At 37.2% G+C, this 144,179-nt stretch overlaps 6 protein-coding genes and 2 non-coding genes across 11 annotated transcripts; 6 read left to right on the top strand and 2 right to left on the bottom strand.

Moving 5' to 3' along the window:
* Nucleotides 1–4,933: 4,933 nt before the first annotated feature.
* LOC127121555 (calcineurin B-like protein 1) lies at nt 4,934–8,527 on the top strand. Of its 3 annotated transcripts, none has more exons than XM_051052026.1 (9): nt 4,934–5,098; nt 5,317–5,407; nt 5,547–5,629; nt 7,152–7,211; nt 7,314–7,422; nt 7,832–7,884; nt 7,985–8,065; nt 8,177–8,289; nt 8,382–8,527. In XM_051052026.1, exons 2-9 carry the CDS (start codon nt 5,332–5,334, stop codon nt 8,446–8,448), a joined length of 642 nt encoding a protein of 213 aa, XP_050907983.1. In that variant the 5' UTR covers nt 4,934–5,098; nt 5,317–5,331; the 3' UTR covers nt 8,449–8,527. The 3 variants fall into 3 exon arrangements, with proteins under 3 accessions (XP_050907983.1, XP_050907984.1, XP_050907985.1); XM_051052028.1 differs by lacking the exon at nt 4,934–5,098 and adding an exon at nt 6,032–6,134 and having other exon boundaries at nt 5,377–5,407; XM_051052027.1 differs by lacking the exon at nt 5,547–5,629.
* Nucleotides 8,528–51,061: 42,534 nt separating this feature from the next.
* Nucleotides 51,062–55,745, top strand: LOC127120566 (NAD-capped RNA hydrolase DXO1). Its single transcript, XM_051051037.1, has 12 exons — nt 51,062–51,518; nt 52,320–52,570; nt 53,167–53,232; nt 53,346–53,424; nt 53,570–53,649; nt 53,749–53,772; nt 53,887–54,011; nt 54,525–54,741; nt 54,851–54,904; nt 55,012–55,058; nt 55,202–55,350; nt 55,436–55,745. The coding sequence occupies exons 1-12, from the start codon at nt 51,164–51,166 to the stop codon at nt 55,537–55,539; spliced, it is 1,551 nt and encodes a 516-aa protein (XP_050906994.1). The 5' UTR covers nt 51,062–51,163; the 3' UTR covers nt 55,540–55,745.
* A 17,301-nt stretch (nt 55,746–73,046) lies between these two features.
* LOC127120565 (casein kinase II subunit beta-1) lies at nt 73,047–76,247 on the top strand. 2 transcript variants are annotated; one of them, XM_051051036.1, is made up of 6 exons: nt 73,047–73,522; nt 74,569–74,787; nt 74,936–75,045; nt 75,137–75,302; nt 75,660–75,804; nt 75,909–76,247. In XM_051051036.1, the coding sequence occupies exons 1-5, from the start codon at nt 73,294–73,296 to the stop codon at nt 75,788–75,790; spliced, it is 855 nt and encodes a 284-aa protein (XP_050906993.1). In that variant the 5' UTR covers nt 73,047–73,293; the 3' UTR covers nt 75,791–75,804; nt 75,909–76,247. The 2 variants fall into 2 exon arrangements, with proteins under 2 accessions (XP_050906993.1, XP_050906992.1); XM_051051035.1 differs by having other exon boundaries at nt 74,554–74,787.
* A 5,156-nt stretch (nt 76,248–81,403) lies between these two features.
* Nucleotides 81,404–85,258, bottom strand: LOC127123826 (serine/threonine-protein phosphatase 7 long form homolog). Its single transcript, XM_051054000.1, has 3 exons — nt 85,129–85,258; nt 84,586–84,946; nt 81,404–81,462 (listed from the first exon to the last, which is right to left on the bottom strand). Exons 1-3 carry the CDS (start codon nt 85,186–85,188, stop codon nt 81,404–81,406), a joined length of 480 nt encoding a protein of 159 aa, XP_050909957.1. The 5' UTR covers nt 85,189–85,258.
* Nucleotides 85,259–91,417: 6,159 nt separating this feature from the next.
* Nucleotides 91,418–93,274, bottom strand: LOC127120564 (60S ribosomal protein L37a). Its single transcript, XM_051051034.1, has 5 exons — nt 93,102–93,274; nt 92,917–92,956; nt 91,965–92,053; nt 91,771–91,853; nt 91,418–91,666 (listed from the first exon to the last, which is right to left on the bottom strand). Exons 1-5 carry the CDS (start codon nt 93,102–93,104, stop codon nt 91,603–91,605), a joined length of 279 nt encoding a protein of 92 aa, XP_050906991.1. The 5' UTR covers nt 93,105–93,274; the 3' UTR covers nt 91,418–91,602.
* On the top strand, nt 93,256–93,328 carry TRNAE-CUC (transfer RNA glutamic acid (anticodon CUC)). Its single transcript has one exon. It is a non-coding gene; the product is annotated as a tRNA-Glu (tRNA).
* A 4,807-nt stretch (nt 93,329–98,135) lies between these two features.
* Nucleotides 98,136–100,554, top strand: LOC127120563 (protein MAIN-LIKE 2-like). The gene is made up of 4 exons (XM_051051033.1): nt 98,136–98,281; nt 98,383–99,092; nt 99,177–99,267; nt 99,352–100,554. Exons 1-4 carry the CDS (start codon nt 98,222–98,224, stop codon nt 100,423–100,425), a joined length of 1,935 nt encoding a protein of 644 aa, XP_050906990.1. The 5' UTR covers nt 98,136–98,221; the 3' UTR covers nt 100,426–100,554.
* Nucleotides 100,555–122,664: 22,110 nt separating this feature from the next.
* Nucleotides 122,665–122,771, top strand: LOC127124227 (small nucleolar RNA R71). The gene has a single exon (XR_007803849.1). It is a non-coding gene; the product is annotated as a small nucleolar RNA R71 (small nucleolar RNA).
* Nucleotides 122,772–144,179: the final 21,408 nt, after the last annotated feature.

Below are 144,179 nucleotides of genomic sequence, written 5' to 3'. Positions count from 1 at the left end.
TGAAATATGTCTCCTCCTCTAAATTTGTCTTACATTTGCAAGCTTCAATGACTTTATTTACACAATATCTCCCTTATAGAAGGTCCTATTTCCTTGTGTCTCTGTCTTTGTTGAGCCTATCTGCCTTTTCTATGGTATTTCTTTATTCCCATTCAGATAACATAATGGTCAACTTAGGGAATGCACTTGTAAATGTGGCACCTGAATTTAACATTGATGGGTTTTGATCATCCTTGAGAATCCAGATCTTATGGACATTTTCTTTAGGGTGGATCCACTTATCCATGCTCATAATGTGTCTAGCGGTAGTTCTTGGTTAAGTTTGAATTCCTTGGATGATGACAATGATCATGTTATGAGGGAAACAACTTCTCACGCTGTCTCTTTTGCTCGTGCTTCATTCATTCTCTCAGGGAAATAAACGAGATAGATTTTACTCGTAGACATACTAGGGTTTATGCTTCTTTTCAGAATTTCCCTGACCAAAATTATAACCCTTCTGAAAGTTTGGTGGAGGAGAATGACAAATATCATTATTAATGGGTAGCTCTCGAATATTTAGGAACAATTTCCATCTACTTCAGGATGCCATTGATGAGGAGGTCCTCCCAAGACATGAATAGCTCACCCTAGATGTTCATAAGAATGACATTGAGTTGAATATCGACGCAGAATGGTCTAGAATGGACATTTGAATAGACCTACCTCAATAAGATTTTTTTTCAGATTTTTCCAAAATCATAGTTTAAAATATATGGGAGCAGAAGTTTAAAAATATTTTAAAAAGGATTACACTATCGAATTGATGTACATATGAACTCAATGATAACAACATGATAATGAATCAAATAATCATTAATATGGTAATTAATCCAACTGGATTCAAACCAAGAAGTATTAATGAAATTTGATTGATTTATACCACAATCTAGAATTACATCTTTCCATAATAATCACCAAAATAAAATGTTTAGCAAACTAAATATAACATAGACTTAATGATGGCTAACCAAAATTGTAATTAAACCATTTTTCTCATACTTTGATAAATTTAAAAAACTTGTGATTTTAGTGTGATAAGGTTGAACATGGACTCAAATTTTAATTAATAATTGAGTTGGGTAGAGTTGTACCAACAAAAAATTCACAAAGAAATTCATGGAAAATGGTAGAAATGGGGCGCCACACTGTTTCTATAAATTAGAAAGGATGATAATCCTAAGTGAAGATCTCAACAAAAAACTTGGTTTCTTAATAAAATAAAAAAACTTAGTCCAATCCATAACCAAATGATCAAAACTCTCAAATTCACACAGTACATTTGTTTAATAAAATTCTACGTGATTTTCTTTTCATGATTAGCTCTCTCTCTCTCTCTCTCTCTCTCTCTCTCTCTCTCTCTCTCTCTCTCTCTCTCTCTCTCTCTCTCTCTCTCTCTCTCTCTCTCTCTCTCTCTCTCTCTCTCTCTCTCTCTCTCTCTCTCTCTCTCTCTCTCTCTCTCTCTCTCTCTCTCTCTCTCTCTATATATATATATATATATATATATATATATATATATATATATATATATATATATATATATATATATATATATATATATATATATATATATAAAGTAGGTTGTTGGTTTTACATTAATAAGTCATGAAATTCTACTAATTCATCCCATTATTTTACCAATAATAGCTTAGGGCAGAAATGCCACGGGCTAAAAGGTAGTGGGGAGAGTGAATATTCATTGTCTTGATGAAAAATAACTATTTATAGTCATTTTGATCAACGCAACCCCACGTAAATCTCTATTCCTCCTTCAATGCATTGGCTTTTCCTTTCTTCAGATTACCATTTTAATGGGAAAGGAAATTTCACAAAGTTTTAAAGCCTTTGAAGCTTTAAAATTGCTAAAAACACACAAAAAAGAAATAAAGTGTTTTAAGCCAAAATTGGACAAGTTGGACCCTTGCCCATTTTACTACAACAGGATTAATTAAAGCATTAAAATGGGGCTGCAAACCCACATGTCATGCTCTCTTCATTAGTTTGAATCAAAATGGAAGGTTTTGATATTTAATTGTTATTAGTCATTAAGAGACTGTCTTAATCGATTTTAGACTCAAGAAGATGAAAATAATCAATTAGATAATTATATATAATAGGTTATCTAGTTGTAAAAAGTCCTCTAATTGATCATGCAATCCCCTAATTAGTTAGCTAGGCCCTAAAAACATTTTTAAGTGGTTTTAGTAAATAAAGAGAGGTTTCTCAAAATGTGTGTGTGTGTGTGATTTTTCTATAGTATTTCAAGAAACTTCCTTGTGCCTTTACAAGACACTAGTCACTCAGACGGACACAACCAGACGAGCTTTCATACTTACTCTCTTTCACAACTCTGAAGCTTCAAGTCTTGACATCATTATCTTCGAGTTTAGCATCACACAAGAATCTTGAATCTTATAGCTTGATGAGGCTTGATATGTGATCAAATTGTTTGTCGTCATTTGAGAGTTGAGAAGGAAAACCACCGACAAACCTGAAAAATAGAAGTCTTCAATTGAATGTCATTTGACCATAAAGTTGACTTCAAAGAGATGACATGATCTTCAAGACCGTCTTCAAAGGATAGCTTGACAAAATATTTTGAGCATCTTTGACCGCTTGAGCTATCTTCAACAGATAAGGACTTCACTAGATATTGTTTGATGTTAGGTGTTGTCATCATCAAAACCAAATAGTTAATCAGTTGGTTGCAACTTTGCTATCAACAAACTTCACCACCTTAGATTGACTTGACAATACCTGCAAGAAGATAGATCCACAAGACATGTAAGCAACAACGACATAGTTGTCATGCATGATAGCCTTTAGACTAATTTTCATAAGGGGAGTATCTTTGTGGAACATAAAAAACACGTACTAAGCCTCTTATGACCTTATGGTCACCGGTGTATGGATGATTTTATTATGGTTCATCACTACATCATTGTGCAATTGGATCAGTCCCACTGCAAATCTAGGTGGTAGACAGTGGTTCAGGCTACTTTTTTTTTACTCCTTGTACCTGTTTAAATTGATTATATGATGCACCTTTGTATCTCTAAACCTCGATTGATAGGTCTTTCAATAGTGTTTTTGTTTCGGTGTTAGTTACTAAGGCTTCAATAATAGTGACTTGTGTTTTGTCGATTCTCAATGGATTTATGGGCGGAAGTTGAGTTTCATTGACTAGTAAGAAGGCCTTAAGTGGTGGAAGTTGTTTGTGGTGTGACAAAGATGGAAGGATCACTTAGATTGTTGATGGTGGTGGAGTCTACCTTTGAAGTTTTGTTCTTCGTGTGCAAAGATGTTAAACACAATGTTGTAACAATTTGTATGACAAGATTTGTATGTAAACGTAAAAATAATAACAATTAGAAAAATGAATAAAAGAATTGTTAACCCAGATCAGTGCAAAGTTACCTACGTCTGTAGGGCGTTAATCCAAGAAAGGAAATTCATTATTATTAGTCAAAAGTACAAATTGGTCTTAGTTGAACTCTAATAGTTCAATGTCTTTTTTCCTATTACTACATGTGAATTCCTATTCAGGACTCTCCCTGAATATGAGACCCCTCCCAGTTTCTCTCAAACACTCTCCCAAGTGTTTGGACAGTTACAATAGTTTAATATATATGGAATGAATTACAACTCAAAATACTTTATTCCTTAACATAGGAATGTGACTTACGAATAGAATATGACAACATAAAATAACACAACTAAAACAGAAGACTCAAACAACTAAAACACGCATTTCTTCATTCTCTAAGGTCTTCTTCTTTCACAATGGAGAGTTCCTCCTTAAATAGAAACAAGGTCCAACTTCAAATCCCATTAGGGTTTTTATACGTAAACACGGCTAAATCAATCCCACGAGTGCAAGAAACGAATCTTCATTAAGATAATTTGCAATTGTTTATTTGTTAAATCTTCATTATATGAGATTTAATCTTTTTAATTCTTGATAAATGATATTTTGGGAAAACTTTCCATACTCCAAAAAACGCATAGAATAATTAAACAAGATTGGACAAATATGGAAGCAAATCTTCAACCAGACGCGAGATTTACTCAGCACAAAAGGTAGCTTCTAGTATGTCTCAGAATTTGTGGAACATTTTGATCGATATGTTGCTTCCTGGATTGAAATCGTAGAGATATAATATATCACAAAATGTCATGACATTTTTCTCCATGTATTTCCTATAAAATGACGCTAATGAGATGTAACAACAACCTCCCTTAACGCGAGGAAGATGTCATAAGTTTCGAGTTTTGATTTTAGCAGGAGATTTTAGGTTAGAAAAAATGTGTACTTAGGTTTGACATATGAAATTCCCTTTTATATTAAGGTCCTATGAATTTGGAGACCTAAAACCTTCTGGTGCAAAATAGTCGTCCAACGAAATAGATATAAGAATATTATTTAGTAACTCATCTCACAGTTTTTCTTCTCATCACGTATTTTCCTACATAAATTATATACTTATTCTCAATACCGTATAACCTTCCTCTATGCTAAACAACAAAGAAGGTAATCTTAGACTTCCTATATTATGACCATTGCTTCTTGTTTTATTTATGTTTTTATTATTAAAAAAATCACTTCTAAAGTATTTACAGAGATAGTTTTATCATTACAATTGGTTGAAATTCGTTTCATCAAAAGAGAAATTCGAATGGTGGAGGAGTAGAAAATTTGTTGTCTAAAACTTAATCTCTTGTTATTTTTCTCTTTGATTGGGTATAAAACACATTCCAATATTAGCATTTGACAATTTCCAAATACATATAAAACAGCATCCTAAAATATATTTGTCTATCTCAAATAGTCAAACACAGAGAGAGAAACTAAAACTTAGAAAATTAAAGCGTAATATATGCATGATAGTTACACATTGTTTTTGCATATCAATAAATATTATGACATAGTTTCTTAATTTTTTGTTTCTCTCTCTCTTAGGGAGAGATACATTACATGTCTTGTTTGTATGCATATGGTCATTGCCATATAGTGATTAACATGTTAAATCCCAATTTTGTAGCCAAATATTCATAATCTGTGAGTCATTTTCTCCTACCTTTATTTGTTGAAACATGAAATGTTTATTGAGGTTCAATGTAAGAAGATGATTATGATGTTATAAGTTTGTCCAACTTTTGAAAGATCTCTGCAATTCCATGGCTTGTTTGGGATTTACATTTTTTTCTTTAAAATTATTTCATCTTGTTAATTTCTTATGAGGTCATTATTCACTGTGATTTTTTTATTTGATATAGAATCTTCATACACAAATGGGTTGCGTAACCTCTAGATTAAGAACATTTCCAGGACGTGATGATCCATTCATTCTTTCATCAGAAACGACTTGTAAGTTTATTATTGTATAATCATCATTGATATTTTTCTCTTTATTTGTAAATTGTTATAACTATATAGATTTATCATGTATAAGATTAATGTTAATATATACTAGTTTGAATTTGTTTGTTTTATTATTATATTTCAGTTAGTGTCAGTGAAGTTGAAGCATTATTTGAACTTTTTAAGAGCATAAGTAGGTCTGTCATAGATGATGAACTAATAAGCAAGGTAATATCTTTATAAAATGTATCATTCTACTGCAATAATTATTTGATTTTTAATTTTCTACACATAATTGTGTTACTTCACATTAAAAATGTTTCTGGTTTATGGTGCATGTCGGTGTCCAACACCTAATAATAACATGATACTGACATATGTGTTAATTAACAATGTAGTATTTCAGCGTACATTTATTTTCATGGGTAGTTTTTATTGTTTCTATTCTCCATTATTATAAAGTTATTCATAATTATAAAAACTCTATCATATGGTAGATATTATAGAAATTTTACTTTTTAATTGAATTTTACTTTATATTTGTTATCTTACCACTTATAAATTTAGTTTGTAAAAGAATTTGGTTAAAAGAGGGGTGATTTGTGATCGGAAAGTTCTTACTTGTTTTAGAGGTGCTCTATGGTTTTTGGTGTTGTTCTGTTTTTTGGTCCGTTGACGGTGGATTTGGAGGTCTGAGCTCAAGTTAGGTCTATATTGGATGATGATTTGTCGTGTGAGTGTTCTCTAAAAATTTTTGTTCTTTTGGAAGCTCTTTCATTTTGTGCTCGGATTTGTCTATGTTGGATGATGTTTTGAATATTTGTTGTTTGTTATTTTTTTTCTATTTCCTTGACACTTCTTTAGTCATTTGACATTGTTCTGTATGATGTAGATTTTTTTTTCCTTTTCTCCATATATATATATATATATATATATATATATATATATATATATATATATATATATATATATATATTATTTTGTCATTTAAAAAGTAGGATCTCTTGTCATTGTGCGGAGACTTGTTTGAGCTGGTTTTTCCTATTTTTCTTACTTGTGAGCTGGTTTTGTCTATGTGGTATAGGATCTTTCAATGACGAATGTGAAAATTGAGTATTTTCTTAATGATTATAGGTTTTTTTAATCTTTTCTTTATTTAGGGGATATGATTAAGTATAAGGTGGTTATTTTATGATTTGACACGACGTATTCTGGTCCATTTGAAAAATGTGTAATAATGTCATCTTTAAAGGAGTCACAAAAATATGGGAAAAGATGGAGAATAATAGTATTGTTTACTTAGAAATAGTTTCTAAGTAGATCAAGGGTGAACTATTGCATCTTTATGATTAGTTTCAGAATTCTATCTTCTACTTGTATCAATTGCAGATCGAGTGTTTGTCTTGGTTTTTTTTATAGGTATTGACTTTTGGGTTTGAGTGCTCTCTTGGTGGAATTTGATTTGTTGATTATCCATCAAAGTTGACTTTTAGTTGTTTGTATCTTTATTTATATAGTGTCTTTAATATGTTGTGTTGGTTGGATTACTTTGTTGTTTGTTGTTCTTTTGTTATATCTTTCTTATTTTTTTAAAAGTCCTCTCGCACTTCTTATGTTTTAAGACGGTTTTCTTTTTATTTTGATAATGTTCATCCTTATTAATATAATATCTTGCCATTAAAAAATTGTAATTTTTGTTCTTCTCATTTAATTTATAAATAGTATTGTGATAATCAGCATTCTTTTGCAGGAAGAATTTCAATTGGCAATTTTCAATAATAGAGCAAAGGAGAATCTTTTTTCAAGTCGGGTAATATACAACATATTTTTTCTTTTTCAATAATATTTTATTTATAGTGTATATTTATTTACAAGTTTTCATAAAGTGCATAAATTTGCTCCATACATGTAGATCTTTGATCTATTTGATGTCAAAGGAAGAGGAGCAATTGACTTTGGTGATTTTGTGAGAGCACTCGATGTCTTTCACCCATATACATCACAAGAAGTCAAGATAGATTGTAAGTTGGAGATTCAATACTTAATTTATATTAGGGTTAAATATATTAATAGTTCTTTCTTTTTAGTTTTTTTCTAATTTAAAAAAAATAATTTTTCTAAAAATTTGCAGCATATTTTTGGTCTCTTCTGTAATTTCGGACAATTTTTACAATTTAACATGACAATTTACTACTTAACACTGAATTAACGACGATTTTAGTAGAAGAAATAAAAAAATGTGGATGAAAATTTTTAAGATGGTTATTTTTTTAAGATTCTTTTTTTCTAAAATTAAATAGGAAATAGGAAATATTTAGTAGAACCACGTACATATTTAATCTTTTTCAGCGATAGTTCATCTTAATAAAAAAAAATAAGAATAAAATATATCTTCTATAATGCGGTTGAATTTTGATTATTTTTTTTCAGTTTCATTCAGACTTTATGATTTAGACAATTCAGGCTTTATAGAGCGTCATGAAGTAAGATTCTAATTGAAGTGTTTGTAATTTGTTTAGATTTTCTTGTGCTATAATTTTGTTGTGACAATCATTCTCATGTGTATTTGGTTATTTTTAATAGGTCAAAGAAATGATAAATGCAATTTTATGTGAATCTGAAATTAAGTTGAGTGATGATATGGTAGAAACAATTATTGAGAAGGTGAGTTTTTCTTTTTCAAAAAATCTTATATAATATAATTATTAGTATTAAACAAATGAATAATGTAAATTAGATGATTAAATATTGATATTTTTTTATTTTTATGATTAGACTTTCTTGGATGCTGACCCAAACCAAGATGGAAAAATAGACAAATTTGAGTGGGAAAAATTTGTTTCTAAAAACATGTCATTGCTAAAAATCATGACATTGCCCTATCTAACGTACGTGTGATATTATTTATTTAATCATTTTCATTTTATCTAGATATTGTGAATATTATATATATTAACTATTTTATTTGAAATTAATGCAGGGACATAACAACAAGCTTTCCTAGTTTTGTATTTAACACAAAGTTGGATGATGATATTGTTCTTTGAAAACATATCTCTTTGGCTAGATTGTTATTAATAAAAATTGGGATTTTTCATTTTATTTTATTTTATTTTATAAACATGACTGAGAAACATATCAATATATACAATTAAATATGTTTCATAATTATATCAATAAATTCATAGATCATATCAATCTCATTTAAATGTTATGACAACTTTCAGGTAAATATTTTGGTGCTTGATTATTCTCAAATATCACTTATTATTAAGTCATAATTAGTTTCTTCAACTATAATTTTTTCGGCTCAAAACAAAAACTTGGTACGAGCATATGCCTACCTTGTTAGGTAATGTTGAAGTGTTGAAATGTAATTCAGATTTAAATTAAGTTTAAGTTTGCATTTCAAATGAGTTTGTATTTTGTGTGTATTTTATTTGAGCTATTGTATAAAATCAAATGATAGTTACAATTTGTAACAAAATTTCAATTTGAAAATTTTGAATTTGAAAGTTAGTTACAAAATTTTCTTCTCAATATTCTACATTCTTCATCTTCATCTTCTTATCCAACAAGGAGAACAAGATTAACATGTTTGGTGTTTCTAAATCACATTCTTAATTAGGTGCAACAATTTAGTTTGGATCGATTTTAAAGTCAAAAATAAATTTTAAACTTATGAAATGTAATAGTTTAAATGGATCGCTTTTAAACCAAAACAAATTTGGAACTCGTTAAATCTATATTGGTTTGATTTTTAATGTTTTTTTAAAAATGGAATTGAAAATGACTAATCCATTTAGTTTGATTTGATGGAGTATGGTTGATTGATTTTAAACATTTCTTCTTTAACAACTATATTCCATTTTGTAACAATTATATTTCGTGTTGTCATTTATTTTATAAGGATAATTTTTCAAACAAACTTTTTTATACTCTTTATTTTTTAAACAATATTAAATTAAATTAAATAAGTTCATATAATATACTCAATATTTTAAAAATTCATACAATATAATAATGATAGTTTATCATCAAATACAAATATATTCATCTTTAAATGAAATAAAAATTCATACAATACATTTAAAATGATGAAAGTTCATCATCACATACAAATAAATTCTTACTACATACTCAAAATGTTAATAATTCACCATAACATACTAATATAATTGTCATAATACTAAGCTCATCGTCAAATTTCGTATACAACTAAAATAAAATTCTAATTCATTTTCGAAGTTGGAAAGAAAAGAAAAAGAGATAGAAAGCTTTTGTAATATGTCTTTAAACGTCAAGTGAGAAAAGGAATGTTTTCCAACAAGTGGCGCGACGACGGAATTGGGCAGTGCCAACCATGGAGGTGGTTTGAAAAACTAGTTGCACAAAAGTATGGCGGGACAAAAACTGAATATTTATTTTATTTATCTAACTTTTTTTTTGTTTTATATCAGATCCATATTTGATCCTTAAATTCAAATATTTTTCTACTCTTGCAATCCATCATAAATAACAATGTTTCAATGTTTCTTATATAAAATAAATAAGTTTCAACTTTCATGATCATTTTTTTATATTCAAAATGCTTTTATAATGTGGCATGAAACTTCTGAATGAATGTCTTTTAGGTTTCACGTGAATCACTGATAGGAGTGTCTTAAACATTGATACTCACTAAATGGGCAATAAATATTTGTTTAAGGAATGCGAAGAAACTCAATAAACACACTTATTTTTCCCTTCGGTTTTAACCTTGGTTTCTAAAAGAACTGAGGTAATAAACGACTTCTATTGCCAAAAAATGGGGAATCGAAAAAAATTGAAGTAACATGTATTGTTTCTTTTTTCAATTTTTTACCAATCATCAATTTCTTTATGTGTTGCAATATGATTAAGAATAAATTGCTCAATATTCTCAACCTAAGAAATCAATATCTGAGATATAAAGTTTTCTTTGATTAACAACATTGAAAAGTTATTCCATTAAACATTGACGTGAACAACAATAAGAAAAATAACAGCACCATTACATGAGATTGATTGCAATAATATAAAATTAATTTGTTAAAAGTTAGTGTAAGAAGAACAACAATCCAGAACAAAAAAAAAGTGTCTCGCAATCCATCAGACATGTTTAAGAATATGGAGTAGCTCAACTTGTGAGTTAGGTTTAGGATAAAACTTAGTGAAGAAATCTTTTTATAGTAAAATATGTATATGATACCCCTCAATTATTTGAGAAACCGATGGAATATAATATTTAATAATAAAATAAAATCTTAAATAATAAGAAAGACGTCACTTTTAAAGAAAAGAAAAAAATAAAAGTTGCAGTTGTTGGGACTCGAAGCATGTATCCTGAATTAGTTTATCCCTCGGTTTTTTTCTTAAATCGAGGGAATAGATGATAATCTCTTGAAAAAACAATAACATGATGTGTCATGGAATTTTACCTCGATTTTTTGTTGAGTGAGGTGAAAGTCTTATCATAAAAACTAATATTTATAATAGTGCTAGTTCTGTAACGAAACAGTGGTGTCATTTGTGAGAATCGACTTTTGATTCCTACGAATTATAATAGTTAGGTCTCTGACTCAATCATGTTCTCCCGATCAAATTCAAACCTCAACTGCTTTAGCCAATATTCTAAGATGGAAACAACTTTGAATATCATTCCATAAGATCCTTCGAAATCCTTTAGATCAAGTTATTCTTTGAATATTTCCATATACATGGTCGGTGGAAATCCTCTCAAGTAGGTAGAACCTCTGCCACAAGGATCTGGTGAATTAGCCTCCCTATACAAGAAATAGAAAGATGACATATCAACCCTAGGGTTTCAAGATTATTTGAAGGTGTATGGTACTTTGAATGTAACACTCATATTGGTCATTTACCTTTACTATCGCTAATCACTTCATCTTAGGGAACCTCGTAGATGAAGAATGCTCCTGCAATGTGATATACTTCAGAGTATTCACTGAGCTAGGCTTAAAGAAACAAGATCTAAGGTCATGCAAACACAAAAACCTCTTGGAGTTCATTGTTTCTTCCACTCGTCCTTGTGGACAGGTGTACTTATCGGTCTCCTTGGGAAAAGGGAATTACAAGAGGACCGTGTGCACTTGTTTCTTTATGATCCCGGATGAAAATGTCCATAACAACATTCTCGCTCGGTCGTTCCTGGCAGCTTTGGACATCATGGTCTCCCCCGTCTACCTGAAGATAAAGTACCATAATGATTATGGCAGACCTCTTGTAGTCAAAGCCGACCTTCGTAGAGCACACAAAATACATGAAGCAATATTGAAGAATCCCCTGTTGGAAGTTATCATTCTTAAAAAAGGAAGTCGGGAAGCTTATGGAGCATTGAAAAATAGTCGAACTTGATGTTTTGGAATACAAAACCTCATAGGGAGATATTTTAGGCCCCTTGGCCAAGATAGAGACAAAATTTATAAGGCTAGTCCATGATGGGGAGTTTAAATTTGTCCAATTGGACGATAATCCGATGAAGTTGATAAACATATGAGTTAGCCTCTCTATTGAAGTAAAGAAATGACTAATTGAATGTTGAAGGGTCGATGTTTATCTCTTAGCCATCTCTCCCCATGATATGCCATGCATAGATCTCAGTGTAGCATGCCACTAGCTAAACATTGATCCTAATGCTCGTTATATATCCTAGAGGAGAACGTAACAATTTACTAAGAATGTGGTTCTAGTCAATAAGGATTCAGGGAAATGGAGAATGTGCATCAATTATACTGATCTCAATAAGGCATATCTCAAAGATTCATATATTCTCCCAAGCATAGACAAGTTGACTGACAATTTGGTCAGGTACCAACTTATGTCGTTTATGGATGCATATTTTGTCTAAAAGAAAATACCCATTTACAAGCCAAATTAAGATAATAGTACTTTCATGATTGAGCAAGCCAACTACCATTATAATGTGATGCTCTTTGGTTTGAAAAATGCAAGAGCAGCATAACAAACCAAGATGAAAATAATAAATAGGCAAATCTATGGAAGTATAAGTGGGTGACATGATTGTTAAGTATAAAGATGAGGGGATACACGACTAACACCTTACTCATGTATTCTCAAGAATCTAACAGTAGAATATGACGCTTAATCCAAAAAATACACGTTTCGGGTGAGACCGATAAGTTTTTGGGTTTTTACCTAACAGAGAAGGGCATAAAAGTGAACCCAGATAAATAGGAGAAAGTCATCCGAATGGCGGCACCAATGATAAAGAAGGAAGTTATGAAGTTGAGCAGGATGCTAACAACTTTAAATAGGTTCATTTCTAGATCAACGTAACATGCTATGTGTTGAAATGTATATTTCGTGTCGGGTTTTTGTTATCGTATCCACAGGGATTGTAAGATATCACCGCCGTTCGATGGTTGTATTAATCTTAGCTCAATGTAACAATAGGGTTTTGGTTTCAATCAAGTTATCTTGCATAAAAAGTAATAAATTGCGGTAAAAGTTATGGTTTGATTAAATGAGAAATATTGTCAAAGTTAGGTTTCAATGATCACTTTGCATGTATTTGCTCGGTCAACAATCTTATAAACTCCTTTAGATGATAAATAATTTCACAAGGTCCTCTCAATATGTTTCTCTCGAACACACATTGTGAGTTTTGCCATTTTGATCCATTGTTTCTCTCGAACACAATCTATCAAAATGACAACTTTTTGGTTCAACCTTATGGTGAACAAAATCATTCATTACTATCTCTAGCTAACAAACAAGTTTGGATGAAAACCTAGGTCAAGAGTCGGTAAACATCTCTCGATCATAAACCAACACAAAGAGTTTTAAATAGAAACAAAGTTTTCATCATATATTTACCATTAAAGAGTTTACACATGAGGACCCTTACATTTACACACAAAGCTAGTAATCACATACATCTAACCTTGACAAATGGATGACTTAGCTACTCATTTTCATGGTAGCTTGGTCGGCAAGTAAGGAAAGAAGGTTGATCAACATCCAAGTCGGATAATCGAAGTTGGATGGGAATCCACCTTCTTTTTGTAGAAGATGGTTCTAAGATGAAGAGAAATGAAAACTAGGGCATAAAAGATCCCAAGAACAATGCTGCAAAATATCTAGAAGAAAGTACAAAAGTGGAAAAAGTTGGTAAAAATGAGGTATGGTGCTCAAAAGTGGCACCTGCTACTTATAGACCACTGCTGGGCTGTCATGTTCGCTAGGCGAGCAGAATGGCTCGCCTAGCGAGGGTCAAAAATGGGCACAAAAGGCCCCTGCGCCCAGAGAAAACAGGGCCTGCTGAACTGTCATGTTCGCCTAGCGAACATACCTTCGCCTAGCGAAGGACACGCTTCAACCTTCGCCCCAGCGAGGTTGAGAGGTTTTGCTACTGTAATGCTCGCTGGGGACTCGCTAGAGCTTCGCCTAGCGAGTGAGTGCTGGCTGCGTTTTTCACCAAAACAGAATGAACTCGCTACCACCTTCGCCTTCAGCTCGCCTGGCGAATTAATTTGACAATTTACTGGAGCTTTTCGCCAGGAACTCGCCTAGCGAACCAATGCTTCGCCACAGCCTCGCCTAGCGAGCAGGCTGATGAAATGCTTGTATTCTTTGGTTCCTTTGCCAATTTCTTGTGTCTTCATTTTCAATTAGTTCATGTCTTTCCTGCACAATATCACACAAATCAAAGGCACCAAGCTTGTTTATCAATGTAATGCATTCCATGTAAAACAAATGTGGTTTTGACAGTTTTAGCATGGAAAAAGAGTGAAAGATGCCCACATATGATAGCTCAAACAAGCACTTTTGGGCATCTAACAACTCTCCCCAACTAGATTCTTGCTTGTCCTCAAGCAAAGTATGCCTCTTGAAGGACAAGAGGATTTGCTTAAAGAAAATGGTTTCTCCGAAGTTGGATAAACGGCTCAAACACAAGCGAAATCAGCAAATACAAGTTCCCAACGGTTCGAATAAAATAATACATAAGAACTAAAACTTAAATAGCAATGCAAAATATTTATCTATCTACAACAATACTATTCTGAATGAATCATCCTATCTCTCCTCTTCGAATAAGGAATGAAGATTTTGCGCTTTTGCAACCGCGGGACTAATCTCACTCTCTAACAAATAATGAAGAAATCAAATAGATTCATACAATGTCTAACAATTAAAAATGGTACTGTGGAAGCATAAAGATCACTAAGGGCTTTTCGGTTGAAGCTTGGTTAGGTTAACAAACAAGGGTCATTTCTAAGGCCATTGAAACGAAAGTGCCGATGCAAAAGAGACATTCACAGTATTATTCACACTACTCGACTTTGTTTCATTTGTTTCTTATTTGAAACCTTCACAACACATATTCCACAACTCAATTTTTATTTTTCACTATTTTTCTTCCAAGCAAGCATTCATTTTCATTGGTTCTATTTTTGTTCTTTTCTTTCACATCAAATATACAAAACACATGTTTCTTTTCTATATTTTCTATACATATATTTTTCTATGCTTGCTCGGTTTTTCTTTTCTTTTCCAAGAGTTGTGGTACTTACCAATTCTTTTTCGTTCTCCCCAACTTATTTCTTCCACACCCTAAGTGAATGCTCTTAACTTTTTACGGCAAAAGAACAATAATCAAGATTTTCCGGGTTGTAAAAAAAAGATTTTTGAGATCTCGCTTTATTTCAAGCCGAGATTCAACTGTTTAGGCTCAAAGGGGTTAACAAATACTCTCTCTGCTCACAGGTAAGTTGTTTTTGGATGTAGTTGTGCTCGAAAGAAAACAAGTGCCTTGATCATTTCTAATTGCTTCCACAATTTCACAATAATAAAAGACAAAGAATGAATCACATGAAACAACAAAACTTATTAGAATCCAGCATTTAAGTGAACAATGGAGGTTTCCTCACAATTTGTGGTTTTAAGTTCTAGATGAAGCATTCATTCAATTATGTTGCAAAAAGACAATATTCAATTTACCAAAAAGAGTAAAGTTCCTAATGCATTCTAAAATTCTAGCCGACGGTAACCATGTACCTTAGCCTTATTCACTTGTTTATTTTTATCATTGCCATCCAAGCTCGGATGCACCTTCATTGGGTACTTCTTGAGGAGCAACCAATCTAGAAGGGTTTACCACTCAATCAACCAAAAATTTATTAAACACACAAAATTAAAAACATAATCAAATAACATTAACTGAAAATATAAATTTGTTCATGGGGGACAAAACACCCCAATAGTACAACCCAAAATCAAGATACAAAATCCGAAAATACAAATAGAAATAACATAAAAACTGAAAACACACAAAAACTTAACCCACTAAGGGCTCAGGACTCCTCCTCGCTACCGGCCTCAGAATCGGTAGCCTCATCATCAACATCATCATCATCAGCATCATCACCCACCCCCTCACCATAGACTGGCCTGTCCACAGGCCAATTAGCGTTGAGCATAAACTGCTCACGCGCCAACAATGCTCGAGCACCGGAGGGGTCATTACCTTGCAGTTCCAACCTCTACATACTGTTGTGCATATCAATCATAGCTCTCTGGGATGCCGCCATCCACTCAAAACTGTAGTCACACACAGCCCGCAGGTACGGATCAAGTCCGGGAGTAGAAGCACTAGGACCATCAGAAGCCCGAGTACTTCCTGAGGCTGCACTGCCACCGGTAGTCTTTGCTCTACAATATTTAGCCACATACCGATCATCGATAGGTGATGGGATCCTTACCTGCCCACGAGACGGAAGTCTCACCCTTGCCTGAACGCATAAGCTCATGATCAAACACGGGAAAGCCAGGGGACAATTAACACGAGCCCCCGACTTAAGTCCGCTCTCGACCACGGACTTCAGTTCATTTGCGATTATCCTCGCCACATCTATCTCGACATTAGTGAGGATGGAATGGACCAAATGTGCCACTGGGATCGGCACAGTAGAGGTATGTGATTTAGGCTGGATGTTGGTTAAAACCAAGAGCAGTATCAGCTGAGCCATGGGAGTCATGTCCTCCCGGTGATACCTCACTGGAACCCCAGATGGGTTCGGCTCAACAGACTTCCCAGGTAAAAGCAGGGCGGCGGTAATGGCAGGAACATCTCGGTGAAGCCTTAGGTCGGTGTGGTATTGGTCTCTCTGGTCAGCTCCCAGCTGGAGCGGTTCCCCTAGGATTCGGTTGATAGCATCCCGGTCAAATGGAATTGGACGCCCGGCAACTCTAGAAACCCAAGTAAAGGGCTCGTCGTCGTCGGGCAGTGCGTTAGCATAAAACTCCCGCACTGTCGCAATGTCGTAATGCTCAACGGGACTAATCAACCTATCCCACTTCTTTGCGTCTATCAACCCGGCGAAAGTTCTGTAAGTGCCCTGTGGGTTGATCAGAAAGCGCTTCTCTGGAAGTATCTTCCGCTTTTCCAGAGCGATGTACCGTGCAGCCTGTTTTGGACCGACAAACTTGTCGTGATCGAATTGAATAGGCACGGTTCGGGAAGTACTTGCTCCCTTTCTTTTCTTACCCGCTCCAGTTCTTGACTCCATCTGTAAAATATACAAAGAAACAACACACACCAACAAACAGATTAGCCATCAAAGCATAAGTTAAAAAAAAACTGCCTTGCTCGCTGCTGCTTCGCCTAGCGAAGTAGCAGCGAACGCTCGCCCCAGGTTCGCCTAGCGAGTGCTAGTGAACCTTACGGGTTTTGGGGTTTTCTGCATTTTCAAAGATTTTTCCCCCAATACCCATACTCTCATGGTTCCCACACAGAACCTAATGATTTCTCATGGCACTTAATCATTCTATGCTATTGGGGATTGCCTAATTGCATGCAAAAACTAAAGTAAAACTAAATCCCCAATTTGAAAACCTAAATCTCCAAAAATTGCAAACTCCATAATACCACATGCAACCTCAATGTTCCCATACCACACTCATCCTATTTGCCATTCACATTTGAAAAACTAAGAGTTCAAACAAAAAGAAAAATGTAGTAGGGCAAACCTTAGTTACACGGATTTGGAAATGCGAAGTGAGAAGAGTTTGCAATCGACCGAAAAGAGCAAGTGTTGGTGATAAAGATGCAAATGAGAGAGTTTGAGAAGCGTAGCACAAATTCCTCAGCAGAGCCGTTCAGAAATTTTTTTGAAGGTTTGGGGCAAAATGGCCCTGCTGAGATTTAAATAGTAAACAGTACTGCAGCGCTCGCTACAGCCTCGCCTAGCGAGCTGCAAGCGAGCATGACAGCAAGTGTTTTGGCAAATGCAGCACTTGCAAGTCATCCAGCATGGGTTTAGCACAGTGTACTCTATACAACACAGAACATAAAACAGTAAATACTTACAATGTTGGGGTGCCTCCCAACTAGCGCTTGTTTAACGTCGGCTAAGCTCGACGGTGCGATGCTCACAGAGGAGCATCGAGCGGCTGAGCACAACTCTCGCGATCCACATGACCGCCGAGATATACTTTCAATCGTTGGCCATTCACGGTCCAACTATCTTTCTTGTCCATGTCTTCAATGACAATCGCCCCGTATTCCTTTACTTCTTTCACCCGAAATGGCCCGGACCATTTTGATTTTAACTTCCCGGGAAACAATTTCAACCGGGAGTTGAACAATAAGACCAATTGTCCGGGCACAAATTCTTTGTTACGGAGCTTCTTGTCATGATACTTTTTTGCTTTTTGCTTGTACAACCAACTTGAGTGGTATGCGACATTGCGCATCTCCTCCAACTCAAGTAGTTGTACTTTCCTTTTGTTACCGGCCAACTCATGTTCAAAATTTAAAAACTTTAGGGCCCACAAGGCCTTGTGCTCCAATTCAACCGGCAAATGGCAAGTTTTACCAAATACCAATTGAAAGGGAGTTAGGCCAATTGGAGCTTTAAAGGCCGTACGATAGGCCCATAATGCTTCGTCCAATTTTTGGGACCACTCTTTTTTAGAATTAGACACGGTTTTTTCTAGGATTCTCTTAATCTCTCGATTAGAGACCTCCGCTTGCCCGTTAGCCTGAGGGTGGTACGGAGTTGTCACCCTATGCGATACACCATAATGTTTTAGAATTGTTTCCAAAGGTGCATTGCAAAAGTGTGACCCTCCGTCACTTATCAACACTCGGGGGGTTTCGAAACGGGAGAATATGTTTTTCTTCAAAAATTTTATCACCGTTTTGGCATCCGCCCGAGGTGAGGCAATCGCCTCAACCCACTTAGAGACATAATCGACAGCAACAAGCATGTACTCATTCCCATAAGAGGGTGGGAAAGGTCCTACGAAATCTATGCCCCAACAATCAAACACTTCCACTTCTTGGATATTTTGGAGAGGCATCTCATCTCTCTTACCTATCCCACCACTTCTTTGGCAACTGTCACAACTTTGCGCATGGGTATGTGCGTCTTTGAAAATAGTTGGCCAATAAAATCCCGATTGAAGAATTTTAGTGGCCGTTCTAACCCCATTATAATGTCCGCCATAAGGCGAGTTGTGACAATGCCAAAGGATGCTCTGGGCTTCATCACCAGTTACGCATCTCCTTAACAGGTTATCGCTACCCAACTTAAACAAGTATGGGTCATCCCAAACATAATACTTCGCATCCGAAAGGAACTTCCTTTTTTGGTTCGAAGTTAGGTCGGCTGGCACAAAACCACTAGCCTTGTGGTTTGCAAAGTCTGCAAACCACGGCCTAACTTGAACCTTAAACAATTTTTCATCAGGAAATTCTTCCCGGATTTCTTTTTCCGACGCGGTAACCTCCACGTTCACTAATCGGGATAAATGATCCGCTACCAAGTTTTCCGACCCCTTCTTGTCTTTGATTTCTACATCGAATTCTTGTAACAAGAGGATCCAACGGATGAGCCTTTGCTTCGAATCCGGCTTGGTAAGCAGATATTTAATAGCCGCGTGGTCGGTGTACACAACGACTTTAGACCCTATAAGATAAGACCTAAACTTTTCTAGCGCATACACTATTGCAAGTAGTTCTTTTTCCGTTGTGGCATAATTTATTTGAGCCTCGTTAAGAACCTTACTCGCATAATGTATCGCATGAAAAGTTTTGTCTTTTCTTTGGCCAAGTACCGCTCCAACAGCATAGTCACTCGCGTCACACATTAGTTCAAAATTTTTATTCCAATCGGGAGCGACTATTATTGGAGCGGTAACCAATTTTTCTTTTAAAACCTCAAAAGCTTGCAAACAATCTTCGGTGAAGAGAAATACCTGGTCCTTGGCGAGCAAATTGCTCAAAGGCTTAGCCACCTTTGAGAAGTCCTTGATGAAGCGCCGGTAGAACCCCGCGTGCCCCAAAAAGCTACGGATGCCCTTCACATTCACCGGAGGGGTAATTTTTTAATTACTTCAACCTTAGCTCTATCCACTTCAAGCCCCCTTCTAGAGACTTTGTGGCCTAGCACGATCCCCTCGGTCACCATGAAGTGACACTTTTCCCAATTCAGCACCAAATTGGTCTTCACACACCTTTCCAACACCGTCTTCAAATTTGCCAAGCATAGACTAAACGTCCCACCAAATACCGAGAAGTCATCCATGAAGACTTCCATTGTTTTCTCTATTAGATCGGCAAAAATGGCTTGGACACATCGTTGGAAGGTCGTCGGTGCATTGCACAGCCCAAAGGGCATTTTTCTGTATGCGAACACTCCAAACGGACACGTGAAAGCCGTCTTCTCATGATCAACCGGGTCAACCGCAATTTGGTTGTACCCGGAGTAGCCGTCCAAAAAACAATAGTATTGTTGGCCCGATAGTCTTTCGAGCATTTGATCCATAAATGGGAGTGGAAAATGGTCCTTTCGAGTCGCGGTATTCAACCGTCTATAATCTATACACATTCTCCACCCCGTGGCAACTTTAGTCGGGATCAATTCGTCTTTGTCATTTCGGATTACGGTCATTCCACCCTTCTTCGGAACCACGTGCACGGGACTAACCCACGGACTATCCGAGATCGGGTAAATCATTCCCGCATCCAATAGCTTCACCACTTCCTTTCTTACAACCTCCTTCATCGTAGGATTTAAGCGGCGTTGTGGTTGAGCCACCGGCTTAAAATCTTCCTCCATCAAAATCTTGTGCATACAATAGGATGGACTAATTCCTTTTAGATCGGAAAGAGTCCAACCCATAGCTTCTTGATTGGTTTTTAGCACAATGATTAGATGGGCTTCTTCTTCTTTTGTCAAAAGGTTGCTTATGATGACCGGCTTTGCCTCGGTCTCATCTAAAAACACATACTTTAAAGTCGAAGGTAACACTTTTAATTCAATTGGCACTTTTTCGTCAATTACCTCCTTCTTCAAGTTTTCTTCCTCTACTTCCCACGGTTGTAGGTCTTCCAAACTATCAAGTTCCTTTAAGCATTCCTCAAGAGCTAGCTCCTCTTCAACGGTGAAAACCTCCAATGAGTCATCAAGAGCTAACTCCATAGGAGATATCTCATGAATATGCTTTGAAACCTCCATAATAGCGTCTTCGATCACATCGATGCGAAAGCTATCATTTCTATCCTTGGAATGCTTCATCGCCTCGAATAGATCAAATGTGACTTCCTCATTTTGAACTCGCACCTTCATTAAACCGTCATCAACATCTATCATCATTCTTGCGGTCTTCATGAATGGTCGGCCCAAGATGAGCGGAGCATCATCATCTTCCTCCATATCAATTACAATAAAATCCACCGGGAAAAAGAATTTGTCGACCTTCACCAAAACATCTTGGGCTACGCCATGAGGATGGGTCGTCGACTTATCCGCCAATTGCAACGTCATTCGGATGGACTTAATCTCGATGTTGCCAAGCCTCTTGATAATTGACAAAGGTATAAGATTAATGCTCGACCCCAAGTCAATAAGTCCTTTCCCGACATAAACGTCACCAATTTTAACCGGCAATGTAACTCTTCCCGGATCAACCTCTTTCTTAGGAAGCGTCCTTTGAATGATGGCACTACAGCTCGCATCAAGGACGATGGTCTCCGGTTCCGTATACCTCCGCTTTTTGGTTAGTATGTCCTTCATGAATTTGGCATACTTTGGCATTTGTTCCAAGGCTTCAGCAAACGGGATGTTGATTTGCAACTGTTTAAAAATATCCATGAACCGGGCGTAATGCCGTTCATTCTCCCTTTTGGAAGGAGCATGAGGATAAGGAAGATTTTGGACCGGAGTAGCGCTTACTACCTCCTTTCCCTTTGCAATTCTAGCACTCTTCCATCTAGGCTTTTTCACTACCTCCCTTATTACCTCATCACTTTTATTTTCCTCAATCTCCACACCTTTTTCTTTTTCAACTTCACCATTATTTCTATTCTTTTCAACTTCTTCCTCATCACTCCACACTCCTATTTCACCATCAACATTTTCCTCCACTATTTCCTCCTCAATTTCTTTCTCTTTCTCTCTTTGTTCACTCTCGACTCTTTTTTCATTCTCACTACCCAACTCCCTCCCACTTCTCGTCATAATCGCCTTACAATGCTCCTTAGGATTTGTTTGCGTATTAGCCGAAAAAGAAGGACCGGTTTGTTGTTCAGCGAGTTGCTTGGCAAGTTGCCCAACCTGAGTCTCGAGATTTTTTATAGCCGCGTCATTACTCTTTTGATTGGCCATTGACATTTGCATGAATTGCGTCAATGTCTCTTCCAATTTAGAATTGACGACCGGCGGTTGTTGAGATTGATACGGATTTTGGGGAGGGTTTTGACGGCTAGAAGAACCACCTCCATAACCTTGGTTATGATAATAGTTGCTTCTAGGTTGGAACCCTTGGTTCCCTTGGAATTGTTGTTGTTGTTGTTGTTGAGGGTGCGGTTGATAAGGTTGTTGTTGTCTCGGTTGATAGTCCCGTTGATTGGCCATGTAGTTTACTTCGTCAAAACCGGGAGGTGGACAAAATCCGGTGTCATGTTCACCTTTACAAAGTTCACAACAAGCTATTTGTTTAGATTTTGACGGTTCTCTTAACTCTTTGATTTGTTGCGTTAAGAGTTCCACTTGTTGTGAGATGAGCTTGTTTTGGGCAAGGATGGCATCATTCGTCCCTAGCTCAAGCACTCCCGCCTTCTTCAAAGAATTTCCTCGACTTTGACTCTGAAGATCATTTAGAGCCATTCGATTGATAATGTTTGTGGCTTCTTCGGCACTTTTTGACATCAACGAGCCACCCGAGGTGGCATCCAACAACGTCTTGCAGTTTGGTTGAAGTCCATTTCTGAAGATATGGATTTGAGTCAATTCATCAAATCCATGCCCTTTACATTTCCTAAGCATGGACTTGAATCTCTCCCACGCTTCATTCAAAGATTCACTGGTTCCTTGAGAAAACACCGAGATGGCTGTCTTTGATTCCATGAATCGGTTATGGGAGAAAAATCTTTCAATGAATTTCTCTTCTAACACGTTCCAGTCTGTCATTACGGCAGGTGTTTGATCGAGATACCAATCCTTTGCTTTACCGAGCAAAGCGTGGGGAAATAATCGTCTGAACAACGGAAGCTCCTGAGCCTGATCCACTCCGGCAGCCAATGCTATCTCATAAAATTTTGTGAGAAAAGCAAATGGGTCTTCATGGTCCATTCCGGTGAATGGACTCCCATATAATAAATTCAGAGTTCCCGTTTTCATCTCAGCTTGCCTTCCTGTGTGGTTGGCAAACTGAGCGGTGTTCCTTGGACTATTGATACATGGAGTAGAAATCGGTGGTGGTGGTTGTGGCTCCATGTTTGGTATGAATGGTGGTGGATTTGTGGTTGAAGAACTTTCTCCTTGCTCTTGGCGTTGTCTAGCCTGTTGCCTCCTACGTCTCGTTTTGCTATTGAGCCTCCTTGCAGTTCTCTCGATCTCAGGATCAAAAAGAAGTTCGTCCACAGGGATTTGCCCTCGCATAAAACGTAAGCTGCACACTAAACCAAACAAATTACAAGCACAAGTCAAAAATTCACAAGCTAAAACTTAAACAACCATTGCGATGCTCGCAATATCAATTTACAATCCCCGGCAACGGTGCCATTTTGTTGAAATGTATATTTCGTGTCGGGTTTTTGTTATCGTATCCACAGGGATTGTAAGATATCACCGCCGTTCGATGGTTGTATTAATCTTAGCTCAATGTAACAATAGGGTTTTGGTTTCAATCAAGTTATCTTGCATAAAAAGTAATAAATTGCGGTAAAAGTTATGGTTTGATTAAATGAGAAATATTGTCAAAGTTAGGTTTCAATGATCACTTTGCATGTATTTGCTCGGTCAACAATCTTATAAACTCCTTTAGATGATAAATAATTTCACAAGGTCCTCTCAATATGTTTCTCTCGAACACACATTGTGAGTTTTGCCATTTTGATCCATTGTTTCTCTCGAACACAATCTATCAAAATGACAACTTTTTGGTTCAACCTTATGGTGAACAAAATCATTCATTACTATCTCTAGCTAACAAACAAGTTTGGATGAAAACCTAGGTCAAGAGTCGGTAAACATCTCTCGATCATAAACCAACACAAAGAGTTTTAAATAGAAACAAAGTTTTCATCATATATTTACCATTAAAGAGTTTACACATGAGGATCCTTACATTTACACACAAAGCTAGTAATCACCTACATCTAACCTTGACAAATGGATGACTTAGCTACTCATTTTCATGGTAGCTTGGTCGGCAAGTAAGGAAAGAAGGTTGATCAACATCCAAGTCGGATAATCGAAGTTGGATGGGAATCCACCTTCTTTTTGTAGAAGATGGTTCTAAGATGAAGAGAAATGAAAACTAGGGCATAAAAGATCCCAAGAACAATGCTGCAAAATATCTAGAAGAAAGTACAAAAGTGGAAAAAGTTGGTAAAAATGAGGTATGGTGCTCAAAAGTGGCACCTGCTACTTATAGACCACTGCTGGGCTGTCATGTTCGCTAGGCGAGCAGAATGGCTCGCCTAGCGAGGGTCAAAAATGGGCACAAAAGGCCCCTGCGCCCAGAGAAAACAGGGCCTGCTGAACTGTCATGTTCGCCTAGCGAACATACCTTCGCCTAGCGAAGGACACGCTTCAACCTTCGCCCCAGCGAGGTTGAGAGGTTTTGCTACTGTAATGCTCGCTGGGGACTCGCTAGAGCTTCGCCTAGCGAGTGAGTGTTGGCTGCGTTTTTCACCAAAACAGAATGAACTCGCTACCACCTTCGCCTTCAGCTCGCCTGGCGAATTAATTTGACAATTTACTGGAGCTTTTCGCCAGGAACTCGCCTAGCGAACCAATGCTTCGCCACAGCCTCGCCTAGCGAGCAGGCTGATGAAATGCTTGTATTCTTTGGTTCCTTTGCCAATTTCTTGTGTCTTCATTTTCAATTAGTTCATGTCTTTCCTGCACAATATCACACAAATCAAAGGCACCAAGCTTGTTTATCAATGTAATGCATTCCATGTAAAACAAATGTGGTTTTGACAGTTTTAGCATGGAAAAAGAGTGAAAGATGCCCACATATGATAGCTCAAACAAGCACTTTTGGGCATCTAACACTATGCTCTTTTATAAGCTATTGAAGAAAGAAGTACTTTTTAAAGTGGCCTCTGAGTTCCAACAAGCATTCACATCCCTAAAGATGGCCCTATAAACTCCACTGGTGATATCCCAACCTACAATAAAAGATTCTTTGTACATTTATCTTTCTATGTTCTATGAAGCCGTTAGCACCATCCTCATAAGAAAATTGAACGCCCCCAAAGTCCGGTCTATTTCATCTCCAAAACCTTGGCCATACCATAAAAACGGTATCAAAAGATAGAGAAAGAGACGATGGATTTAGTGATGCCATATAGAAAGTTATAGTGATATTTTTGGTACATGCCATAGTCATCAAGACCAATCTACTGGTGAAGCAAGTATTTCACATACCAGATCTAGACGAACAACTAGTGAAGCGTGACATCGATATATGTAAATTTGACATTTCATAAGAGTCAAGGAAAGACCTGAAGTCACAATTGTTTGTAGAATTCATAGTAGAAATAAACCTGAGTGTGTCAAAGCCAACTCGTACTTGGGTAGTGTTTACATACAGGTCATTTAACAGCCACATAAGTGGAGCCGTACTCATTATGGAAAACAAAGTCGATTTGATGATCGAAGTAATCCTATATTTTGAGTTTTCCATCACCAATAACTAAGTTGGGTATGAGGCGGTTAATTTCAATCTCACATTGGCCGCCAAGATGGAAGTAGAAAGCGTCAGGTTGAGGACAAATTCTTAGCTTGTAGTCTCACAACTTAAGATAGAATCCCAATACCAACAATCCATTGTTGCAAAAGTATGTCATCTTGGCTAAGGAAAAGTTAGAACAGTTTAAAACGTCAGAGGTATTGCACGCCTCGAATGAGTATAACACCCGTGCAATCATCTTGTCTAAGTTAGACAACACTATATCATATATGGTAAATCATCATTTATCCAAGAAACTTTGAGAATCCTCAACATATAAAACCCATTAGCTAAGATGATGGAGATAAGTGGCAGTGCATGACCATCCTGGACGTATCAAACCACGCCTCACTTGGTGACTGGTGAGACTCCTTTTTGAATGACATATGAGATTGAAGTTGGCATTCACATCTAAGTATAATAACTAAGCTAGAGGACGACATACCCCTTAAAAGATAAAGATAATTCCAAGGTAATTAGAGAAAATGTTGATCTCCTAAAATAGAATATGCCCATCATTTCTCTCATGAGTGTCGTCATCCAGTAGGCAACAACATCCAAATACAACAAGTGAGTCCTACCGTGAGAATTTAAACTTGAGGATCTTATATTGAAGTAGGAGAAAATATCACAAAGGGTAATATCTTGCAATTATTCAAAAGGAACATCATATCCATGTATGAGATTCCTCATGTCATCATGAAAGACAATGAGATACAATTCATAGATATTAACTTCAAGAAGCTTTTAGAAGACCTAAAGGCCAATCATCATTTCACGCCAGTAAAACACCCATATATCAATGGGGAGACCAAAATAACAAACCGAGTGGTTCTAAGAGGGATAAAGATAATAATTTAATAGGCCAAGTGAAATTTGTGAAATGAGCTCCCTCATGTCCTCTAGGCATACTGAACTACGCCTTATTCAATGATCGATGAGACTCTCTTTTGGCTGATATATAAAATCAAAGTTATCATCTCTATTGAAGTAGAAAAGCTAACCTGAAGGATACCACACCCCTTATAATAAGAGGATAAAACTGAGGCGATCATAGAAGGGGTATATTTACTGGATAAGAAGAAGACTTACACCACCCGCATAAGTGTCATCGTCAAGTAAAAAACAACGGCTAAATACAGCAAATGAGTCCGACCATGAGAGTTTAAACTCAAGGACCTCGTGTTAAGACATGCCGACATTAGGGGAAGAACTTCAGAGGAAGAAAAATCGCAGGACATTGGGAAGTAACATACACCATCAATACCAACATGGGAAGTGAGGCCTACACTCTGGGAAATGTGACTGAAGAGTCCATCTCGAGGACGTGGAACACAACAAAACTCAAATGATATTACAACTAAGTATTCATATGTTTGTGTAGAGGTTATAATTACTCACATTACTATGTTATACTCTAGAATGGATAATATAATACTCCTTTTTGGAATTATGTTGATTTTGTTTCAAAGAAAGTAGGAAGTATATGTAAATATGGCATATTAAGTCGTAGTTGGCACACACCCTTGTTAGTAGCTAGCCATCTCCAGAGTGTAGGCTGTGAAGTCTAAGATATGTTGAACCCGAACCAGGATCAAACCTGCGGGGAGAAAAGAGGACATGACCTTTGGCCAGGTAAGATACTCGTCGACGTTAAAGCTTACGCCAATTCCCAACAAAGGGATGGGTAATGACTAACAATCCACAAAGGCGAATAAAGTGACTAAACAAAATCACATATGAATAAAGAGATTAAACAAAATCGCATATGAATAAAGATATTAAACAACATCGCATGAGGATAAGCAATAAAAACTATAAAATGCATACGGCAATGCAACAAACCAAGCAAATAAAAACAAATAAATTACTATCAACTAAAAATTTGTTCATGTCAAGTTACAAAAGCCTTAACGGCATCAAAGATTACAAAATTATTGTGCCTCTTCCTTAGGCTCCCCATCCTCTTTAGTATCCTCTTAGTCACTAAAAATATATCCATTAGTAACCTTTTTGCGTGAGCTCATCCTATCTCAGGGAATCTGAATGTCTGGATACAACACTTTATCTTGGTCGCATGCGTTTTGGAAGGCATTGAAGACTCTCTTGATACCGTCATCAAAAACATCATCATATTATTTCTTTAGCTCATTCACATGCTCTCAATGAGATTCCCTTTTATTATCCAAAGCCACATCAACTGCAGTAACCTAAGAAGACAAATATTCTCTGGTGGTCTTCGCCTATTCTAGTACATTTTCTTTGTCATCCAAAGACCCTTGCAGGTTGGTCACCTTGGCATCCAAGTCAGAAATAACACCATGGTTATCCACTTATTTTTTTATACCAACCAACTTATCCACCTCTTTCAGTAACTTTTGCACCTCTTTCTGTAGCCTTTCCACTTCCTTTTAAATTTGAGGCTATTTCTCTTGAAAGGCAACGCACTCATAGACAATATCTTCATATTTACTCTTCCATTGCTCCTTCTATTTCGAAAGGTTACCTATAGTGAGTATTTATTCCCAAATAGTAGTTGTCAGTGTCATAGAGGAAACACCATTAAACATGTGATATACGGTCTTTGCTATGAACTCGAGTTTATTGGTGTCATAGAGGCTTGGGATGTAAGATCCATCCTGCTCAGTGAAACATGTCCATGCTTTTTGAAAAGTGTGGGCACCTGAGAAGGGAGTAAAGTTGTAAATTTGGGAGGAGTCACTTCCAGGTCAGTAAAAGTGATCCTTGTGGCACCGGAGCCAAAAGACATATGCCTCTTATCCGATACTTCTTCCTCAGTATGATTCTTATCTCAATCCCACTCGTTATTACCATAAGTCATTATATTTTGTCCATAGTTGGATCTCTTAATCTATCTTTCACCATATTCAAAGGGGTTTAGATGATCCTAAGTGGTGGGAGAAGCCTCACTAGTTGTAGAAGGCTAGTTCGCCACTTCGTATGTTGAAGTTGTAATTGGAGTGGGTAGAGGGGCCTGGAGCGTAACAACCATTGTTCTTGCCTTTTTTATATTCACGAGACTCTTGATATGCACCATGGTATCTGCAAAAATAACAAAATAATTAGTAGATATCTAGCAAATACCAAAATCAATTATAGAGTAAATCTCATTTCCTTACCAGAGAGTTATTTCCTTCCTTGGGAGTCATTTTCATCCAATATAGCTTGGGTGTTGATTAGCCGCCTATGTTGTAGATAAGGCCCCACATCTATGGGAACTTTACCTTATTTGAAACCAATATTTTCCCAAAAGGTTATCAAATCTTCCTTCGTCAACATCTCTCTTGGGGTCATATTTTAAAATGGGACGACATCGTCATATGACTCCCAGCTAAAATGATTCTAAACCCAATACTTATGGATCTTCCCTTTGAATTTGGTTGACGAAGAGGCAGAGGTTCCAATGGAATAGGTTCTCCCCCAAGAACCTTACAAAATATTGGGTGGGTTTATGGAGTTCCAGAAGTTACCAGAAGGAAACAATCTTTTAAGCTCTTCTAGTTGTCCATGTAAACGCCAAACATATTGGATGCCTGACAAAATAAAAGCATCATCTTCCCATGGTGGGGATTCTTGGAAGTATGTGACACATAATTTTTTTTGAAAAAGAGACCAGGGACGCCTTTTTAACTCCATACTCATACCAATATTGAAATACTTTAGCAAATAATCTAGCGAACAAGTGCAACTGGGAAAGAGCAATATTCATACACCTCAAAAACTCCTCCTCAAATGCGTTGAAGGGTACCCTGGAATTTAATCGAGTAAAAATGTACATATAGAAAGGGATAAAACATTCATCAAAGTAGTTAAAAATCCTCTTACCACCCTTAACACGCGAGACTGGCCCATCAGAAGAATGACCTACTTCTATCTGAGATTCCTTCACTTTCTCAGTGTTATCAAAGTAAGAGATTGTTCCCAATAATTTAGGATCTAACCAATAATACATATGAGTGTTTTCCAACACCACTAAGCTTACACTTCCTAGTTTAATAATTTCTTCCAGAATGTCATGAAAAAGGTAATGTTAGTCAGAATCTGCACTACTACTCCTAAATTTAAGGTGGTCCATAATCCATATATCACTAGGGTCCCGACAATGTGCCTCCCTAAAAGTATTTGTAAAAATGTGAGCTCGCCGCTCATATTGAGTCGTTATAATTGCATTAGGATCCATATCATACCTGATTGAGAAGGCAAGAATGATAACCACCTCCCTAAAATATAGATTATCGAATTTCATCACCCAATCCTTATTAGAAGTATGTAGGGGACTACACCACTATCTACAAAACCCCTTCCAAATATAGAGATATCACTAACCACTATAAATCATGGATTAAGGCCATTAACTTCTAGGGGATCAACATTTGGGACATCGGGGTTCTCATATACTAGTGATATTGGAGAATCTCTACCATCATGAAGGTGACGAGAAACACAAGAAATGGGGTTTGAATTGGGTTTCTAAAAATGAAAAAAATTTCAACCCAACACAACAAGCATAAAATAAAGAAAAAAAATAATGAAACATTTATTTTCATCCTGGTTCGCTGTTAACTAAGCTACGTCCAGCCCACTCGCCAATGTGATTTCGCCTTATCAACAATGACTTAATCCATTATAACCAATTTTATTACAACACAAATACCTATAGTTAATATTTTCTTGAGTATTCTGACTAAACCCTAGTGACTCAAGGAAAATACAATCAAACAGATTGAGATACAAATGTGTGTTTACAAAATGCTTCTAAGAAAGCAGAATACATAAATGAATATAATTTTATCACACAAGATATATTCTATGAAGAGTATGAACAAAAGTTCTAGTTTGTGTGTGTGTTCTCTTTTCTCTCAAAATATTTCACAAAGTGCAATTTTCACGTAAATGAATAATTCTTAGAATGTGTAGCATGGTTTAATTCTTCCAAGTTTCCTTTATATATGCAATGAAAAGATCTGTTGGAGGGTAAAGTTGGAATACCAAAATGCAGTTGTATCCTTGCATAACGGCTTGTGAAAATTGGAGGAAAAATGGTACAATAGTACAATCCTTAGCCCATAAAATCAATGTAATGGAAGGAATATTTGATCTTGTATTGTGTATTAGTTTCCTTATGTAAAACCTTTTGATCTTATCTTTAATATTCAGGGACTTCTGAGAGTTAGGTGATGAAGCATGCATAAGATAAGATTAAGAATCTGGTTGAGAGAACTTTAGAACCCCAGTCTTCAGAGTCTTGACACAGTTCATCAGAACCTGGTCTTCAGAGTCTGGTGATACAGTTCAGAATTGTTGAGAGAAAATGGCTTCATAGAAAATCAGTGTCATAAGCATCAGAGTTGCAAAGCTTTGGATGAGCATAGATTCAGAAGCATTAAAGCACATGATCCAGAGCTTGAACATCTTATAAACCATGTAACTCAGAGTTATAGTCCACTAGATTCAGAATCTAATGACATCATATGTCATTCATTCAGATTCAGAACTTGAATCTAGTATCTGCATACTAAACAAATTGATTAGGGTACAAAATTATTCTCTAAGAGTCTATGAATTGCAATCATCAAAACATAAGGCTAGATGAAGAATCAAATCGTGTTCTTACAATCTCCCCCTTTTTGATAATGACAAAACCATAAATTTTAATGAACAATTTTTACTTGGTTTAATCACATAAAAACATCAGAGTGAGGTTTGTAAGCTCCTCCTGAATTTTATACTATTAAAATTATTTTTCAATCTAGAACTTCAGAGTTAGGTTTGCAAGCTCCCTCTGAATTTTAGACTTAAAATAATCTTAACACATAAAGTATCTCAATCATAATGAAAGAAATAACTCCCTATAACATAGAATCTTGGTTACATAAGTATTCATAATTGACTTGGCTCTAAGTATTATCAACCATGTATCTGAAAAAGTATTAACTCCTGAAAAACATGGTTAACTTGTTTGAACAGGTTAGAAAAAACATGGTGAACTTATTCAAAGTTCCTAGATTGGTTATCAGATTCATAAAATCAAAGGTAAATGTTTGGGTGTCAAAAGGGAAATAGGTATATCAAAATCGTATCCAATATCCCCCCCTTGTAATCAATCAAAAAGATAGAAAGAAATAGACAGAGTAAAAACACAGAACTTCATTTGGTTGAAAATGCAGAAGGTACAAAATCAAAAACAGAAATGAGAAAATACTAAAACATAAAAACTAGAAAAGCAATAAGTTTTTAAAATAAGGTTTTTAAGAAGGGGTGGTAATTTGGATAAGATGGTCTAAAACATCCCTTCAATATTGTTGTTGTTTTCGGCCTATTCCTTGTACATTTCATCTTGTTTATCCAGGTGAGTCCTTATAGACTCATTTTATTGCTTTAGTTCTTGTAGAGTCTTCAGAGCCAAAGGAATAAGTTCAAAAATAGAGTCTTCAGCTTCCACAGTTTGTTTGATCCTAGAGACGGTTGCAATAGCAGTTTCTGGAGAAGGAAGGACTTCCACTCCAACTTCAGTTTCTTCTTCAACCATAATTCCAGGAGTGGGAGGAGGAGTAATTACAACATCAACTTTAGCTTCAACATCTGCTTCTTCTTCGGTAGTCAGAATTACTGGGATTTCAGTTCCTTTAGGAGGAAGAGCTCTTATAGGAGTTCTTGGAGAGAATAAGTCCATAAGAGGCTCTAAGTATTCAGACAACTTTTCATGAATCTTTTATAAGCACCTATATAAAATAGATCCTTAAGCTCCCTAGAACGTGAGTTCATCCATCTTCTGAAGCCATCCAAGGCAACATCACTCTAAGCAGGATTAATACAGTTTATGCAATCTTGTATTGCATAATGGAGACATTAGTTTGCCTCTGATTTGAACTGTCTAGCTAAATCATCAATTTCCTCAGGGTTTGTGATATGGTGAGGTTCATATTATATCTCAGAGTCAGAAGAGATTTCTATGGGTTGGTTAGAAAGGATGTTTATGGTTTGGTCAAAAGAATCAGGAGTAGAAGGTTCATTGTTTCTGATGCGTTCCATGAAGGTGTCAATGATAAGTTCATATATGATGTTAGGTTGGGGGGATGAAGTTGTTATAGTGGGTGTGTCTTCTGGAAAGGCATATGCTACAGTTAATATGAGTGTGACAGAAGATAGTGTGGAAAAGATAGAATCAGAAGAGTAGTCTCCTGGTTCATTAGGTTGAGGGTCAGTTGGAGTTGGTTTAGAAGTTAGTGGTGGTGGTGTTGGTTCAGATGGTTGTTTAATTGTGATAGGGAGAGTTGGTTCAGGTGTGGTGTTTTCATTTGGATTGAGGATTTGAAAGAGTAATGTCGGTGGTATAATTATTGTGGTTACTGGGGCAGTGGTTCTTGTTGTTGTTTCAGAAATAATTGTTGTTGTTGTTGTTGATTCAGCTATTGTTTGGATTGGTATAAGGACTGTTAAAGAAATAGATGGTACATGTATGGTGATAGTTTCATAAATACTCTATTGTTTTGGAATGAGGGTCGTTATGGTTCCAAACTGAGTATAGGAAGATGGTGGTGGTGGAGTTGGTTGTAAAGGAATAGATGAAATAGAAAGATCATAACTAACATAAATAAATGGAGTCTAAGTCATGAGAGACTTACCATATGCTTTAGTCAGAGGAGTAAACGCTTCAGCAACTCTAGCATTCCCAGAATTGACAACTTCTGCTCATAGTCTCATTATGTCTCTCAAAATCTCAGAAGTCCATCACCAAAATACTCAAACTTCCTTTTTCTCTCGAGAGAGTACACATCAGTAGGATGATCTGGGAGTTCCTCAAAAGAGTAGGCTACTAGAGTTATACATGTTGCCAATCAATCAACAATGTAAGATTCCAAAACCTCTGAAGGATCTTCCTTGGAGAAGATTGGGAAGTCATCCACACGAATTCTTCTAGTACCAATAGCCTTCTTGTCTAGAAGTTCTGAAGGGTTAACAACTATCATTATCAAGGACATGTTCTTCAAATTTCTTCCATTCAAATTCTTCCCAGTGTCAAATTCCATTTTTTCATTAGTGTTTGAAACAACTTGCTTTTAAAGAGAATATCAGAAATTAACCTTCCTAGAGGTATCCACTTTCTGAGTTTTAGGGATCCATCTCTTGTATTTTTAACCATCTCCGTTAGATACTTGAAGAGGATAGAAGGCAAGTTTATCTTTGTTCTAGTAGACAGATAGTACAACATGTACTTTTGATCTGTATTAATGTAATCAGCTGAGCTTGATAAAGGCTTATGATGAATACAACCTAGAAGAATCTTGAACCAAACCCTAAGATATTTGTGAAGATTCTTTACATTGGAGGAGGGATTTCCATCCAGAAAAATTACTCTAGCAATCTCTTCTATTTTATTCTTGTTAGCAAGCATGTTGAAACAATGTTTCCCAGAACCATCATGATTGAGAAGTTTAGCAATTGACTTCTCAAAAATGTTTTTTGTGCCCTAACACATAAGAAGTGATTTGAAGATTTGTAGCTGATACAAAAATCCAGAATTGTTTCACTAACTCAGTATACACAAGTCCTTTGAGACGTCCAAAGTAACCTTCCCATCCCCGAGTTTTAATACCTTTAGTCAATTCATACCCATTAACTTTCAAGTTTTCAAAATCCACCATTAATTCACATAGAACTTCTAACTAATTAACTGATGTAGAATGAGTAAGTTCCTGAATTCCTTTTTTTTATATGTTATTATTTTTGAGGTTGTTGTTGTTCTTGTTGAGTATATTGATGTTGATGTTGATCTTTATCTTGAGATTGAGCCATTTATGATGAAGAACGAGGTTTAGGGGTTGCAAAGAGAATTTTAGCTTGAAAGAGAGAAAGTGTGGGAAGTGAAAGTAGCGTAAGTGTGTGAAGTGGGTTTTTAAAAGGGTTTTGCAATCATGATTAAAATCTTGAACAATGAGAAAATATGACAAAGGGTAACACGTATATATTTTACCTAATCCCATGAAATTCCTTCACCCAATGTGTCACTCAGCCGTTCAGAAACGTTTCAGTTTTCTAAGACAACTGCCGTTAAAACTGTTCTACTAACCAAGACTGGTTGACAGCTAATTAATGAAATAACTGTTAAGTATCCAGAAGATAGAACGTTTACTCAAAAATTTCTAACATGATACTTTTAAACTTATGAAACCTTCTCATTAAACCATTATGAGATAATCATCTTTTTCATTCTGGACACAAATCCATTTTTAAATTCTTTAGAATGAAAACAAATCAATCTTCAACAAGGGGTTTTGTAAATATATCAGCCCATTGATGGTCTGTATCAATGAATTTAAAATTTAAAATTCCCTTCTGAACATAGTCACGTATAGAGTGATGTTTAATTTCAATATGTTTAGCTCTAGAATGTAACATGGTATTCTTAGATAAACAAATAGAATAAGTATTATCACAGATAATGAGAATGTTACTCTCACATATCTGAAAATCTTCTAGCTGACTTTTCATCTAGAGCATTTGAGTGTTGCATCTAGAAGCTGTAATGTATTTGACTTCTACAGTTGATAGTGTTATGGTTGATTGTCTCTTGCTGGACCATGAGATCAAGTTGTCTCCCATAAAATGATAGCTTCCAGAAGTGTTTTTTCTTTCAAGTCTATCTCCGGCATCATAATAACCCAATAGCTTACACTCTTTAGATTTTCTCTAACACAAGCCAAGGTTAATAGTACCTTTCAGATACATGAAGATCCTCTTAACATCTATTAAGTGGTATTCTCTAGGATCTGATTGGAAGCGAGCTCACAAATAGACATAAGATAAAATGTCAGGTCTAGAAGCAGTTAAGTATAAGAGAGGACCAACCATACCTCTGTATAGCTTTTGCTCTACCTTTGCACTTACCTCATCCCTCTCAAGGATACATGTAGGATGCATACGAGTCTTTGCTTTCTTGCATTATGACATGTCAAACTTCTTTAGAAGTTCTTTAATATATTTACTCTGATGTATATATGTCCCTTCTGGACTTTGATTAATCTGAATTCCCAGAAAGAACTTGAGTTCTCCCATCAGACTCGTCTCAAATTCTGCCTGCATAGACTTAGCAAATTCCTTGCACAAAGTAGCATTAGCATAATCGGATATGATATCATCCACATATATTTAAACAATAAGGATATCATTTTTGAATGATTTACAAAAAAAAAATGTATCAACCTTCTCTCTGGAAAAATCATTTTATAAAAGAAAGTTGCTTAGTCTTTCATACCATGCTCTAGGAGCTTGTTTCAGACCATACAATGATTTCTTAAGTTTGAAAACAAAATATGGGTTTTTATGATTTTCAAAACCAAGAGGTTGGTGTACATACACTTCTTCAATTATGTAACCATTCAAAAATTCACTCTTAACATCCATCTGATACAAGATGATGTTATGACTAATAGCAAGAGAAATTAAGAGAAGAATAAACTATAACCTGACAATTGGTGCAAAGGTCTCAATATAATCAATTCCCTTTTGCTAATTATAGCCTTGTGTAACCAATATGACCTTATTTCTTACCATCTCTTCTTATTCGCTTAGCTTGTTTCTAAAGACCTATTTTGTCCCAATGACATGAGTTCCTTTGGGTCTAGGCACAAGATTCCATACATCATTCATGGAGAATTGGTTCGATTCTTCTTATATTTCCATCCACTTAGTGTCCATAAGCGCTTCATCAACATATGTAGGTTCCATGAGGGACACAAAACCCAAAAGCGTCTCTTTAGAAGGTTTGAATGAGGATCTGGTTCTGTCTGGTTCAATTTTATCTCCCAAAATCAATTCTTCAGAGTGCGAGGATCTATATATATGTTTTTTTAGAGGATTATAAACTTCAACAACTCCTGGTTGAATAGTTTTAGTTTGTTTTGCCTCAACATCTTTTGCTTCTAAAGTTTTACCTTCAGAACCTGAATAAATGATCTCTAGATCTGCAAACTTCTCAACTAGCTTTGACTTTTCAGGGTCAAGCTTATCATCAAATCTAACATGAATTGATTCCTCAACAATTCTTGTTTCTATGTTGTATCCTCTATAGCCCTTAGAGAGTTCAGAGTATCCTAACATAATACACCTTTGTGCCTTAGATTCAAACTTGTTCAAATTTTCTTTAGTGTTCAACATAAAATAGTCACATCCAAATGGGTGAAAATATGAAATGTTGGGTTTTTTGTTCTTCCACAATTCATAGAGAGTCTTACCCAGAATAGGTCTTATAGAAATCATGTTCTGAATGTAACATGTTATGTTGACTTCCTCTGCCCAAAAGTGCTTAGCCATATTAGCCTCACTGGTCATGGTTCTAGCCATCTCTTGCAAAGTCCTATTCTTCCTCTCAACAACTCCATTTTGCTGTGGATTTCTAGGGTAGGAGAAATCATGGGAAATGCCATTTTCATCAAAGAGTTTTTCAAAATCTTTTTTTTCAAATTCTCCACCACTTGAGAGCAGAAGGTAGAAAACACATAATGCGACTCATCCTTGTGTCTTAGAAATTTAACCCATGTCCATCTACTATAGTCATCTACAATGACTAATCAATACTTCTTGCCATTGAGTTTTCACTGGTCCAAATAGGTCAATGTGCAGAAGTTCTAAATTCCTAGAGGTATAAATAACATTCTTATCTTTGAAATAAGTTTTTGAAAACTTGCCTTTGTGACATGCTTCACAAAGAGCATCTGAAGCAAACCTCATATTAGGAAGGCCCCTGACTAAATTAAGCTTATTTAGATGAGAAATCCTCCTCATGCTAACATGGTCCAATCGTCTATGCCATATCCATTACTCTTCATTACACACATAATACATTTTACATTTTTATTTTTAAGGTCAGAAAGTCTTATTTTATAAATGTTATTTTTCCTCTTGCCATTGAAAAGGATATAGTCATCCTTTTGACTAACAACTTTACAAGACTTTTGATTAAAGATTATATCATAACAATTGTCACTTAATTAACTTATGGACAATAAGTTATATATTAATCCTTCAATAAGTAAAACATTAGTAATAGAAAGGAGAGAACCGTTACCCGTTGTTCCTGAGCCAATGGTCTTCCCTATCTGATCACCTCCGAAATCCACGAAGCTAGATGGCTTAAGTTCCAGGTCTTGGAACATATGCCTTCTTTCCGTCATGTCCCGTGAGCACCCAGAGTCCAGGTATCATGACTGGTGTTTCAACTGAGCTTCTAAGGATGTTTGTTACATAGATTATCTTGTCCTTAGGTACCCACATCTTTTTGGGTCCTTTCTTGTTAGTTCTCCCAGAGTTCTTAGAATCCTTGGGTCTTGGTGCAAATTTATCATTTTAAGTGTAAGCATAAGAGAAATAGGTTTTGTCTTAGGTTTTTAAATAGGTTTTTCTTTAGGCACATAACCAATTCCTCTTCTTCCATTTCTGCTAACTCCATAGATCATTGAAGCCATCTTGCTTTTGTATATGTTTATAGCCAGAAGTTTCTGAAAAGATTTGTCATATTTCTTTATGACAGTTTTAGAATCTACATAAGCTTTTGAAATAATTTCTTACTCAAGTTTGGAACTTTTACTTTGAAGAGCAGAGTTTTCATTTAAAAAAATAAAGTTATCTTCATTCAAAGTGGAAAAAACTTTCTTAAGCTTACTATGTGCTTTAGATTCAAATCACGTACTTATTTCACATCCTTATATTTGTTTTGAAGCTTCTGATACTTTTTTAGAATCTCAAAAAGACAAGATTCTAATTTAGAATGAGATAAGTTAGAGAATACCTCTTCAGAGTCTGACTCATACTCTGATTCTGATTGGATCTTCTCATCAGGAGCTTATATGCTTGCCATCAGCACCACATTAGCTTGCTATTCCTTAGAGTCATCTTCTGAGGATTCTGAATCATCCTAGGTAGCCATCAGACCTTTCTTCTTCCCTATAAATTCTTTCTTTTCTGGTATGTCTTTCTTCATCTTGGGACAATCATTCTTTTATTAACTTGGCTCCTTGCACTCAAAGCAGATGACGTCCTTACCAATACCTAACTTTTTCTGTCCAGATGTAGACTCAGAGCATCCATTTGTCCTTATAGATCCACTAAACTTTCTTTGTCTTTTCTTCCAGAGTTAATTGACACATCTAGAAAGAAGAGACAATTCATCTTCTTGTTCTGAGTCCTCTTCAGAATCTTCATCTTCTTTAGCTTAAAGAGCTTTAGTCTTTTTAGAATTTCCCATGGACTTCATAGCCACATATTTAACTTTTATTTTAGGCTCATCCTCTTGAAGCAGTATCTCATGATTCTTAATGAACTAACAAGTTCTTCCAAAGTTGTGTTGTTCAGATCCTTAGAAATTTTCAGCATAGTTACCATAAGCCTCCATCTCTTAGGTAGGCTTCTGATAAGTTTCTTTACATGATTTGCAATAGAATAAACTTTGTCCAGAACCTTTAGTCCTATAATAAGAGTCTGAAAGCTTGAGAACATGTTCTCAATAGTTTCATTGTCTTCCATCTTGAAGGCTTCATACTTTTGTATTGAGGCAAATGCATTAGTTTCTTTAACTTGAGCATTTCCTACATGAGTCATTCTCAGAGAATCAAATATAGACTTTGATGTGTCTCTGTTGGTGATCTTTTCATACTCAATGTATGAAATAACATTCAACAAGATGGTTCTTACTTTATGACGATTCTTGTCATCTTTCTTTTGATGATTTGTCATCATTCTTCTTTCCACCTTATTACCACAAGCATCAACAAGATGTATGTAGCCATCAACTACCATATCCTATAGATCTATGTCATGACCAAGAAAGAAACTCTTTATTTTATTTTTATCTTTCCAGTAATCAAATTTATCTCCATAAAAAACTATAGGTTTTGCACTATAGTGATCTCTATCAACAACAGGAGTAATTGGAGGTGGGATAATAACCATTATGTTTCATAAAATGGATCTTTATATGACATGGTGAAGTGTTTGATACACAATTAATACTAGAACTAGAGCTCTGATGCCAATTGAAGGTGACGAGAAATACAAGAAATGGGGGGTTTGAATTGGGTTTATAAAAATGAATTTTTTTTCAACCCAACACAACAAGTAGAAAACAAAGAACAAAAATAATGAAATAATTATTTTTATCCTAATTCGCTGTTAACTAAGTTACGTCCAGTCCACCTACCAAGGTGATTTCACCTTATCAACAAGGACTTAATCCATTATAACCAAATTGATTACGACAAAAGGGCCTACAGTCAATGTATTTTTTAGTATTTCGACTAAACCCTAGTCACTCAAGGAAAATACAATCAAACAGATTGAGATACAAATGTGTGTTTATGAAATGCTTCTAAGAAAGTAGAATACATAAATGAATACAAGTTTATCACACAAGATATATCCTATGAAGAGTATGAATAAAAGTTCTAGTGTGTGTGTTCTCTTTTCTCTCAAAATATTTCATAAAGTGCACTTTTCACATAAATGATGAATTCTTATAATGTGTAGCACTGTTTCATTATTCCAAGTTTCCTTTATATAGGCAATGAAAAGATTCGTTGGAGGCTAGAGTTGGAATACCAAAATGAAGTTGTATCTGACTTATGAAAATGGGAGACAAAATGGTACAATAGTACAATCCGTAGCCCACAAAATCAGTGTAGTGGAAGGAATATTTGATCTTGTACTATGTATTATTTTCGTTACATAAAATCTTTTGATTGTATCTTCAATATTCAGGGGCTTCTGATAGTTAGGTGATTAAGCATGCATAAGAGAAGAGTAAGAATTTGGTTGAGAGAAACTTCAGAACTTTGGTCTCTAGAGTCTTGATATAGCTCATTAGAACCTGGTCTTCTGAGTTTGGTGACACAATTCAGAGTTATTCAGAGAGCAGGGCTTCATAGCAAATCAACGTCAGAAGCATCAGAGTTGCAAAGCTTTGGATGAGCGTAGATTTAGAAGTGTTGAAGTACATAATCCAGAGCTTGAACATCTTGTAAACCATGTATCTCAGAGTCATTATGCATTAGATTTAGAATCGGATGACATCACATGTCATTCATTCAGAGTCAGAACTTAAATCTAGTATCTGCATACTAAACAAATTGATTAGGGTACAAAATTATTCTCTAAGAGTCTATGCATTGTTATCATCAAAACATAAGGTTATATGCAAAACCAAATCTTGTTCTTACACATCAGACTCATTCATTATATTCTCAGGAATACTCTATAAGTTAAGCATAGTGCATGCTAGAAATATAAACAACAAATGTAAGGAGAATGAACTAGAAATGGTAACAGAGTAAGAAGTTAAGCTAAGAAAGAACTAGGAGAAAGAGAAGCATGATAATGGGGATAAACCATAAACAATGGAACCAAACAACACAAGTACAAAATAAATCTTTCATAACACCAATATTATAACAGTCTTCTGTTAACTGTGGTAATAGTTCTTTTTTGGGCGCTTTTTTTTGTATTTACTAAAGGACATTTCACAAAGGTCATAGGTACCAACCGTAGTGAAATGTACCTGGAGTGAAATGGTTTGAATCCCAACACCAACAATTTTCTATTTATCTTGACATAATGGGTTTGACCTTGTATATCACCATTGTTTTTATAATCAACTATGGTGTAAGTTGTAATCATTTCATCACGGTTCATATTGTCAACCATGGTGAAAAGTGTTACTTATTTATATATAAGAGAAATCATCACTAGCTTCGGTACATTACAGTCGTCTCTCTCAAAACAAAACTCTAACATCTCTTTCACTTGTGTCTCTCAAAATATGACCCTAACATCTCTACCACTCACCTCTCATATGAAAACCCCAAACTTATGCATCCAACTCATATTCTTCGAAGGATACCTTTGTTGCATCAAATATTAGCAAATGACTACTTTACAAGTTCGTCTTCACTATAGTTTATGTATTATTGTTTATGTTTCAATAACTTGTTTCATAATATTTGAATTTTCTACTTGTTTTGACTTGTAGGTAGGGATGCTTGTTTTAATAACGAGGACGAAGCTAAAGGGAGTGTTGCAAACTTGTGTAAAAGACCCAGAATAACATTCACCAAAGCTTAAGAGAAGAAGAAAAAGAAGAAATGATTCGTAAAGGAATGTAAGTTTCAGTTATGAGAGGGGGAAATATTGTTTGAAAGATCAAAGTAACCTTTTTATAATGGAGTCAGATGAAGCGAATCAATACTATAGAATGAAAGAAAATGGAATATAAAAAATCAACAGTCCAGATAACACCTCGAAAATGTAACAACACTTGAGTGCACTCAAGCACCATAGAGGAAAACGTCATACCCTAACTTATGAACCTAGTGTCAAGTGTGAATAAAACCTACGAAATGTCTCAATGATGAGACTGACATTTAATGCAATTGTCTCAAAATCTTTCCCACTTCCCAAATATGTGATTCTGCCCAAGAATACTGACCTAATTCTTTGAAAGATTTTTTGTGCCTCACGTCAAAGCAAGCCTTGGGGAAAACAATTGAAATTAAAAACACTAGTTTTGTTATTTTTCTCTAGTTCATGGACGAAATCAACTATATTTACCCTCTATAGCGGTAAATTCATGATCATCAAGCTATGGATAAGCTAGAGATCAAATAACAAGAGTCACCACCGCGCTTTTATTGTTTCCAAGGGAAAAGGGAAAAAGTACGAACAAAACCCAAAAAGTAAGAAGTTTTCAAATCAAAACTAATAAAATGTCAGAGATTACAGGTAAGGGGGTTGGTTACACAGAGGGAATGTGTTAGCACCCAAAGTGTCCTAGGGAGCCCTTTTTGTGTGCATATGTATTTGGTATAAAGTGATGTTTACAAAAAAATAGAATGGGGGGATGAGAAAAGAATTCATTAATTATTATTTTTTGTGTTTGGCAAGACCTTCGATCTTGTGCCTACGTACCAACATAAAAATGAGGGATCAAAACCTCGTAGTTCGTGATACAAATTTCAAAGTTGATGCATTGCTTTTAACAAAAATTAAGTTTGAAAGGCCCAAAGGCCCAACAATGGTTTGAATGAGTTAGTTTTTTTTCGCTTTTTGAAAGTTTAAGTCAAGTATAGTTAAGTTTATTTACAAGTTTGATTTAAGAAAAGAAGTTTGAAAATGCAATGGCATAAGGCCAAAGTTTCTATCTTTTTGCAAAAGTGGTCAAGTTTTAGAACAAAATATGTTCAATCAAAGAAGGTTTTGAAGAAGGGAGGGAGATATTTTGAAATTAAATAAATAGGGAGAAGATGAAGAGACTAATCATATGTACAAAATTAAAAGTTAAGAGTTGAAAAGATCTGACCAAATGAGTAGTAATCCAATAGGCAAGAATGTCAATAGAAACCCAGAATTCCCCTTGGACTTTTAAGCATCAAGCAACACACAAATGCATAATTATATTATCTTGAAGAGCAAGGCATCAAATAAAGATGGCCACATCCAAACTTATCCATTCCATGATCTTCTTCAAGGTAGCCCATGTAACAAATGAATTTCACAAGTCACATGTTCAAAATAACAGCTTCACAATGATCATGTTGCAGATGAACTCAGAGAGATCTTGAATGATGTATCAGATGAAGTTTCAAATTGCAAGCACTTGGTTTCTCAATAAGTTGACATTGGCCAAGTCCTTTAGCATAGGAATGTTGCCTAAATTCTAAGTCCATTTGTCTAAGATCAAACCAACAGTCCACACAAAAGTTTTTTAGGGTTTTTGTTGTTATTATGTACATTAATGGTCAAAGACCACACAAACAAGCAAACTATACACAAACAAAATATATCACACAATATGGTCCAAGTGGACAAAGTGAAAATTGCATTAACATAAACAATTAGAATGATATGAACAATGGCAAATGTATAAAAGCTAGAATTAAATGACATTAAAGTAAATGACTTGAAATTAAAAGTTAGTTGTTAATAGGTTAGAAGTTAGTATTGTTTTGTTTTTGCTTTTCATTCTTAGACATTCTTTGGAGAATACTCAACCCACTTATCACAAGCATGGATCCTTGAACCAAGACATCTTCCAATGGAAGAAAAAAAGGCCAAGTTTCCACACAATACCATGAAAGAGGGGGGACTTACAATCTCACTAACTAGAATGATATGCCTTTTATGTCACAAATTTAGCGCTATGTTAAGCAATCGTAATTGGACTTATGTAGAAGTCACAAATATTTGAGGCTGGACAATAGAATTTTGGTGTTAATGCATGTTAGAGACATAATATGATGAACTGTGCTCATGAAACATACCACACACAAAAAGAATATGCAAAAGGTGTGGCCTAATCTCATCCATACTCATGTTAATTTTTCAATCAACTAGCTTTAAGACTTTGAGATATCATAGGCCAAATGAGATGAATGCATAAAGAAGGGGAATGAGATGAAGTGGGAGGGGAATAGATGAAAACTCAAATTGATCAAAGGAGACTTTTACCAAATTAATATCATTCATTCATTTTGGGAGATGGAATGTACATTCCATCAATCCCCTAAATCCAATGATATTAATTTGACAAAGTCAAATCAACCTTGACCAAGGCCCAACAACAAGAATCAAACACGAACAAGTCATCACAATTGGTCAACAAAATTATTTGCCATTTATTCCAATTAAAAATACTCAAATAATGCATTTAAATTAAATATGGTTTGTCAAATTCCTAAAACCTTATCAAAACACCAAATAAATGGCCATGAGATTTATCATAGGTCAAACAAGGTCAAAGGACCTTGGAGAAAAAACTTCAGATTTTTTAAAGACTTAAAAGTATTTTTAAACAATTAAATCATGAAAAATAGTAATAATGATCCAAAAAATGATTTTAATTCAGAATATGAAAGAGGAAAATATTTGAATTTTTTTGGTGAAACTCTCATATTTTTTTGGATCAATATTAAAATTAATATGAATTAATGAAAATTAAAGGAATAAAAATTAAAATCAAAAAATCAAAAAAACGTGGACCACTTGATCTGCCTCATTAATTGAGGTGGCAGATCAAATGGTTGAGTGCGCGCGTTCCATGGTGCGCCTGAGTCAAACATCCACACGCTTGGTAATTAAGATGTATGCTCATGATTAAAACAATTTGAATTCATCTAATGGCTCAGGACCACGCCACATTATTGTTGGAGCAAAGCGTCGGTCGTCTTCTCAGGCAACCTTGACCAGACTGGTCCATTCATCACCACATCATAAATGAAAAAGGAGGACATGATCTGAAAGGAAAAATGGTGTAGATCACGAATATCATCTCAATTTTAACTAACTCCTCACATATAGAAAGATATGAGGAGTTTAATTTTGAGGTAGGTCAACTGAGTTGCTTTGATTTGACCTCTAAGCATCTCAATCTTCTTGCCTACATTGGTAGGACTTCAGACAACCAAAGAATCAAGAGAATTGAGCAAGATTGAGAGAGAATCAAAGAGATGAAATTTTCTGGAAAATACCTTCAATGCAGGTCTGGATTCAACTGTTCTTGCCTTGGCTCGTGCTTGATCTCACTCAGAATGCTTGCAAGAGTAGAATGAAATGCACAAAAGGTCTTGGATCCCTGGAGTTTTGAGTCTCAAAACAGTGAGATTCAAACTAAATCTCAAGATGAAATTCTCAGGATTATCCTCTCAAATGGAAGGGTTAGGGGTTTAGGATCAAAGCTGGCGCGAATGTCTGTTGAATTCTGATGCTAGAGGTCTCTATTTATAGCTGAATCAAGTGATAATTGCACCTTCCAAATCACTTTCCAAAATTGGCAATTGATGATGCATGGGTGCATGGGCGTGTACATGCCCATGAGATTATTGTTTTAGGTCCACAAATGAGTGTTAGAGAGTCTGAAATCAACTTGGATTGCAAGGCAAGTGTGTGTGAAGATTTGAAGTTTGATCTTTGCCAAATGATGATATCATGTTCATGCCATGCGCAGCCCTAGCAATTCTTGTCCAAAATGGATGAACTTGGACTTTTTTGGAAAGTTTAAATCAGGAGGAACAACTTTCATGTTCAACAGTTTTCCATTTGAAGCTTGTATCATGATCAATTTTGAGGTGGAAGTTTGGAAATTTCAACATGTTGAAATTTTTTCTAAGTGTCAAGCCATATATCTCAATATTCCACTTTGCTTAACTTTTTATGTGAGCTTCAAATGAGAAAAGTGTCTTCATCAAAGTTGTATCTATTTCAAATACCTTCAAAATGGTCACCAATTTCATGTCATTTGGATTTGAAATGATAGAGTTATGCATTTTTGAAGTTTGGAAAAATCACTTGTTCAATGGCATAGGTCAAAAGTGACCTATAATGTAGCCTCATATCACATGCTCGTAAAAGTTGAATTAGCTCTTACTAAAAACATAAAAGTTGAAGTAGACATATTTAATTTTATTGTGCAACTTGGAAATATTTCATCTCATAAAAATTAAGCAAGTTATGGCCTTGGGAAGTTGACTTTCAAATTAAGGTTTAGACAAAATGACCTATAATGTTTCAACATAGAAAATGGTTTTCCAAGCAAAACTAGGTCTAGGTCTCAACAAGAAAGTTGTTTGGAATGTCATTTAGAGTAAGTTTTCTCTTGGAATCATTTTCATATGGTGAAAATTGTAGGAGATAGGGTATAGGGAGACCCAGTTTTGATCAGATGAATTCATCTGGCCAACCACCATCGACCAACTTGCTAATCTTCAATTCTCTTGACTTTATAGGTTCATGGTAGATCATATATGCATAATATGATGAATTTTAAAGTGTCCCTTGAGAAATTTGATCAATTGGTGAGATAGCTTGTTGGAGAAGTTACTCAAGATACCCAGTCAAACTAGGGTTTCCAAGGCAAATTACCCTCAAACTCTTGAAGAATGTTTGATCAATATAACATTTAGAAACCATTAGGGCTCATACATTATGCTCATAACCATTCTTGGATTAATCCATGGTTGTGTTTTTTGTCACGAGGGTCTCAAACCCTAGATATGAACTTGATAGATCAATGGAGATCATGCCCTACCTACAAAAGAGTTAGGCAAATGCAAAGACATATTTTTGGTATTTTGGTTAGTAAAATGATAAAATGCAAGTATGATACCATCACAAAGTGCGTGGTGATCTCTCCCAAAATAAACCCAATGAAAGAGGGGTAAGGAGAATGTCAAGGTATGATCCCAATGCTAATGCTTATGATAAAATTGCATGAGGGATCTTAGGGTCAAAATTGGGGTCTTACACCCTCTCAAAATTTGGGCAACAAGTGAAAGTAATATCTTTGTTTTAGAATAACCTACCAATTATAGAAAAATAATAAAATGATAGTAATTTACAATAAATTATTAACAAAGTTTTTTTTTTACCAAAATGATGAAATGATAGTTGGTAATTTTATTTATATATTGAAAAAACACACAAGTTATCAACGATAAATTCGTGAGTACTTTTTTGATAACTGGGTGTGAGCCAAGGTTAAATTGCATATAATATTGATTTTTTAATGTATTTTAGTGTCTAGTCTTACCCACAAATAAGCTGTGGATACATTTCCAAAAATCTTATTTTGTAAGTTATCCAGTTAAAAATTCAAAAAACTTAGTAATCCAATAAACAATTTTACCCACGGACACATAAATTTACCCATGAAAAAGCCCCAGGTAAATTTCTGAAAATCTTTTCCCACACTATCTGGTAAATCAGTTAAAAAATCATGTTATTCAGTAAAGAAATTTATCCATAAAAAAATTAAATTTATCGATAAATAAGCTGCAAATAAATTTCTGAAAAACCTTTTTTGTAAGTAATTTGAACATTTGTGTAGTTGTAAAAAAACTCTAAATTTAAAAAGGATAAATTTGACATTTTTTAGATTTTGTAGGGGTATAAGGTAAAATATCATATATTTTTGAACATATGCTTATTGTAAGACAATTTAACATAATATCGCTATTTTAAATCTGACAAGCCATATTTTAACTTAATACCGACAATGCCCCTCTCATTTTTCTCTTGAAAGATATGTAATTTTTTTTTCAAAAACTCGGGTAGATAAATGTAAAAATCCAATATTCAATTTTACACGTGTTTTGGAAAAATCCAGTGCGTGCCAAAAATTACCCGAATTTTTCCAAAAAAATATGCTATATTGGATTTTTTTGCCACAACCTAAAAAATTTGGTAGTGTTAAAATTGAACGACTAATTTGGTAGTGTTAAAGAGATGTGATTGCACTGAAAAATTTGTGTGGTCCATAATGATTCAAAACTTGTATAAATACAAACTATATGTTGGTAAAAAAACATCACAAAATGTCTCAATATTGGTATCTCGCATTTGTGTACTTCAACGACGTAAAACCACATGTTGAGTTTAGGCTCAGAAAGGACTCCCATCCTGATGTTATGAAATACAAACTAGATAATCTCTTGCACCATACCGACCAAAGAAAGGTGGTTAAGATCGAGTACTGTTCACCATCAATTAACATTGAAGGGAAGATTAGGTTCAGTAAGTTTGAGTTGAAGATAAATGAAGATCTAAAAGTCATATGGAGCACATATCACTGATATAAAATAAAGGGTCTGATCGAGGTAGATGCAACAATTGCGCGAGATATGTAGAAGATATTATCAAGATGTTGAAACATCGTGAATTATCTAGTAATGTTTAAGTTTTGTTCATATTATTTTCTTATTAATTTATGTTAAGTTATATCAATCTCACAATAATGTAATGTTAAAATTTCATCAAGTGCACTGTTAAGATAAAATATAAATAATATACAAATAATTCATTACAAAACCAAAATAATACACAAATAATAAAATCTACACATGTCCACCACGAGCAATATGTGTTATCTGCGATACCAACATATAAACGTCGTCTAGGTTTACCAAACCCATTAGGTTATTTGAAAAAAGTTTTATCTTTTGCAGTCGTTGTTGGTCAGCCATACTAGGTGGAGGTGGTGGCACGTCATTTGAAGGTCTTCTAGCATGGTAAGGTCTAACATCATTTGCAGGCTGAACAAGTGGGATGATGCGAGGGTGTGATACTGCAACATGCTACTCTAATTAACCATTTAGACACTATCCAAAGAATTGCACCTTCACTACATTCTCTCTAATAACAATGGTATTGATAACAATGTTATATATAAACCATATATCAATACCCTTATATGGCACAACAAGGATTGGTCGAGGGATGCCCTAAACATATCCAAATTGGAGCACACACTTCTCAGGTAAATATCTAGCCATATAACTCTCTCATCGCAGATAACCCAAAAATAGAGCAATTACATCGACATCTTCTACTGTTACTGCATTGATCATATGTATGTACTCATGAAGACATATTGGATGAGAATGTATGACCCTCCATCTAGTGGCTCGTGGAAATCCATCAGTGATAGGACCACGATCATGTCTGTCACAAATGCACAAGAAATGCTTGTATATCCAATAATGCACAAGAAGAAGAAATTACATATACGAAATGTATTTGATAAATAGGAATGAACTAAATAAAACAAAATAAATATCCTTACTTGAAATAGACTCATATAACCAGCAAGTTGTCTCGTTTCAAAGACATACGCCTTTTCAAGTTCAATATATAATATCGTCAAAGCAACATATCCTTATGCCTAATTGAGATGCTTAAGCTCAGAAAATAGAGAGAGATATCTAGCATCAATATATACATGATACTTATCCGCTAAGATAATGCATCATACACGATACAACATGTATACCTTACCGGCCACCTAATACATAAAGTGTTCCATCAGCGTCTTATACGTATCTCGTAGCCTAGAGACCCGAAAGTGAGTATCCATGTTTGCCCTGAACTACTCCATGATCATCTCCCGTGTAAACCCCAAGAACTACTCAACCATAATACATGCGAGCTCCTGGTTAATGAAAGAAGTTACGTGTAATAGGGAGATGGAAGAGGCATGAGACATCATCCATGGTAATCATCATCTCACCAAATGGAAGATTAAAGGAGAATGTATCCTTATGCCATCGCTCAACAAAGCAAACAACAACGGAGCGACGAGAATTGTTAGTGAATAGTCCACAAATGGAAGTAGGCCGACATCGGCGACAATCTGTCTGACCTCATCAGGCATTTATACATCAGAGAATTTCTTCAATGGGTAGGAACCTTAAACGGGTGTGGTCCTGTAACAATTAGAGTATAAATCATCTATTATTTTCAATTAATCAATAATAAATAAAAATAACTTAAAATGAAATATTTATACATCTCCCTATCATAATCTAAATGCCACATTATCGACATATGCAGTGAGCAAGGTAGGTTATTGGGCCCACTAGAGAACCCTTCATCTGTGTGTATAGACGACTCTGTATCACCCTGAGCCGTCATCTCTGTCTTAGTCTGAGTTGCCACCTTTATATCAGCTTGAATCACCACCTATGTATCAGCCTAAGCCGCCACCTCTGTGTCAGTCTATATATCCTCCTGAGATGTTGTCTCTACATCGTTAACAACATCAACATCGAGATCTCGACCTAGTTTAGCTCTACCTCTTGTACACTAGAGAGTATGGGGTGCGCGAGACTACCGAATCCTCCTCCGATGAGAACCACTGGGGGTTACTCTACCCGCCCGGATATGCGACTACTCTCCATCATCTCTGCTTGCACCAAAACTCTTTGCAATTGCTCTCCCTCTTTTTCATCTATCAGTCTATCTAGTAACAATTTTCTTATCTCTTCCTCTAGTCCTCGCTAAAGCAAAAAAAAATTGAACTACTATAAATTTTAAAATATCCAGGCCTTACCATTTATATACCGACAATTTCGAAAAGATCGGTAAAATTTAAACATTTTTATCAGCATTTTATAAAAATTTGGTACGTTCGCATGCATTTTTCTCTGAAATTTCAAAAACTCCGATAAAAATGCATGTATTTTACCAGAGATTCTAAAATACTAGTATAAGCATGTATTTTATCGGATATTTCAGAATTACTAATAAGAATGCATGGTTTTCAATACAAATCCAATATAAACTCAAAATATCCATATAAATGCATAAAATTAAAGGAAAAACACATATAAAAAATATGGTAGAATCTTTAAAAAAAAACTCAATTTTTTTTTTCAAATGTCTGAAAAATATGACAATATTTTTGGTGCAAGGATATTATAGTAAAAGTGATACAAATGTGGGGGTTATAAGTATATTTTGTTGGGTGTTAGGTTAAATTCTCTTATGGTAATTTGCAATATATTTTGGGTCATTGAAATAGAGCCCAATAAATAAATGAGAAAGAAGCAAAAAAGCAAGAGAATAAAATAGAGAACATTGCGGTACACAAGAATACAGTGTAGCAGCAGCAGCACCAACACCGAAAAAGAAAAACAAACGTTCATGAGAGACTCTGACATTTAACATAACACTGAAATGGATTTAACAGAGAAGGACCTTTTCGGCGAAGATTCCGACAACCAAAAAGATGGGACCCACTCTTCTTCCCCTTCTTCTTCTTCCTCCTCCGCCGCTTCTTCCTCCTCCTCTTCCTCCTCTTCCTCTTCTTCCTCCCACAACAGCAAAGCTTCCGCTGATTCCTCTTCCGCTACCGGAACTGGCGCCAGCAGCGGCGGCGGCGGAGATGACGACGAAGAAAACGGTGATGTCGTAGATAGTCGTAACAAGTATGATTCGCATCATCGGGATGATTATGATGATAGAGATCTGTTTGGTTCTGATAATGAAGATTATTGCAAAACCCTCGCTAAAAGTCCTTTTCCTATTCCTGGTAATTGTTCTATTTTTTCTCTTCGTTTGCTCAATTTTGGTTCATGTATTGGTAGATGTTAACCATTGCTGTGATGCTATTAGTATTAGCTTGTTGCTTTGGAAAATTATAAAGCTTTTTATAGTGTTGGTTGGTAAAGAAATAGGTTATGTTAGTGTTGATGAATCATGAATGTTGATTGTGTATGAAAGCATGAAACAACTTACAAGCTTGTTAGGTTATGATTTATGAACTTTCAGTATAGGAAGATGAAAGAGTATGCCTTAAAAGAATAAATTAATTAAAAGTAATCACATGTGTAGGTTTCGGTTTCAGACATGGACATTGACACAGATAAATCTTTTTTCCGAGGTATTGGTGCTAGAGAGCTGGTAACAACCAAACGTCGTGTATTTTAGGGTGGAAATGTGGGATATATTGTGCTAAAATGATACCTCCCTGTATCTACAAGGAAATTTAGGACTGGATAGAAAAGGATTATCACTGTTTCCTTTCCGTTATTCGATTAACAGTTAACCGTTGGATTATAATGATAAAAAATTGTGGGTGGATATAATGAAACATTAGCATGGTTAAGCTCTATTATTAATTTTTTTTGAAACCTAAATCAACTGTCGAGGGATGACTAGTGTGGTCTTTTTAATAGGTTATTACAATTTGGACTGAGTGTTCTTGTCCCGCCTTGGTGTTTCTCGATTGTTGTGGTAGTTTAAAAAATTAAATGAGTTAAAGAAAAATTATATTGTTGATTTTGTTTTCTTGATTCGTTTTTTTATGGCAAGATGTGATTTTCTCTGGCAGTATTGCCTCCCATCCGCAACAATACGAACAACCTGGGAAGAGGGGGTTTTGGACGTGGTCGTTGGCAGCAAGGGCATCATAATGACAGAGGAGCTGGCATTCTTCCACGTCCTGGTCCTTATCCCCAGAGGCAGAATTTTGGGTATGGTAATAGGTTTCAGAATGGCCGCCATGATGAACGATTTGTCTCTGAGATGAAGCTCTCGAAGAGTGAAGAAACACTGTCAAGAAAGGCAATTGCTTTTCAGGAGGTAGGGGATTGTCATTTTTCGTCAATTTGATTGTTGACGCGTAGAGTAATTTATTTGCTTCATATTGAGTTTAAAAACACGTAAAAGTGAACTTTAATTATTAGTTATGAATGTCTTCAATTGTGTTTTCTTCTATATCTGAGCTTTCATATGTGTATGGTACTTTATTTTAAATATTTTGTATGGTTACCCTTCCCCAAACTTCGATGTAGCAGCCATATGGCTATCCACTTTAGCATTCTGGGAGTCTGCCAATACATTTCTTTTTTCCACCATTGACTACAAAGCAGTGTTGTTAAATAGCAGCTATAGTGGCGCTATACCGCTATAGCGTAGAGGAATTTAGACGAAACCGTTGTTATTATGTGATACACTATTTAATATTGAATGGTGTCAAATAGCTACTATAGTGGTGCTATAGCAGTAATGCATTGAGGAAATTTAACTATCCGCTATTTTCTGCTATTTTCCGCTATCCACAAATGCTACAAAGGATGACGGTCCTTTTTTATCTGTCATGATTATTTAAGACATTCAATATTGTTAAATTGCCAGATTTACATGTTCTGATTATGTTTTCTTGATTATCCTGATAGCCTGCTGAACTTGCCTGCTATAGTCGTGTAGAAGGCGGAGAAGTATTTTTTGATGATCGCAGCTTGGTAAGCTAGTTGGTCTCTTGATTTTTTTTTCATTCTTTAAATTTGGTTCTGTTTGCAATAGATTGTGATGATATTATGCTCATTTAAGCACTTTTTAATTCTTGTTTATTAAGAGACTTTTCAAACGCCATATCACCGAAGATATTGGAGCTGATTTGAACGAAGGTTACGATACATACATTCCCAAAAAAGGTATGTTATCTATATACAAATAAACTGTTGACCTATGATTTTTAAAAATTCAAAATGCAGTGTTAAATGTCTCTGTATGAGAAGTGATTTATGCTACTAATTATGTTAATGGCCCCTCTCCTTTTGCTGTTAATATCTAAAACAGACTTAGGTTCAATGGGCTATGGCGATCTTCTTGCTTGCATTAGAGATAAAAATATCCCACTTCAAAACATTCATTTTGTGGTATGGCTTATATCCTGACCTAACTTTTCATAATATTTTAAGCCATTGCTAATTTAATTTATGATGTTTTACATTAATCTTCTTCTTTATCTTTCACAGACGTACCGCAACAATCTGAACAAGGTAAATGATTTGTTTTGAATTGTGTTTGCTTTTAGGTTTTAAGTGGTGACCTTATCGGTTAAATTAACCTGTAATCAAATGATGGGCATGAGCTAAACATTCCGGTTTATGCAGATACTTGCTACAGCTTATATTCGCCACGAGCCTTGGGAAATGGGAGTACACAAACGGAATGGTGTTGTCTATCTTGATGTGCACAAGTTACCAGAAAGACCACAAAGTGATTTAGATCGCAGGAGGTACACTGCTTACACATCTTTTTATTTTATTGGGCTTAGCCATGTCAATCTGTAATGTAAGTGGCTATAGATTAACAATCAAGAGACACAGTATTGGTTTGTTTGTGCATGCGAGAGAGAATGTAACCAATATTAAAGAACAGGTTGTTAGGGAAAAAGCTTCTTGCTCAGGGAAAGTATTTGGTATCAAACGAATTGAAGTGTCTGTTGCATACTATCACTTTACCTCATTATGGTTGGATGTTGGATGTTGTGTCTTATATCTAACCATAAAATTCAAGTTAATTGGTTGAGGAAGATATTGACAATGTAGGATATTGATGCAATAAAAAAATGTGTAATTTGTAAATGAAAGAGTATAAAAGAATAAAAGACAAGGTTCAGTTTGTAAACAAATGTCATGTTTTACTTTCTTCTGCTTAACTGTTGGACAAATTAGTGGATTTCTTCTCACTTTATCGTTTCACTTTTTATGATTGGATAAGCTTTAAAGTATTTATCTTTGGCAATTAGATGTTATCTGGGTTATGGTTTTGAGAGCCTTGCCACTGAAGATCCTAGAAGAGCTGATGGAGAGGGGATACATCATGTTGATGCCAATGTTGAATTTTGTTCCGTGCTTAAAACAAAATTGGGGGCTCACCGTATCTTAATGGGTGCTGAGATGGATTGCTGCGATACGACTAACGATGGAAAGAGATTTTATGTGGAGTTAAAGACAAGTTACGAGGTTGACATAGTAACGAGCTGCCTTGTGTTGTACTTTTTAAATCCCAGTTTTTAAAAAAATAGTTTTATATTGGCTTAACGATTCCCGTTTATTTTTTCTCATGACGCAGTTGAATTATCATAATGAGGAAAAATTTGAGAGAGAGAAACTGCTAAAGTTTTGGGTACGTCTACTATCTATTGTAATCAATTTTGTATGCTTTTCATCTCCATGTGTTCCTTTTTCACTTGCATGACATGATTTCAACACAGCCTCAATTCTTGCTTGCAGATTCAGTCATTCCTGGCAGGTGTTTCGTACATTTGTATAGGATTTAGGTAATGTTTTACATTATTACACAATCTGCGATCTTAGCATTGTACTGAAATGTGTTTAACTAGTTTTGGCAAAATCTGTTTCAGCTTATTCTCTGGTATCCTTAGAAATGTGTTTATATTAATATGTCTTAGCTGTTATACAGGGACGATGCAGGCCGTCTTGTTCGCACAGAAATGCTTAGAACCAAAGATATCACGCAGAGAGTAAAAATGAAGAACTACTGGCAGGGAGGAGTCTGCCTGGCGTTTGCGGATGAGGTATTATGCTGGCTTTATGGAACAGTCAAAGAAAGTGAGTACTATAACCCCATCTCTTTTTGGCTTTCAAACAATTTCACTTTTTCCTGTTAATCAATGTGTTCATTTCTTGGTTTCAGATGAAGATTACACTTTGCAGTTCGCTCCACCTTTCCACCGTTTGGAGCTTCTGCAAGCACAGTCTTGCCCAGATGTAATAACAAGTCATCTGGAGCTGTTGTGAAAAATTGGGAACCTTAACAGTTATTTAAACAATTCAATATAGGAATCAAGGGATCGACTCTTAATTTTTCCCTGAACCTTCGATAAGTTATTAACTTTTGGAATAGGGGTAACCCCATGTGAGTGCTGAGAATTGCAGCCACATCTTGTTAGAAATATGCAGTAATTTTATGGCATTTTTTAGTCGGAATATAGTTTTTCGTTTTACTTTTTTCCAGTGATTGAGATAAGGAAAGCATGTGTGTTAATTGAACTAATGAACCCACATTTATCTGTTTAACTTGTGTATCAACCATCCATGTACGATGTATAGGACAGGAACACACTTTTTAACAAGAAACCAGATAACTTCAGTTTGTTCATGAATCAAACAACCAATGTGGATGGTATGTTGTAGTTTTAACTCATTTAATGAGTTTAGTTTTTCAATTCAAATTTGATATATGCAATGAATTAATTAATTGTTGAATTGGTTCTATTTATAGTTGGTCATATTAAAAATCTCCCTTTAAGCTATTTAGGTGATTTGTGCAAATATGTATGGAAATATAAACAGCTAATATTTTGTTGAAATATGTATTTTATTGTGGAAATTAATATCAATTTTATTAGTTTGATATGTTCTAATGTATACATGTATGTTCTAGTGTATGTATATCCAATAGAAGTTGATGGTAACATGAAATGGGTTACCACTTGAAATGATTAATGATTATGAGCAAGCTGCTAAGCAGAATTCCACCATTGCACAAAGTGATTTGTTGGAAGTCGCCTTCAACTTTCAATTGTGGAAACTCTATTCAAAATGATTTTAACAATTAAAACTTCCGTAAAAGTTTTGAATTTTTTTTTTTTTTTTGGAATATGTATTAAGAGTATACATGATAAAGGATAGTAAAAAAAAGTAAAGGTAGGAGAAAATTTAGAAAAATTATAAAAGAAACTATAAGGATTTTTTTGAGATTAATGAGCTGAATTGAAATTGATGGGGTTAATTTCATCCGTATAGTCGATTCTATTTAGTGAGATAAGACTTGGTTGTTGTTGGTCAAAGAATCGTGATAGTGCTAATGGTAGAGAGAGAGAGAGTTGTAATCACATTTTCGATTGGAGGTAGATAAAGTGGTGATCAATATAGGTCAATGATGATCAACGTGAAAGTAGATGATGGTCAGATTAATGATTAGAGATGGATGAAGTGGTATCGATGGTGACCAGAGTGATGGTTAGAATGGTGGTTGACAATAATAAAAGTGATGATTGATAGTGATTAGAGTGATGATCGATAGTGATCATAATGATAGTCGTAGTAACGATTTAATAGTTAATTAAATAAATAAATAATTAAATTTTATTTTATTTTGTTTTCAAAATTAATTTTTCTCAAAGACTTACATTTTATCAAAATTTTGAAATCATTAAATATTTTTAATACTTTATCAACAATTTAATATCTTTTAATATCTTGAAATGTTATAGTTTAAAGTTGGGGGACATTTGGAAAATGTTAAACGTAGATAATAATTTCGGGATAAAATCACGAATAAAGAAAATGCTAGATGTACCACTAAACAACTACCGCATAATATAATCTCAACTTAGTAATTATGCAATAAAATAAAAATAATTATACTCCACTTTGGGATTTTTTATTTAAAATAATCAGTTTTTTTTTAAAATAAAAAATAATCAATAATTCAAAAAAAATAATCAGTTTTACAAGAGGATGCGCCAGATGAATTGGCGCATCCCTCTAACCATGAAGAGGAGGCGCCAATAGCATTGACGCATGCATTGGACTCCTGATGAGGAGGTGTCAATGTTATTGGCGCATGCATTTGTCCTCATGAGGAGACGCCAATGCTCCTGACGCCTTAGTGCAATTTGTAGTGTGGAGCATCACATGCAGGCGCCATATGGATTGGCGCCCACACTACAAATTACACTATAGCGCCGGGAGCATTGGCGCCTCCTCATGAGGGTCAATGCATGCGTCAATAACATTGACGCCTCCTCTTCATGGTTAGGGGATGCGCCAATTTATCTAGCACATCCTCTTGTAAAACTGATTTTTTTGGTTTTTTTTTTGAATTATTGATTATTTTCAAAATTTAAAAAAAAAATGATTATTTTAAAAAAGAAATCCCACTTTGGTCCCATGTTTGATTGATTTATAATTATTAAAATTTTGATAGTTATTTATTACACCTTAAAATTTTCTTTCATAATTTTATAAATGTTCAAAAATGTTAGGCCGAGTTAAGATGCATTTTTTATTGAAATTTTTTAAAAAAATAATATAATCTGTGAGAAAAATATTACATATCTATTTAATCTTCATTTATAAAATGTTTAATCTTCATTTTTTTTAATCAATGTAGACTTCAATTTTACATTAGATTCTTAATATTTTTAACTTACACTTTACACTTGTTTTTCTCACATAAAATGTTTTTGTTTAAAGCTAATTTTTAAACATACCTTTATTATGTTGTTCATGTGATTTTCCTTAAAAAATAATTAAAGAGGTTTGTCCAAAAATCAAAATCCAAATATTATTATCTTCAGAAAAAAAACACAAATAGATTTATAAAAAATGATAAATTTCAAAAAATTGTATAACTGCCAAATTAAACTATGTGAAAAGTTCCGGAATAAAATCCACAGGACTTTCACAAAATATTCTAAAAAAAACTATGATGTTTGGAAGTTAAATTTTGAACTCACTATATCACTTGTTCAACTTCTTATACTCTTATTCTTGGAGTACAATGTTAAGGATAAAGAAGATGATGCAAGAGAAAAAAAAGAGACAAACTATAACTAACTTTTGTATGAAAATTGAATATATATCAGATTATGTAACAACTGACCTTATATACCATCAGAGTCTTAAATGAAATTCAAATTCAGACTCTAAATGCATATTAATTTTAAATGCAACTGAAAAATGAATTACAACTAACAACCTCATTTAATTCATATTCAGTTAATTAAAAATAACAACACCAATTTCATTTCTCAAATGGATAAAATTTTCAGTCTTGATTGTTTTAGTTAGAAGATCTATCAACTACTTCTGAATGCTACAGTGAACAACTTCAAACACCCCACTCTAAACTTGATTTCTGGTAAAGTGAAACTACGTGTCAATGTGCTTGTCCCTTCCATGTAACATTGTATTATTGGCAAGGATTATAGCTAATTTGTTGTCAATCATCACAAACTTGCTCACCTTGATCTTTAGATCATGCAACAAGTTCAGAATCCAAACAACTTGACAAGGAGATAAAATACCTGCAATATACTCAACTTTATAGATTGACAATGCAACTACTGGTTGCTTCTTGGAGCACCAAGAAATGAGACCTCTCAAATACTTAAAGAAATATCCATAAATATTTTTTCTGTCAACTCTGTCTCCACACAATCAGAGTGTGAATAGCATATTAGCTCTGAATCAAATTCAACACTAGAATGGAACAAAATTCCATACTTCAGAGTTCCTTTGGTTAGTGACCACTTTGGTTTGTTCATAAACTTGCTCATCATTCCAACTGCATATCAGATGTCAGGTTTGGTATTGCAGAGATATCTCAATGAACCCACCAACATGTTTATTATCTAAAGAGTGTACAGTCTGGAGCAGTAATCTCATGCTCATTTTCATTCTCCTCACAAAATCTTTTGAACTATGATGAGTTGTATTCACCTCCACCATCAATTCTGAGAATTTTCAACTTCGTTTTTCAACTTTCTATGAGTTTTATTATTTATTTGATTTTTAAATATGTTTTTTTTTAATATTTTAGTCTATGAAATTAGAATATAAAAAAAATACTAAAAATAAATTTACAATTTTAATATTACTTAAAAACTAAAAATGAAATGACTATTATATACAAATATAATATTAATCTCTTAAAATAACATAAAACAGTAAATTAAGTGGATGTGATAGTGGCTAATTGTTAGTTGGTATGATAGGTGTAGTAAGATATGTATTGAATTGTTTATTAGCTATTAAAAAGATTATGCATAATATTAGATAAATAATGCATTCTGCATTCGTGAGTTTTCGTGAGATTTATCTCTCGCTATGTATAGCATCCCTCTTTTCATTAACTACATTGTTAAATAAAGTTAGAGTATTATGACTCAAACCAAATATTTCGTATTACTTTAATTGTAACTTCTTATTAAGACTTAAAACAAAATAGATCTAGTTTCAATGAGAGAAAATAGTCGTCTCCAATAGTTTATACACTTGGAAAAGCAATTATCGAATGAAGAAGATCACATGAAAAAAAAAGAAGTGAGAAGAAGATTAAGATTATGTTTAATGGAATAAATATTTTGTTTCATTATTTGGATATTATTTGGATATTTTATGATTGAATGAAAAAAATTGTTACTTCGTTCAAATTTGATGATATAAAAAGAAGGTAAATGATGAAATGAAATAAAATGCATTCCATCGCATTAGCTACGTTCCATCATCTTTTTATCAATTCAAACCGTAAAACATAAATTTATTTCATTCTATTCTATCATATTTCATCAATCCAAACATAGTCTAAGAAACAAAATGATGACTATATAGGATATTCTTTCATACTAATCTCTTACGCAAATGTGTAAGAGGAAAGCAAGGAGGATAAAAGCAAGTACAAAGGCGTCGTATAAATAATTATTGATATGGAGGTAACAAGAACATCAAGATAACAATGAGGACTAACATGTGTTTTTAGATTAAGAGGAAATAAATGATATATATGATGAATATTCAAGAATGAAGGTAGTCAGAAAAAAATGTAGGAGAATATGATTGTCTAATGTTCCAACTCTTCAAATAAGGTGGATCTGATTTGCCGAGCATGAAAGCAAGGAGTTATAATCAAGTTATTTGGGAGGCAAATTGAGTACAAGGTTTTGGAGAACAGTGTGGAATAGTTATGTGCAAGAAGAGGTATCATCAAATTAATTGACTTGGGGAAAAACTATTTTTTAATGTATCTTTCGAATGAAGAAGACAACATAAAAGTTATGGAGGATGAATCATGGCTTATATATGATCATTACCTTTCAGTTAGGTCCCCCTAAAATTTCTCCAACATACAAAATTGATTCAACAATTGTTTGGTGTGTGTGCATGACCTTCTAGTTGAATAATATATTGGTGTAATTGGAAGTGGTCGTGGGGGCATGGCGAGGGTTTATGCTTTGCCTGTTATTCCTATTGGACAACCCCTTTGTTGGTTCCCCTCTTTTAGATTGGGCGTCCATTTTATGAATATGTCTCCTAGATCCTCTGTATCTCCGTCCATAACGTGTGGTCGTGCATATAATGATATTCAGTCAACAATGATATTAAGGGAGTCGTGGGAATTAATCGTGCTCCCTGAATGTTAAGGAATTAACTACTTATTCCAAGACTGGTCGTTATTCCCAAGAAAGTCTTGTCTAGACCTAAGATGGTTATAAATACATCAACATTGTAATAAAGAGAAAAACCTAACTATAACACAAAAATACAAGCTTACAAATATTCTCACTCCACATGAGCAAGATTTCAACCTCACAACAACCTTAAAGCCTCTGACAATCGTTAATCATTATGGGTTGTCACACATTTGTATTTTTCACAAGTACAATTAGTGGCCACTGTCGGGTCCCGTAAAACAAAATGGGGCCACACTCATCATTTACTCACTGCTCATTGTCGCATCCTGCGAAAAATCAACCGGCGAGCCTAAAAATAAAACACACAGAGCCGCCACTAAACGTTATTTATCCCAAGATAGGGAAAGGAAACGCTCAGAGAAACCTGGAAAGACATGGTCTCGCGACCAGAGAGAAAAGGTTCGGGAGTCGGTTACGCAAGGGGAAGGTATTAGCACCCCTCACGTCCGTCGTACTCGACGGGATCCACGTCCTAGAATAAAGAATAGGTTGCTAAACATCACACACACGCACGGGGAACGCAGGTGGGGTTAAGAGGAACGAGCTCGATAGGGTATCGCACCCTATGCCTACATATCTTGTCTGGAACAAGAATCAGAGCCACTGTAGTTCGGCTTACGCACGCCAAACAACACAAAACGACACAAACAAGCAAGGGTGGCAAACATGGAGCCCGACAACCACTGGATGGAATTACGTCGGCATCCGAACCAAAACACACTCAAAAGGGCAAACGTGGAGCCCGACAGCCAATCACTGGGCTTACGTCGGCATCCAAGCCAAACACACAATCAGATAACATGTAAACACACGCAAAAAAGAAAAAGGTTGCCCGGAGTGGTCTCGCACGACCACCTGCCTACATACCTCGTCTGGCACGAGGATCAGGGCGATGTAGTTCCCCTGAAAGGGACCGAATTACTAGCCAGAACAGAGGGAGACACAACACTAGGGAGACTACGACTCGAGCCTAGATGTTGTCATGCAAAGTCGTCCCTAAGTTCAGTTTCTACCCTACTTGCATAAGCAAGCCTATCCTAACCAGGAAAGGAGCAAGCACACAAACAAACAACAGACAAGCATACATCAGATGAGAACAGGCATCTCAAACAAGCATGTCAATCAGATATCCACATATCACACCCTATAGCCAAACAAGGGGGCTCAATCAATCAGGTTTGACTGCCTAAGCAAGTCGTCTGTACAGGCTGGTTTTGCTCTTAACCTTGCCATTGCGAGGCTAAGGTGAAGCAGATGAAAGGATGAAGTGAGGATCAGACCTCACAGCTCTTATCCCTAACCAGGGAGAGCTGACAAATGAGCATGGGTCCAGAATAGGGGAACCCTTCTATACTCGATGACTCAGACACAATGTGCACTGCACAGGATCTTGGGCTTGGATCTCAATGCTACAACCATGTAATGGGAGCAAGGAGAAGACTCAACTGAATAGTGGGGGGTAGGCTGCATACCCCTACCTTCCACCAATTGCCTTATTTAAAGGACTTTCACCTGCTTGGGCTTAAAAATAAACAACCACAATCATTGCCTCTTAAGGAGGACTTCAGACATTTATTTGCCCGGCCCGGTAACAGCCGGGTCTCCAGACTACATGAAGTCAAGAGGACCTACCTCAATGCAAGTTGCTTAAGCAAAGCAAAGCAATAGTTCACAAGGAACTGAGCAACTAAAGTACCTGGAAACAATCAAACACAGTTAGTACTCAGACAGACAAAACCAAACAGCAAGTGTTCAATCAATCAAACTATACAAAGCAATGCACAACAAAGCAAGCTCAAAGCTTAAGCCCAAGCTTCAAAACCTACAAAACAATGTTATGTTAGTGTACAAACATCAACAACATCAATTAAATTTAACTTGATCATTCTCCATGTTCATTATGCCTTTGATCCTGAAAAATCAAGCAAACATTAGCAACAAGACCACTAGGCCAAGCCTAGGGTCCAAAACAAGAAAAAATCCTTAAACAGCAAGGCATTCACAAACCAATCTCAAATTAAAGTCAAACAAGAGCAAACATCATTGGTCTCATGTTTATATCATTCATCATGCTCATGTTATGCACAAAATAAGGCAAACTAGTCCAAATGAGGCACCAAGCATACAAACAGAATTATTGCATTCAAATCCACATCAAAACAAATCTAAAAATTATCAAATAAATTACACCTAAACAGGGGATATTCAAGGTCTACCATGTCAAATTTGAGCTCATTTGGGCAAATGGAACCATGTCAATGAAAATCGACAAAAACAGACACAATTACATGCTCTAATTCACACCATCAACACATATATCCACTTCAAAAATTCATAACTCAATGAAAACAAAAAATAAATGGATGAGACCAAAACAGGGAGGTCCTAACATGTGTCTACTACAAGCATATTAAATTTCATGATCATACAATACCATATGAGCATTTCCCAATCATTCTACTAACCTATGTCACATGAGCTTGCAAATTCAACCACCAGAAAGGAAAATTCACAATCAATTTGAAAATGCAGTGTAAAATTCCACAAAAATTCTCATAGCTTCCTAACATGTTAACTAAGCATCATGCAAAATTTCAATCAATTTCAACAAGTATAAGCCAATCAAAAAAAATCCAGCAAGTTGACATAATGAGGTGTGACACAAATTGTCACACCTAAGTTCCAGAATTTGCTGCTCATTGACCAGGTATCAAAAATGCATGAAATTTACATATAAATGAACATCAATGAGTCCACAATCATCACAAAATTTTTCAAGAATTTATTTAACATTATGAGAATTTCATGAATCAAATGGTACAAGGTGTCAAAAATGGATACATGTGAAACAAGCCTAAGCCAAATGATAATTCTACCAAGCACAACTTTGACCAATAGGTCAAAAGGATCCTAAAGTCAACAACAAAGTCATAGAAAAAATCTCCACAATTTTATGATTTTTTACTATTTTTTATGAATTTTTAAAGGTGTTATGTATTTATTTGGATTTTATGTGAATTAAATAAAATCACAGTGGCATTTCTGTAAATAAAACTGGCGCGGGAGGGAAACATGGAATTCAAAAATTTGAACAGCAAAACGGATCAAACCAAGCTCTATCATCGTTTTCCTCTCAACAATTTCCAGAATTTGCAAAATTCGATGAACACAAAATCTCAACGAAAATGGACATGCATATAACCGATGGAATCGTCTGAACACATAGATAACAAATATCAACTTATTTCCTCCTAAATGTTCCTAAATCATGCGGATCGAAGAAGTTAGGGTTTATGTTCATATCTTAAAATCCAGATTTCTCCTCCTATGGTTCATCATTCTCAAAACTAATCACATCACCGTGCTCTACATAACATGAACTATCAAACGCATATAAGCTTGAAGCAAATCATGAGATTCGAAATTTCTCAAAACTGGAAATGGCAGTGTGAAAGCAGTGGAATCCGTGCTCTTCCTCCTCAAACAGTTGCGCCAATAGCTTTAGGAAGTTGAATGATGTGTTCAGAATCAATTGCTATGGTCTCTAGAGCATGAAATTCGCATTTCACCATTGATGCTCCATATGCAACAGTCGAGATTCGATGCACTTTTCCTTGCAATCTCCCAAAACAGTCCGAGAAGATGATTAGAGGAAGTGAATGCAAAAAGAATTTCACGAATTGGTTCAAGATTGAGGAAGATTGATGAAGTTTTGCATTTGGAGTGTTCTTGAGATTTTGATGAATGTGAGAGGTTTTGAGATCCAATTTGGGGAAGTGTGAATTCTGTTATGATTAGGAAGTGATTTGGTTTATATACATTGCACTAATCCATCACTAATCATGTAATTAACCAATTTGGCATAGTTAGTGAAAATGGCAATTTGTAAACAAGGGCAAAAATGTAAATACACTATGCCAGCTCATGCCAGCTGTTTTGACAGCTCATGCAATCTCCAAATGACACATGCGAACCATAGAAACTTGTCCCATGCTTATTGGTTGCTCCATTCTCAAATTCACATGTGAATGCAAAATGTCCAATTTTCACCATTTCATTTTTCAAACCAAAACTCAAACCATATGCTTTGGCCACAAAGTGATGATTCAAACAAGCTCAAAATGCCATTCCTGAGGTGTTGGAAAAAGTCCCATTCAAAAATTCCAATTATTTTGAGAGTTGGACAATTTTGCCCCTGGTCCAATTCAGCTGTCCAGTTGAAAAGTGACTTTTTGCCTTGGCCATTTTTGGGAAAATCCAATTATTCACCATGAAAGTACATGTCAAATGGAGTTTGTGCATATAAAGAACTTGCAATTTGGACAAACCATGTGGTAGTTATGGCCTCCTGATTACAGGTCATTTTTGAAATTCACTGAGCCATAATTTTCCAACCACACATGGGAATTTCAAGTTCTCGGACTTTTTGGAAAGGTGAGAACAAGATCTACAACTTTCATGTTGAACAAATTTTCATTTGAAGCTTCCTTGGACACGTGGCTTTGAGGTCCAAAACTTTCCATTTTTGGAAACTTCAATTACAAGTCACTTTCTATTTTTAGCAGTTTTTGTCCTGACTTGATTTTCTTCATTTTTAAGCTTCGCAATGTCATTCAACACTTGTTCCAACATGAATGAAGTGTATCCAACTCATTTCCACCTCCACATCCATCAGATCATGTACAGTTGACCACAGTTGACTTTTCAACTGACAGATGAATCTGGCAATGCATAGATCAATTTGAACCCCAATCTTCAACTGAAATGGCTCAAGGGTAAAACCCTAGCCTCAATAAGCACAATATAACCCTAGAATGAACTTCACAACCATCAGAAACCTCATCTCCTGATCCAACCCTGATTGGCCCAATACAACTGATTAAGGTTGACCAGTGGTCAAAACCCTAATCTCAAGGAATCAGCTCCACCACTTGATGAAATCCAACCATGATGATGATGATGAATCATTGTAATCAAGATGAAGACCAACATCCTTTGAGAATCATGAAATCCTATAGCCCAATCCTCAGATGGCCAATGATCAATCAATAAACCCTAGCTTGCACTTTGACTTCCTCATCCTCTGACCAAGACTTGGGAAGATAGCTTGCACAATGTAACCACATGATATGCAATATGCAATGCCTAATGACCTAAGATGATATGCAATATGATTAGCTTAGTCCCAAGAGAGGAGGGCAAATTTTGAGGTGTTACACTCATTTCACCATCTTCTCACGAGAATGTTTGAGAACATTTACAAGAAGACCACTGACACCATTGCTAGAGGTTTCTCTAGAAGGAATCTAGCTCCTTCTAGAGGAAGTATGCCCACATGTATTAACAACAAACATCACACCCGCTAAAGCTCTTGGAGCCTTAGGCAGGGACTGATAACCCAAGATCACCTTTTTAAGAGAAGACACAATTGGTGTTCTTCCACACAATAATGATCACATGGCATTCACAATTCAGTATGCCAATTGGGAAGCGAGTTTTGATCAACCTTGGAAGCTCAATAGACATCATATTATGGAGCGCCTTCTGGGGGCTTCATCTTGATCCCAATAGAATTGGAGCTTTACAAAGATCCATGGTAAGCCTTTCAGGCGAATAGGTGTAGGTCAAGAGCCATACCACACTCAAAATGACATTTGGCTCCTGGGTGAGCGCCAAAACCATCAAATTAAAGTATCTAGTGGTAGAAACCACACACCCTATGACTCCATCCTAGGAAGGCATGTTCTCAACCTCCTGGGGGCGGTTTTGTCCATCCTTCATTTATGCCTCAAATATTCGTTATCTGACGGGCACAGGGTACGATCAAAGGGGATCAACCGATATCCGATGAATGTTACCAAAGTAGCTTAGAAATAGTGGGGGAACCTTTCACTCTAGGTGCCATCCTTGTCCAGAAAAAAATGACAGCAATACAACAAGCTGGGAACATAGGTTGGGGCAAATAGTGAGATGCTCACCCCAATAGAATTCTTGAAAGAGGTTCAGATTGGGCTTTTACACCACCAAGTCACCAAGCTGGGCACCTCATTGTCCAAGTCTAAAGAAGAGAATTTAATCACCCTGCTCAAGAAGAACATTGACTTGTTTGCCTATGCGCCCTCAGATATGCCTGACATAGATACCATAGTGGCATGTCATTTCCTCGCCACATACCCTTCACTAGAGCCAATGTCTCAAAGGAAGTGCAAGGTTGGCGAGGAGAATAGAGTGGTCGTTGACAAAGAAGTCTAGAAGCTAATAAAAGTGAGTTTCATAACAAAGGTCAAATACCTTTTGTGGCTGGCTAACGTGGGATTTGTGAGAAAGGCATCAAACAAGTGGTGTATGTTCATTGATTTCATTGACCTCGGTGTTGCATGTCCCAAGTATTTGTATCCTCTTCCCAGTATAGGTTACATGATTGACAAATCCTCGAGTTATAAAACATTGAGTTTCACGGATGCTTATTCAGGGTACAACTAGATTAAGATGGATCACATAGATGCACCCAAGACGACATTCATGTCCAACCATAGAAACTACTATCACAACTCATTCCTTTTGGGCTTAAGAACGTTGGTGCAACCTATCAGAGGCTCATGGACACAATGTTCTCAAATAAAATAGGACACAACTTGTAGATTTACATTGATGACATGATAGTAAATAAGTCAGAAGGGGATAGTCATACATCCGACTTAGAAGATATCCTATAATCAATCAGCAACTACATGCACCTGAATCAAGCCAAGTACTTATTTGGCGTACAAGCAAGCAAATTCTTGGGTTTTATGCTCACATAAAGGGTCATAGAGGTGAACCCAAACAAATGCCAAGCCATCATAGACATGAGGAACCCCTCTAACGTTAAGGACGTTCAACAACTAACCAAGCGTTTAACCGTCCTATCTCATTATCTTTCTTGAGCAAGTGGCAAGGCTTTCCACTTCTTCTCCGTGTTGAAGAAAAATGACAGATTCATGTCCACTTATTAGGTTAATAGATGTCTCACATATCACTCAAACACATAACCTTCTCTTTCACACATTTCATCAAACACCTATTATGCATACACTTTGTGTACGAATTTTACATGGCTCCTAAGACAAACAAGGGCAAAAGTGTTACAAGTGCATCCTCTTCCATACCGGTTAGTTCCCTTTCACTCATATACCCTACGGGTGTTGATGAATTTTAGAAGAATTATAAACGAAGGATTGTCATGAAATAACATGTGTATGATCCTAAAGTTGTTGCTTGTTAAACATTCCGGAAAATGTACGTCTTATGGAGCATTAACAACTATTTTTTAAAAGTATCCACCGACTATAATGAAGATTTGGTAAGGGTATTCTATTTCGGGTTAGAATCAAAAGATGGCTCTACATTTAAATTCAAAATGGGAAAGCGTACATATATGGTTACAGAGGACTTATGGAAGGAATTATTTGATATTAATGTGGTTTGTCGTGACCCAACTATGATTGATAATGAGCTTTATAAGGATTTCGACTGGAAGATTCGTGTGAATACAATTCTAAAGGCACCAAGGACGAATGCCAATGTGGACAAGTTGTCAACGGGATGCTTGAAAAGGTATCCTCGTATTCTCCATTGAATTGTCACTCAAGTATTACGTCTAAAGAAAGGTGGTCATTCATAGATAGACCATGTTGTGGTACATATATTCTCCAAAATAAACTTAAGATAAATTGGCCACACTATATTGTAGCAAGAATGTTTGCCATTAAGGATTGTAACAAATGGTCCTCTTTGTGTTACGCTTCCATGATCATAAATATTCTAAAACATTTTGGTATGGTGTGTCAAATCTACTTTATATCTCATCTGGTCCGGCTCAAGAATTAAACAAAAGTACCATGACAAATATGGGTTATCATTAGGATAATGTCAACAAGGTTTACTTCTAACGGGTGAAGGGTTCTGGTAAGATTGTTTACAATTATGTTGATTTGAATGAGTTTACTTCAATTAATGTTGAAGAGCAACTGGTCGACAACCTTAATCACCATGTTTATGTGGAGATGATGGATACTAACCATGAGGAAGATGAGACATGGCTACATGATGCAACATACCAATAACACGAAGACCCACAAGGGTAGGATCAATGGAAACAAATTTTTTAAACTCATTACGACACGACATATAGGAACAACACTGGTATTGGCTCGAGTGGTGATGAATATACAATTATCACCTTGCTAGAGAACATGTGTATGCAACAACATGAGCACCAACAAGAGGAGTCACATAGACATGACATATTTGTAGAGGCTAAAGAGGAACACTTCAAACTGGTTCAAGAACACATGAAGGCCAAGACACGAACTTTAAAAACTTGCAACGTATGCCACTGATTAGTTTGCTCGTATTCTCCAAGACATGACGTTCAAACATGGTTCCACTTCAACCAGCATCAATAATATGATTGCCTTTGAAAACAAAAATCATAATCATTATATGAAATTTTACCGAGAGTTGTGTGACTTTCTGGATGACCAGTATGGTAATGAGGGTGAGGGTTGGTACCATAGTAGGATGCCACATCCCATGGGTACAAATAAGACAAATAGGGATCTTAGAAATTAGTCAAATTTATTGTGGACCATGTTTTTGGAACATATTTTGCATGTACTTTATCTCCCGTCTTTCATGTTATTGTGTTTCGTCCTTATCCTTTTCTATTTTGATAATGTTATGACGTCTTTGTAATGAACTTCATATAATGTTGTATGAATTGCATGCTTCTTTATGTTTAGGAAATTTTAACTTTAACGTCATTCTAATGAAATGCGAGTGCAAATTATTGTTGTAAAATTTTCTTTACAACGCCTCTGAGTATTATATGTTTTTTTTGTAAGTTTTACATGATGCTTCTCGTGTTTGTGGCTTTGTCTCTTTTTAATGTTGTCAAAGGGGGAGAAGTCCATGCAAGAACAAAGTCTCTAAGTTGCACATATTCAGGGGGAGATTTTATCAAGACATCAAATACTTCGTATATTTTGCCATCATAAAAATGGGGAGTATGTGAGTGCACTTTCCTTATAAAAATATTTTGAATGATGTCAAAACTAGGACACTTAGTATTTGTGTATATTAGGTCTTATCTTGTGTGTCTAAATGTGCATTTTTACCTTAGGATACTTAAAATCAGTTTATAAATGTTTTTACAAGTTAAAATTAAGATTTTATGTGAAAAGATAGTGTACATGTCGACACATGCATGCACAGGTTGATACATGCTGTTGATTTTGCAAAACCACAACCTCTGTCAGTTCAGGTCGACGCATAAGGCCTTCAGGTCGACACATAGAAGCAAAAGTGTTTCTATAGGTCGACACATACGATCTAGAGGTCAACACATGTTGATTTTGCAAATACTCAGCCTCTGTCCAGTTCAGATCGACACATAGAAGAAAAAATACTTCTATAGTCCGACACATGTGAATTAGAAGTCGACACATACTGTTAAAATTTCCAACATCTTGTAAAATTTTGTAAGTACTAATTTCCATCAACTATTTTTCAAAACGATGAAACCAAATAATATACAAAGCAATCGTCATGATCTTCAACTTTTCTCTATGCATACACACAACAGTTACACATAATAATTTTTGTTGGGTGCCATCTAGATTCGGGTTTGATAAGGTCCAATTTAGGATTTGTAAAATCAATTAGGTTAAGATTACTTTGGGGGTTTCATTGATAAAATCAATTGGGGTTTTTCCTCAAAGATCAATTGGGATTTGGGGGTTTTGGGCACAAGATTTTACAATTAGGATTCGACCGAGTGAAAACTTTGAAGAAAGGAGTTTCTATCAAAGAAGTAGCGGAACCAGAGGATCAAATTGAAAATCTGGGGACACTTGATCTTGCTTAAGATCAAGAGAAGAAAATAAGAAGATTAAATCAACATCAAATTTGGGATTTGGGGGTTTGAATTTCTATTTTTCTCTTGTATTCAACATTTTGCAAAGATTATTGAATATCTCAATTTCATTTAGAATTGAGGGTAGATGTACCCATAGTGAGGACAACTGGGGAGCTGCCTAAACAAATCCTTGTGTGTTATGTGTGTGTGTGTTTCATAATTGGTTAATATACTAAAGTGTGCAAGTTTTCGCATATTGATATTGATAGTTCCTTTGATGTTGAAATATTTCAAACTATTTTTGTTAAGATAATTGCAAACTATAAATTTGCAATTGAATTTTCACATCAACAACACAAAGGAAAAATTAATTTGGTGTTTATTGTACACCAAGTGTTTAACAAATTGTCTTAGTCAATTTTTATTTCTTAATTTCATTGGAAATTGATTATTGAAGTGTAAAATTGTTCAAATGTAATTTTGAAAAACTTATTGATTTGTTTTCTCATCATTGTGGTATGTCAATTTCATTTTATTACAATTTAATACACATATCTGGTTCTTCATATAACGGTTTGGGATAAACGAGTGTTGATCCAAAACCGCTTTCGTTTGTCATAGAAAATATTTTAAAAAACAAAATTTTAATCAAAGAAAATTTATTTTCGATATATTCACCCCCTTTAGATCATTTTCATCGTCTAACAGAACAAGCCTCCAAAATAACCATCTTTTCGTCTCCTAAAGAAAAGACATCAACTTTATTACGGAAGGAGATTATATTCTCCTCAACAGTACATGATGACCCAATATCTTCGACCTTTTTAGACTATGGGCATCCATTATCTTTTTTTTTTCTAGGAACACAGAAAAAAAAGAAATCACTATCACCATCATAATTTCTACTAAGAATCTTAAAACCCTCTATCTCACAACACTAAAAGCCCTATGTCAATCTATGGCCTACAAAAATGCATTTTTTTCTAAATCTCTAACCATTTTTGTTACGAAGGGGAAATATATAAAGAATCAATACTTGAAGGGAATTTGAGTAGAAGAAAGCTAAAAGAAGTTTGCAAAAGAATGCACAAATAAAATAAGTAAAAGGGAACAAAAGAGTAAAAAAAAGTCCTTTTCCAGGTGAGTGAGTTACTCTTAATAGCCTTTTAGGTTTTCCCTTGAAAAAAAACTCAGAATGTCTCTGACACATTCAAGGATCTGGTATATTTAACGTCTAAAGGGTAAATCATCATTGCTTACATTTAATTTAACCAAGCGCTTCCATCATTTGACTGATGTTTGATATTCCCCAACTGACACACAAGCTACACAGGAGACACATGATAGAAGGTTGATGACTCATTCCCTAACTAGGAGGCTCACCCCTAATCGAGGGACTTGCCCCAAAACTGCGTGATTCAATCGAAAGAAATGACGAAGCTTAAAATACTTCGCCCTTTACATACCCTCGTGCTTGAGAGACTGAGTAGTGATATTTGTAAATGCCCATAAAGGTGCGACACATGCCCTCATCACGTGCTCGCCCTAGAGTACGCCACCTAAGCTAACTCCACGTAGTAAGTGGCTCGCCCTGAGGGGAAACATGGACGATGACATGTACATTACCTACCGCATGTGCCAGAAGTCCTTGTCACGATTCCCTAAAATATAGACAATCAATGACTTCCCCGGTCAAACATGAATGATGATGTGTGCATTGCCTATAATCGCATGTATTTTTTTAAATAAAAAAGTTATTTTGAAATAAAATATATCATTTATTTAATAAATTATTAAATGAATGAATTTTTGTTTATAATGTATGATTTTTTTTACTCAAGTATAATGTAGTGTGAATTCTTTCTGGTGCAATTTTTTTTGGATTTTGTCGCATTTAAATTCATCTCTTAAAATTCACTTGAGATTTCACTTAACTATTAAAGTCACTAACGAGCATCCAAACATGTATGAATTAGCAATCATAAAAAATTATATCAACAAAATTTCCAGGTACTTTTTTTTGACGGCCTAATATTCGAATAATTAGTCTACTAAGAAAATAAATAAATAAATAAAAAACACCTAGAGAAAATGGAAGAAAAAAATGAAAGCGATAAAACCGAAAAACCTAAAAATAAAAATATCTTACCCGAAACAAAAGCACTAAATGTGGAAAAATAATAAAAAAAATAATAAAATTCGTCAGGAATAGAATAGAAAGGAGGTGGAATCATTGTTCGTCTTTTGTGTGTCTGTAAATCGAAATTGCAATTTCCATTTAAAAAAACTCAAAACCCTAACTTCTTCACCATCTTCTTCATCTTCATCATCGTTATTATGATAATTGATTGACACAGAAAGCCTAAGAATCGAATCGAATACGAAATTGTTATTATGTACAGAGAGCGAGGAGGCGTTGGATCCAAAGCCGAGGTTGCTTCCGTTGATCGGAAACGAATCAACGACGTCCTCGATAAACAACTCGAACGATCCTCGCCGTCCACTTCCAGAACCATCAACGGTAAAGATAGGTCCTCCTCTTCCTCTCTCTTAACCGCTAAGGATCATAGGGACCCTCGCTCCGGTTCCGCCACTATTCCGAAAAATCCTAACGCTTCCGATGGTGAGTTTTCGATCTGATCTCGTTTTTTCAATGCGAATTATTTCCATTCAATTATCATTATGCTTAAACGTTTTATTTTATTTATTTATTGGCTTTTAATTATACGTACTTGGATGATAATAATAATATTACTCTGCTTTAGATTTTTTTTTTTTATTGAATTTATTCATGCTAACAACTACTAGTAGCTTCAGTTTTCACTATTATAGGATTCAAATTTATATTCCTGTTTTTTTAATTAACATTTTTAATTATAGTGAAATTTAGTGTATATTTGGTTTAACTTTTAGAATTGATTTTGGAATGATTTTGAGGTCTTTGGTTCTTCTAAAATAGAATTGATTCTGCCTCCAAAATTGATTCTACTTGAAGCTAGAATTTGTAGCTTTTGAGTTTTAACTGTGATTTTTACACTGATGTTTGTTTTTCAACTGACTTTTATATAAATGTATCGAAACATAAATCATTTTACATCCAACTTGCTTTTAACCATAATCAATTATACAAAATCAATTCACTCAGAATTAGTTATCTAATAACCAAACACGCTTAAAGTTTTGAACTAATAGATTTGGACAAACTTTAGGGGCGAAGCTTTGTTTTTAAATAGAGATTGTATGTTATAGCGATCTATGTAGCACCGACACCTTTGGAAAATGGCGTGTCCGTGTCGGACAACGACACTTACACCGACACTTGTGATTACTTATATTTTATTCATTTTTTCAAATTATTACCAGTGTTGCTGTGTCGGTGTCGTGTTCGGGGTGTCCATGCTTCATAGATAGCGATGCTATAGCATTATAGTAATGTGGAATTTGAACAAATTGCTATTGTTTAGCATTTTGCTGTTTAGTACAAAATGTCGTCTAGTAGTGACCATTGCGATGATACAGATACACTGCGTAGTAGAATTTGAATAAACAACTTTTTTTTTTTGTGATTTGGGATTGACAACATTTTCGGGTGAAGTGTGGATGTTTACTTCATCTTGAATTGTGATTGTATTTAATGAGCTAACCTCTTATTAGATGCATTGGCTGCAGAGGAATCTGAAACGGATAGTGAAGAGTCTGATGTTAGTGGTTCCGATGGGGATGACACGTCTTGGATCTCATGGTTTTGCAATTTGAGAGGAAATGAATTTTTTTGTGAGGTTGACGATGATTACATTCAAGACGATTTCAATCTGTGTGGTTTGAGCAGTCAAGTGCCTTATTATGATTATGCTCTTGATTTAATTTTGGATGTTGAATCCTCTCATGGTAAGCTTTGGTTAATTTTTTGAAGTCTCAAATATTAGTAGTCAAGTGCTGTTGTAGCTTTGATTTATTCTAATTGTACTCTGCAGATTATCTGTTTAGTGATTATTCGGTATTTTGTTGTGTAAATTGGATTGGTTGCAATATGTAGGTGACATGTTTACTGAGGAACAAAATGAGTTAATTGAATCAGCAGCAGAGATGCTTTATGGTATGATTCATGCCCGGTATATATTGACCAGCAAAGGAATGGCTGCCATGGTAGGATTTTTTTTTGGCTCTAATTACTGCAGTGTTATTGCTTACCTGTCAACAAGGTTGGTACTATCGATGATACTGTCATATTTTGTAGCTGGACAAGTACAAGAACTATGACTTTGGCAGATGCCCAAGAGTTTATTGCTCCGGACAACCTTGCCTTCCAGTTGGTCAGTCCGACATTCCTAGGTCTAGCACTGTGAAGATATATTGCCCAAGATGTGAAGACATTTACTATCCTCGGTCCAAGTATCAAGGCAGTATCCTTATTTAACATTATATAATGATGATGTGTGTGTTTTAGTTCATTATGCATTGATATGTCTCAGAAATTTACGTTTGGTTTCCTTATGCATAACACCTCTTCCATTGTTAACTTATATATTAATTTTTTTATCTCCTATCCGTTACCGGTCAATTAAGTAGTCTGTAGGTGGAGTGAAAGATCTTTTAAGGAACAGGGGGAAGCCACGACTCCCCCATTTTTTAATGCATAGTTAATTTAATATGGGACTAATGGTTGCATGTATTTATTATTTTGTAATATATTATCGTGGCTTAAATTTATGGTGGCACATCACGTCCTGTACTTCTGAAATTCCTTGATTCTATTATAGACATTGATGGAGCTTATTTTGGTACTACGTTTCCCCACCTGTTCCTGATGACTTACGGACAACTGAAGCCCCAGAAACCATCACAGAACTATGTTCCGAGAGTTTTTGGATTCAAACTGCACAAGCCATGAAGCTGAAGGTTTAAGTAAGAATTTGCCCAATCTTGTTAACTCTTTCTTAATTCTGTTCGCTACATCATTAGCTTTCGAAATCAGTACAAATTTATATAACCTTTGTTTTCTGTTTTAGGAACGTGTTGTAAAGAACATTGAAGACTTTGTGCAAATTCTATGTTTCAATTTTGGCTTCAAACTTCAACAAGCTTCAAGTTCAACGAGCAAGTGGTTAGGTACTTCAGTGCACTCTTAATTGGTTATAGCAAATTGTATTCTTGCTCTCAGTCGCACTTAATCTTGTTTATGATTATCTCAGATAACAGATGGCCTGCTATTTTATATTGTTTTATTCCATTTCCTCCCCCCCTGCATTAACAGTAGCGTTTAAATTTGAATTTGTGGATTGGACATTGTTTGGTTCACACATTTTAGTCTGATTTTATAATTCAAGTGCTATACTGTTGTCTGTCCACTGTCGATAATCATATAAAATATGAAACAATCTGCCTTATGAAATATGAATCCTCTCACGATGTGCTTGCTTGTATGCTTCATTATTTTTTCCTCCATTCCAAAACAACGGGCTTTTTAGCATTTTAAATTTGTTTCAAAAGATTGGATATTTTAGACATGCAAAGAAACATTTGGCATTTTTCTTGCAAATACACCCCTAATAATAAACACTCCATTTGTATTTTATCATAGCATTTATGATGGGGTATTTATTGATATTGGATTGAAAACTGACACATGTTAATGGCAAGGGTACTTTGGTGCTTATGCACATCAATGAAATGTTTTCATTATCTTTGTGCATTTCAGGTGATCTGTTATGTACCAAGTTGATTCATCGTTGGATTTATATAGGTCTAACAGTATTATGGTATTCCTTCTACCCCGTTTCTTTTTCTACATTGCCCTTCTCTTTTTTCTTAGAATTCTTTCTCGCACACCACCCTCCACAACCGCCCCATGTGTTGGTCACACTGCCTCCCACCCTCTTCTCCGCCAGGTTTGCCACCACTTCCTCCTCTATCCTGCTTTTCAACGATACTCTCTAAAAAAACCTTACATGTTGCCACCACCCTTCACCCCTCTACTTATTGTATTATTTTTTCATGTCTTCTACCTTGGTCCCATTTTCTCAATCATATTCTTCTCCCTCTTCACCTCACTCTATTCATGTGAACTTTTCACATTATCTCTCTTCTCCATCTCACCAACAGAGGTTGGTGGCCAGACTACTAGAGTCTTCTTACTCCTTTCTCTAAGTTAGCACAGTTCAGCATCCTAATAATACACCCATCCTTGATCTCTCAGATCTCATTTTTGCAACTGAATAGAGATGAGAAGGTGATATATATGATCATGCATTTTTGCGACTGAATAGAGATGAGAAGATGGTATATGATCACTAGAAACATTATCTTTTATGGACCATGTATATGGTGTCCAATATTCATTCAATCTAAGCAAGCATATGCAACTTATATCTTACACATGTGTGCCTTTCAAAAAAAAAATCTTACATGTGTGCTTAATAAGTGTCCAACATTTTTCTCTTCCATGTAATTTTGATAAATCTCTTTTAATTTGGGATAGCTATTTATTCCACCAAATCGTATCCTGGGGTGTTATGCCGCAAAGGCTACGTCAAACGCGCATAAGGCTATATAACATTCAACCAACGCTCAAAGGCTTGATTGAGTATTAGGGCTAACACTAAATGAAAAATAATAAAACCATTATTTGAGGTTGACCTGCCATTTATTAACATTACAATTACTACTGTGGTAAATGTTGTCACTTTCCAGTCAACAATAGTGTTTTTAAATACGTCTAAAGCGTTGATATTACACATTAAATGCCACGTGGTTGATAACTCAATCATCCAGATTTTTAATTTAACTTTCCAATTACTATTTGATATAAACTTTTTTTTGACCAAAAGAAAAGAGATACAAGAACACAAGTGGACTAAACCAAAACCCTTTAAGAATAAAGTCCCAGTATAGGGTTATCAATTTTGGCCAGCAAGTTCTTAACTATATTACTATGAACATGAATATGAGTAAACCAAGAGAAATTCTTAGTCTTTAAATCAATGTTAGCAAGAATTGATTTTTTGATAAATATATAAATATGAGTGAAAAGCTCAGTATTAAGCCAAATTTTCTTCCAATTGAGCTCTCTTGTTTTTTTTTATTGCAAGCAACACGACATACAATTTTGCAGTCTCTTGGTTTTCTGATGGCAAACAACACGACAGGAAATTTTGCAGTCACAACAGAGTCATCATCAAGAAAATTACAAAAATTCTCAACATGACAAGTCAAGAAAATTACAAAAATTCTCAACATGACAAGTCTTGTCATTTCTAAAAATTTCACAAGAGTTAAGAGTAGGCGAGTCTGTAGCTAAACCATCAATGTTGCGGTTAATCCACCCACTGTGTAGGAGGAGGAGAACAAAGAACCTTCTTGGTTTGTAAGGGCTTTCTAAGTTGAGTGGATATGTCAAACTTCTTCAATAAAGAGAAATTAGAGATGAAAGAGTTTAATAGTTTGGAAGTAAGATTTTCCACAAGTTTGGCCTGAGCAGAAATGTTTGAAATGCAACTTTTTCAAGGAATTTTCTTGTCTTCAAATCTAGATAAATTCCCGTCTCTATGAAAAATATCGACAATACGAGGGATAATCATAGTAGAAATTAAAGGAGACCAGTTAGTAATCATAACTACCTTGCCGTCCAAAAAATTCTGAAAGCTGGTTAGAATGTCTAAAATAGATTTGAATCAATTCTAAATATTTCTGACAAAAGTACAATAAAAAAACAGATGATTGGAAGATTCCCCTCGAGACATGCAGAGATCACAAATAGAAGGAAAAGCAAAACCTCTAATGGACAAATTCTCATTAGTGGACATTAGACAATTATAGATTTGGAATGAGCGGTGTTACTATTCCATCGAAAAATGGATTAGGTTTTTGAAGAAAAATGTAGGCTCGCTTTAAACTAAAGAAAGTCATTATATGAACCTGTCCACACCAACATATCCTCAATGTCCATGTCAAGAATTTGAGTTTTGGGAATAATAGAAAAAAGACTAGGGAATGCATGTAGAATGTTAATAGGAATATCCCATATCTTGTTACTAACTCACCTTAGTTGTTAGAGTGTTATGGAAGATTTCATAAACTTTGAATTTAAGGGTCAAAGGTTCATCAAGCCAGGGTCTAGCCAAAAGTTTGTGAGGCTTCCATTACCAATCAACCAATGAGTATCATCTTTAACAGTACCAAAACTATCTTTAATGTTGCTCCAAATAGAGGATTTGATAGAATGCTTGGTGATTCTATTATTTCTTCTGACTCTAGCAACAAGAAGGGATGACCAACAATTTTTAGCTTGAATGAAATTCCAACAAAGATGTAGGTTAGAATATGCATTGAAAGTTTTGAGAGATTTTAAAACAAGACCACATTCCTTAAGACTTTTGCAACAAGTCTTCTAAGACACAGTCACAATCTTTTTTTTATCCAAGTTTTTACCCTATATGAAGCTCCTCATCCTTGTTTCATTGGTTTTGATTATGCTAACAGGTTAGTTGTAAATAGAGATGCAATGCACTAGCATGCTATAGATCACAACTTTGACTTGTTGAACTCTTCCAGCAATTGAGAGGATACTTGATTTTCAAGCATTCATCTTGATCCTGATTCTATCAGCAATGGATTGGAAATGAAAAGTCTTAGGTCTTCCAATGAAGATAAGAGCTCCAAGGTATAAGAAAGGAGGGGAAGACATAGCGAATCCCAGCAGATCTTCCAGTAATTTGTGTTTATTATGAGTCATACTACCTGCACATGGTAGGAACAATGAAAGTGAATAAGAGAGATAACCACTTAAACATGGAAACATCTGACCCCCGATCCATGCTACAGTCCTTACTATTATAAGATGGCAATTTTAATTGTATTTGGTGCGCTTTATAAGTCTAAAAGGTTGACAAATATGGTGTTATACGATGCAATTAAGGCTAATAGTAAATGCGAGGCTTCTAGCCAACATGATATCAGAGCCTCGTCAAGAAGATGGGGTGCATATGGTAGGAACATAAGAATGAGAGTGAGTAAGAGAGATAACCACTTAAACATGGAAACATCTGAACCAAACATTCAACCTATTACTACTACTTCTTCCTTATCGCTTCCTAAACTTTGTAAGAACACCAATTCTCATAAAATAGAAAACCTTATTGAGTATTCTCATGTTCCAGAAGATGCTCAAATTTCTGAAACAATACCTCCTATATTAAGTCTGTACAACATCTTCAAAAGACAAAAAAGTGTTACGAGATTCATCCGAAATCTTATCTCCATAAACCATCCTCATATGAAAGAATATGTCCAATCATCTCGACTAGACCAGTGTAGTCTAAAAGCTACGAACCAGAAGCAATACGTAGATCTGGAGATTCCCCAGTATCTCATAAACCACTGGAAGACTGAAGGATATACAACCTTACACTTTGGAGCGGTCAGACTCATCATTTCTCTCCATGGAAGGAAGAATCAACTCGTCTTTTGCAAAATATCTCTATTGGACTCAAACTACCTCCACTATAAAAATGTTGTGATATGAACTATTCTAACCACACTTCACGCAGGAAGTGTTGTCCTCACCATTTTCCCAAACTATAATGTAAGTCTAATGATAATGTTCTATCTACGAGACTAGAAGTACAAGTCCAGATCACCGACCAAGTTCCAAAAGCCATGTCAGCTACCTTCCATCACTAGATAATATACCGCTTGCAGAATCACTTGATAGATCTACCTCTCTCAGGATGTTCTTTTGATTCACTATTGGTTGTCACCAACAGAGAGAAAGGCATACCCTCTATAGTTCAGATCCCTAGAAGGATCACAAGAGAATAATTAACTCAGCTAAATGCCCTTGAATGGATAACCAACTACGAGAGACTCCATGTCTATTCAATCCCAAGAGGCTACTTTCAGAAGATCCATTGATATGACGGTCAAGACGATTTTCAAGAAGCCATGAGAAGGGTTAAGTTCAATGTCTTTGATCTTCCAGACGATGATGATCCAACCATTTCTTAAAAATGACTGGTGTCAAGATTTATCCCTTAGTTAAGGGTTATCATCGTGCAATTCTTATTACATTTAATATAAAGTTTAGAGCTAACCTTTCATGTTATTTAATAGTAAAATCTTTTTTTCAAGTTGATACCATAGCTCACGATTAATGGATTTGTTCATAGTCACAAAACCCTAGCCATAACAGTCACAGATAAGAGTGTTGTTAATAGTCCAAAGCATACGACTATATAGGTCATGATACTCTATCACCAGACTTGTTATCAAATCAACCAATCCATAGAGTTTTGTCGCCATACGAAACCTCATGTGCCACAAACACATTTCTTATTATGTTAGCCTCATCAGGGGGTGAAGGCACATGTCACATTCTAGATTTCCGACATGGTTGTTGATGATCTCCTCCTACTCTCAACCATCCATCCAACTGTGTTGGCCCAATTTGGTAATTAGGTTCTCATATTTTAGGTGTATTTCTTCTATTTCGTGTTTTTTTTTACTTATTTCATGTTAAAATTATTTTTGCTTTTACATTCACATCATGTTCAATATGACTTCGGAATCCTATATAAAGAGAGCATTAAGTCCATATTTATCAATAACAGTCTTGTTTTCTTTGTTTACTCGGGCTATCCTGCTTAACTATTAGAAATACTTAAATCGAGCGACTAGTGTAAACATGTGATTTCTTGGACAAAAGCTCTGAGATAATCTCACTAAGAAGTCAAGTAGTATTGCTAATGATTTGTTTCATGAGTGAGACTGAGACTCTATAAATTGGTATACTTTACTCCCTCCGTCCTACCATGAGTGATTTAGTTGAACATTTCACATAAATTAAGAAAAATGAATAAATGAAAGAGAGAGAATGATATTTTTACTAAAATATCCTTATCATGTATTGAGAATGATGAAAGTAATATTAATTAAGGGTAAAATTGAATATACAATTATTATACTTGTTTTTCTCTTTAACGGAGAATAAAGAAAAATAAAAATAGTATTAAAGACAATAATAAAATCAAAAAAAATATATTTTCCAACCGATTTCATAATAAAAACAATTCCTTTATTCATTATTACAATAATTCTTCCATTATAAATTGAATTCCTACTTCAAAAGTTTATAAGCTAACTTGGATGATTCATAAATTACTATGTACATCGATTTGTCACTTAGTAATATTAATAAATTGGCTTAAATACAGTTTCAATTTTCTTATATACATTTTGATAAAGAATTTGTTATTGTTTAAAAAATATCAACTTTATAGTCAGACATTATGAGTTTTCATGATTTTTTGGTGGTCCCCTTTAACAAATCACTCTTTTGTCCCCTAAGCATGTGAATCAATGATGTGACATGTTTTAACTTCTGCCACCTCATTAAAAACTTTGACATTATTTAAATTAATATTTAAATCATTTATTAAATCATTTTAATTATTTTTAAATTGACGTATACATCTTGAAACAGAATTTTTTTTTAAAATAACCATGATTTTGAAATTAAATACGATAATAACCGGGTTTTCAAAATATTTTCCAAAATAACCATGTTTTTTAAGGGATGCGCCGGAGGAGTGGGCGCATCCCTTAAAAATTTCAGGAGCCTTAAAGGCAGGCGCCAAAGGGGCAGGCGCCTTAGTTAGAGCCCCCTTAAGGGAGGCGCCCCTAGGATTGGCGCCCTTGTGTGCCCTTAAGGGAGGCGCCCCTAGGGTTGGCGCCCTTGTGTGCCCTTAAGGGAGGCGCCCCTAGGGTTGGCGCCTTAGCCTCCCACAAAGGGAGGCGCCCCTAAGGCTGGCGCCTGTGTGTGCCTTTTAATTTTTTTTTTGAATTTTTTTTTAATTATAATTATTTATAGTATATTTTTTTTTAATATTTCATATTAATTATTTAATACGTAATAAATAAAAATAAAAATAAAATGACTTCATTAAATATATAAAAAATGATTACATTAGAATGACCAAAACCCTAATGACCCGCCCGATTATAACGTCCCCCGGTTCCACATCCCGGTGCGTTAGGTTGTCTCCGAGGTCTCCCACGATTTTCTTGAGGTGTTTGTGGTCTTTGGGTGCTGACCTGATCGAGCGATGGCTGGTTGGAAGGTCCGGCAGAGGTTCCGGCGGTATTCGAAAGATGTGTCATCATTTGCTCCCAATACCCGGAGGGGCTGTGGCCAACGGCGCTTCCGTAATGGAGTTCGGTGCCCATGTCATCGTAGTTAGGGCGTTGGGGTTGGGTGGATTGGGTGAATTGGGGACGGTATAGTTGCCCAAATTGGGTCATTGAGTCGTTTTGAAAACGAAGCAATGGTTCTTGGGGCGTACTATAGTTAAACAGTGGTTGGGTGTTAAATGGTGGGGGGCTAGGATGACATGACCCATATGAATCATCGGTGGTATAGACGGTTGTGGTTGCGGGGTTTGGTTCTTGGTTTTGTGTTTGGGTGGGTGGTATGAAGGGATTGCGACGTTGGATGGTTCGTTGTTGGGTGGTTGGCATGAACGGGTTGCGATGTTGGGTGTTTGGTTGGTTTGAGTATGTGGTCGGTTGATGTTGTGTGGTTGGTTGTTGGGTTTGGGTGGGTTCACATTGGTGTTGGGTGGGGAATTGTTGTGGGACGTACGATGACGAAGCAAGTTGGCGCGGATCCATCAAATACCGCGGCTCAGATACGAATTGCTGAGTTGTTACAGACCTAAACCATGCCATATATTGTTGAGTCGGTCTTACACCTTGGATGACTGGTTCGTTGAGGATGTGTTGTCGTCTATTTCTCCATTGACGACACATGTCTTTTGCAAAGTCTCTCCAGTCCGAAAAATCCCACTGTGCATCGACCCTTTTTTGATGCCAAATTCCCAAACATGTGGGAGACTCTGGGATATGTTGTACCATTCCGAACTGCAGTTTGACCCTGTCACTTTGGTGCATTTCAACTGTAGTGAATCGGATAATTGGAGTCTTCGCTGTCCAAACTGCAACATCGTCATGGTTCACATCATGATCCAGACCCAGATATGGCCTCCATACAAACTGGAAAAAAATAAGAAATCGTTAGATGAGAAATAATTTGAGAACTATTTTAAGATTAACTATAGTTTGGTAGGAGTATTACATCGTCATGTCCAATGTGATCCAATAGATTTCGATAGACTACAATAGCGTGTTTCGGACACCTATTGTAGTTCATTCCCCTTACTGACCACCTAAGATAAAAAAAAGGAGTGAAAAATATTATTTACTGTTAATTTAAATAATACATATAATTAACAAAATGGTAAATAGTAAAGTGGTAGACTTACTTGGTTGCAAAGGGGAACGCGAATGGACGTTCATTTTCTGGGGCGAGCGACGGCATCCTAGACCACCCCCAAGCTTGAAGCAAATAAGCACATGAAAAAAAAGTACAGGTATTCTTTTTTGCATTTTTACACAATGCACTATATAGATGGGCCAACACAGCTGAACCCCAACTATAAGTGTTTACCTTATTGATGTTGCGTAATAAAGGTAAATACATTATATTCACAGAATTACCTGTACTTTCTGGAAACAAAAAGTTACCAAATAAAATCATAATATAACACCGAGTTTTTATTATCTTCTCATACTCGGTTGAATCTTCAGACAGTACTATACTGTTATAATATTGTCTAAGGTATTTTAAATTTATACCTTGCCCCCTTGCTTGACTGGATGTGTCTCCCTCAGGTTCGTCGTCTAACAAAGAGGCACCCAGTAATTCATTGCATATGTCGTTGACATGGTTAACTTTCCCATTGACTGCCTTTCCATCTATACGAAGGCCCAACAGCATGTACACGTCCTCAAGTGTGACGGTACACTCACCAATCGGAAGGTGAAATGTGTGGGTCTCGGGTCTCCACCTCTCCAACAAAGCTAGGATGAACTTGTAGTCCACCGAGTACGAAACAATGTTTAGGAGATTTCCAAATCCACATCCTCTAATATATGGTTCTATTAAAGGATCGTGGGGTACATATTCATGTACACGACATCTAAACCGCTTCGGATCCTAATAACAAAAAAACAAAAATATAATTAGTAGAAGAAATACATTCTAAAGAAATATGTACAACATGTAATCCATAAATAGAAACAAAAAAGAAAGAGATTTGTTTGAAAGGTATAACACATAGAACACAGAGATATTACAAGTAATCCATAAATAGTAACTAAAAGAGAGAGATAACATACAAATGTCGAGATATTCTCGATTGTGCCTCTGTGTTCATCGCCCATAGTTAACAAAGACATGATTCGATTTTGCAAAGCTTAAGTTTGTTAGATGAAAGAAATGTGGTAGAAGGAAAGAGTGTGATGAAGATGGTTTGATAATGTTGATATGAGAGGGTATTTATAGATGAATAAATGAGTAGGTTTAGAAACTATAATGAATTACTATTGGTTGCATGCAACGGCATAAGAGGTTAAAAACCTAGTGAATGACAAAAGAGGAAAATCAATGACACAAAGTGAAAGGGAATCTAGCATAGCATGTGTGAATGACAAAAGTAGCATAAGGGAATCATAGGCGCATGTGAAGAAATCACATGCAATAGGAGGAGGAGCCTTTCCTAATGGCGCCTACATGTGATTTTTCACATGCAAGGAGGTGGCGCCCTTCCTCTAGGCGCCTAAGTGTAAGCCTTAGGAAGAGGCGCCCACACCATTGGCGCCTATGCATTATTTTAGGAAGAGGCGCCCAAACCATTGGCGCCTATGTTTTTTGCCAAGGGAATGGGCGCCTATGTTTAGTGTTAGGTCACTGAATAAATTAGGGCACAGAGATTCCTGATTCCCTCTGTATTGAGTATTCTTTTCACTCTTCCATCTTCAATCTTTTCACTCTTCCCTCTTTATGTTTAGTCTTTCCTTTGCGTGCAAGTATAGTCAAGTCTGTACAGACTATTATGAATTTATTAATGCATTGCCGAGTATTTATATTTTGCGGTTGAACAAGATTTACAAATCAGTTAGTTCAATTCCATTCAACACAATGTCTTCCACACAACAATATATGATCAGTGCACATGTTGACGGTGAAATATTTGATCATCAGTTGTTCGGTTTTTGTTTTCGAGACACACAAGTGACTCGTTTTACAATAAATCGGCGATCAAATTTTTCACACCTAAAACAAAGAATAGAAAAGAAGTTGCAGTCCAATAATGTCGGTCAGATCATCTATAAAAATCCAGTTTGTTTTGCAGATAACCAGGTAAAATTCTATCAAAGGAAGATTCGAGATGATGATGATGTTCAACATATGTTTGGCAGTCACAAACAATCCGGTTATAACGATATAGAGTTGTATATATTACCACATCAACAACAGGAGTCCCAGTACATTAATCAGTCACAAGTGTTTTCTGAGACTGATGATGAACAAGTTGAGGTGAATGTTCCAGACGATGAAGAAGAGGAACCTGAGATCATCGTTGATTCGATGGTGAACGCTGAAGAGGAAGAGGAGGCAATACCAGTAGGTCATGTATATTGCCCACCCCAACACATGACAAGGTTAAATTTGGGTTCGGATGAACCTTCGGGAGATGTATGGTACAATCCTTACGTGCAAATGCAAGGATCTCTGAAACAAGGAGACACATTTCGCACAAAAGAGGAATGTGTAAAAGCCATAAAAAAATTCCACATGGAACTAGCAGCAGATTTCAGAGTTGACAGAACTGACGCATTGAGGTATAAAATTTATTGTCCGAATGAGCACTGTCTTTTTAAGTTGTCAGCTTCGTACAGGAAGAGGAAGGAGTCTTGGGAGATTGGATCAATGGGTCCAGATCACACATGCATCCTGACCAACTCAATGCAGGAGCATCGCAAATTAAGCTCCCAACTAATATGCGATGAAATATTATCTGTCATTGCCGATAATCCGTCTTTAAAGGTGAGTACAATAATCTCGCATATTAGGGCAGAGTACAACTACACACCATCATATAGGAAGGCATGGATAGCTAGAACAAAAGTTGTTGAAAAAGTGTTTGGCAATTGGGAGGAATCTTACAAACAACTTCCAAAATACATGTTCGCTCTAAAACACTATGCTCCCGGTACAATTTTCAAGATGGAAACATTGCCCGCATATACACCAAATGGTACATGTGCTGTTGGAAATAGAATATTTCACCGTCTATTTTGGGCGTATCAACCGTGTATCACAGGTTTTTCTTTCTGTAAACCAATTATACAAATTGATGGTACATGGTTGTATGGAAAATACAAAGGAACGTTATTGATGGCAGTGGCACAAGATGGGAACAACAATATTTTTCCGATCGCCTTTGCCTTAGTTGAAGGGGAGACAGCTGAGGGATGGAGTTTTTTCCTAAGAAATCTCCGATTGCACGTAGCACCTCAACCTAACTTGTGTTTGATCTCTGATAGACACCCCTCAATCATCAGTGCATATAATAACATTGACAATGGCTGGCAAAATCCTCTTTCTACGCATGTGTTTTGTATTAGACATATTGCTCAGAATTTCATGCGAGAAATCAAAGATAAGACGTTGCGTAAGAAGGTTGTCAATGCAGGTTACGCATTGACGGAACCTTCTTTCAAACACTACCGCGACGAAATAAGATTGTCGAACGAAGATGCGGTTCGGTGGATTGATAGTATTCCGTTGGAGAAGTGGACTAGGGCATACGACGGCGGACAACGTTGGGGCCACATGACAACAAATCTTGTGGAATCAATGAACTCTGTCTTCAAAGGAATTCGTAACCTACCAATAACCGCTTTGGTCCGAGCTACATATTTCAGGCTTGGGGCGTTGTTTGAAACTAGACGATCAAAATGGAGTTCCGTGTTGCAATCTGAACAGTTGTTTAGTGATGCTTCAATGAAATTCATCAAACATGAAGCTGCCAAAGCAAACACACACGTGGTTACGGTATTTGACCGAACAAAAGGTTGGTTTAGTGTTGCCGAGTCCATGGATCACAATGAGGGCATGCCAATGGGACAGTACAGAGTTGAATTAGATAGAGGTTGGTGCGACTGCGGAAGGTTCCAAGCCTTCCGTACCCCCTGCTCCCATGTCATAGCGGCGTGCTCAAAGGTTCGAAGAGATCCATCCTACTTGCTATCTGAAGTTTACAAAGTCGCCAGCCTTTCAAATGTTTATAAAATTAGTTTTTCAGTAGTGGCAAAAGAGGATTATTGGCCAGAATATCAAGGGGACATCATCTGGCACAACGAAGTTATGCGAAGGAAGAAAAAGGGTCGCCCTAACAGCACCCGAATTCGAACCGAAATGGATACGGCGAACAAAATGGTTAGACTATGTAGTTCATGCCGTCAACCAGGTCACAATCGTAATAACTGTCCTAGTGTTAGAACTAGCACAACCAGATAAATTCAGATGTACGTCTATTGCTATATATGGAAACTTAAATTTATTTCAAAGTACCTCTGTTGCAATATATGGAAAATTAATTTTACTTCATAGTAGACGGCTTTGACGAAAAGACAGTTGTTCATAAAAAATAACACAAACAATTAAAACAACTAGAATACAAAAACTATGCGATTACAACCATCAAAACAATTTTGAACATGTACTGCATCATCCTACGAGCGTCTTGGTCGGTCTTAATATCCACCCATTCACGCACTTCTCCGCTTTGGTTGAACGTGGACACAAGCCATTGTATTCTTCTAATCCGTTCACCCTCTCCAATTTCGCCCTCTAACCAACTATACAACGTCCGATTAAGACGTTCAAACGTATCTGTGTTCCAAAGTCGAACCTGTATCGGAGCCGCAACGGCAGAAAATATTACATCAGCATTTCGTTTTTGAATATATCTAGACATTGTTAAAACAAAGAAAATCAAAAATGATGGTTGCACTACACTAGAAGATGAGTTTGAGTGAAAATATAAACTGAGAGATGAATTTGACTGAAAATTTGTATGCAAGATGATCGTATTTATAGAGGCGATAAATGAGACAAAGAAGACACACAGAAGGGCCCCTAAAAAAGACACACAAAAGAAACTAAAAAACCCTAGCACACACACAGGCGCCCAAGGGGCGCCTTCCCACTAGGGCAAACACACACAGGCGCCAGCCTTAGGGGCGCCTCCCTTTGTGGGAGGCTAAGGCGCCAACCCTAGGGGCGCCTCCCTTAAGGGCACACAAGGGCGCCAACCCTAGGGGCGCCTCCCTTAAGGGCACACAAGGGCGCCAATCCTAGGGGCGCCTCCCTTAAGGGGGCTCTAACTAAGGCGCCTGCCCCTTTGGCGCCTGCCTTTAAGGCTCCTGAAATTTTTAAGGGATGCGCCCACTCCTCCGGCGCATCCCTTAAAAAACATGGTTATTTTGGAAAATATTTTGAAAACCCGGTTATTATCGTATTTAATTTCAAAATCATGGTTATTTTAAAAAAAAATTCTCTTGAAACATCCATCAGACAAATTGGTATAAAAACTGATATGATATATGACTATTAATATACTGATAAAAACGGATACAAATTGATACATTCAGAAAAAAATTAAATACCATACAATACAAAATGTCATTTAAAATTTCATAACAATTTTAGAGTACATAGTGATACACAATTTCACTCATATGTCATAACTTTTACAACTTGCATTGCATAAACTGCATTTCAAGAACTGTGACGTACTTCATTACATTACACATGATTAATTCTAGTAGTAATACAAAAGCAATAAACACATTAAATTTCAACCTCATCTTCATGAATTTCATTTTAATCTTCATTTCCTCCTCTTTTTTCTTGACTTCGTTGCATTTCATTTTTTCTTCAGTTAAATTCCGGTGCAAAGTACAAATTACATTCTTGACTCTTGAAGACATATCTTCATCATACCAGAAAAAATGATTACACCTCTTATAACCCTACAACTGGATTTACAAAAAATATTTAGGGATTAGAGGAATTTCAAGAACCAAACTTTCAACATTAAATGGACAACAACAACCAAAGCATTATCTTAAACACCCCACAATCATAGAAACAACGACCTAAGTTTGAATTGTTCAAGATGTCATCAATGGAGATTCCAAACTACATATGCACTAGTCCGGATATGAACACGAAGGCTTCCAATAACTCGATTTGCTGCATTGAGACATGACGAATAGAAATCGTTTGGCTCAAATCGACTGAAACCACAAACAATTTAATAGGAAAGACAAATTCTTTTAGGGTTTCAGAAATGGGGAGATAAGCTCAAGGAAGAAGACAATATTTTTCCCTTCTGTGTAAATAGTAATTATTTTCATTTTAATAGATAATATTTATTAAAATGATTTAATAAATGATTTCAATATTAATTCAAATAATGTCAATACTTTTAATGATACGGTAGAAGTTAAAAAATGTCACTATCATTAATTCACATGTCAACCGAGTAAAAGAGAGTGATTTGTCAAAAACCACCAAAATATTATGGAATTTGATAATTGGGGACCATAAAGCTGTTTTTTTAAACCTGGAATAAAAAATTATAAAAATGGATATGCAGGACCAAAAATGCATTTAAACTTAATTTAATTCCAAAGAGAAAAAATTATTTTAAATATGTTTTGAACAAAGTCTACTTACATTTTAATTTTATTTTTTTAAAAAAATTATATTGTTTTGCTTGAGAGAAAAAAAAAACAAGCATTTAACTCATCAATTTTTCAAAATTCTCAATTCACCAATTTTGACCGGTTCTGATCGGTTTCCACTAATTTAATAGCTTACTTGATCCAACAATCAGACCAGACTAATGACCCATCTAATTCTCGGCTTGATTGATCGATTCGATCCGATTTTTAAAAGACTAATTGAGATAGCTCTTTATAAAGCAAAAATTACTATTTATCAAAGAGAATATGCTTGATGGATCAAAATGTCAAACTCCTACCAGATCAATGAGTCTTTTCTAAAACTAGGAAGATGTAAGAGATCATGACGAGGATATGCATTGCATACGATTTTAGTGTGGTGATTCATTTCTTAAATTCTCATTATGGTAGCCATTGAGATGTTGTTGTTAGAATATTGAGGTACATTAAAGAATATTTTGGAAAAGGTATTGTTTACACAAACAAATGTAATTTAGGCATTGTTGCTGACTCCATCCCTAGTGGGAAGCTTATATATGAACTAAACCTCTTCAAGAGTTGTAAAACCTAATTCTCAGGTGTAAAAGCTATAGAAATGACAGTTATGTTACTAATAGAGATAAGGTTTAGCAAAAGGAGTAAGTCTTCTACAATGTAAGTTTTTTTCTAAATGTAATGGAACCTGCATACATGCTTGAAATATACATTTCTAAACCACTTTGACTTTATTTTTGCATAGAAATTGATTGACTTGACTCCATCCCTAGCAGAACTTATGCTTAGAATGCATGTATGTGTATGCACCAGCAGTCCACAAATTACCAAGTTCAAACGAAAATGTAAACCAATTGTGCTACAACAGAGAGCAGATCCAAGCAATCGAGTTGCGCTATTTTTTTGTTAACAGAATTCAGATCACAGTGCATTTCAGCAACACAAATCCCTCTGAACACAGTAATTTATCAAGTCAATCGATCAAAATCTTAACATTTACCTATCTGGAAAAATAATTGACCAAAATCTTTAAGGTTACATTTATAGCAACCAAAAAGCTCAACTCTCGGTTTGTTCCCTCAACCTTCGGATGGTACTCCTCACAGTCACAGCACTTGCAGTACTATCAGAAATAGCAAAGAAAAATGTTAGCACACTGATTTAAGGAAAGAGCAAAAAAATTTCAAAACATTTGAAGTAAAAAGGATGCAGAAAAACAGGCATTACTTCAAAGTGTAGGCACCCCCTGCTTTCACTTTTCCACAATCCTTGCATCCCCATATTCCTACAGCCTTCCTTTTCACTGCATACTGCAACAAAATCACTTCATCATTAGATCAATGTTTGGGTTTTACTGTGATAAACAAACAAAAAGATTGCTCAATTCAGCATTTATAGTATACAACACATGAAAAATCTACCTTTCCACAAAATTCGCAGAAAAATTTGCTATGTTGACTAACTTCCATCTTCTTAATTTGCTTCCGCAGACTAGCACCATATCGGGTACCTAAAACAAGAAAGTCACTTATCATAAATTTAACAAAAAAAAAATGTCTTCTCAAAATGCATAATCAATGACCAATACTTAAATCCAAAATTTTCAATTATATACATAATTATGTTTCAAGCAATTATCTGGCTACTGGCTAGTGTTATCAATTACAAATGGTAGATTACAAAGCCAGCAAAAAATGATAAGTATAGCTTTGTGATCTATGGAGGTGGACATGGAACCCTCCGTCAGTGTTGTCGATGTATATCTGGCAGAGCGCCGCAATTGCGGATATTTGATAACACTCTTGGGTAGTGTTATCAATTACAAATGGAAGACTACAAAGCCAGTAAAAAATGAAAAGTATAGCTTTGTGGTCTATAGAGGAGGACATAGAACTCTCCGTCAGTGTTGTCGATGAAGGATGAAGGACGGCAATCCATGGCAGAGAGCCAAAATGCCACCATACCGACCACTTTGCGGTGCCGTTATAGTTTATTATGGCAAAAAAACCCACAATGTCAGCCAATATTTACCATTGCGGCAAGCCCAAAAAATGCCATGTATATCCGCTATAGCACCACGATGGCAGATATTTGATAACACTGCCCTCTATCCCATATCGCGACAACTTCACAACATCGGAAGACAAGTAATCAACTTTTTTCCCAAAATCTAAACAATTCATATTAGCAACTTTTTCCCAGTAAACATTCAAATTCACATATTTCAACAAAAATTGCATAATCAATAACAAATCCCTTTTTATACCAATGTTATACACAAAAATAAAAAATCCTATCCAATTGAAATCATCTTGAAAACACAATTGAAACCAATCTAGAACAAAAAGAGCATAATAATCAGTGAAAACCTACCATACTTTCCAACAATGCCTGCCTTCTTCGTTCTCTTTGTCTGCACAAAATAAATAAAAGATCATAAAAAAGTCAAACAAAACTTTATACAGTATTCAACACCATTGATTTAACACGAGAATTAAAATTGTGAGAGTTTCAAACGAGTGAAAGAAAATAATAATGGTGAGAATAGAGAAAGTTACCATGTTTTTTGGATGGAAAGTGATGCCGCTGTATCAAGTTTGAGATTCAGATAAAATGAAGATTGTTGTCACGGAAACCCAAATCTTTCACAGTGTACGAAATTTTTATCTTACTAGAAAACTAATAGATGATATTGTAAAAAGAAAACACGATTCCGTTGTAGTCTAGTTGGTCAGGATACTCGGCTCTCACCCGAGACACCCGGGTTCAAGTCCCGGCAACGGAACATTCTTTTGTTAAATTAAATTTTTACTTGTATAACTATAATTAAATAAAAGGATTTTTTACCTAATTAACCCACATTTTCGAAGAAATTCCCAAAATAACCCAATTTTCAAAAAAATTCCCAATATACCCCACTTTTAGAAGGGGGCGCCAATCCAATTGGCGCCTCCCTTAAAAAAGCCTCAAATGAAAAAACTCCCAACATGAAAGTTGTAGATCTTTTCAAGACAATGAATTTGGATATAAATTTTGCATCATTTGGAATTTTTTTGAGAAAGTTATGGGCAGTTGAAGTTGGACTTCTGAGTTTTTCAACTGTTATCTGACCGATAATGTTTTGTATTATTGCATGTGTTTCTTTTAGGAATATGAATTTTTGTCCAACATAACATTTGAACTAGACATCTTAAATTTTCCAATGCACTTGGTCCCACCTCAAAATAATAAAAAATGAGTGAGTTAGGTCCCTGCGAACTTGACCCAAAATTAGGGTTTATGTCAAAATGACCTATAATGTTTTGAAATTAATGATGAGCTTCCAAGTTTCAAATGGATTTTTGATGAACATGAAAGTTGTTCATATGGCGACTGTTGTTAAAACTTGAATGGAGGCGCCAAATGGATTGGCTAGGGCAGGTGCCCTAGCCTAGGGTAGGTGCCCTAGCCAATCCAATTGGCGCCTATGTGTATGTTTTAAAAGGAGGCGCCAACTCAATTGCTGAGTCCCTCATAAAATGCCTTTTTTGTCTTATAAATAGATGCGTAGTGTGACCTATTGTTCCACAATTCATATAATCATTTGACTATCATGTTTGGTGTTCGTCGCCGATACGGTAAGGTGATTTATGCGAGAGACAAACCTCAATTGCTGATGCTGTTTTGGAACATCACCACGTTAGATCAACTGAAGAGGGAGCTGGTTCGATGGTTAGACGGGAAAATACCAGAAGGGGAAAAAATCAGAAGTATTGAGAGACTTGACAGTATCTTTGGTTGGGTGCGAATGAAGACTGATAAGGATGCTAGGGAAATGATGTTCGGTCGAGACGATATTAATTTGATTGTTGTAATCAGTTAGAATTATTTATGTTTTCAGATGTTTTGTACTGATGTTGGTTATGAAACTCGTTGTAACAAGAACTTAATGATATATAATGATTGATTGTTACAGAAATACAATGTTATAAAAAGCATAAGATCTAGATACAATGTTACAAATAGCTTAAGATCTAGATATCATGGTACAATAAGCTTAAGATCTAGATGATGCTCCTTGATTGGGACAGTTGTTTTTGTTGTGTCCTGGTTGACGACAGATACTACATAATCTTATCATTTTATCTGTGGAATCCATCTCTGTTCTTATACGTGTGCTGTTTGGCCTTCCTTTCTTCTTTCTACGCATCTCTTCATTGTGCCAAACAATATCTCCTTCATATGGAGGCCAGTAATTCTCCATTGGTAGTACTGAAAAGCTTTTACTATATACATTCATGATGGTGTTGGCCTTGTACACATCAGATAAATGGGTGTAAGCGTCTTGACGAGTATAAGCGCATGCTGCAATGACATGGGAGCAAGGTATGCGGAAGGCCTGAAATTTTCCACAATCGCACCAACTTCTGTGTAGTTTAACCGCGTAGGCTAAATTTGGTCTCCCCTCGCTGTTGCCCATTGTTTCCTGGACGCTGAAATTTTGTCTATGACGGTCAAACACTGTTACAGCGTGTGTCGTAGCTTTGATGCTCTCCTCTTTCATGACCTTCATGCAACATTCACTGAATACTTGTCCGGACATTAACACTGCACTCCATCTTTCACTTCTGCTTGCGAACATAGAAGCCAACCTATAATAGGTTGATCTTACCAAGGCGGTTATGGGCAGGTTTCGAATTCCTTTGAAAACCCCGTTCATGCATTCCACAATGTTTGTTGTCATGTGGCCCCATCGACAACCACCGTCAAATGCTCTTGTCCACTGCTCTACTGGGATGTTATTTATCCATCTCCCCGCGTCTTCATTAGACAGTCGAATCTCATCACGATAATATTGAAAAGACGGTTGAGTTAAAGCATACCCATCATTCACCACCTTCTTGCGAAGATTCTTATCTTTTATAGCACGCATGAAGTTTTGTGCAATGTGTCTGATACAGTAGACATGTGTAGAAGGAGGATCATGCCATCCGTTGTCATGGTTGTTGTAGGCACTTTCGATGGCAGCATGTCTATCAGAAATCAGACATAGATTGGCTTGTGGAGCGACATGCGTTCTGAGATGTCGAAGAAAGAAACCCCATCCAGCAGCCGTTTCACCTTCAACAAGAGCAAAGGCAATGGGAAATACATTGTTGTTACCGTCTTGTGCAACTGCCATGAGCAACGTACCCTTGTATTTTCCGTATAACCAAGTGCCATCAATTTGCAGGAGAGGTTTGCAGAAAGTGAAACCTTTGATGCACGGGTCAAATGCCCAAAAGAGACGGTGAAATATTCTATTACCTGTAGCACAGGTTCCGTCTGGCATCATTGCTGGCACTGTCTCCAGAATTGCCACAGTTCCTGGAACATAAGTTTTTAGTGCCCATAAAAACCGTGGTAATTCCTTGAATGAGTCCTCCCAGTTGCCGAAAACCTGCTCAACAGCCTTTGTCCTCGCAATCCATGCTTTCTTGTAAGATGGAGTATAATTATATGTTGTTCGGATATGGGATATAATTATACTCACCTTCACAGATGGGTCTTTATTTACCAATGGCAGAATGTCTCGACATATCAAAGCTGTGCGCAGTTTACGGTGATCTTGTTGAACGGTTGTTGCGACGCAACTGTGTGGTGGGTCTATTGAAGCGATCTCCCAGGAGTCATTTTTCTTCTTGTAAGATGCAGCCAAACGAAACTTACAAAGCATGTTACGACATTCGATAACATACCTTCTAGAATCAGTGCGTTTCACCGTAAAGTCAGCAAAGTTGTTCATGTGGTATTTTTTGATTGCCAAGACACATTCCTCTTTGGTACGAAACATGTCTCCAACCTTTAATTCGCCTACTGGTCTCGGATACGGATTATAGAAGACACTGTCGGACATTTCATCGTCGTGAAGATCCATATTTGTCATATGTTGAGGAGGAATATAGGCATGAGTAGGAGGTATTGGTGGTTGTTGAGCCTCATCTTCATCGTCGTTATTCAGGATGTGATCAACCTGTATCTCAGTCTCCTCTTCTTCTTCATCAACAACATCGACCTCTACTTCTGCTTCTGGGTTGAGTTCATCTGACCATTGTGCATCATCTGCAGCATCTCCACCAGCTGGATCCTGATCTGTTAGTTGAGACTGTTGAGACGGTATACATGGTTGTAGAGTAATGTACAACTCGATACAATCCATGCCTGAATGTTCATGACTAAGAAACATGCTTTCAACATCTTCATCGTCTCGTATCTTTAGGGGGAAAAACTTGCATTGACCATTCTCAAAAAATATAGGATTCTGATATGTCATCTTTGACACAATACCTGATGCTATAAAGGATTGTATTCTTTTTTTGAAATGCAAAAAGGTTGCATTTCTCTTCATCGTGACTCTAATGGTATCAGTGTTTCTAAAACAAAAACCATGAAGCTCAGACTCAAAAGTTTCACCGTTGCAGTGAACGTTGATACTGTATAATGATGAAGATGACATTTTGGAGATGAAAACTAAGGCTTGCAAGTGCAGATGAATGTGAGTGAAGATGAAAAGTATTTTGCAGATGATAAGTATTAATGTGAGTGAAGATGAATGTGAGTGAAGATGAAAAGTATTTTGGAGATGAAAAGTATTTTGCAAGTGCAGATGAATGTGATAGTAAGACACTTAAATAGATGGTATCAGTGTCTCACATTGAAGCTAGTCTGAGATACCTTGTCAAGCATGCAAGTAATTTCTGAGATGAGGTGTCTGTCATGCAAGACAGTGTGAGTTGATGTGTCAAGCATGCTAGCTAGTCAAGAGTTGATGTGTCTGTCATGCAAGACAGTGTGAGTTGATGTGTCAAGCATGCTAGCTAGTCAAGAGTTGATGTGTCTGTCATGCAAGACAGAAGTGAGTATTCAGCATGCAGGATACTAGAGAGCCACGTGTCAGAGATGACGTGTCAATCCTGCAAGACAGTGTGAGTTGATGTGTCAACCAGGCAAGGTATCAAGAAGCTAGTCATCAGCATGCAGGAGACAAGACAGACACGTGTCGGACACCTAAGATGGTCAGAGATGATGTGTCAACCAGGCAAGGTATCAAGAAGCTAGTCATCAACATGCAGGAGACAAGACAGACACGTGTCAGACACCTAAGATGGTCAGAGATGATGTGTCAATCATGCAAGCCATCAAGAAGCTAGTCATCAGCATGCAGGAGACAAGTCAGACACGTGTCGGACACCTAAGATGGTCAGAGATGATGTGTCAATCATGCAAGCCATCCATAAGTCATTTGTTCAGCATGCAGGAGACAACAATGCCACTTGTCAGACATGCAGAAGGTGGCGCCAATTGGTTTGGCGCCTACCTTTAAGGCTTGTACATGGTCGCCAATTTGAATGGCGCCCCCATGGAGTCAGTCCTCGAAACCAAGCATTCAGAACTAGCCTTGCATGCATGTGCCCTAGGGTGTCGCCAATTTGAATGGCGCCCCCACTTTAATATTGCACATGGTCGCCAAATGAGGTGGAGACACCATACAAACACAATTTTTCATGCACTCCTCCATTTGCCTATAAATTGATCCACTCCTTCAACAATTCTTCCACACCAACATTCTCACTACTTCATCTACATTTCTCACTACTTCTTTTACAATTTCATCTTCAACAAAATCTTCCATTTTCATCTACACCAACTCCCCAACAATATGTCTTTACTCACAATGGGCGAAGCACACAGAGGAACAGTTGCAAACATCGCGACATACGTAAGTTTTTTCTTATACTTCTTTTTTATGTTTCATCTCCACCAACCCCATTTTATTTTTAAATACCGACTTAGTCAAGTGTTACATTATTTCTATTATAGGAGGTCTCAAGGTTTCGAACTCGAGTCCACGAATTTGTCCCAATGGACCCGATGATTCAACCTTATGTTGAACTCGCCGGTTTTGGTCACCTTAGCAAAATTATGTCTTGGTCTATAGATAACAAGTTCATTCTAGCCTTATGCGAAAGATGGAGGCCAGAGACACACACATTTTGGTTTCCAACCGGTGAGTGTACCGTGACGTTAGAAGACGTCTACATGCTTTTAGGACTACGAATTGAAGGCAAAGCTGTTAATGGTAAGACCAACTATGCAAATTCAATTTGCATGGAGCTTTTAAACACTGATTTGTTAGATGATAATGCTAGGGGACAAGGTATACTACTTTCACGCCTAAAGTCATATTATAATAGTTTTTATTTAGATGAGCATTCTACCGAAGATGCTCGAATCATCAAAACTAGGTGTTACATTATGTTGTTACTAGGATCCTTTTTATTTCCCGAAGGTAGTGGTTCTAGCATGCATATTATGTACTTACCTTTACTTAGACATATAGATAGAATAGGTAGTTATAGTTGGGGATCCGCATGTCTAGCATATCTCTATAGTTCTTTGTGCAAAAACTCCCACAAAGATACTTCTACATTTTCTGGATGTGCTGTTTTGCTACAAGCATGGGGATGGTCAAGACTACCGTCTCTAGCACCGGTCAATAGCAACCCCTTCACTTTTCCATATGCAAAAAAGTAAGTTGTTTAAATTGCTATATCTTTACTTCCTTCCTTACAGTTTATTACCCATAACTAATTTATTTTAACTTTTTGGTGTAGATGGTCGGCACGCGGTATGAATTACAGCAGATGTCCGAGACATTGTATTACTCAATATCGCAACCTGTTGGATCACCTTCGACCGGCAGACGTAAGCAAAATAATTTCATTATTTCTTCATATTATGTTGACTTTTTCTACATTCATTTAAATCCTATCGTCTTTAACATTTCAGTTCATTTGGCGTCCATACCTTAATATGGATCATGAGCATCAGATCAACCCTGAAGACGCAGCCGTATGGACAACATGTACACCGATAATACGGTTCACAACAGTGGAGCTGCACAACACCGACCGTGTGAAGCTGCAGTTTGGTATGGTCCAGAATATCCCAGATCCCCCAGCTAGCCTAGGAGAATGGCATATGCGTAAAGTGAACGACCAATGGAACTACAACCCTTGGCAAACCTTCGCAAGATCAGAGTGTCGCAAGTGGAAGCACCGTCATGACCATGTCTTAACTGACGCAGTCATGCCAAATGAGGTAAAACCAAGTCGTACTTATATGGCTTGGTATAGATCAGTTGGATTTCAATTCATCGCCGATGATATGTACCTCTACGACCCACGCCAGACAAGTTACACACAAGAAGGATCAACATCTAACCCCCAACAACATTCTCAGCCCGGTTACTCACAACCACCTATCCGACAAACTTTCCGTTCCACAAACACACAAACATACAACCAAAACATGCCATTCACCCAACCCCAAAACCAAGAACATCCCCCATACCACCACCAACAAATGGACCATCAACCTTCGACCGAACATCGCTTCGCACCCACACCATCACCCTACCAAAGTCGCCTTACCCAAAACACTAACCGCCCCATCACCTACCGTAGCCAAGAACCCCAAACATCACAATACCAAAACATCCCACAACCATATCTCTTCCAAACACCCCAACAACCTTTCCAACCTTTCCTAGACCCATCATTGTCACCCATGTCCCCCTTCAACCGTCCCGGTCGCCCATCCATGAGTCAACCACACCCCAACTTCTCTGGCATGGGTCATGAGCTCAGCTACGCCGGTACACCATCATTGAATACTGAAGACTATGCTGAGTTGGCTGAATACCTCAACGGATCTTCTCCTGTAGGAGGTAATGACGCTCCTGGACCATCAGATGAACAAACACCGGTGCAGAATCGTCAACGTGGGTTAGGGCCAAGGGTTAGGGTAGCTAGGGGATGTGGGACCGGAGGTCGGTTAGGTGATCCCGGTCATCACCATTAGGATTCTTTGTGTAAAATCCAAATTTTATTAATATCAATTCGTATTATGTCAAATTTATCTTTGTGTAAACTCCAAACATTACGTTTCTTTCATAATTCTAAAATAAACACATATCATAATACAAAAATTTATAGGTCAGAAACCCTAATTCAAGGACTTGTTATTGTTATGTTGAAGGGCTTGAATTTGGTCCCTTTTGGCAAAATTCACATACACATATTTTGACAGAAACCCTAATTTTGGGTCAAGTTCGCAAGGACCTACCTCACTCATTTTTAATTATTTTGAGGTGGGACCAAGTGCATTGGAAACTTTAAGGTGTCTACTTCACTTCTTATGTTGGACAAAAATTCATAACTCTAACACAAACACATGCAATAATACAAAACATTATAGGTCAGATAACAGATAAAATGTCAAAGAGTCCAACTTCAGGTGCCCATACCTAACTCATAAAAATTGCAAATGATGCAAAACTTTAGTCCAAATTCATTATCTTGAAAAGATCTACAACTTTTATGTTGAAGGTTTTGTCAATTGAGGCTTTTATCATTCAAACTAAAGGGCTTGAAGTTGGTCCCTTTTGGCAAAATTCACATACACTTGTTTTGACATAAACCCTAATTTTGGGTCAAGTTCGCAGGGACCTAACTCACTCATTTTTTATTATTTTGAGGTGGGACCAAGTGCATTGGAAAATTTAAGATGTCTAGTTCAAATGTTATGTTGGACAAAAATTCATATTCCTAAAAGAAACACATGCAATAATACAAAACATTATCGGTCTGATAACAGTTGACAAACTCAGAAGTCCAACTTCAACTGCCCATAACTTTCTCATAAAAAATCCAAATGATGCAAAATTTATATCCAAATTCATTGTCTTGAAAAGATCTACAACTTTCATGTTGGAAGTTTTTTCATTTGAGGCTTTTTTAAGGGAGGCGCCAATTGGATTGGCGCCCCCTCTTAAAAATTACACACAGGCGCCAATTGGATTGGCTAGGGCAGGTGCCCTAGCCAATCCAATTGGCGCCTCCTTGCAATTTTTAAGAGGGGGCGCCAATCCAATTGGCGCCTCCCTCTAAAAGTGGGGTATATTGGGATTTTTTTTGAAAACTGGGTTATTTTGGGAATTTCTTCGAAAATGTGGGTTATCTCGGTAAATTTGCCTAAATAAAAACTTATTTAATTATATAACTTTGATATTCAAAATACATATTGTGTTTTATTCTGCCATTGATTTGTAGTTTTGTTTATAAATATTTCTTAAATAATTTTTTTGTCATAAGATAGTTTTTATTTTGAAAAGAAAAAATGTTAGAAGTCTAAAAAAATAACTACAAAGCAATGATCTCGACATAACTAGGCATGACAACATAACCCGTACGCGCGGGTACCAATCTGAACCCGTCTCGAAGTTGACAGGGAAAACCCGCTTTGACTGGGTTTGAATTTGGATTTGGGTTTGAGTTTTCCTCGATTTTAAAATATAGGGACGAGTCGGATAATGGGAACACTAGTACCCACTCTGAATCGTCCCCAAACCCGCCCCGTTTATTTCATTATGTACATTATTATTTATTTTTGATAATTTAGAATATTAAATATGTGGTCAATGTTTTGATATTTTAATTTGAATTTATTATTTAAAATATTTGAAATATTTCTATTAAAAATTGATTTCACTAAATGAATGGCGGCGGGGCGGGGATACCCGAAGCCAACCTGAACCCGTTTGGGACGGGTTTGGGTTTTGATTCTCCATCCCCGTTTGGGTTTGGGGCGGAGAACAGAGATTGTTTGGGAATTCAGATTTGGGTTTGGGGAAGGTAAAAATCGACCCCGACCCGCCCCGTTGCCATACCTAGAGATAACTCATTCATGTAGGATCAATGACATGTAAAAGACTAATTTGAGCATGAGATTGTTCATAAATAATCAAATTTGAATCATTATTTCTACACCATAATGTCAGTAATCCATAGTAATGCATGTATCGTCCTTGTCTAGAGTTTCATAATTGTTTACCCCCCACTATCATTGATGCTATTAACCATTCTCTTTGGAAAATGTCCACTAGTAAAAACATAATTAACACTACACGTAATTTTCCCCCTTATTTTAAAATTCCTCTCTCTCTCTCTCTCTCTCTCTCTCTCTCTCTCATTAGTGATGTAAATTGATTTTTCCATTTATCTCCTACCAACCAAATCCAACAAACCATATAACCTCTACCATGAATCCCATAAATATTACACCCAAAAGAAGATACAAGACTTGTACTAGGAAAAATGCTTCCACCAAAATTGACCTATCCGAGTCTGATAGGAGTGTTCACGGTGCGATTTTGACGTTAAAATTCATCCAAACCGCAAGAGAAAAAAGTGTGTCATTTGGTTTGGTTCTGTTGGCTTTTAGAAATAAAACAAAACCATACCAATGCGGTTTGGGTTGGTTTGGATTTTTACAATATTTTTATTTAGTAATACTTACACTTATAGAGAACAACATAATTTTGTGTTTAATTATTCATATATTACCAAATACCAATGAAACTCATAATAGTTGGACAAAAACTTCTCATTCAATATACAAAAATCAAATTAGACAAAATTGAAATAAAAACATAAAATAGTAGCATTAAACAATGTAAAAAACATTATAATAAAATAGAAAAAAATAATGGAGATTAGAAAGTAGAGAAGATGAAAAAGAAAGAACATAAGAGATGCAAGGTTAGAGAAGAAATGTGCAATAAAAACGTAATTGGAACATACAACACTAGCATAAAATGAGAAGATGAAAAAGAAAGAAAGTAAAAGGGGAGGGATTAAAGTAGAAGATGTGAGATATACATGAAAAATAAGATGAGAAGAAGGCGCGATAATAATACGAGATATTTTGAGAAGACTAAAACTGAAACCCTAAGTGTGAGTAAGAGGAAATCATTTGTAATCGTAAGGCTAAGACATAACAAGTTTGGGTTTTGAGTTGGATGTGCGATAAGTGATGTTTGCATTATAACGTAATGCGGTTTGGTGCGGTTTGAAAAATACAAACCGAACCGAACCACATGGTTTTGATAAAAAATGTCCCAAATAGATCCGAACCAAATGCGATTTTTTGCGGTTTCGATGTGGTTTGGTTTGGTTTGCTTGGGTTAGTTTGTTTTTGAACACCCCTATACTCTGATGCAATTACTCACATAAATTTACTAATACGATCTTAAATGAGAAAATGTTAAAATCAATCACGAATTTTGAATACCACAATTCCCCCCCCCCCCCTCCTCCACACCACACACACACACACACACACACATACACACACACACTTTTGATTGAAGTCACTTGTCAAACAAGTGGCATCAGAGCCTAACTCTTGTTAAGGACAAATCGTTTTAGGAGGAAAAATATCTTCAAGCTATTCACTAAACAAACCTTAATCCTTCAATGGAAAGGGGTAATGTTTGTGGAAAGAGAAAATAAAAATCTTCATAAAGGGAATAAATCGTGGTATTTGGAAGGTTGTGAAAGAAGGATCAGTTGTCCCTATTCACGAAGTCAATAGTGTTTTAGTAGACAAACTTGAAAAGGATTGGTCCAAAGAGGATAAAGAGAATGTGCAACGCGATTTGAAAGCTAAGAACATCATTACCACCATACTCGATCTTCATGTGTTCTTACGAGTTTCTCACTAAGAAACTGCTAAATAAATGTGGTACATCCTCCAAATTATCCATGAAGGTAAATGGGCAAGGTTGGGCACGTTAACCCATGAGTATGAACTTTTCAAAATGAAACCTGAAGAGAACGTAAATCAAATGCAAGCACGATTCACTCACATCGTGAGTCAAATGAGGAATTAGTCATGAAAATTATTAGATGCTTAAACTGTATTTGGCAACCTAAAGTCATTGCAACTTGTGAATCTAAGGATCTAGCGACTATGGACACACACTCTTTTTGGAAAGTTGCAGGAACATGAAACGAAACTCAAAAAAGGCTTGTCATAGATTATAAAGGAGAGGAGAAAAACAAAAGTGTAGCACTTAAAGTTGAATAATCCAACTCAAACGATAACATGACCCTCATAGTAAAGAACTTCAAGAGATTTATGAAGAAAGAGAAAAAACAAGTAGAAGAACAAGAAAGATGAAGAAAAACCATTCACTCCAACATGTTACAAATATGGAAACAAAGGACACATCAAACCATATTTCCCTCTATTCAAAAAGGAAAATAAAAAATTCAAAAAGAATCAGAAGAAGAAGAAAGCATATGTCGCATGGGAAGAAAATGACATGGAATCCTCTAATGATGAAGATGAAAAAGCCAATGTATGTCTGATGACAAAATAACAAGATGATGATGTAACCTCACAATTTTCCTATCATGATTTATTTAGATTATGTAAGAGATTATCTAAAGAAACAAATAAACTAGAGCACATTATTCTGCATCCAAGGACATTATCTTCTCTCTTAATACTAAAAACAAAAACCCTAGAAAGAGAAATAGAACATCTTAAGGGAAAGGAGTAAAAGTTTAATCAAAACCCTTCCACCTCAAATGAAGAACCTGACATGTGTAATAACTGCAATGGCGTAAAAAACAAAGTATGCGATCTTCAGAAAACACTTGTCAAACTCACCAAATGAAGATAACTGCAATGAACCACTTAAATAAGTTGGTTTGAAAAGATCTTGTTGAAGGACTGTCAAACTTGTGTTTTGAAAAAAAACTGACTATATGATACATGTCAAAAAGGGAAGCAAGTAAGAGCCTTCTTTAAATCTAAAAACATAGTTTCTACTCATTGACCCTTACAACTGCTTCATATGGACCTTTTTTTTGCCTATCTAGAAACGTAAGTTTAGGCAAAAACGTATTTGCACTTGTCATTGTGGATGACTACTCTCAATATACCTGGATAAAATTCTTACCTTACAAAAGAGACATGTTTTCTGCCTTGTGAAAACTAGTCAAGGTTATCCATAACAAAAAAAGGAGTAAGCATTGCATCCATAAGAAGTGATCATCACAGAGATTTCCAAAATGAGAACTTCGAAAATTTCTATAACGAGAATGGTATTCGGAAAACCCTTTTCACTCCACGAACCTCTAACAAAATGGGATAGTAGAGAGGGAAAATATATCTCTAGTAGAGCTTGCAAAGATGATACTCAATGAGACCAATCTTCCTAAATACCTCTGGGCTAATTCTGTAAATATCTTTCACAATAACGGGAAATATAACCTTGGAAAATTTGATGCAAGAGCTGATGAAGGAATATTCATAAAATATTATACTTTGAGCAAAACTTTTAGAGCTTTTAATATAAGAACCAAAACAACCGAAGAATAAATTCTTGTTACGTTTGACAAAAATAACCCCAAAATTGTAGAAGTGGAAGTTGTTGATTGTGAAGATATCCTAGAAAATACAAATTTGGAAGATGATCAAGAACTGGGCCAAGAGTAAAATAATAATTATAATCAAGTCACATAAGAAGAATCAGTTCAAGATCATAACCCAGTCACTTCACAGGAAAATGCAGATCTTCCAAAAGAATGGAGACTAACAAAATGAAAGGGACCTCCCACAAGCATATATATGAAATTGGTGTATCCTATTACCATCATGTAACTATGTGATGCAACCTAAGAGGGGTGAGGGTGAATTAAGGTTTCTCGATTTTTCTCATTTTTGCGTTGTGTTCTTAATTTTCTTTGGATATGAAAATGATATATTCCTAGCAATATAAAGTGCAGAAAATTAAAGTGCTAGAAAATAAATGAACACAAAGAATTATCCTAATTCTCCTTATCAACCAAGGGTACATCTAGTCCCTCATACCTTGAAGGACTTTCCACTATGTTAGATCTTTGTACAAGCCTCACATCAAGACCTGTCTTAAAATATTCTAACATAAACACCAAACCTACGGTGAGCTTTGAATCTCCACGAATTAAATGATCTTTGTGAAGACATGGCTTCTCAAGTATTTTGATGGAGACAACGATGCACGTACAAGGTCAATCATCAAAGAATGGATCAAGACATCAATAGAGCAAATTCACACAAAGTCTCAATCATACATAACTCAAAGTCGCTCGAGAAATTGATCACAAAGGTATTGGAATTTAATCTTAGTTAATGTTTATATATAAAGTGTTCAATTGATTGTTGCATGCATAATATGATATGGACACTTAGAATTTATTTTAAAATGGTTACAACTTTTAAAAGTTCTCAATTTTTCCTTTTTTCAATAGTGGTAACCGGTTAACACTTTTTGGGTAACCGGTTAACCCGAAACAAAATTCAATTTCTGGGCAGATTTTGTTAGCATGTAACCGGTTAACACCTTCATGGTAACCGGTTACACAGTTTAAAATTTGAATTTTTCTTAACGTTACAATTAATGTAACCGGTTACTACTGGGAATTTTTGTAGAAAAATTGCAACTTTTCATATTTTCAATTCATGCTTCTTCTCTATGAACCATGGAATCCATTGGTTGTTTGCACTTGTTTAAAGAGGTTCATAGAAGGATATTTAAACTAAAAAATTTCAGATTGCAAATCACCTCCTTAAAAATTAATTTTCACAATCTTGCTTTGTTTACTATTTTCAAAGATAAGTGTCCAAAATTCATATGCATCATTTGAACACTTCTATAAACATTGTGAGATTGATTATTCCAAAAGGAGAAGATCAATCCTTTAATTGATGTGCAGATATTTCCAGATTATTCAAACTTCCATTTAAATTATACACTTATTGTTCTTCACATCTTAATTTCTCCAGCATTAGTGGAATTAAGATAGTGAGTGTTTTATCCTTACTTGTTTGATAGTAAGAGGTGCATAGGAGAGGATTGTTCTCTTATCACTAAGAAGGTTTCCTTGTTTGTTTAGAAACAAGAGAGTCACTTTGAGAGGATTGTTCTCATAAGTGGACTTTGTTGGAAATCCAAGAGTTTGTTCTTGGTGGTCTTTGTTGGTCATTGTACAAGTCCAAACAAATAGTGAAAATCTCTTTCTTGTTGAAAGGGGACTGGATGTACCTTCGGATTGTGAAGGGAACCAAGATAAATCTCCGTGTCATTATTTTTCTGCACTTTACTACTTTCCTAAACACCACTATAAACCAGAAAAATAATCCTTACAACAAGAAAATTTCAAGGTTTCTAATTCACCCCCCCCCCCCCCCCTCTTAGACTGATTTTAGACTTACAATTGGCATCAGAGCAGGTTATAGGTAACCTGTTCCTAGACGATCTAAAATGGCTTCCGCAAATAATAATCTAGTCTTCAGAGATGGTGGTAGCAATAACAAGCCTCCACTATTCTGTGGTGAATACTTTGACTTCTGGAAAATTCGGATAAAGGCTCATTTAGAAGCACAAAGAGAAGAAATATGGGATGCTGTCCAAAATGGTCCTTTTGTTCCTACAACGGTTGTTAACGGCGTTGGTTCATCAAAGCCTAAAACTTCATGGGATGATGATGATAAGAAGAAGGTCCTCTATGATAAAAAGGCAATAAATCTTCTTCAAAGTGCACTCAGCATGGATGAATTCTTTCGCATTTTGGCATGCACAACGGCAAAACAAATATGGGATACCTTGGTAGAAACCCATGAAGGAACTGCCGAAGTTAAAAGATCAAGATTAAATACCTTGAGTCAAGAATACGAGTTGTTCAGAATGCAGCCCGGAGAATCCATCCTTGACTTGCAGAAAAGATTTGTGCACTTGACAAATCATCTAAAAGCTCTAGCTAAGACTTTAAGTAATGATGAATTGAATCTTAAAGTGCTTAGATCTTTAACCAGGGAATGGCAACGAAAAGTGACGGTAATATCAGAATATGAGACGGAACTTGTTTGGAAAACTTCAAGAATATGAGACGGAACTTGGAAGACTTGAAAAACATGAGAATCAAGATAAGAAGTCCAAAAGCATCGCTCTGAAAGTTGACTCCAAAGATGTTGAGAAAGAAGACAATCCGGAGGAGGATGAAAACTTCTTGTTACTTGTTAAAAGGCTAGGAAATTTTTTCGGTAAGAATGACAAACCTTCCTTCTATGCGAAAAGAAAGAAACACTTCAAGAAAAGAGAAGCTTCCACTTCAATGCAAGAGGTAACATGTTATGAATGTGGTAAGCAAGGCCACATAAAACCAGATTGTCCTCAACTACCTAAGAAAAGTGGATTCAAAAGCAAGAAGGAGAACAAGTACAAAAAGGCTTATGTCGCATGGGAAGATAACGAAATAAGCTCGTCATCCGACTCGGATAGTGATGAAAGTGCAAACCTAGCATTAATGGCCTCACACCATTCCGATGATGAAGTAAATGAGGTTAGTAATGATTTTTCACTTTTGGATAATGATGTGCAAGGTGCCATAGATGAATTATTAAATGAATGCAAAATTTTGTATAAAACTATATCATCTCAAAAGAAACAAATCTTAGTTTTGGAAGAGAAAATTGAGAAAATGGAAAAAGGTTTTGAAGTTGAAAAAGAAAAGATGATTAGTGATCAAAAACAAAATTTTGTATGCAATAAATGTGAGTCACTTTATTTTCAAATTATCCAACTAAAAAGAGTTCTTGAAAGATACGAAAAAGGACAAATTGGATTGGAGGGTGTACTTAGCCAACAAAGATATTCAAATGATAAAAGTGGGCTTGGTTACTCAAAGTTTTCAAAACCAAGCTCAAACAAGACAATCTTTGTTAAGGCAAGTGACCAACCAATCCAAGAGAAAGTGAACAAACCTAAAATAGTTCATCATTATCCTAAAAAGAAAAGCCTTGTTAAGAAGAAGTCTTATCCTTCTAGGTATAGAAGTAATTTTGAACCAACATGCTTTTATTGTGGTATTAAAGGCCATACACCTAATGCTTGCTATATTAGAAACTTTAGTGTTGCTAATGGGCATTACGTATGGGTAAAGAAAGGCACTAATTATGAAGGACCCAAAGCAACTTGGGTACCTAACAAAACTTAATCAGTTTTGTAGGCTTGTTTGGAATCCACATCAAACTTATGGTATCTCGATAGTGGGTGTTCCAAGCATATGACGGGAGACATCAACAAATTTTCAAATCTAAAGCTTAAAGCCAAGGGTTTTGTTACATATGGAGATAACAACAAAGGAAAGATTCTTGGCAAAGGCATTGTTGGTGCACCACCTTTCACATCCATTGAAGATGTTCTTTATGTCAAATGACTAAAGCACAATCTTCTTAGTATTAGCCAACTATGTGACAAGGGCTTCAAGATCAAGTTCACTAAAGATGAGTGCTTTATAGAAGACGAAGTCACACATGAGGTTAAACTAAAAGGTAAACGCCTTAACAATATTTTGATGATTTCCCTTAATGACTTGTTTTTGAAGGTAAAGTGTCTCATGACAAACAACAACGATCCATGGCTTTGGCACAAAAGGTTCGCACATATTCATATGGAACATTTGAATAAGTTGATCAAGCATGACCTCGTCATTGGTTTGTCCAAGATAAAGTTTATCAAAGATAGACTTTGTGATGCGTGCCAAAAGGGGAAACAACATAAATCAACCTTCAAATCCAAAAATGTAGTGACCACTTCAAGGCCATTACAACTGCTGCACATGGACTTATTCGGTCCATCAAGAACAAAGAGCTTCGGAGGTAATATTTATGCCTTAGTCATTGTTGATGATTTCTCTAGATACACTTTGACTCTCTTTTTATTGCAGAAAAATGACGCATTCAAAGCATTTAAGAAGTATGCAAAGCAAATCCAAAATGAGAAGTCACTAACCATTGCCTCCATAAGAAGCGACCATGGTGGAGAATTCCAAAATGCTTCCTTTGAAGAATTTTGCGATGAAAATGGAATCTCTCACAACTTCTCGGCACCAAGGACTCCTCAAAAAAATGGAGTGGTGGAGAGAAAGAATAGGTCTCTCATTGAGCTTGCAATAACAATGCTTAGCGACTCCAATCTTCCAAAATACTTTTGGGCAGATGCGGTAAGCACGACATGCTTTGTAAGTAATCAAGTCAATATTAGACCTATCTTGAAGAAAACTCCTTATGAACTTTTCAACGGAAGAAAACCGAACATAGCCGACTTTCATATCTTCGGATGCAAATGCTTTGTCCTTAACAATGACAAAGATAATCTTGGTAAGTTTGACGAAAAATCCGATGAAGGTATTTTTCTTGGTTATTCTCTCTCTAGCAAAGCTTATAGGATTTATAACAAAAGAACTTTAACTATTGAAGAATCTATGCATGTATCATTTGATGAAACTAACCCCTCCAAGGAGGATATTATTATTGATAATGATGATGATTTAGTAGATATTCCTCAAGAGATAGATTTCATATCCGGTAATGAAAATCAACTGGAACACCATGAAGAATAAGATCCACAAGACGCAAACATCAATGATCTACCTAAAGAATGGAGAACTCATAGAGACCATCCAATCGACAAGATTATTGGTGACATTAGTCAAGGAGTCTCAACAAGATTGAATTTAAAGGATGCTTGCTTAAACATGGCTTTTGTCTCTCAAATTGAACCTTCCAAAGTTGATGAAGCCTTAGGAGACGACCAATGGATCATTGCTATGCAAGAAGAACTCAATCAATTTGAAAGAAATCAAGTTTGGGAACTTGTTCCGAGACCTAGCAATAAACACATCATTGGAACTCGATGGGTCTTCAAAAACAAACTTGACGAAAATGGCATCATTCTTCGTAACAAAGCAAGGCTGGTCGCACAAGGCTACAACCAAGAAGAAGGAATTGATTTCAAAGAAACATTCGCTCTGGTAGCAAGGTTAGAAGCTATACGCCTTTTACTTGCTTATGCTTGCTCACTAAACTTTCAGCTTTTTCAAATGGATGTCAAAAGCGCATTCCTTAATGGCTACATCAACGAAGAAATTTACGTAAAGCAACCCCTGGGCTTTGAAGATTTCAAAAAATCCCTCACATGTTTTCAAGCTAAGAAAGGCTCTTTATGGATTGAAACAAGCGCCTAGGGCTTGGTATGATTGATGCGTGCTTTTCACAAGTATACGAACGCGCCGGAGTAATATAAAAGATTGTCGAATCCACAGAGACCAAGTGTCAATCTATCGTTATCTATTGTTATGGTGTTTATCAAAGGCAATCAAAATAGGTGTTTTTAGAGTGTGCAATGAAAAGTAAAGCGTTGAATAAAGTTCAATTAATAAAGACAGGGTCGAATGTAATTCACATAATCAATTAATAATCCAAGTACTTGCTAATAGAACTACTTATGGGCAGTGTTTCCTACTTTGAAAATAACCAATTTAACGGGAACTGCCGCTTTCGCGTATTCAGAACCGAGTTGTACTCCCTAATCAAACCCTCTTATTGTCACTTATAAAAAGGCGCGCATTGCGTTAGAGTAGTAAACCTATTTTTAAGAAATATAGTACCTTGACTAAGTTGAAAAGTATTTTAACCTGGATTTCTTAACTAAAAGAGGTTCTCACGAACCAGACTCTAAACTTATAAATGCGTCCGAAAATAGTTTTAAAATCTCTTTTCTTCTTAAATTAAGACTCCTAATGAACTAAACAAAGCGCTTTCGCTGCTTTTGAAATAGTTAAAAACAATTAAGTTTAAATAGACGTTGGACGGCTTTCGATCTTACCCAACGGAAATTGAAGTGCGGGAAAACTTAAGTTGAAAGTTAAAATAGTCCTTAAGTGTTTCTACGAACAATTGTACGGATTATCGGTTCAATTACGATCCTCACATTCTAACCTTATAGATTTAGTTAGACATGGTAAAGTAAAAGTGCATTAATTTAAATGAAAGTAGTGCGAGTGCGGAATTTAAATAAAAGTACTGCGAGTGCGGAAAATAAACAAAAGTAGTGCGAGTGCGGAAAATAAATAAAAGTAGTGCGAGTGCGGAAAATAAATAAAGTAAAGTGAGTGCGGGAAATAAATAAAAGTAAAGAGAATGCGGGAAATAAATAAAGTAAAGCGAGTGCGGGAAATAAATAAAGTAAAGCGAGTGCGGGAAATAAATAAAGTAAAGCGAGTGCGGGAAATAAATAAAGTAAAGACAAAGTAATAAAAACCTGCTCCAATCGGAGGGTTGAATAAAATGCAAAGCGGAAATGAAAATGGAGACAAGATTAACTTCCTTCCAAAGTGCTCCAAACTCGATTACACACTCGATCACAGACTTGATTACACAATTGTGGTAACACCCCAATGCGAAGCGATTACCACTTTAAAATACTGAATATATGCTTAAGTGAAACAAAGTTTGCTCTAAGTTTGCCTCTGCTCTAAGTTTGGATCTGCCTCTGCTCTAAGTTTGGATGCTTGAATAAGTGATTTCGAGTCTCTATTTATAGGAGAGTAAAATGATGGAAATGACAAGGATGCCCTTCAACTTGAAAATGGGAGGGCAAACTTTTCCTCTTGTGGCACCCGCGACAAGGCCATGGCGCCCGCGACAAGGCCAATCTGAGGCACCTTAGTGGAAGTAGTGGGGAACGTGGCAGTTGAGGGAAGTTGAGCTGGGGCACGTCATGGCAGGGTCCATGGCGCCAGTCACAGTGGGAGCCACAAGCACAAAATGCTGAATTTTAGGGTTTTTAGCTCTTTTTCACTCCTTTTCTCGATCGGGGCTCTGATTAAAGTAAAAACCTGAAAACAAAGAGAAACATAGTAATAACACAATAAAATGACAATAAAACTACTAAAATGCATGCGAAATCGGAGTCGAAAATACGGTGAATTTCAGTGTTATCAAACTCTCCCACACTTAAACCTTTACTTGTCCTCAAGCAAAACATTAAAAAGCTCATAAAATAAAAACTGGTGTAAACGAGTGCTTCAGGTTAAAAAGGTTCTAAGTTTAAGTCGGGATGCAGTGATAGGTACTAACTGAGTGAACTAAGGGTATCATGATGACACTAATCCGCAAATACAGACATAAACTTCATTCCTATATTAACCAACCCATATTATAACACAATACCTAGGCCTGCCTCTTCATCTCTTTTTGTGTCCTTTTCATTCAGGCGCAATCACATTAAGCCCGTTATCCGTACATGCTTCATAGTAGAGTGACCTGTTAGTGATTATGACCTAAACATGGGGTTTCTGGTACATAAATTTGTGTAAACCCTTTTATTTGACCCAACTGTAGTTGTGGGGGATCAGATCATAATCCGCCCTACCGAGTTCAGTGCCAGATACCTCTGAACCAACTAACAACGGATAAGTTTTTCTTTTTCTTTTTCTTTTTCTTTTTGTAGCAAATTTTTACAATTCTTCGGTTTAAATGACTTTGTGAGGGTCACCTATACCGGAGTTGCCTTTTTGCTTTCTTTTATTTTTTTGTTTTGCTGGATCATTCACTTATTTGCATCGGTCCCCTGCGTAGAGGATGCGTAGGGCGGAGCTGACTGCTGAGATAAACTACTGAGGGCTTATACCGAAATGATGATTAAGGCCATGGTATATGGGGTTTTGGGACTGATTCCTATATTTACGAAGTCTATGGTGCTAAAATAATATTGATGTTTCGCAAAGTTCTCCCAAGTCACCGCATCCTTACTCAAACCCGTCTTTAAATCCCAAGAACTTTCAGAATAACACTGTTTTCTTTTTGCAAAAAAATTTCGGTGGGGCTAAAAGTATGGGGAGATTAGACTGTACTAAAGATACACTATATTTGGTGACTCGTCAGACTCATGCATTATCTAAGACACTTAAATTGAAAGCAAAATAAACAACTAAAAGGCAATAAAAATAAACAAACTAAAAAAAAAGCAAAGAAAAGCGATAAAGAAAAGACGATAGAGTCTCCTCCCACACTTAAATCGAACATTGTCCCCAATGTTTCGAAATAAGATAAGGGAAGAGTTACCTGACAACCTACTGCTGACCATTGGTGCCCTCGCCATCCTGAGGTGGACGACGGGATCGGGTACGACGACGGTCTCTCTGATCCATCCTCGCCCTTAAGGCATCCTGAGCGGTCCTCACCTCTCGAAGGTTACCCAAAATGGAACCTTGAGTGGCTTCGATGAGTGCCATGTGTTGCTGGTGGTATTGTCGCTGATGGGCTTGCGTATTTGTAATCTTAAGCAGGGACTGTAAAACAGTGTCGTAGGACCTGTCTGTCCTCCGCTGCGATTCTTGCATGAAGCTCATGTTATTCGCCAGTTTTTGTTGGATGGTAGAGAGTAGGTCGTCACGCCTTTGCTCTATAGCCATGTGGTCACGCCATCTCCTCTGTAATATAAAAGCCAGGAGCGGTACCTGAAGAAGAAGAAGAAGATGGTGCGGTGTGTGGTGGTGAAGTGTGATGGGGGGACACATCAGGTACGGGAGATCTCTCTCTCCGATCATATTCGTCATCAGTGTCATGTCCCGCCTCATCAGGAATGTTAGGAGGAAGAGGACCCAGAACGGGTGGAGCATCTAAAGCGTAGGTCCAATTCCTTTCATCTCGTACATTTGTACGTCTAGTGCATGGTAAAACAACAGATGGGATAACTACACCATGAACCATAAGCACATAGCCTCCTTCTCTCCTCAATCGGCACAATTTCATGTCTCTCAGAAATTTTAGGTTAATTGTGTGAGGAGGTAAGGGGTCTAGGGTAGCTATCTTATTGTTCAGGTTAAGCGCCCGAGCAATAGACGTAATCAATCCTCCAAAAGAAATCGGTCCTACTTTATTTAAAGTTAAAGTCATATGAGCGAGCATGAACGGGACCGAGTTAATTCGTCTATTTGTGAGGCTTCCTTGCAAAAATAGAAGCTCTCTAGCATTAACCTTATTTGGATTTTCCCGGCCAAAAATAGTACATGCCAACAGATATCTAAAAACTCTGATGGTCGGGTTATGGATAGTCGAGGCAAGAACTCCTTCAAAAGAATTTATGGAAGTGTTTTACAATCTCTACCAGAAGGAGAACACCTCGACTGACCAATCCGAATCCAAAGGGGCCTCACAAATTGCACCGTCCCCATGAGGGATTCCTAACAAGCCTGCTAGTTCTTCGGTACTGAATTCATATTCAACAACAAACATTCTAAATTTGACAGTACCAACTGTGCTAGCAGTGTTAGGATTGACAATATAGATTAAAGAACTCAAAAATTCGATTGTCAATCGCTCATAGGTAGGTTCTTTGTTTGAAAAGAAATTATGCAAACCTAAATTATCTAATAAATGAAATATGCTATGATAGATACCTAAAGTGTAGAGACAATTTTCGTCAACATACCTTGTCGGGAGGATCTCCCGATTTTGCAACCGTTCGATAGTCTTCCTTTGCCTATCTCCCGGTTTCCCTCCTCGAAGAATGAATCTATTAAACTCCATTGTGTAGCTCTTGAAACGTGACGAAGAAGATGAAGTGGAATGTGAAAAGGTTGGATTTTTATGAAATCCGATGGATGAAAATAAAAATGGAAATCGGGAAAATGATTTGTACGGTGTGAGGATGAGAAAGGTGTGAGCTTTTTGTGGGTTCAAGGACATTTTTGCAAGGCGGAAAAATGGGTTTGGAAGGTTGTAAGGTGTGAAAATGGTGAAGAAAGGGAGTCTGCCCCGAGCTTTTACAGACGCCGTGGCGGGCGCCATAGGGTCTATGGCGGGCGCCACAAGGCAAAATCTGGCTGGGCCGGATTTTGGTCCTATGGCTTGGGCTTCTCTTTGTCTTTTGGCTTGAGGGGTCCGGATAGCGTTTGTCTTGTAATTTTCCTAGTATCATTGGCTTGCATAAATTTATAAAAGCAAAAATAAAAATAAAATAAAATTTAAACATTAGATTAATAAATAAATAAACAACTAAAGTAAAAATGTAAATAAAACAAACATAAGACATATATATGTATATAAAAGTATAAATATCAATGTGTATACATAGTTGATAAAATATTCCAAATGTGATGATATAAAATGAGTTATGTAAATGCGAGAAATATAAAAAAGAGATAAAATAAGATGAAATGGTGAGATCATATAGTAGGGATGTCGTCTTCCTGAGTGGATCCACGGAGCATGGCTACCTCCTGCCTGAGCTCTGCGATCTCCTGATATAAACAGTCGGCTTTGGTAGCGTGGGTGAGATCAGATACTCCCATCTGTAAGGTGAGGTCAGCCACCTCCTGTCTAAGCTCTGCAATCTCTCTACGATACTCTGCAATCTAGGTGCGGATGTCTGGGGTCTGCAATGATAGATTGTTAGAGAATACAATGATCCTGGGAGAAGGTGGTGTAGGCATGTACTCAGCAATGGGTGGTGATCTCGGCTCCTCGATGGTCTCTCCCTGGCCCTCCAGAGCATAACTCCAATTTACTGGGTCATGCACACTAGTCATCATAGGATCAGGCAGTGTGAAATAATGAATAGCCTCGTTGTCGACTAGCAATCGGAACTGACATGGGTGGAAAGAGGCTCTCCTCATCAACCCTCTGGTCAAACAGAAGTCGATGTCCATGGTAGTGTACCCATAGTAGGCCCGGAGATGTAACAACTTGCGAGATAAACCTAAAGCGACAACAATCTGTGTAATGATCCCGCCCACATGGATGACTCCTTCGGTCAATCTGGAGACACCGCTGAGGCCACATAACAGAAAGTTCCCACATGCTACTGGGCGAGACTGGGATGCACAAAATAGTAGGAAGATCTCCTCTTCACTCAGTAATGTCTCAGCATCCGGTCTTCCTAGGAAGGAATGTGCCAATATCATCTGGAAGTATCTAAAGGCAGGGTTATGTATAACATGAGACAGCTGCGTAGATGGATCCTGGCTTCTGCCACCTGATATATCACTCCAAAACTTCTCCACCTCCTTACCCAGAAAATATCCCATAGGTGTCTCCGGGATAGCATCAGGAGTGGTCTGGAAACCCAATAGGTCACCGAACTCTTTCTGGCTGAAAGAGTACTCAACTCCAAAGAGCCTGAAAGCAGCATACCCATCCGGTCCAAAGTATGGGTCATAATCAAATGAACTGAGGAACTCCAATTTCAAGTTCCTGTAGGTGTTACTCAAGTCGTCAGCAAACTCGTCCCAGTGAAGCTGATGGCTCAGGAATCGGATACTCGGCTTGATACCCAGTGCTTCCATTCAGTGCTGATCAGGATAACGTGTGGGCGCCATAGGGCGCTGATAAAGAGCGATGTAGCGCTCTCTCTGAGCATCATATCTATAGGCTATGTGCATATCGTCGAAATCCTGCATCCTGTAAAAGTTAGGAAAGTGATCCTGAAAATACAAACCATTCAAATATTTAGTCTCGGCGAAAAATAAAAATAAAATAAAATAAAATTAAATAAATGCAAAAAAGTAAAATGAAAAACCATGGGTTGCCTCCCACGCAGCGCTTATTTAACGTCATTAGCTTGACGATTAGAATTTATACACCTGTAGTAGTAGGGATCGGTGGATCAATCAGAGTGTGGCTTGAGTAGTATGTTGGAATGTCTCCTCCTTCGTAGAGCTTCAGTCTTTGTCCATTTACAATGAATGGACTACAGGTTTCGTTCTTGATTTCTACGGCTCCGAATCTCAGAATCTTGGATACTTCGAAAGGGCCAGTCCATCTTGAGCGTAGCTTTCCAGGGAAGAGTCGTAACCTAGAGTTGAAAAGGAGAACATGATCACCTATATTGAAGTTTTTCTTTACTATTCTTTTGTCGTGATAGGCTTTTGTTCTCTCTTTGTATATTTTTGCATTCTCGTAGGCAGATTGCCTAAGTTCTTCTAGTTTATGAATGTCAAGGGTACGCTTTTCTCCAGCGGCCAGGTAGTCTAAATTCAAAGTTTTAATGGCCCAATAGGCCTTATGCTCTAATTCGAACGGTAAGGGACATGATTTTCCATATACTAGTTGGTAAGGAGTAGTTCCTATAGGGGTTTTGAAGGCGGTTTTATAGGCCCATAATGCTTCTTGAAGCTTCTGAGACCAGTCTCTCCTAGAAATAGAAACAGTTTTCTCTAGGATTTGTTTTATCTCCCTATTGGATACTTCTACTTGGCCACTAGTCTGTGGGTGGTATGGTGTTGCTACTCTATGCCTAACTCCATATTTTCTTAAAAGTTTGTCAAATATCCTTGATATGACGTGTGATCCTCCATCGCTTATGACTAAACGTGGTGTTCCAAATCTAGGGAATATGTAGTTTTTAAATAGTTTGATTACTACCCTAGTGTCGTTTGTGGGTGCAGCTATAGCTTCAATCCACTTAGACACATAGTCTACAGCTACTAAGATATACCTGTTTCCTTAGGATGGTGGGAAAGGTCCCATGAAATCTATACCCCATACGTCAAAGAGTTCTACTTCCTGAATGTTTCTTAGAGGCATTTCATCACGACTTGAAATGTTTCCAGTGCGTTGGCATCTATCACATTTGACAATGCAAGCATAGACATCACGCCACATGGTAGGCCAGAATAGGCCAACTTGAAGAATCTTGGCGTATGTCTTAGAGGTGCTCGCATGTCCCCCATAGGGTGCAGAATGACAATGCTCGATAATACTATTTACCTCTTCTTCCGGAACGCAACGGCGAAAAATGCCATCTTTACCCCTTTTGAAAAGGAGCGGTTCTTCCCAATAGAAGTTTCTCACATCGTGGAAGAATTTCTTCTTGCGGTGGTAGTCAAGATCAAGGGGTATTATATCAGTAGCTAAGTAATTAACGAAGTCTGCATACTAGGGTACGTTACTTATTGCTAAGGAATTTTGGGAGTGCTCATCAGGGCGTAGGTTATTATCTTCAATGGTTTCTAGTCTATCTATCAGTCTATCATAGGCGAAATCATCATTTATGGGTACTAGTTCTGGTTTTAGATGTTCTAGCCTAGAAAGGTGATCGGCTACTACATTTTCAGTGCCTTTTTTATCTCTTATATCTAAATCAAACTCTTGTAGTAATAGAATCCATCGGAGTAACCTGGGCTTGGCATCTTTTTTACTTAATAGGTAACGAATGGCAGCATGATCGGTGTAAACTATAATTTTTGCTCCTACTAGATAAGATCTAAATTTGTCTATAGCGGAAACTACAGCGAGTAATTCTTTTTCAGTTGTTGCGTAGTTAAGTTGGGCAGCATCTAGGGTTCTAGTGGCATAATAAATTGTATGTAATTTTTTTTCTTTCCTTTGTCCTAGAACAGCTCCAACTGCATAATCACTAGCATCGCACATTATCTCAAAAGGTTCTGACCAATCAGGTGGTTTCATAATGGGTGCTGATACTAACGCTTGCTTTAAAAGATTAAATGCGTCATTACATTTTTCATCGAAAATGAATTCAACATATTTCATTAAAAGTCCAGTTAAAGGTTTAGTTATTTTGGAGAAGTCCTTAATAAAACGCCGGTAGAATCCAGCGTGTCCAAGAAAGCTTCGGACTTCTCTGATGGTTTTTGGTGGTTTTAGGTTTTCTATAACTTCTATTTTAGCTCTATCTATACCTTTTTCGGAAACTATATGTCCTAAAACTATTCCTTCGGTCACCATGAAATGACATTTTTCCCAGTTTAGCACGAGGTTCACCTCCACGCATCTCTCCAGGATTTTCTCAAGGTTAGCAAGGCAATTGTGGAAATCAAATCCGCAAACCGAGAAATCATCCATAAACACTTCCATGATACCATCTAGGTAATCTGCAAAGATTGACATCATGCAGCATTGGAAAGTGGCTGGGGCATTACAGAGGCCGAATGGCATTCATCTGTAGGCAAAAGTTCCATAAGGGCATGTAAAGGTAGTTTTTTCTTGATCTTCGGGGTGGATAGGTATTTGGAAGAATCCAGAGTATCCATCTAGATAGCAGAAGTAAGAGTGTCTGGCTAGACGCTCCAACATCTGGTCTATAAATGGTAAAGGGAAATGATCCTTCCTGGTTGCTTTATTTAATTTTCTATAATCTATACACATCCGCCATCCTCCTTCTAACCGTTTTGCTACATGTTCGCCTTTATCGTTTTGCACGACTGTAATGCCTCCCTTTTTAGGTACTACGTGCACAGGGCTCACCCACTTATTATCCAAGATCTGATAGATTATACCTGCCTCAAGTAACTTAAGAACTTCCTTTTTAACAACATCACTCATTATAGGGTTTATCCTTCTCTGATGTTCCCTGGAGGATTTTGAATCTTCTTCGAGCGAAATCTGATGCATGCATACAGATGGGCTTATACCTTTCAGGTCAGAGATATTATATCCTAAGGCTGAGGGATATCTTCGTAAAACGTCTAAAAGTTGGTTTGTTTCCTCTTGGCTCAAGGTAGCACTGACTATGACTGGACGGTTCATCTCTTCATCGAGGAACTCATATCTCAGGTTCTTAGGCAGTTCCTTAAGTTCTAAGGTTGGTTTCTTAAGGCATGGTATAGGATATGGGGTAAGGGATAAACATTCATATAGGTTATCATCGATGTAAGGTTTCTTAAAGTCATCATCTTCCATTGGTAACTTAATTGTTTTTATGATTTCTTCTTTTTCTAATTCTCTAACACATTCATCAATGATATCTAAGGCATAACACGCGTCTCCCATCACAGGTGCCATAAGAAATTTCGAAAGTATAAATTCTATTTTCTCGTCACCTACCTCAAAGGTCAACTTTCCTCTCTTGACATCTATTATGGCTCCTGCAGTCGATAAGAATGGTCTACCTAGAAGGATTGGTATATCATTGTCCTCTTTGATGTCCATGACAACAAAATCAGTGGGGATAAATAACTGACCTATCCTAACAGGGACATCTTCTAAGATACCTATCGGATACTTAACAGATCTATCGGCTAACTGAAGCGACATCTTAGTGGGCTGTAATTCTACTAAGTTTAACCTCTCACAAACCGCTAAAGGAATTAAGCTCACACTAGCTCCTAAGTCTAGAAAAGCTTTTTCGATGACATGACTACCCAAAAGACAAGGAATGGAGAAATTTCGAGGATATTTATGTTTTTTGGCTAATTTATTCTCGGAAATAGCATTACATTCCAAAGGCTTCGGATCGTCAAGTCTACGTTTGTTGGTAAGGATGTCTTTGAGAAATTTTGCATAAGAAGGTATTTGGGTGATGGCTTCTGTGAAAGGGATTTCTACATGAAGTTTTTCTATAACTTTAATAAATTTTTTATACTGGTTATTGATTTGGGTTTGTTTGAGTCTTTGCGTATATGGTATAGGTGGTTTATATGGCGGGGGTGGTACGTAAGTTTTATCTTTAGGTTCTTCTCTTTTTTCTCGACCTTCCTGGTTTTCAGATTCCTCTGGTTCCTTTACTTCGTCCGTGGGTTTGGTACATTCCTTAGAAGTTTTGGGTTCACTCAATCTAGGGTTTGGTGGCTCATCATAAGCGTTCCCACTTCGTAGGGTAATGGCATTGGCTTGTCCTCTCGGATTTTGTTGAGGTTGTCCAGGGAACTGTCCTCCAGGTGTGGTCTGAGGGGCTTGGTTTAAAGCTACCTGAGAGATCTGGGTTTCAAGCATCTTGGTATGAGTAACTATTTGGTCAACCTTGGTTCCTAACTGAGTAATCAATTCGCTAACATGAATGTTTTGGTTCATGAACTCCTTGTTTTGTTGGGTATAGCAGTGATAAAATTTTCCATAATTTTCTCAAGGCTCAACTTTGGTGGCACAGGTTGCATAGGTTGATTTGATCTTGGGGCTTGATAACTATGTCTCGGAGGTGCATTATTTTGGATAGGGTTATTGTTTTTATAGGAGAAGTTTGGGTGATTCCTCCATCCAGGGTTATAGGTATTCGAATATGGGTTCCCTTGGGTGTAGTTCACTTGCTCAGAGTGGGTTTCGTTTAATAGACTGCATTCTGCAGATTGGTGTCCTTTGGTTCCACATATCTCACAATCCGACGAAACTGTAGCTGCAGTATTCGGGTTTATGCACATATGCTCGACCTTAAGGGCTAACTCGTCCATTTTAGCTTGCATCATGTCTATAGAGCTTAGTTCATGCACTCCTCCTTGGGCTTCCTTCTTCTCAACTGTCGCTCGTTCGACTCCCCATGATTGATGGTTTTGAGCCATATCTTCGATGAGGGCACTAGCTTCAGGATAAGGTTTGTTCATCAGAGCACCGCCTGCGGCAGCGTCGATGGTCATCTTAGTGTTGTAATGAAGTCCATTATAGAAGGTTTGAATGATTAACCAATTTTCTAAACCATGATGTGGGCATGCTCGTAACAACTCTTTATATCTCTCCCAAGCTTCGAACAATGATTCTCTTTGGTTTTGGGTAAATCTAGTTATATGGTTTCGAAGAACGGCGGTCTTACTTGGGGGAAAATATCTAGCAAGAAATACTCTTCTAAGATTATCCCAAGTCGTAATAGAATTGGGTGGAAGGGAATCTAACCATGATAGGGCTTTATCTCTGAGGGAAAAAGGGAATAATCTTAAACGTATTGCCTCAGGAGAAGCTCCATTGGTTTTAAAAGTGTCTGCTAATTGAAGAAATATTTTTAAATGTTGGTTTGGGTTCTCAGTAGCGAGACCTGCGAATTGTCTCTGTTGCACTAGTTGCAACAGGGAGGGTTTAAGTTCAAAATTATTAGCTGGGATGGTTGGGTTTACTATACTAGAACTAGGTTCTTCGTTGGATGGTTGAGCGAAGTCCTTAAGAGGTCTTTGGTTTTGATCTTCGGCCATAGCTCTCTTAATTCTATGAAAGAATAAACGTAGGCGAGCGTAACGTTCAGGTTCTGCCAGAGGGTATATTAAGCTTAAACTTCCGGTGCTGCGAGTTCTTCGCATTGACCGGAGGGAAATAGCCTAAGTCTAAACGATATAACAACAGGGAAATGAAATTTGACGAAATTGGTCCCCGACAACGGCGCCAAAAACTTGATGCGTGCTTTTCGCAAGTATACGAACGCGTTAGAGTAATATAAAAGATTGTCCAATCCACAGAGACCAAGTGTCAATCTATCGTTATCTATTGTTATGGTGTTTATCAAAGGCAATCAAAATAGGTGTTTTTAGAGTGTGCAATGAAAAGTAAAGCGTTGAATAAAGTTCAATTAATAAAGACAGGGTCGAATGTAATTCACATAATCAATTAATAATCCAAGTACTTGCTAATAGAACTACTTATGGGCAGTGTTTCCTACTTTGAAAAGAACCAATTTAACGGGAACTGTCGCTTTCGCGTATTCAGAACCGAGTTGTACTCCCTAATCAAACCCTCTTATTGTCACTTATAAAAAGGCGCGCATTGCGTTAGAGTAGTAAACCTATTTTTAAGAAATATAGTACCTTGACTAAGTTGAAAAGTATTTTAACCTGGATTTCTTAACCAAAAGAGGTTCTCATGAACCAGACTCTAAACTTATAAACGCGTCCGAAAATAGTTTTAAAATCTCTTTTCTTCTTAAATTAAGACTCCTAATGAACTAAACAAAGCGCTTTCGCTGTTTTTGAAATAGTTAAAAACAATTAAGTTTAAATAGACGTTTGACGACTTTCGATCTTACCCAACGGAAATTAAAGTGCGGGAAAACTTAAGTTGAAAGTTAAAATAGCCCTTAAGTGTTTCTACGAACAATTGTACGGATTATCGGTTCAATTAAGATCCTCACATTCTAACCTTATAGATTTAGTTAGACATGGTAAAGTAAAAGTGCATTAATTTAAATGAAAGTAGTGCGAGTGCGGAATTTAAATAAAAGTAGTGCGAGTGCGGAAAATAAACAAAAGTAGTGCGAGTGCGGAAAATAAATAAAAGTAATGCGAGTGCGGAAAATAAATAAAGTAAAGCGAGTGCGGGAAATAAATAAAGTAAAGCGAGTGTGGGAAATAAATAAAGTAAAGCGAGTGCGGGAAATAAATAAAGTAAAGACAAAGTAATAAAAACCTGCTCCAATCAGAGGGTTGAATAAAATGCAAAGCGAAAATGAAAATGGCGGCAAGATTAACTTCCTTCCAAAGTTCTCCAAACTCGATTACAGACTCGATCACAGACTTGATTACACAATTGTGGTAACACCCCAATGCGAAGCGATTACCACTTTAAAATACTGAATATATGCCTAAGTGAAACAAAGTTTGCTCTATGTTTACCTCTGCTCTAAGTTTGGATCTGCCTCTGCTCTAAGTTTGGATGCTTGAATAAGTGATTTCGAGTCTCTATTTATAGGAGAGTAAAATGATGGAAATGACAAGGATGCCCTTCAACTTGAAAATGGGAGGGAAAAATTTTCCTCTTGTGGCGCCCGCCACAAGGCCAATCTGAGGCGCCTTAGTGGAAGTAGTGGGGAACGTGGCAGTTGAGGGAAGTTGAGCTGGGACACGTCATGGCAGGGTCCCTGGCGCCAGCCACAGTGGGAGCCACAAGTACAAAATACTGAATTTTAGGGTTTTTAGCTTTTTTTCACTCCTTTTCTCGATCGGGGCTCCGATTAAAGTAAAAACCTGAAAACAAAGAGAAACATAGTAATAACACAATAAAATGACAAGAAAACTACTAAAATGCATGCGAAATCGGAGTCGAAAATACGGTGAATTTTAGTGTTATCAATGATCGACTTAGCAACTTTCTTTGTGAAAAAGGTTTTGAAAAAGGCAAGGTTGACAAAACTCTCTTCATCAAAATAATCAAGAACAACACATTGTTGGTACAAGTATATGTTGATGATATCATATTCGGATCAATAAACAAAGATATGTGTGAAGAATTCTCCTCAATGATGCAAGGAGAATTCGAGATGTCCATGATGGATAAAATGAATTATTTTCTCGGCTTACAAATCAAGCAACTAGACGATGGTATCTTCATAAACCAATCCAAGTATTGCAAAGAACTCTTAAAAATATTCGACATGGATAGTTGCAAGCAAATGTCTACCCCTATGGGATCCAGAACTTATGTTGATCAAGACGAATCCGGTACTTCAATTGATATCACCAAATATCGAGGTATGATTGGTTCCTTGTTGTATTTGACGGCAAGCCGTCCTGACATAATGTTTAGTGTATGTCTCTGTACTCGTTTTCAAGCTAATCCAAAGGAATCACATCTCACCTCCGTCAAACGAATCATGAAGTATCTCAAGGGAACGACAAATGTTGGCCTATGGTATCCTAAAGGTAGTATGTGCAATTTAATTGGTTAGTCTGACGCGGATTATGCAGGATGTAAAACAGATAGGAAAAGCACGAGTGGAACATGTCACATTCTCGGAAATGCACTAGTTTCATGGGCATGCAAGAAACAAGCGTGTGTTGCTCTGAGTACAGCCGAAGCAGAATATATAGCCGCAGGCAGCTCGTGTGCTCCGATACTCTGGCTAAAGCAACAACTTCGAGATTTCGGAATAGATCTCGGATGTATTCCGCTAAGATGTGACAACACAAGTGCCATCAACATTACGAAAAATCCAGTCATGCACTCAAGAACGAAGCATATCGACATCCGCCATCACTTCCTTCGTGACCACGTGCTCAAAGGGGATGTTGAAGTTACATTTGTGGATACTTATAACCAACTGGCCGACATTTTCACCAAGCCTCTCGCAAAGGAACCGTTTTACAAAATTCGAAGAGAGCTTGGAATATTGGATGAAGGTGACATATAAACTCGTCATAACCTGTCTTATGATGAACCAGGGTAAAGGTACGCAAAAACATTATTATCTTACCAAAGAATAGAAAAAATGGTGTTTTACAAAATTTTCAATAAGTAACCGGTTACCACATCCTTGTTAACCGGTTAACCAGTAGCAAATTTGAATTTTGGGACATTTTTTTTCTATCAGGTAACCGGTTACCACATTTCTGTTAACCGGTTAACCAATAGCGTTTCTGACTTCTGTGTTACTTTTTGTTTAACGTAACCGGTTACCACATTTCCTGTAACCGGTTACCTCGCTGCTGTTCTGTTTTTTTTAAAAAATAAATTTCATTTTTTTTAATTCATATCTTTTAAATATTATGGCTCTTAATTATATGATGTTTTGTATTCTTTTTATATGCATGATCTCCAAACTGTTAATATGTCTTGTCCCATCCTTTTCGATAATGACAAAGGGGGAGAAGAGATTCTCTAGCATATATTGTATGTATCTAACAAACTTGCAGGAACTCAAAATTTCAAAGTCTCCAAATAAATCAAGAATTTAGGGGGAGCAAACGTGTTAGAACATCAAGTCCGATGACTCTTTCAAGAATCGCCTTTTGAATCGGGTTGTCATCATCAAAAAGGGAGAGAATGTGAAGACATGGCTTCTCGAGTATTTTGATGAAGACAACGATGCACGTACAAGGTCAATCATCAAAGAATGGATCAAGACTTCAATAGAGCAAATTCACACAAAGTTTCAATCATACATAGCTCAAAGTCGCTCGAGAAATTGATCACAAAGGTATTGGAATTTAATCTTAGTTAATGTTTATATATAAAGTGTTCAATTGATTGTTGCATGCATAATATGATACGGACACTTAGAATTTATTTCAAAATGGTTACAGCTTTTAAAAGTTCTCAATTTTTCCTTTTTTCAATAGTGGTGTCGCATCCGCGAAAAACCGGCGGGAAAAAACAAGACAAACAGAGCCGCCACCGTGCGTTATTTGTCCCAAAAGAGGGAAAGGAAACGCTCGAAGTAAACCTGGGAAAGACATGGTATGGCAAAGAAAATCAACAAGTTGAGCAAGAAATGGTGTGACACACATTGTCACACCTTCATTAACCAGATCATAACTCAACAACCAGACATGAGAAAAATACAAACTCTATACCAAAATGTCCATTAAGATGTCTAGTTTAAGCGCACAAAATTTCACAATCATTGGAGCAATATCCATCATTTCATGAAGCAAATGGCAAGGCATGTCAAGAAAGCATACACATACACAAACCCTAGGCAAGTTTAAAATTCGTCCAGGCACAAATCATGAAAAAATAGTCATTAAATTCTAGAGATCATGAGGAAAACAACAAAAAAAACCACATCTCATTTGGATTAATATTCATGAACTTATGAATTTTTGAAGTGAGTGAAAAAATAAAAATCATGATGAAGCATGGTATGAACATGGATGATGTAATGGAATAAAAAATGCAAAGCAAATTTGGAAAATGACCGAGCCAAGGATCGAACAGAGTTGAAATTTGAATGAAGCGCGCTGATACATGAAACGCAGCGTTTCATTAATCTCGCGTGGCAAGGACAATCGCTCCTAACCAATCAAATGGCCACGCACGTGATGACTTGGACCAATGCATGAGCGAAAAACACCAAAACACATGCACACAACGCTTATGAAGATCAAATGGTTTCTGGAAATACAAAACCCTAATATTCATCAAGTTCATCGTGTTCTTCATCCTCAAGAACACTTATGCACAGAAAATCACCAAATGCATATCATTGGAATCGTCTTCTAACATACATCATCATGCCATAGCTAATTTGACCTAACTCATCCTATATCTCAAGATTCGAGCCAAAACATTTTCATGCATCAATCTTAGATTCGACATAACTTTCTCATTTCTTGACGAAAATTGATGAAACAAAGCTCAGTGTTATCTACATTCAAAGACCTACCAAAAGCACACAAACATTTCAAGAATTGTGATGATCGAATTCTAACCTTCTTGGAAGTGCAGAGATGAAATCGATGCTTTCAAGTCCTGGAAGGTCCAAACAGCAGCTCCTCAATGCTCATGTGAATGAATGGAGGAAAGTTCGGATGTTAATTGTGCACGATCTAGCTGGAAAATCAAACTGCCATGGATGATGCTTGTGCTTCAACAGTTCCAAAATCTGCTCGAAAACCTTGTAATCTTGCTTCAATCCAACTCAATTATGCTTCTGGATCATGATTTGATCAAGGACAATGCTAGGTTTGTGAAGATTTTTGAAGAAAAAGTGAGAGAGAAATTTGTGAAGTTTTTGGATCTAGATCTAGATTTCAGAATTCTGTTATGCTAATCACAAAAACAGTTATGATTTGCAATATATATGGTCTGCTAATCAAACTCTTAATCCCAATTAAGCCAAATGCAAGTGATTAATGAAAATGAAGGTGTAATGGCCAATTGTGCAATTCACCTCATGTGCATGAAATGGATGCTACAGTGCACGAATCCTGAGTTAAATCCACATGAAATGATGTTTGGAGGCAAATGTAATTGGTGGAAAGTGAAAACAAAGCATATTTTTCAAATTACCATTTTCCCTCCAAAATTCAAATGGAAATTCAAATATTTTTATGATCAAAATGCATGAATTATGATGCTTGAATTGGATAGTACATGTTAAAACAAGAATGTGGCAAAAAATCCCACTCCATTTGGCCTTATGGTTCAAAAGTTATGCATGCTTGAAGTTCAAATTTGCTTGGCAAAGATTGATCTATAACTTGCCAACCACACATGGGAAATTCATGTTCTTGGACATTTTAGAAAGGTGAGAGAAAGATCTACAACTTTCATGTTCAACAAAATTCCATTTGAAGCATTTTTGGTGATGTAAACTTGAGGAGAAGACCTTTCCATTTTTGGCAATTCCAAATTACAGGTCACTTACTATTTTTGGAAACTTTTTCATCTGACCTCAAATTCTTCATTGTTGATGTTTGCAATGTCAAATGAGACTTGTATGGACATGAATGAGGCCTCTCTAACCATCTCCCACCTTCAAATCCATGATTGATTGCACAGTTGACTTTGGTTGACTTTCTAGGGTTTCAGATGAATTGCATCTTGACTGATGAGCTTTGAACCCTCAATGCTTGATCAAACCATTTCAAAATGATCCCTAGGTCACATGAACTCATCTTCTTGAGAAAAACCCTGATAGACATAATTCAACTGATTAGGGTTGACCAGAGGTCAAAACCCTAATCCCAAGGAATCTGATCAGGCACCATGAACCTTGATGATGATGATGTATCATTTCAACCAAGATAATGATCAATCTCCTTGAGGCACCAATAACCCTAATTGAAGCACAAACCCTCAGATGGCTAGTGATCAATCCATGAGAACCCTCAGGCTTGAATCTTTTAACCTCTTCATCTTCTGATAAAGACCTAGGAGGATGACTTGCTCAATGTTTCCACATGATATGCAATATGCAATGACTAATGTCCTACAAAATGAAATGCAATATGCTAAGCTAGTCCCAAGAGAGGAGGGCAAATTTTGAGGTGTTACAGCTGCCCCTATTCAATCCACTGTGAACCTGTCGATATGAATAGCCTCGGCTTTCAGATGATCAGGGTGAAGAGTGATTGAATACCAAGAACAGACGAACAATTTGCACTCTGATGGGAAAATTATTAACAACGCCAGTCAGAATCGGCAAAGAAGCAATCTCAAACAGAACAACCCGTCTGGTACGGAGAAAATCGGCCTGAATACCGAACAGAATATTGATCTGGATACCAAAATAAATGGTAACACAGGGATAACCATGGCCTGAACGCCGCTCATCCGTCTGACTACTGAACATCATAGTATGAGAGTGTTGATATCGGTCTGAACACCGGGAGATTGGCCTGAATGCCCAACGACTGGCCTAAACACCACTCTGGTCTGAACACCAGAAAATTGGCCTGAAAACCACAAGCTGCATCGATCTGAACTTCAGAAGCTTCCTCGATCTGAACATCGGAAACTTGGTCTGAACACCAAACAACTGGCCTGAACGCCGCTTTGGTCTGAACACCACTTCGGTCTGGATACCGGAAACTTGGCCTGAAAACCACAAGTACTTCAACCTGATTGTTGGAAACTTCTTCGATCTGAAAATCGGAAACTGGTCTGAATACCCACCTCGGCCTGAATACCGGAAAACTGGCCTGAATGCCGCAAGCTGCATCGATCTGAACTTCGGAAGCTTCTTCGATCTGAACATCGGAAAACTGGTCTGAATACCCACCTCGGCCTGAATACCGGAAAACTGGTCTGAATACCCACCTCGGCCTGAATACCGGAAAACTGGTTTGAATACCCACCTCGGCCTGAATACCGGAAAACTGGTCTGAATACCCACCTCGGCCTGAATACCGGAAAACTGGTCTGAATACCCACCTCGGCCTGAATACCGGACAACTTCCATGCCTGTCAGCGTCGGCAAAAGGAATAGTGATACATGAAGCGGCACGCATGCCAACGACCCATGCCGGGGATAACAAGCCACGAACCGACTATTCTCTATTCAACCCTAGCCAACGAACACTTTGCGTTTAGCTGGGGATTATTCTCCTTTTCTTTTCTTTACTTTTTGGACCCCGAAACTTCCTGGATTATCATTCCATCTCCGCCTGACAGAAGTCTTTCCTCCAATATCGCACTACTTGGGAATACTGTTGATTCAAAATCACGATGCCAAACTCCTCGGAGTAACATCTTCACCTTCTGGCGAAACCACCTCTCAAACAATAACCACGGCTTGAGACTAGCTTATGCTTGAAATGCTGATGCATGATTGATTTTTTCAGCGTAATGCTCCATAATTATGGAAATGCTACGCGATTTATTATGCAATATGCTATGCTTATCTACATGATGAATGCATAAAAGGTATCCCCCTCAAGGGACTCCTGGGGAGCTCGAGACACTCTGCTGAGGAACTCGACAACACTCCAACTCCACCCTGCTGGGGAATACCACTGCTGCTGGGAAATATGCCACCCTCACCAGGGAATAAACTCCTCCGCACCCGGTCCGCTTGGGGACATCGCTGGGGAAAGAACCACCAACCCACTCTGTGGGGAAACCCACAATCCCTGACTTGCTGGGGATACAACAATCCCGGCTACGTTTGGAGAAACCACTACCAATAGATACCTCCACTGGGAAATAGCAACCTTCAGGCCTGACTGCTGAGGAAACACCAATCTCAAACCTGCTGGGGAGATAACCATCCCGACCCTGCCAGGGAAGACACGGACCTTGAATCTGCTGGGGAGTTAGTCATCCCGACTCTGCTTGGGGAAACTAGGAAATTTTGATACTGAACACCGGTCGACTCGTCGAACCATGGTATTCAACATCCAAATCCAATGTCAGCTTTCCAATTTTGAGAACTCCCAGACTCGTCTGGACTTTTCTGATTCATCACCTTGTATTCCCAACTGCTCCGTACTCGACGGAGAGCGAACTCCTAAGATGGATACAAACTTTTTAATCTTCAGACTTTGAAGAGTCTTCTTGATTAATATCCAGGATCGTCGTACGTCTTCGCCGTCTTTTCATCATTCGTCCATCCATTCGTCCCTGATCGGACTCCGTGGGGATTCTTTTGTCAAAAGCTTCCACATCACAACCTGCAAGCGAGTGAAAATATCTAACAGCACCTGCAAAAGAGATTGTTAGATAAAACGTGCCCCAGGCGTGTCAAGATTTCAACACTTGGGTCACTCAACCTTCCGAATAAGATTTCAAGCTTTCAATCTTATAAACATGCATTGGAAGGGACCTGTACGTCTTAAAATGCAAAGATTCTTTATCACAAACAATTGGATGTTTTTGCAATCAAAGCGGTAATGAAAACAAAAACAAAATTATTTGACTGAATATGCATTTTATTGATTGAAAAGGTGTGGCTCAAAACCGAGCAATACAAAGGAAGCAATTCCTGAAAAGAGGTAATTGCGCACAAAAGGAAAAATCTATCCTAATGGCAATGTGAAACCGTGATCTCATCGAGTTCTAACTCGGTTACACCCCATATGTCCTCAGACTCTCCGTGCTTTCTGCCTTTTGAACAAGACGCTTCCGACTGATCCCTACCGGGGACTATCCATGTCATATTCGAAGTACAAACGATCATGCCAGACGCAGTTGTTCGTTTCAATCCCTCTTTTGCCTGGACCGCCCTTTCGGGTTTTCAGTCCACCGGGATACCCTTTTTTGCCCAAGCCGCCCTTTCAGGTTTTCGACTTGCCGGGTGTACAATTTTTTTCCTTTTTATCCCTAATTTTTGCCCGAACCTTTTTTCTTCATTTCGGTTCGCCGGGATGCCCATTTTTGCCTGGACTATTTTATTCTTTTCGTCCAACGGGTCTCTTTATACGAAGTATTTTTTAACTGCGTCCGCATTCACAGGGGATGGAAAATCCTCACCATCCATGGTCGTTAACAACAAGGCTCCGCCAGAGAAAACCTTCTTGACCACGAATGGACCTTCATAATTAGGTGTCCACTTGCCCCTTCGATCGTTTTGAGGAGGAAGAATCCTTTTCAGCACCATATCACCCACGTGATACACACGAGGTCGTACCTTTCGGTCAAAAGCACGCTTCATCCGTTGCTGGTACAACTGCCCATGACAGATGGCCGCCAGCCTCTTTTCCTCAACCAGGCTCAACTCTTCATACCGAGTCCTTACCCATTCAGCCTCTTGCAATTTCACGTCCACCAGGACTCTCAAAGAGGGAATTTGAACCTCAACCGGTAGCACCGCTTCCATTCCATATACGAGCGAGAAAGGCGTTGCCCCAGTAGAAGTACGCACCGAAGTTCGATACCCATGCAATGCAAACGGCAACATCTCATGCCAATCTTTATAGGTCACAACCATTTTCTGCACAATCTTCTTTATATTCTTATTAGCTGCCTCAACCGCCCCATTCATCTTTGGACGATAGGGAGAAGAATTGTGATGCTCAATCTTGAATTCCCGGCACAGTTCTGCCATCATCTTGTTGTTCAAATTAGAACCATTATCAGTAATGATTCTTTCGGGAACCCCATACCGGCAAATGATGTCTCTCTTGAGAAATCTGGCAACGACCTGCTTTGTCACGTTTGTATAAGAGGCTGCTTCCACCCACTTGGTGAAGTAATCAATAGCCACTAATATGAACCGGTGCCCATTAGAAGCTGTAGGCTCAATCTTCCCGATCATATCAATGCCCCACATAGCAAACGGCCACGGAGACGACATCAAACTCAACGGATTAGGAGGCACGTGCACCTTATCAGCATAAATCTGGCATTTATGACACTTCCGCACGAAATTGAAACATTGGGCCTCCATTGTCATCCAGTAATAACCAGCCCTCAACAGCTTCTTCACCATTGCATTCCCACTGGCATGGGTACCGAACGACCCCTCATGAACCTCTTTCATCAATTGGCTTGCTTCTTTATCATCAACACATCTGAGCAAAACCCAATCGAAATTTCTCTTGTACAAAACCCCATCCTTATTCAAGTAAAACACCATGGCCAACCTCCGCAGAGTCTTTCGGTCCCTTTTGGATGCTCCCTCAGGATACTCTTGGGTTTCCAGATAGCGCTTGATATCGTAATACCACGGCTTCTCATCATCAGGCGCTGTGTCAACAGCAAACACATAAGCCGGTCTATCCAGACGTCCCACCTCAATGCTGGGGAACTGATTCCACCACTGCACCTTAATCAAGGCAGCCAAAGTAGCCAAAGCATCTGCCAACGGATTCTCTTCTCTGGGCACATGATGCATCTTCACCTTGGTGAAAAACGTCAACAATCTCCTCGTATAGTCTCGGTAAGGAACTAAATGAGATTGATGCGTATACCATTTTCCGTTAACCTGATTCACAACCAAAGCTGAATCTCCATATATAACAAGGTTCTTGATCCTCAAATCAATCGCCTCTTCAATCCCCAATATACAAGCTTCGTATTCAGCCACGTTATTGGTGCACTCAAATGTTAGCCGGGCAGCAAAAGGAATATGGGATCCTTTCGGCGTAACCAAAACAGCACCAACACCGCTACCATTCACATTAACGGCCCCATCAAACATCAGAATTCATTCGGATTCAGGGTCAGGCCCCTCCTCCGGGATCGGTTCCTCACAATCTTTCGATTTGAGAAACAGGATGTCCTCATCAGGGAATTCAAACTTCATCGGTTGATAATCCTCAATAGGTTGCTGAGCGAGATAATCAGACAATACACTCCCCTTAATTGCTTTCTGAGAAGTATATTGTATATCATATTCAGTCAAAATCATTTGCCATCTCGCAACCCGTCCGGTCAATGCTGGCTTCTCAAAAATGTACTTGATTGGATCCATCTTGGAAATCAATAAAGTGGTATGAACCAGCATATACTGCCTCAGTCGGCGAGCAGCCCAGACCAAAGCACAACAAGTTTTCTCGAGCAGTGAATATCTTGTTTCACAGTCGGTAAACTTTTTGCTAAGGTAGTATATGGCATGCTCTTTTCGACCAGACTCGTCATGCTGCCCCAATACACACCCCATAGACCCCTCGAGGACCGTCAAGTACAGGATTAACGGTCGTCCCTCCACAGGAGGCATCAGAATCGGAGGCTCCTGCAAATACTCTTTTATCTTTTCAAATGCCGCTTGACAATCATTTTCCCACCCGACCGTTTGATCTTTTCTCAACAATTTGAATATAGGTTCACACGTGGCTGTTAGATGAGATATGAACCGTGAAATGTAGTTCAATCTACCTAAGAAACCACAAACCTCCTTCTCTATTCTCGGTTCAGGCATTTCTCTTATTGCTTTTACTTTAGCAGGATCAACCTCGATTCCTTTTTCACTCACAATGAACCCCAGCAATTTACCGGACCGCACTCCAAAAGTGCACTTATTCGGATTCAACCTCAGTCTGAACTGTCTCAGCCGGTCGAACAACTTGGCCAGATCTACCAAATGCCCCTCTTCTGTCTGGGACTTTGCTATCATGTCATCAACATAGCATTCGATTTCATGATGAATCATATCATGAAACAAAGTCACCATGGCTCTCTGATAAGTAGCACCGGCGTTCTTGAGACCAAATGGCATCACCTTATAACAAAAAGTGCCCCACGGTGTGATGAACGTTGTTTTCTCCATATCATCTGGCGACATTTTGATTTGATTATAGCCAGAAAAGCCATCCATGAAGGAAAACACCGAGAATTGAGCTGTATTGTCTACCAACACATCAATGTGAGGTAATGGGAAATCATCCTTCGGGCTAGCTCTGTTCAGATCCCGGTAGTCCACACACATCCTCACCTTTCCATCCTTCTTCGGGACTGGTACTATATTCGCGACCCAAGGCGGATAATTAGTGACAGCAAGGAAACCAGCATCCCACTGCTTCTGCACTTCCTCTTTAATTTTCATGGCCATTTCAGGTCGAGTTCTGCGCAACTTCTGCTTCACTGGAGGACAATCTGCTCTCAACGGTAGCTTGTGTACAACGATATCAGTATCCAACCCTGGCATATCTTGATAAGACCAGGCGAAGATGTCGACATACTCTTTCAACAATGCCACCATTCTGCTCTTAACACTTTCCTCCAAAGCAGCCCCGATTTTCACTTCTTTCCTGACCTCTTCGGTACCCAGATTCACTATTTCAACTTGCTCTTCATGCGGCTGAATCACCTTCTCCTCTTGTTTTAACAACCTGGCTAATTCCCCCGGCAGTTCACAATCTTCTTCGCCTTCTTCTTCGGCATGATAGATCGGATTGTCGAAGTCATATAAGGGTGTAACAGGATTGTTATCAGTGAGATCCGGCGAGAAATCGCATCTGCATGAATGTGGATTCATGCATTGCTTTAGAACCGAAGCGAGACAAATTGAAAAGAAAAATGAGAACATTGCCATTTTTATTTTTGTTTTTTTTAAACTGCAAAAATAAATGAAAAACAGTGAACACCGCTTTTAACTGAAAAACACCCATTTATTTATGATGCAAATTTGCAAAATGAAACATGAGGTGGCCCTTACAATGAACCATTACGTTTCGGGCAAAACGTATGGCTTTCATGCAAATAAAATTGAAAACAAGAAAAATATTACTCTTCGAGCAGAGTGACAGTGATGATCTTTTCAGCCTTCCAGTTCTGGACTTCCATCCCTGGTGCGCACGGCTTTATCCACCGATCAATCTCGCAGTCGCTGTCAACTTCTTCACCCACCATACAGATGCGATCTGGATCCAGCATTCCAGCACTGGTGAAAGTGAACGACGTACGGCGTCCTCTGCCTTGTCCAGATGAGCCTCTGCCCGGCTGATAACCCACTCCAAATCGGTCTTTCTTGGCGGAGATGTCCATCATCTTCCCCCAACCAGGAGCCTCTCCACTCTTCACTACCTCAGCAACCTGCTTATATGAAGAAATGGACGGTTTCTCCTCTTCTTTGGCAAAAAGAGCATTCTCCACCTTGACGGTTTCAAATGCTTGACTCGGCGTCTCCCATATCTCACCGTCCATTTCAACGTACTTGAATGATGACAGGTGGCTGACGAAGATATCCTCTTCTCCGCAAACGGTGACGACCTGTCCATCCCAGATATACTTTAGCTTCTGGTGCAAAGTCGAAGTCACTGCCCCAGCAGCATGAATCCATGGGCGACCCAACAGGAAACTGTATGCCGGCTGAATATCCATGACATAAAATACTGACTTAAACACCTCAGGCCCGATCTTCACCGGGAGCTCAACCTCTCCAAACACAGCCCGCTTCGAACCATCAAAAGCCCTCACTATCAGGTCTGTGGGCGTCAGAATCAATCCTTCACAGTTCAGCTTTGCTAGGGCTTTCTTTGGCAACACATTTAATGAGGAGCCGGTATCAACCAACACATGCGAAAGCACTGCCCCTTTACATTCCATAGCAATGTGTAAAGCCCGATTATGATTCCTCTCGTCCACAGTCAGATCCATGTCGGTGAAACCCAGCCCATGGCTGGCATGAACATTAGACACCACCTTCTCTAACTGATTGATTGTTATTTCTTGAGGAACATAGGCTTTCTTCAGTATCTTCAACAAAGCTTCCCTATGCCCCTCAGAGCTCAGCAACAACGACAAAATCGAGATCTTGGATGGGGTCTGCTGCAGATGGTCAACAAGCTTGTACTCTGACTTCTTGATGATTCTTAAAAATTCTTCCGCTTCATCATCAAGTTCTCTTTCCGACCCACCAGGCGTCGGTGTCACCACTGGAGTACCTTCATTCACCACTTGTTTTCCTCATGCCCTGGCTAAAGCCTCGGCCTTTTCTTTCTTTTCTTTTTCTCCTTCCCCACTCCTCAAAGCATCCGGGGCAAATAACCTCCCACTACGAGTGAAACCACTAGGTCCGGCATTATCCACCTTTGAAACGGTGGCTTCACTTGTAGTCTGATCTTCCACTTTCTCTCCATTACAATAAACTTCTCCACCATAATGCCACGGCACGGCATCATCTTTGTCATAAGGAATTGGCCCAGGTACCGTGATGGTAACTGGAGCTGCCTCAGCCAGAGTTGACAAATCAACCGGGTCGAAGTAAATAATTATGGTGGAGACATCCTCCTTCCCCATATCAGCCTTCTCAAACCTGAGACTTCCATCGTCCATCAGCCTCTGGACAACCTCCCTCACGAAAACACACCCATTCGGGGTAACAGTGCACGCAGCACAACCAACGTCACAGCCTGGAAAGACCCCATTCCACAACAACTGCCGCTTAACCTCAGCCAACGGAGTCTTCAACTGATCAACACTCAACAGCCCGATTCTGCTTTCCTCAGAGATAGCATTCACCCCCCTTTGACCATGCGCGGGCATGGGATTAGCATTAACATTCGGAGACGGTGCAAAGTTGATCGCCTTTGAATCCACCAGGTCTTGGACCACGTGCTTAAAAGCTTTGCATTCTTCTACATTATGCCCAGAAGCACCTGAATGAAATTCACACTTCGCATTCTCATCAAAACTGGCTGGCCTCTGATCAGGTCTCAAAGGAGCCAAAGTTCTCAACTGTACCAACCCCAAATCTTTCAGCTTCTTCAACAAGAAAGAATAGGTCACAGGCGGCCTATCAAACTGCCGATCATTCATTCTTCCCCTCACCTGATATCCAGCCCTTTGTGGCCTCTGCTGAAACGGCTGTCTTTGTTGTTGCGGTTGTTGCTGTTGTTGTTGTGCAGGCTGATTGTTAGCAGGAATAGTTACCGCAGCAGTGTGCTGAAAATAACGATCCCTACTTGGTCCCCTCTGAGTATATACAGCGCTGGTATCACCCTCTTTCTTCCTCTGGCCATTTCCGAAGGGCTTCTTCGAACCAGATGACGAAGCGTTACCCTGAATCTTCCCCAACTTCAGCCAACTCTCTATTCTTTCTCCAGCTACCACAATATCTGCAAAATTGGTAACCGGGCAACCAACCATTCTCTCAGCAAATGTCCCCTGAAGGGTACCCATAAACAAGTCAGACATTTCCCGGTCCACCAATGGAGGTTGAACTCTGGCAGCCAACTCCCTCCACCTTTGCGCATACTCTTTAAACCCCTCGTTAGGCTTTTGAGACATACCCTGCAGCTGGGTACGACTAGGAGCCATGTCAGCGTTGAACTGATACTGTTTAAAGAATGCGTCGCTGTCATACGGTGAACTGACTTTAATGTGTTTTTAATCGCAATGTCGCGGTTAGCAAGAGTCGCCACCGACTTTTCTTTTATCCCATAAGGAAAGGTGGAAAAGAACAGGAAAGACCTTAATTTAGATTCTTAGGTTCGGGAGGTACATTATACAAAGGGAAGGTATTAGCACCCTTTGTATCCATGGTTATCCATGGGCTCTTAATTGCTGGATCACTTATCTTTTTGTCTGAAAAAGTGTTGGTGAATTGCTTAAAAATGTTTCGAAAAGAGAGTTTAACTTTGTAATGATTCTCGTATGAATGTATACAAAGTATTTATCTCGTTTGATTTTGAAAAACAGTTTAGAAAAATATAACTTGGTAATGATTCTAGTATGAATGTATACCAAGTGGTGATTTTCTAGGACTTGCAAAGTGTGAGGGGTGGAAAATGTTTTAGGTTATGATCCAGTAATTGAGAGTTATACCTTCCTAAGGTCGTTATGGGCATTTCCTATCCTTATGAGGGTAAAACTGTCCTTACTATTGTGAAGTAAGTAATTTTACCCTTTGGATGTTTAAGGGTCATCGTAGGGTCATCGATAGGTCATTGGAGGCAACAGTTGTAAGGATACCTTAGCATTCGAAGGGACGATCATCATTTAACCGTAGGCTACACCGAAGGGTCATCGAGGGACAAAATCGTATTTTCGAAGGCAACATCCGAGGGACCATGATTTATTTTATGATGATTTAACCGAAGGGCCGTTGCTAAGTGTATCCCTACATTCGCGGGACATGACCGTTACACCGTAATACCGTAGGGCAAAAGAGAGGTCCAAGATCACATATTTAGAGGCCATGTTTTAAAGTTAATTAGGTAATTAGGGTGAATCTCCACATTAAAATCAATACATTAAAAATAATACATTAAAATTAATACATTAAAATTTATTAAGCAATTTAGGGCAGCTCTTCACAAGGGTATCCCACAAATAAAGTGGAAGACCTAAACAACAATCTTTTCCTGGGGTGTATGAACCTTTGCAACATTCAGCAAACGGGTTAGAATACCAAATCAGGGTGCAATCGAGGATTACACCGCAAAAGAAATCACAACAATAATATGATCAGATAAACAATGTCTGGCTATGATAAAACATGAAGGAAAAATCAGAATAGAAAAGTCGGCTACTGTCAGGTTCGCGCCTGCCTCGCCTAGCGAAGGCTTAGCGAATACTCGCTTCATGCTCGCTTAGCGACGTGCTAGCGAGCGACTGCGGATTCTGGTTTTGATATCAGTACAATTTCAACCAATTTTATGCCTTATGGCTTTCATTACAGCAATTATATGGTTAATCATTTAAGGTATTCAAGTGCACACTACAATTCACATGACAAACTTAAGATATTTTCATAAATTTAATCATAATGCCATATGCAAATTAAGAACATAAGGTAGTAATAGCAATGCCAACCTGTTTGTAATCGAATTGTAACCTTGAATTGGCCGACCGGATCGAATTGAGCGGAAGTGACCTTGCTGCCGCCGGCTTTTCCTTCAGGTTTTCTCGGAATTCTCAGGGTTAGCCTCCAGGGTTTTCCGTCTGTGAGCGCGAGGGTTTGCTTGCTAGGGTTCTCCTTTCGTCCTTTTTTCGTTTTTCTCTTCATTACTGAAGTGCTGGTATTTATAATGCTCTTTTTCATGACCTAATGGGCTCAGAATGAAGCCCGAAATTTTCTGTTGTCTGTCAGCTTCGCTAGGCGAGCTGGTAGCGAACGTGTAGCGAACGTTCGCTAGGCGAGCGTGTAGCGAACGTGTAGCGAACAGGCCAGTTTGGGCCGTTTTTTGGATTGGGCCATTCGTGAGCTGGGCCTTTGTTCCTTTAAGATCAGTGTCATAAAAATGAGTCGGAGTGCCCTGAAAAATGTCTTGAAATATTAATGGGCAAATTTTGGGGTATGACAGCTGCCCCTGTTCAATATTCTTGAACCGAGAGAGTCAGAATGGTATGTACGCCATTCGTGGTCTGGAGGTGGAAGATTATTGAACACTTAGAATGCCCCAAAATTTTGCACTTGTCAATTAGTTAGTCTTGATGGAGATGGGCTTAAAGATGCCATCTAGGAAGTTTGATGATGAGAGCTTCAGAGTACATCGTACGTTAGAAGATATCTGAAGTCATGGGTGTCACTGGGTCATACGCTAGACCGTATAGTGGGTCATTCATTAGGCCGTCGACTTCCCTGGGGATTTAGAATGGGCCGTCCGTTAGGCTGCATCTGACGAAAAGTAGTCGTACGCTAGACTACACCTCGGAATGTACCGTATGCTAGGTAGTATCTGAGGAAAGAACATCCAAATGGGTCGTATGCTAGACCGTATCGGACTTGTTGGAGGAGTCGTATGCTGTGCCGAATCAGGATGAGATAAGAATCCGAATGAGTCATACACTGCTGGGGATAAAGGATCAGAATGGATCGTACGCTAGATCGTATCTGAGTTGCGGAACGAGCCGTCCGTTAGGCTGTATCGTTACTGGGGGTGAAGGATCAGAATGGATCGTATGCTAGATCGTATCTGAGTTGTAGACTGAGCCGTCCGTTAGGCTGTACCTGGTGATGAAGGGGGTAGTCATACGCCAGACTACACTTCAGAATGTACCGTACGCTAGGTAGCATTTGAGGGGATGAACATCCAAGCGGGTCGTAAGCTAGACCGTCTCTGAGTAGCAGAACGAGCCGTCCGTTAGGCTGCATCTGATAATAAAGGGGTAGTCATACGCCAGACTACACTTCAGAATGTACCGTACGCTAGGTAGCATCCGAGGTCTTGAAGGTCCAAATGGGTCGTATGCTGGACCGTATTGGAGTTGTTGAAGGTCGGAATGGATCGTACGTTAGATCGCATCTGAGTTGAAAGAGTCATATGTTGAGCTGAATCAGAATGAACCGTACGCTAGGCTATATCTGATAGTATTTGTATATGTTGTATTTGCAATAAATGTCTGGGATGGGCTTATAGATGCCCTCACTAGGGGGACGTCAGGATGAATGTTGACATGGAGTGTATCTGAAAGATGTATTTGAATCTGAACGTAATCGATGAAGATGTCCGTCTGAATGGCTCTCTATTTTGACTGTGTCAGGAAGATAATTAACCTGAAAAATAAAGTTAGCTTCATGCCATGTCATGATGCATGAGATGTTTTATGCTTCTGAAACTAAATGCGAACAATGTATGCATGCGTATGTTGTGAAATGATGTAATGAGTGAATTATGCGTCTGAAATAAATGCGAACAATGTATGCATGTATATGTTATGCAATGATGTAATGAATGCACTATGTGTCTGAAACGTTCTTCCAGGGGACTCTACTGGGGAAATAAATCTCAGTCTTCTGGTTGGGAGATACTGGTATCGATGACCCTTTCTTAGCCGGGGATGCTTGATTTCTGTCTGATGGTAGAAGTGTTCAACAGAAGCCTGGCTGGGGGTGGAAGAGATGCCACTCTCTTCTGGGAATGACTGGCTTTGCTGGGGAATCGGATTAGCAACGGATTCATTGGAAAGCATGATTAGACTTTCTCCTCGATCCTGAAGTCTAGTAGTAATCGCTATTTCTATTTTATGCACGCATTTTTGGTAAACATCGATCATATCCAAATGCATATATTAATTCGAATTAAATCAATGGACGCTTATGCAAACAAAACAGAGAAAGTAAAACAAAAGCATTTTTTTGAAACTAAAATTATATTGATTTCGAAAGAGGGCCTATAAACAGGCAATTTGTGTACAAGGAGACAGAAATCCTAGTAAGAGGAAATTGTCAAGAAAACAAAGAGAAAGCTATGCCGAAAACGTCCTATTGACTTTAATTCCCCTACTGCCATTATGTCTTCAAGCCTCTCATCTCCTGCTGTCGGATAGAAGTGATTAGCTTGTTCAGTCCTTTGAACTTGGATGAAGCTGTCTGAGAACGGGACATAGTCATACGCTTTGATCCCTAATTTTTGCCTGGACCGCCTTTTCAGGTTTTCAATCCACCAGGATACCCCTTTTTGCCCAAGCCGCCTTTTCAGGTTTTCGACTTGCCGGGTGCACATTTTTTTATGTTTATCCCTAATTTTTACCCGAACCCTTTTGGTTCGCCGGGATGCCCTTACTTTTGCCTAGGTACGTCGACCTAGCAGGTCTCCTTTATGCGTAGTATTTTTTGACTATGTCTGCGTTCACGGGATGCGGGAAGTCTTCGTCGTCCATTGTAGCTAGTATCATGGCTCCACCAGAGAATACCTTCTTAACTACAAATGGCCCTTCGTACGTGGGAGTCCACTTGCCTCTGGGATCACCTTGTGGTAGAATGATACACTTGACCACCAAGTCGCCGATTTGATACACCTGTCTCTTGACTCTTTTGTTAAATGCCTGGGTCATGCGCTTCTGATATATCTGTCCATGACACACAGCCGCAAGTCTCTTCTCATCGATCAAGTTTATCTGGTCGAGTCGAGTCTGAATCCATTCATCTTCATCTAAGCCCGCCTCTTTCATGATTCGTAGAGAGGGAATCTGAACTTCCACTGGTAAAACGGCTTCCATTCCGTAGACTAAAGAGAAAGGAGTTGCTCCTGTCGAAGTGCGTACTGAAGTGCGATAACCGTGAAGAGCAAACGGTAACATCTCATGCCAGTCTTTGTACGTCACCGTCATCTTTTGTATGATCTTCTTGATATTCTTATTAGCAGCCTCCACGGCACCGTTCATCTTTGGCCGGTACGGAGAAGAGTTATGGTGTTTTATTTTGAACTGCGTGCAGAGTTCAGTAATCATCTTGTTGTTCAAATTAGTACCATTGTCAGTAATAATTCTTTCAGGGATGCCATATCGACAAATGAGATTATTCTTGATGAATCGTGCCACCACATTCTTGGTGACAGAAGCGAATGAGGCGGCCTCTACCCACTTTGTAAAGTGATCAATAGCAACAAGGATGAAACGATGCCCGTTAGAAGCAGTAGGTTTAATCTCCCCAATCATATCAATGCCCCACATTGCAAAGGGCCAAGGTGCGGTCAACACGTTCAATGGAGCAGGAGGTGCATGTACTTTATCCGCATATATCTGGCACTTATGACAGGTTCTGGAGTGATGGTGGCAATCAGCTTCCATGGTAGACCAATAATACCCTGATCTCAGAATCTTCTTGGCCATCGTATGTCCACTAGAATGAGTCCCGAAAATACCGCCGTGCATGTCTTCCATAATCTCTTCTGCTTCCTTTTTATCCACACAGCGAAGCAAAGTTGAGTCATGATTACGTCTGTATAATACTCCATTACTCA

This window comes from Lathyrus oleraceus, chromosome 2 (genome assembly GCF_024323335.1).
Source record: "Lathyrus oleraceus cultivar Zhongwan6 chromosome 2, CAAS_Psat_ZW6_1.0, whole genome shotgun sequence".
Taxonomy (NCBI): Eukaryota; Viridiplantae; Streptophyta; class Magnoliopsida; order Fabales; family Fabaceae; genus Lathyrus; species Lathyrus oleraceus.
The sequence above is the reverse complement of the archived record's forward strand: the minus strand, read 5'-3'. Positions and strand labels throughout refer to the sequence as shown.

Coding starts and splice junctions, on each gene's coding strand:
- LOC127120565 (XM_051051035.1), top strand. CDS start 73,294: ATGTACAGAGAGCGAGGAGGCGTTGGATCCAAAGCCGAGGTTGCTTCC. Junction 74,788..74,935: donor GGATGTTGAATCCTCTCATG/GTAAGCTTTGGT, acceptor TGCAATATGTAG/GTGACATGTTTACTGAGGAA. Junction 75,046..75,136: donor GCAAAGGAATGGCTGCCATG/GTAGGATTTTTT, acceptor CATATTTTGTAG/CTGGACAAGTACAAGAACTA.
- LOC127123826 (XM_051054000.1), bottom strand. CDS start 85,188: ATGTCTTTGTTAACTATGGGCGATGAACACAGAGGCACAATCGAGAAT. Junction 84,947..85,128: donor TCGAGAATATCTCGACATTT/GTATGTTATCTC, acceptor TTTTGTTATTAG/GATCCGAAGCGGTTTAGATG. Junction 81,463..84,585: donor CAGTCAAGCAAGGGGGCAAG/GTATAAATTTAA, acceptor CTCTTTATATAG/GATTCCGAAGTCATATTGAA.
- LOC127120564 (XM_051051034.1), bottom strand. Junction 91,854..91,964: donor TCTGCGAATTTTGTGGAAAG/GTAGATTTTTCA, acceptor ATTTTGTTGCAG/TATGCAGTGAAAAGGAAGGC. Junction 91,667..91,770: donor GGGGGTGCCTACACTTTGAA/GTAATGCCTGTT, acceptor TATTTCTGATAG/TACTGCAAGTGCTGTGACTG.
- LOC127121555 (XM_051052026.1), top strand. CDS start 5,332: ATGGGTTGCGTAACCTCTAGATTAAGAACATTTCCAGGACGTGATGAT. Junction 5,630..7,151: donor ATGATGAACTAATAAGCAAG/GTAATATCTTTA, acceptor ATTCTTTTGCAG/GAAGAATTTCAATTGGCAAT. Junction 7,212..7,313: donor AGAATCTTTTTTCAAGTCGG/GTAATATACAAC, acceptor CCATACATGTAG/ATCTTTGATCTATTTGATGT.
- LOC127120563 (XM_051051033.1), top strand. CDS start 98,222: ATGTCTTTACTCACAATGGGCGAAGCACACAGAGGAACAGTTGCAAAC. Junction 98,282..98,382: donor TTGCAAACATCGCGACATAC/GTAAGTTTTTTC, acceptor TTTCTATTATAG/GAGGTCTCAAGGTTTCGAAC. Junction 99,268..99,351: donor ATCACCTTCGACCGGCAGAC/GTAAGCAAAATA, acceptor TTAACATTTCAG/TTCATTTGGCGTCCATACCT.
- LOC127120566 (XM_051051037.1), top strand. CDS start 51,164: ATGGATTTAACAGAGAAGGACCTTTTCGGCGAAGATTCCGACAACCAA. Junction 51,519..52,319: donor AAGTCCTTTTCCTATTCCTG/GTAATTGTTCTA, acceptor TTTCTCTGGCAG/TATTGCCTCCCATCCGCAAC. Junction 54,742..54,850: donor AGTTAAAGACAAGTTACGAG/GTTGACATAGTA, acceptor CTCATGACGCAG/TTGAATTATCATAATGAGGA.